This window comes from Monodelphis domestica, chromosome X (genome assembly GCF_027887165.1).
Source record: "Monodelphis domestica isolate mMonDom1 chromosome X, mMonDom1.pri, whole genome shotgun sequence".
In the NCBI taxonomy this organism is placed as follows: domain Eukaryota; kingdom Metazoa; phylum Chordata; class Mammalia; order Didelphimorphia; family Didelphidae; genus Monodelphis; species Monodelphis domestica.
The window spans coordinates 1088030-1225923 of NC_077235.1; the positions used below are offsets into that span (position 1 = coordinate 1088030).

At 47.6% G+C, this 137894-nt stretch overlaps 3 protein-coding genes across 4 annotated transcripts; 1 reads left to right on the forward strand and 2 right to left on the reverse strand.

Annotated features, from left to right (window-relative positions):
- Positions 1–14347: 14347 nt before the first annotated feature.
- LOC100017154 (Krueppel-like factor 5) lies at positions 14348–75500 on the reverse strand. 2 transcript variants are annotated; one of them, XM_007507623.2, is made up of 5 exons: positions 75009–75500; positions 36970–37215; positions 23765–24605; positions 23587–23646; positions 14348–16074 (listed from the first exon to the last, which is right to left on the reverse strand). In XM_007507623.2, exons 2-5 carry the CDS (start codon positions 37060–37062, stop codon positions 15896–15898), a joined length of 1173 nt encoding a protein of 390 aa, XP_007507685.1. In that variant the 5' UTR covers positions 37063–37215; positions 75009–75500; the 3' UTR covers positions 14348–15895. The 2 variants fall into 2 exon arrangements, with proteins under 2 accessions (XP_007507685.1, XP_007507686.1); XM_007507624.2 differs by lacking the exon at positions 36970–37215.
- A 10012-nt stretch (positions 75501–85512) lies between these two features.
- Positions 85513–87471, forward strand: LOC100016638 (mortality factor 4-like protein 2). Its single transcript, XM_007507622.3, has one exon. It carries the CDS (start codon positions 85741–85743, stop codon positions 86890–86892), a length of 1152 nt encoding a protein of 383 aa, XP_007507684.1. The 5' UTR covers positions 85513–85740; the 3' UTR covers positions 86893–87471.
- A 34749-nt stretch (positions 87472–122220) lies between these two features.
- On the reverse strand, positions 122221–132350 carry LOC100015861 (relaxin receptor 1-like). Its single transcript, XM_056809311.1, has 9 exons — positions 132250–132350; positions 131736–131894; positions 131370–131441; positions 130867–130938; positions 130492–130563; positions 129928–130157; positions 128625–129035; positions 127235–127444; positions 122221–126925 (listed from the first exon to the last, which is right to left on the reverse strand). The coding sequence occupies exons 1-9, from the start codon at positions 132348–132350 to the stop codon at positions 126669–126671; spliced, it is 1584 nt and encodes a 527-aa protein (XP_056665289.1). The 3' UTR covers positions 122221–126668.
- Between the last annotated feature and the right edge of the window lie 5544 nt (positions 132351–137894).

The window sequence follows — 137894 nt, forward strand, 5'->3', positions numbered from 1 at the left end:
TTGTTTAATACCCTGGATGGAAACCATTTGATAATTTTAAACCAAAACCCATTTTTGCTAAGTTTAAACACTGAAACCCATTTTCCCCTTCAGCCTCTTCTGATAGAAAGCTAGGTTAGGATGGCTGTGCTGCGAAAACCCCGTTTTACAAAGCTGCTCTGTGGCTGTCTGACAAAATTAAAAGCCGGATGTTATTTTCTAAACCCTCACACACATGATCACAATTTTGAGATGAAATACCAATAAATGACTCTCATAGAGACATTGAAGCATTACTTCCTCCTGGCTAGCAACCAGAAAGGAGATGGATCAAGACTTCTTACCTCTCCCTGTTTACCTCAAAAGAGAAGAGAATTAATTCATAGGATGTTCTACAAGTTGTAAAAGTGTCAGACATTGAAAATCCCCAAAGTGGGGGTGTCTCACCAGTTGTCTTTCTGTTCAGAATCAGCCCTCTTCCTCCCTGCAACAGAGGAGGAAGGCAGATCTGACCAATGAGTTGACAGCTTCCCAGTTTCCTGCTTTATCATCTCTGTCTGGATTTCTCGGCAGGCCCCTGCCTTAAAAGCCAAGGGAAGAATAAAGTTTGGAGAACTGGGAGGAGCTTCTGTCCATATCGTGCCCTCTTTCCTGCAAAATATGTCCAATTGCCCCCTGGTGTTAGACTTGAGGGGATCAAAAAGCCAATTGCCTCCTTTTTTCCTGATGTTGCTCTGCTAGGCAGCATGAGAGAAAACAGACACCCGACTGAAGTTTCGCTCAGGCTGCTTAGATTTGATCTCTTCCCAATGGGGGGGGGAGGGAAAGGGGGCCTGTGGGGTTGCTTCTCCCTTTGTCTGAATTGGGTTGGCCAGTCCCAATCTGGCTCCATTCTCAGGCTTGGGAGCCACTCCACACCGGAGGTTTCCCAGACTGAAAAGGGAGAAGTCCAACCCAGCCACTCCCCACATAGAGGATGGCATTACAATTCGAGGGTGCCATGGATAGGCCATGCCCCCTGATTATCGGAGGTGGAACATGGTCCTTCAACATCAAAAAGAAATTAGTTTGTTTTTTCAAGCTTTTTAGAGCCAATTCTCCCAATTATAAAGGTCACTGGAAGAAAATGGCCAATGAGATTGTGGGCCCTCGCCTTGAAGACAGAGAAATGGGTAGTCATAGGGAGAGCGGAGTGGACCTCTGGGGTGGACTCTCCCTGTCCCATAATGTCCTGTAGAATGAAAGGAGTCAGGAGGCTGTACACAAAGGTGGTGAACACAAACGCAGACAGGGCAATACTTAATGGACTGGACAGCTGAGACAGACACAACAAATCTGAATGTTGGGCTGGATGTGCTCCTCTACTCATCCCAAGGGGCTAGGGGCAAATGGTCCCAAAAACAGAGGGGCCATACCCCCTTCCTCCAGTGCATCCACTGGGTTTTCTACTTCCAGCTGGGGAGCCTCTAACCACCCCAAATTCCACCTGGAGGGCCTCTAACCACCCTGAACCAGGGACTCAAACCCTGGGCAAGGGCCTGTAACCCCTGCAGTGGGGACTCTAACCCCACATAATGGAGTCGAGTCTGACGGGTCCTTCCCACAGCTCATCCAAGGGAGAGGGAGTTGGGGATCCTTAGGTGAAGTTAGCCAAGAGGGGTGTCACAGTCCACCCGCTTCCCAGGATTTCCAACCTATCCCCTGACAGGAAATGGGAACAGTGCACTTTCCCAGTCCACACTCAGAAATAGGTAGGCGGTTCTCCCGAATGAGTCCGGCTTGGCAACAGGCTGTCCTGAACAACTCCTGGGCCAGTCAGCCTCTTAGCCATATGTTGATGACTCAGGAGACCTTACCCCCTCACACTCACACAATATTCTCCACACATTCATTCAACACCTCCAGAGGCTATTCACCGGACCCTACCATCCTCCACCAAGATGTGACGTGTTCCAAATCCCATCAACCCAAGTTGCCCCAGCGACAGGGGTCCCCTTCCTCTGTTGGTCAGACTCCGTTTCCTTCGTGGGATCCAGGAACAAGCCCCCATATGAAGTGCCTGGTTAATCAATCCCCAAGGATGAAACAATGACCAACAATGTAACACACAGGAGGGAGTTTATTAAACAAATTGCAGTTTGGGCTCAGCACTCTAAAAATGGCTGGAGCCCCATTTCTGGGGCTTGCAAGCTTTTTATTCTGGAGTGGTAGGGGGAGTGCACAGGAATTCCTGGGGCTGGGATCCTTATCAGTTCCTGGAAGGGGGTGTGTGTGACAGGAACTCCTGGGATTGGGGTCCTTATCAGTTCCTAGCACATTCCAGGGTATTGTAACTGGTTCTTCATTAACTTGACTGCACGGGCTCTAGGGGCAAAGGGGTCAGGGAGAAAATAGGTTCCAGGACTGGTCCTTCAGCACATGTAGGTAGGTCCTTTTCCTTTTTCACTGATCTCTTTAGCAGTACCCACCCAGTAGTGGTATTTCTGGATCAAAGGGTACCCATGGTTCAGTAGCCCTTTGGGGGTAGCTCCGAATTGCTCTTCAGAATGGTTGGCCTAGTTCACAACTCCAGCACCAGTACATTAGCTTCCAGATTTTCCCATATCCCCTCCAGCAGCTGTCATTTTCTTTTTTGGTCCTAGTTGCCAATCCGTGAGGTGAGAGGTGATACCTCAGAGTTGCTTGAATTTGCATTTCTCTAATCAAGAGCAATTTGGAACATTTTTTCATATGACTATGGAGAGCTTTGATTTCTTCATCTGAAAACTACCTGATGGATTATTACTGGGCTCTAAGAAATGACAAGCAGGATAGTTTCAGAAAACCCTCAGAAGACTTATATGAACTGATGCAAAGTGAAGGGAGAAGAACTGGGAGATCATCGTGCACAGTAACAGCAGTATCTCATGATGATCAACTATAAAGGACTTGGCAACTCTGATCAAGACCGTGCTCCAAACCAATTCTGAAGGAGGCACGATGGAAAAATACCCTCCACCTCCAGAGAGAGAACTAAGGAACCTCAAGTGTGGACTGAAGCAGACTTTTTTCTTGCCTTTTTTTTTGGGGGGGAGGTCAGTTTTCTTTTGCAACATAGCTAATATGGAAATATGTTTGTCATGAATTCACATGTATAATTGCTATCGAATTGCTTGCCTTCTCAAGAAGATGGGAGAAAGAAAAAAAGATTGTTAACATTTTTAGAAAATATTTAATGAAATAAATTATATATAATCTTTTTAAATAAGGGGAATGGAGAGGGAGGAAGAGAGTAAGCTTACCCAGAATCCATGTGAATCAGAATTAAGCAGAGCATAGTAAGCATCTTCTGAGGACTGAACCCTCACCCATTACGGAAACAAATTCCTTCCTTCAACCCACAGAAGGACCTTTGGGGCAAACCAAGAAGCTCCCAAATTTGAATTAGTGATACTATTCAAAACCATCTCTTTGGGTAGGGTGAGAGACAAGGTGGAAGACCAGGTGGGGGATAGGATGAGAGGGAGGGAAATTATGCTGCAGAGCTGGAAAGGAACAGGTGACCGAAGAGGCCTAGTAGCTCACATTTGTGTATTTCCTGGATCATCACTTCTTCCAGCTCAGCAGTCATTTACGGGACACTTTGTCATAACTCAGTGCAAGCCCCTGCACATGACTGGAAATAACCCTAACTCCCTTTCCCCCAGCTTCCAACAAGTGGAATGGGACCAGAAAGGTAAGGACCAGAGGTTTGACCTAGCCATCTCCAGTAGACTCCAAGTTGAATAGAATAGAATAGAATCACTATAATAGAATACTATATAATGTCATGCAATACAAGATATTGTAGTGTATTGTATTGTACAATAATATAATATGTGGGTCCCTTAAAGGATAATGGAGAAGGCCATGGCCATGGGAAAGACTGATGGATAGATGGCTGGCTGGCTGATGTGAAAAGAAATTCTTGGTTCTCTTTGTCTATTCTGAGTTTGCACTTGTGAGAAGGGAATCCTTTGTCCTCTTTGCCTACTTGGAGTTAACACTTTGGAATAACAATAACTCAAGTCCCCTTACTTAGTTCCTCACTAGACTGAGGACAGGATTAATTCTCTTTTGTCTACTTTTGAATTAATCAACAAAAGCTAATACACCCATCCTTAACCCTAAAGTAAGGGAAGTCCACCAACTCTTACTCCTGGGAGGAGAGTTAACACCTTTAGAGGTGAGAAGGAGCAAGATACTTGGAAAATCCCCACCCTTTTTTCTAACTAAAAGAGCCAAAAACTTTTGAATTCTTTTAAGAGTTCACACACTCAGAAATGTGCAAATCCAAAGGTGAGAACTCAGAGGTATGACAATTTTGGAAACTAATTGGCCCCTGTGAAGAGGAGCAAGGATAGGAAACCACCATAAAAGCCACAAAAATCCTTGGGTTGGCAGTCTGGTGAAGTGAGTCTTGTGGAGAGTGTCTCCTGGAGATAGTCTTCAAGGGAACCTCATTGTAGACTGCAGTGTGGATCCTGACTTTAACTTCAACTCTGCTCCTGGACTACTTGGTTGGGTGAGTGAAAAGGCCCTTCCTAGTTTCCTAAGAAACTAGCTTGCATTTTGGAGGAGGCCATATGATTACTCACTCCTGGCTCTCCTGGCCGGGGACTAATATAGATATTTTCTCTAACCTCTCTTACATTTCTCTACTTGATTGCTTACCTTCTATATATAGGTAGACAACCTGTGTCCAACCATTAAATTTAACCTTCACACTGACCAGTGACCAGCCCCCATGACCCACTGGTATCCATGCAATGTCCATAGACCTTGAGGGAGACTAGGCTAGCCCAGGACCAGTGGGAGGCAACTGAGATAGGTTGACCTGGAAGGGTTGTTAACTTCATGTATGGAAGGAGCACTCCTGCTGAGGAGACCCTAGATCAGAACACTGATCGCTGGGCCTAGTTCCCTGGCCTTGTTTTAAGCTCTCCCTAGCTTTCTGGCCCATTCACCATTGTGAGAGGAGAGAAGGCTTTGTATTCTCCTAGTGTACAGCTTCTGGAGGGGTCAAGACCTCAGCCAAGATCGAATCAGAGGCCACTGGCCATCAGGACACAAAGAGCAGGAACCAAGACCTGATCTGACCACTTAGAGAGAGACAACAATTTTACATTCACATAATACAAGGGCCTATTAAGACTGGAGGGAGTTTGGACCAGTTGTTTTGGGTCCGTTGAACCCTGGTAAGATTGTCAGTGATAAGTGAATGTCCAATCATTTCCAACTCCTCTGTAGGAAACCAGGTGTATTTGGAGCCAGGCAGGGCCAGCACTAACTGGGAACAGAGAGAGCTACCCACTGACTGGGGCAGTGGAAAAATTTTGCTCTCTGGTTTCCAAGCCCATTACTGTAACTGGGTTTGGAATTTGACATTGGCTAATGGTATTGCTTAGCTCATTGATCTGGAACCAAAGTGGATTTCTGGCCCCCAATACAGGGACCCGCCTTGTCTAGCACCCACTCCTCTGAGTTCATTTCTACTAGCCACCCTTTGTGGTCACAGAAGTACAGATTGGTGGGGCCAGAGTGGACCTTAGAAATGTTTTGGTCCAGTGTCTTCATTAAAGGTACAGGGGCCTGGGCCAGGTTAATAATGCAGCAATAATACTAAGTTAGCAACGGAGGAGCTTTGATTCATGCCCAGGTTTTCTGTCCTGGTTCTTGTGCTCTTTTCATTATCCTGTGTGGCCTTCCACATCAGGGTTGGGGGGATGATCCCCCAAAGCTCCCTCTTCTCCCTTCTTCTGCCACTCTGCTGTCTTCTGCCCCATTTTCTCCTTTCTTCTTATCTTCCCAAGGCCCACCTCTCCACCTGCTAAGGTGACCCTGCTCCACCCTGATGCCTCCCTCCGTCATCTTCAAGGTATCATTCTTTCACTTAACTTCAGTCTCTCCCTACTTCCTGGTTTCTTCCCTCCTGCCTACAAATGCACCCATTTCTCCTCCATCCTGAACCCCCCAGTCCTGCTACCACTCATTGATGACCTCTTCTGCCCACTGTAGTCCAACTCCTCACAAGGCCATCTGTAATCAGTGCCTCCACTTCCTGTCTTCGCACTCCCTAGCAAGCAATCCAGCTTCTGACCTTCTCCTTGCACCCAAGTGGCTGTCTCCAAAGTTACCAAGCACCATTTCCCCAAATCCAGTGGCCTTTTCCCAGTTAGCCTGTCTAGAGCTTGCTTTGTGTACATATACTTGCCTGTTGCCTCCCCCATTAGATTGGGGGCTGGGGGCAGAGCTCCACACAGCACGCTCCAAGATGGCAGCTTCTAGCTCGCTGACTAAGTGCTTTTGGACACGTGTGTTGTGAGCCCAGGTTGCTTGGCTGGATGCTCTTGGTTAGGTGGATGGTCTGGGAGTTCAAGAGAAGCTCCTTCAAAGCAAAGACTTGTCGGAGGGTTCGCTGCTCCCAGTTTGGTGTTGTCAAGGCTCTTTCAGAAAGTTACTGGCATAGAGGCACTCACTGAAACCGTGGGAACTAGCGAGATGACTGACCTACCAGCTGACCAAGTGAGAGAGTACTTCCCAAGCAGGGTCTGAGAAGGCCCCAGTGTGGGATTTGGGAAGGAGCCACTCTTTGGCAGAAACTGCTGTGAAACCAGATAGCTGTGTGTCCAGAAGGAGCTGGAGCAGCACTGTGGAGAGAATGTGTAGGAAGCAAAAGAAGCGTGCCGTGGCCACCACTGCCACCACGTGGCCCCATGGCCTAGGTGTCAAGTGTCACACTGTGACCAAATGTGAGCAGTGAGGATGGAATGACCTTGGGTATCTATGGACGAGGAAGAGTTTGTGACTGGATAAGTGGCCCAGGCAAAACACGATTCTGACATCTGGATGCTTTTGCACACACAGATCAGACATCCACGTCAAGGGGAAATGGTCACGGGGTGGGGGCGGGGATTTCATTTCTGGGATTCAACTTTGTAAGCCTGGGAGCCCTTCGTTGCCCAATACACATTTTCCAAGAAAGATATCACCAATCAAATGAAGAGCAGGGAAAGGCACATTCGATCCAGCATGGGGAAAAGGTGCCTTGTTTTCTCAGCCCCCCACTGATGCTGCGGTGAGGGAGGGGCATCCCCAAAGTGTGGAAGACCCAGGGAGCAGGGTGAGGTAGGGCTGGCTCCAGAACGGGGGGAGGATGAGCTCTGCATGGCTCCTTTGTCCAGCTGGTGGGTGGACCCCCAGGCTTGGGCTTTGGTGGCCACAAGCTGGCGGAAGGGGGGCAGTGCCATCTGCTGGAGACCAGTGAGCAGTGGATGGGGTGGAAGCAGAGAGAGAGGAGAGAATCAAGTGTGCTGACCCAGAGGCTACTTAGCGACTCTGCCCTGGGTGTCGGAACAGAAACAGAGAAGCCCAAAGGGGAGAGGTCTGTGTAAGACAGGGCACACGTGAGATACTTAGAAGATTCCCATGTGGGACATGTAGGCCTGGAGCTCAAAAGTCTGATTAGGGTTGGATACTGAAGTCTGGAAGTCATCGGTGTGAAGAGGAAAAGTAGATGGGCTCATCAAGATGGAGAGAGAGGAGGAGAGGGACAAAAACGCAACCTTGGATCCTGGATATCAGGCTGGAAGAGAGTCCTCAAATGCCCCAAGAGGTAACGTGATTTGTCCAAGGTGACACAGATGGTGAGCACGAGAAGTTGGATTGGAACCCAGGTCCTTTGAATGAAAGAACCGATTCTCTTTCCACTCTCACCTTGGGGGAGCACCCCTATTTGATGGCCAATGACCCAGCAGTGGAGACTGAGATGGAGTGGTCATATAGGTAGCAGTTGCAAAAGAGGGCAACGTCACAGAAGCCAAGAACAGAGCGAACATCCCAGAGATAGGGCCAAGACTGTGAAGGGCAAGGTGAGGCCGGAGCATGGGAGATGATCTGGGCCAAGAGAGAGCATTGAGGGAGGGAGGGAGGGAGGGAACATAAAGATCAGGTCTGGAAGAGAGACACAGAGACAGAGAGAGAGAGGCAGAGACATGTAGGGAGGGAGATGGAGAGACACAGAAATGTCAGAGTTTAGAGCATGGCTGTGGCGCAGCACTTATGAATGGGTCAGAGACACCTAGAAATGGACCCTGCTTCTGGATGGCTGCTGTGGCCTTGAAGGAGATGAGGAACTGGGAGACCCTGGCATTGGGCGGGTCATTGACACACGCCTGAGAAGTCTTGAGGTAGGGGAGTCCAGTGGAGTTTCAGGAGATGAGGAAGACTTCTCGGGAACCCCAGCACTTGAACTCTTTGGAACCATACACAGGAGCATGGCCTGGAGCATCTGGCCTGGGAGGCCTGTCTGCAAGTAGAAATGAGGTCCGGGGAGTTTTCTGGCTCTGTGCACCAATGGGAGGCAGGGAGCAGGCGCTGAGCGTTCGGGGCCCACAAAGGTGGGGGAAGCTCGCTCTCCGGGATGTGCCAGCATTTTCTGGGGACTGTGATGAGTCCTGTGTGCTTTCTCTGACCTGTAAATGTAGCATCTGTTCTTCTCAGAACCTCACGATTCACTGGGGATGGGTGCTCTGTATGGCCTTGGGCTGTGCCATGACCAGTCATCTGGGTGAGAGCGAAGGAACACAATGTGAAGTCTGTTCCCGAAGAGGGCCAAGAGAGCCTGGGGGATGATGACAGAAGGCTGTCGACAAGTCTGGAGAAAGTGCTTTCTTGTTGAGAAGAAGATGGGGAGTTCTGGCCAGCGGGCCCAGGCTCCTTCATTGCTCCAGGGTGAGAGGAAGGGTCCATAGAGCCTCAGGTGGGTGAGAACAGGGGCTTGGAATCAGGGTGGGGTGGGGGCCCAAAAGGGGGACAGGGACACATTAGCTTTCCTCCTCATCTCCCCTCACAGAGGTGGCTCTGAGGAGAAGCAGAGCACTACACTCTAAAGGGTGAAACGGGGCACATCTCGGAATAGCTTCAGGGTGGCGGAAGGCTACCATGTGGCCAGAGAATGAGGAGCCCAGTGACCATGGGGGGCAAGTTTGGGTGGGTGCCAGTATGCAGGGAGCCGAGCTTGCTCTGGGTGTGGCTTCCTTGTAAGATGAGAGAGTGGGAGGGTCGGTGTGGCCCAGATCTTGGGAACCCTGGCAGCAGGGCAATGTGGGGTGTGAGAGCACAGGGAGTAGATGAGAACAAAGCTGTGCCTGGTTTCCCAGCATTCCCTTTGAGGAGCATGAGCTACTGAGGATAGCTTCGAAAGTCCTATTCTTCCCAGTGAGGCAGATGGGATACAGGGGGTGCCAGAGAGGGAGAGGGTATGCCGATGACACAGACCAAAGTGATATGACAGGGGAAGGCAGAAATGAGGTTTTCTTGGGGCTGCAGTGAAAATTACTGGGTCAGAGGGAGGAAATATATGATCACAGGGGGAGGTGCCAGGATTCACTTGGGAGGACTTCTGCAGACTGGCCACAACATTCATGAATCATTTCCCTCTTCCAAAGGTGGGAGAAGTGAGGGGGGAAATGAGGCACAAACATGGCAGGGCCCTGCCCACGGCTCCCCAGTTAGGAAGTGGCAGAGGCAGGTGAGCCACACTGCTCACCCTTGGCCTTCCCTTCCCATATTCATTGCTTCCTTAAAGGCTGGCTTTGGCTCAGAGGCCCAATCTCTCTCTCCAGAGGACTTCCCGAGAACTTGGGCCGAACAGCCCAGAGGCCACAGTGCTGCTGTTCCCACAGCCTTCATCCTCTGTGGGGCCTTGCAACTCCACTCATCACTCGTATCCATCCACACAGGATCGGAGCTGGAAAGAACCTCAGGGCTCTGGAGCCTTGGGCTTCCGAGCCACCCACTGGGATGTCACGAAAGTGCTGTCTTTCTTTTCGTCTAACCTCCCTTCGGTGGCCTTCGTGCCTTTCCCACTAAATAATGTCAAGTGTGAAGATCGGTAAAGTGCTTCATGCCTGGGGTCCGAGCAGAGGAGGCAGGAGAGGGCCCTGATGCCACACTGAGTCTCAGTCTCACCCAGGAAGGGAGGAGGCAGCAAACCACCATCCAAAGACTCTGTGGCCCAGAGTAGGGAGCCGGAGAAGTGGGCTTAAGTTGGGCCTCGGCCACTAGGTGATCTTGGGAGGGAGGGAGGCAGACGGAGAGACTGAGAGCTCCAAGAGCTATGGCCTTTGATCACTGGCCAGAGGGCAGAAAAGGGCCACCCCTGGGGAGACCATCAGTTCACCGGCTCTCCCTGAACCTACATACCTCCTGATCAGAGCCAGCTTCTTGTTCTTGGCCACCCCTGCTTATTTCCATAGCTCAGATCTGAGCAGGCCCTGAATAGCCAGCCTAGGCTGAATGGAGCCCACCGTCGGCACAACCAAGGACTTTCACCTTGTCCAGGAGACAAGCCGCCCTCCTTTTCTCTCCTGAAGCAACTGCTCCCTGCATGCTGCTTCCAGGTAGCCTTCAGTCAGGCCAGCAGGAGATGCTGGGAGTGCTATGAGCTCATTTCTTAGCATTTTATTGCTGTAGGAATAGCCCTTCCTCACTACCTACTGCCGCCTGCTTTGAGAATTAAGATCACAGCCAATGTTCAGAGAACCCTCAGTTTCGATCTGGAAGGGGCCTCTGAGGCCATCTAGTTCAACCTCCTCATTCCACAGATGAGGAAACTGAGGCCCAGAAGCACAGGCAGAAATTACCCAAGATCACAGAGGTAGGGACTAGGCTAGGACTTTAACCTGGGCCGTTGGACTCCAAATCCAATGCTTCTTGCTCTCTAACCACCATGACATACAACCTCTGAGGAGCAGCTTCCGACTAGACCGCGAGGCCCCCAGGCCCTTTTGCCAGATGCAGAGATGAACTCCCAAGCATGACTTCAGTCCAGCTTAACCATTCACATTCAAAGCAAGCCAACAAGAATCGAAGAAGCGCCTACTATGTGTTGGGCGGTTGGTGGATGCTCTTCTAAATGCCGGGGAGCCCGTAATGCTAGGGGCTTAGGTTATACAGACAAACCCCAAAGCAAAGCAAATGAAACATGGAGCGGGGTTGGGGCAGGAGCAAAATGCTTGTGTTCCCCCCCTTTTTAGCCCTCACGTTCTATTGGCTCCAAGGCAGAAGAGTGGTCAGGGCTAGGCGGTGGGGGTGAAGGGACTTGCCCAGGGTCACCCAGCTGGGAAGTGTCTGAGGCCAGATTGGAACCCAGGACCTCCTGTCTCTAGGCCTGGCTCTCCATCCCCTGAGCCACCCAGCTGCCCCCAGTATTCTTCCTCAGAGAAGCAAATACAAGGGAAGAGGAGGAGGAGGAGGAGAGCCCTAACAATGAGGAGGATGGCATAGACTCCCTGTGGGGTATGATGAGGCACACTGGGGTTACCCCTCCCCGCCAGAGGAAACGGGGGCTCAGAGATGATAAGTAGTTTGCCCAGTGTGGCGGTTAGTGTGCATCAATAGCCGGATTCAAAGCCAGGTCTTGCTGCCTGGAAGGTCATCCATGCAGCGAGCCAGCCAGCGTGCCCCATTGCCTCCTGCATTTGCCCCGTGCCTCTCCCTGCTCTGCTTGTGGGCATCCACGGCAAGTTTGCTGCTGCTGCCCATCTTGTAGCCGGCACCAAGGCTTCTGGCAGTCCTTGCAAGATCTGTCTCCCTCTCCATCTCTCTGTCTGTCTCTGTCTCTCTCCCCCCTCGTATGTGGACCTATGTGGACAGGCCTCTGCTTTCTCTCTCCAAATGAAGAGTCACCTTGGCTGAGTCCTAGAACACGGGCTCCATTCTGCAGTGGGAGTCAGCCCTCTACCTGTCTAACAAATGGACACGCTGCTGGAAAGTGCCACTCGCTCACAGCCTCTTCAGAAGCAAAGCCAAAGGGAGAAGGGTTCAGGTTGCTCCGAGTTCCCTTGTCTTGTCTCGGTCAGCACAGAAGAGCAGCTGCTCCCCACAACAGTAGGAGCCACGCCCAATTCATCTGGGAATCAATGCCACCTACCCCCTGGAAGTGCCAGGACTGGGCCTGTCCTCTCCGTCTGTCCACCAGGGAAGGCATTGTCAAAAGGCCCCCATGACAGCTCGTCAGATGGCTCGAGGAGCTGCTCCCCTGATGAACTGCTGATGCTTCAGGCACTCTCTCTCCTCACAAGCCTCTCCTTTCCAGGCCTAGGTTCTGGGTTGTCTCCTCCAGGAAGGCACTCTTGGTCCCCTCAGCTTACCTGTTGGCCCTCGGACACCATGCAGCTCTCCGCAGAATGGAGGACACCACTGGAGGGCAGGAACAAGCCCTTAGGAGAAAGGCACTCCAGGGTTCTTTTTGCTGGGACAATCTCCTCATTGGTTTCCTTGCCAGAGCCTCTCTCCTTTGCAAAAGGCCAACCCCAAAGGAACTGAAAACCCAGCATGGCTTCAGTGGCTCCCTGTGGCCACAGTTGTCAGGTTGCCACTCAAGGGCTGCTGCCGCCTCTCCAGGCATACTTAGCTTCCTTCATCCTGACTGCTCTCCCGAGCTGCCCTGTGCTGCTCCTTCCTCCTCACTGGGATGCCACCCTTGGCTGTCTTTGGATTTTCTCGTGTTTCTTGGATCCCTTAGCTCGTCACCACCAGCCTCTATATCCTGCCGCAGCTGCTTGGGCAACCGGAGGCCAGTCGCATGAGCGCTGCTGGCTTCCCTTTCATCCGTGAAATGATGAGTGACTGAGTGTGGGCCAAGCTCAAGTGCTCTGTAAAATTCTTGGTCAACATGAGCTCGGATCATTGGTATGTGCTCACGGAGGGGGATGAGGCCCCCCTCATCCCATCTGCTTCCACCGAAATGCTCCTTCTCACTGGTGTCCAGCCTGTTGCTCTCTCTCTCTCTCTGCTCCTAGCACTCATCCAGAACCCTTTCTGAAGACAGAGAACCTCCCTTGGCTCCATTTAGCCTGGACTCTAGGAACAAAACACCCTTTGGGAGTAACGTACATGAGCAAGCCTTCAGTTGGAGCTCCGGAGAATTCCAACTGGGAAAAACCCTTTCAAGGGAAGGACTCGCCCAACCAGCAGTTGGTGCTCATCTCTCCTTGGGCAGCTTGGAACTCAGACTGGAGAGGAATGGTTCCAGTTCTCTGCAGCTGTTCTCAGTACTTTTTACAGAAGAATGTCACAAGCAATAAGTTTTAACAAGCACCCAGAAGTGCATTCCGCTTTCCAGAAAGGAAGGCTTGGGTTCCAAAGCAAGACATTTGTAGGGAGGGACTTGAATCCTGAGCACGAGAAGTCAGCCAGAGTGTCAGAAGCAGAAGACTCAGGGATGGGAACAAGGTGGTCATTGGGAGCTAGATGAGCAACTGAGAGATGACAGGAAACCCCTGAGGGCTGCCATTCGGGCCTTCCTAGCCTAGCTTTGACAGCTGTATGGAACGGACAGAAGGAAAACTTTGGGTGGGAGGGATGAGGAGACTGCCTACGCTACTGCTGCCAGTTCAGTAGGGCAGGGATGACGGCTTGGTTTAGAGGGGTTTTTCCTTGCCCACCTTCTGTGAATGGCCTTTGGCTTGAACTGAACTGATGTGATGGGCCCTGAGCCAGGCAAGGAACTGGGAAGGAGCAAGACCACACCACAGAATCCAGCCAGGTTTGCAGTGGCGAGGAAAGGGCCATGGGTAGTCCCCAGCTTGGGAACCTCTAGGTGTCTGGAAGGCCGAACATGGGAAACAATGAAGTTCAGGGGAGCAGGAGGCAGCCAGGGAGCGATGTTGGCTAAAGTGGGAAGATTTTATTGGCTGCCACATGGCATGGCATCGGAGAGGGCTTGAGGACTACCTCATGGGCCAGTGCCTTGGGGCTGGGGAAGTGGAGATCTGGGGGCCGTGGCCCCATTCAGAGAGACTCTTTGGCTCCTGTCGTTCATCCAGCTCCCAGGGCTTTATGGGATTCCCCAGTTTGAGCCAGGTCACCCCTCTGTGCCTTACACACAAGGCTCAGGCAGATGGCTTGCTGGGGCACGGCTCTGGGCACACGATGGGTTTTGGAATTTCCCTGATCCACTGGCCAGGTAAACTGCCAAGTGAGCCAAGTCAGAGCCTTTTTAGAATTCCAACAAGGAAAGGGCCCATGCAAGGGGTCTCAGAGCATAGGGCCAGATTCTGGCCTTGGCATGGTGGCAAAGCTATCCCAAGTGTTTGGTCTCTGCCCTCCTCAAGCAGCAGGCAGCTCCTGGGCCCAGGCTTTCTTCTCCATCTCTCTTTCTGGCTCTCAGCATGGGCACGGGCCAGGGCTGCACCCAGTGGGCCCCTGAACAGACGACAGCGTAATGTTCCTGGGAAGCCTGTGAACCAGGCCAAAGGCAATGGCGGAACCCCTCGGGCAGCTGTGGCCCACCAGCTTGGCCCCCTCCATTCCTCCTCCCCCACAAAGGAGACTCTCCCCAAAGCACTGGGCTCCAAGCTTTATTTCACTTTCTTTGGTAATACATAGACTCCATGGAGCATACACGGGCTTGCGAACTTGCCAAAACACACCAGGGCCCAGCCGGCCCGGGTCATTCCTGCCCACTTGCAATTCTGCTTCTCTGGCTTTGCTTTTGGTGGGCTTTTTTCCTTTTTTCGGTCTGAAATAACAACACTTCTCTCAACTTCAAGGGATGGGCCCTTTGGACCCCAGCAACCTGAATGACTCGAACAAGTGAGTGAATGCATGGGAAGGGGGATGGAGGAAGAGGGGGAAGTTCCAGCTTGGCTCGGGTAGGGGCAGCCTACAAGGAGAAGGCAAGGCATGTGAGTGATTGCTTAGTGAAAGATGGAAGCAGGCTTGGGGCAGGATGGAGTGAGGGTGGCCAGCCGGCCAGCCCTCAAGTGTGCCCCTGTTGTGCTCTACCCATTGGAAGCTCTCTCTTCTGGGAAGTGAAGGCTACCATGCTCTGTCTGTCTAATGCCTGGCCTTGGGTTCCTAGAAAATCTGTGGTGTTCTCCCCTATGTCACTGCCAGCGTCCCCGGTCCCAGGGAGAAGCTGAGGGACAGCCCACAATGCTCCTCAGAGCTTGCTCCACTGATCCTCCCAGGGGGTGCCATCGGATGGCCATCACTTCCAATACGGCAGAAGGCAAACGACAGCCATTGGCACTCCTTCCACCAGGCCCATTGGGTCTCGTCCAGGCCTGTGGCGTGCTCAGCTCACTGGGGCCTTTAGACTGGACAGAGCCCTTCTCCCCGGATGGGCCAGCCTAAGTGCTCTCAGTGGGACTGATGGGAAAAGGGCTCTTTGAATTCAAAGGTGTTCCAGGTGTGGCAATCCTGGGCTTGAGACAACCCATTGTCATGGCCCGGTGGGACGGGGGACGGAAGGAAGCCAGTGACTTTCGGGTCTGATTTGGCTTTTGTTGGAGGTGTCTGGCAGGAATGGAATCGGTATTTCCTGACACCAAGTGTCACACACTCACACACACGCACATGCATGTAGGGCACACAGATACACAACATACGTGTGCTTTATACGCCGGGACGATGTACCACCCCCCAAGAGGTTGCCAATTTGTGGATCACTTCTACTTCTGGGTGCTGCCACTCCTGAAACTCCTTTGTTTCTGCCCCGAACATGCCCAGTCGTACCGAGCTCACACTGCCCAGCTCGGCTCCCGTGTACAGGAGACGGGGGCTGGTTGAAGGCAGGCTAAGAAGCCTCCTAGCCTGCCTCCTTCCCTTCTGGAGCCCCAGAAAAGGGTAGTCGTCTAAAGAGGCAGGTCTCTGCCGTCTTTTGGGGGACAAACGTGGCTGTGTGGCAAGGCACAACCCGAAGAGGGGGATGCGAGCTTCTCCCTGTGTGCACCCACCCCACCAGCTAAGCCAAGCTAAGGAAGAGAACGAGCTACTACCCCCCAAACTACAGAAACGGGAAGGGAAAGATGAAGGGTGGGCAGAGGCCCCTTTGTCATACAAGATGAGGAGGATCTCTGGGCTCCTCCTGCACACTGAGGCGACACCCTTAGTTCTGGTGGCGCTTGATGTGGAGGGACAGGTGGTCTGAGCGGGAGAAGCAGCGGTCGCAGATGGTACATCTGAAGGGCTTGACTCCGGTATGCTTGCGGTAGTGACGGGTGAGTTCATCAGAGCGGGCAAAGCACCAGTTACAGCCTTCCCAGGAGCACTTGTATGGTTTTTCACCTGTAGAGCAGAAGGGAAGAAGGGAGGGAGAGAGACAGGCAGGCAGGCAGGAATCGGATTATAAAATGAACCCAGGTTGGCTTCAGCCAATCAGCTGAAGTGGCCCTTAGTCCCTCCCCAGGATGAATTTTAACCCAGGACCCTTGGCCCCAGGTCTCGCCCATCCAGCATTTATGGAAGGGGTGGCTGGGTGGCCAGGGCTTGCTATGTGCCCTGTGGGACTCCTCCAGGATCTTAAGGACAATGCTGGCTCACAGGAGACCTTTTTCTCCATATAGCTTCCCTGCCCTCCTCCTCCAGCCCAATTTGCAGCCTTTTCCAGGGTGCCCGAGCACTTGGGAATCGCCAAACAAATGTAAAAAGCTAAGCTTGAGCTCCTGCAGTACTTGGGTCCCCTGGCTCAGGCATGTGCCAGCCTGGTCAGCCACCTTGCCGTGGCCTCCTTGTGGGCAGATGGAACACATGGGCCTTCCCCAAACACTGAGCTGATGCAGGTGGGCCTCGGTGTCCTCATCGGTTCAAATAGGAGCAGTATGGGACATGGGAGGCCCCGGTGAAAGGCTATCTGCGAAGGGCCAGCTTCTAGCCTCCTGGCTAGGCCAGGTAGGCCTTCCAGAGCATGATGCTTTAACCTTAGAGAGACTTGGGGATGGGAGGTAGAGGCCACCCACGATGAATAAAGGAATAAACCTAATCAGAGGGCCCATAATCAAAGGGGCAAGTCTAAATAGCAGCAGCCTTTCTGGACAAAGGAGCTGCCACCCAGCCTGGCCTGTGAGGCCCATCAGAGCAGGAGGAGGGAAGGGGGATGGGGGAAGATGGCCCAGCCAGCTGATTGGGGTAATGGCATCTCAGGGAAGGGTGGAGGTGGGAGACCCTTTCAGAAATTGAGACTGTTTCAGGGAACTGCCAAGCAATCCAGTCCTTTCCCCTGTCAACTTTTATGCTAGTGGCCTTCCTGCACATCACGGTCCAGCCCAAACAGCTGTCCATCATCGCTGTCCCAGGTCCCCCATGTCTGAAGCAGCTCCCTCCTCCCGTTCTCCCCATGCAGGTATCAGTACTTTCTTTGGTGTCTGAAATGGAGGCAGAGCTCCCAGAACACTTGGCAAATCAGGCAGCTGAGCACACATGCTTCGGGGGGAGGGCCACCCCCACAGCTTGGGCTCAGAGCTTCATGGAGGTGGGCCCCGGCCTGTGCTGTGGGGCTCTTCTTCTACAGAAGCTTCCAGAGAACGTCTGAGGAAAGAAGCCCACAGCCGTGTGCACCAGTGCTCCAATCTGATCACCAGAGAGACATGTTCCAAGCCAGGCTCCCAGTCCCGGCTGCCACAAATGGGCATCACACTGCCCTCTCTGCTACTTGAAGCCTGAGGCCCAGGTCTTGGGCCGAGCTGGGTTTGAACAGGGCCTGAGCTGGGCTGGGCTCCAGAGGGGTCCCTGCAGCAGCCTGGCTGAGGAAGGGTGCGGTCTCCTCAAATATTAGGCCACGCCACTGAACAGCCTGGCCCAAAACAGACAAAATGACCCATGGGGAACATTCTGGTGCTTTCCAGGGTGCCCCCTTGAGCCGGGCCATTGTTTGTGCCAGGTCATTCATGCTCAGGCTCCTGGCCACACAAGAATGGCTCCAAACACAAACCCTTTCCATTGTCCCTCCTAGACTCAGCAGCCTCTGCTCAGAATGCCAGAGCACTGCAGCCTCCGACAGAAGCCACATTTGGTTCCTAGGAGATGGCAAGGGGGGGAGCAACTGGGGCTGCTATTTGGGCTTCCTCGATTCTTGGACGACAGAGAGTGAGGGTTCTGACCATGGAAGGGCAGCAGGCCCAGCAGTGCCCAGAGTCCTTTGTGACGCACTCTGGGGATGGAGGCAGAAGCCCGTGAGAGGTATCGCAGAAGAACCCAATACCACTTGGAAGGACTCCCAAACATTCCATTATTCCGAGCGTCAGTCAGCTGTGTGTGTGTGGGGGCAATCCCAAGACAGCAGTGCTGGAATCGAAAACAGGCCCTTGTTTCAGGAGGTCCCAGAGCTGTCGGTCAGTCCTCACCTGCTGGATCACTTACAGAGAATGCCCAACAGTTCTCTCAGTGCCGCCGCCGCCACCACACTGGTGGTAAGTCCCTCAGGGCTGTTTGTCTGGGAACCACTCTGAAGGTAGGTTTCCTCCAGCCTGGACCCCTTCCACACACCAGTCCCTTCCAGTCGTGGCCTGGCCTGGGCAGAGGGCAGTGGCATTTAGCACTTCCCTAGTCCTGGACTGGGCCTCTCTCCAGGCAGCCTAAACTTACAGCAACTCATTCGGAGCTTGTGGCCTACTATAATCCCCAGGTCCTTTCTCAGACCACTGAACCTTTTCCATCTGGAACTTTGATCTTTGAGCCCGAGTGAGCCATTTCAATGACTGCTGAAACTGATTTCTGGCCCCAAAGTGCCCATTGACATGTGGGTCCTCTTTGGGTTTAGCTATTCAGCCAGGCCCAAAGCACCCTGGATTCAACACGATTATCTCAGGCACAGTTTGGCCTAGTGCAGCCCAGGAATATGACAAATGCTCCGCCCCTTGGATTCCCCACTGTCTCTCCAATCAAACCTTCTAGAATACTGTCAGCAATCTGAGGGAAGCCTACTGACCCACAACTGTCTCTTCTCTAGCAAACACGTGCCCTTGGCTCCTCCTCTGTGAGTGCCCTTCCCATTCTCCCTGGTCTTTCCAGGGCTAGACTGGGACATGATAGCTCCATCAACCAGTGCCCCCAGCACCACCCCCCCAAACGGACTTGTGAGACCTTGGGGGGCAGTCTGCTCTTCTGGGCTCTGGTCATGTGGAGAAAGATGCCACCCGGGCCTCTATCCCTGTCACCGAAAGATACCAGGTCTAACAGCACAACACCAAGCACAGACCCCTGAGAGACTACACCAGAGAGCCCTTCCAAAATGATGTGGGCTCATTCTTCAGGGGTGCCCATTCAACAGCTCCCCAAGACACCCAACTCAAAGCAGCCCACACCTGGCTAGCTTGGCTTCGAAGACAACCATCACTACACATTTCCCGTCCTCCCTCCACCTCAGCTTGCTTTCCCATGGGAATCCGCTTCCAAGATCCTTTCAGAATCACAGGCTGCCTAATTTGGCAAGACTTAGTGCTGAGGTCTTCTCGGCTTACGAGCAGGCCACCCACTTCTTCCCTTTCAGGCAAAACCAGACAAATGCCCTGGCCATGCTGCGTTGCACCAGTGCCCCCGGGAACCTGGGACTTGGGCAGCACCGAGGCCTGGCCACTAGCGCTCCTCAGGGCAGCTCAAGGCTTTTGTTTTGCTTAGTTTGAGCCCTCTTGGGTTTTTCCTCTTTGCTATAACCATAATCCCACTCAATTGGGCATTTCGCCATGGGCCTCCAGCAGTTGCCTCACTCCTTCTGTAACCAAGACAGTGTGAATTTTAAAAGTCTCCATCTTGGTCTAGCACCAAAAAATTGTGCACACCCACACTACACGGGCATGTGCTAGTCAATGACAAATCAGAAATAACTAACTGCCCACCTGGGCTGTCCTAAGCTAAGCTAGAGCCAACCATTGGCACTTGTGAGGCACAGGAAGTGAGGTAAGGAACAGCCTCTGGATTTCGCTCACTTCCTGTGGAGAGAGCTAGACGGGAGTTGGTGTTAGGAGCTTGGACAGGGAGGCATTTGTCACTCAGTCGGGATACTATGGCTCCAGAGAGGATTTTTAACCTTAGCTGGAAAATCCATAGCTAATGCTGAAATTATTAATGAAGTCCTTTCTGCTCTTCAGCTGCCTGAAGCCCTAGCTGTAGTTCATTGCTCAGCCCATACAGGTGGCACTGACCCTGTCTCTAGGGGAAATGACCGAGCAGATGCTGCTGCAAAGCTAGCAGCCATAGAAGGACCTGGATTACTTCTAACATTAACAACTACTGATGACTCAAATTTATCACTTTCCTATGATGAGAAGGAAGTGGAAAAATGGAAACAGAAATTCAAAGCAAAACAGATCAATGGAGTCTGGGTGTCACCTGAAGGAAAACCCCTGCTCCCTAGAAGTTTCTATCACCAAATTTGCCAATCTGTTCATAATAATGGCCACTTTGGTACTCACGGCATCGTGGACTCTGTTAAGAGAGTATAGATAGCCCCCAGTATAACTACCATAGCCTCTAAAGTGTGTTCAGCCTGCTCTACCTGCCAGGCATATAACCAACATGCATATCGTGGCAAAGCCTTTGGTGGGCGTCCTCTGGCTTACACACCTTTTGAGCACCTGCAGATAGATTTCATAACGATGCCAAAGGCTGGACAATATAAATTTTGTTTGGTCATAGTAGACCAACTGACCAGATGGCCGGAAGCATTTCCTACAGCCCGAGCCACAGCAGCTTTTGTTGCTAAGGTGCTTTTAAAAGAAATTATTCCTCGCTTTGGCCTACCAGCACGTATTGATGCCGATAGGGGGAGTCATTTTACAGACTCTGTTCTAAACCAGATATATTCTTGCTTGGGGATAACTCCCAAATTCCACGTTCCATATCATCCCCAGAGTTCAGGCCAAGTTGAGAGGATGAACAAAGAACTTAAAACTATGATTGGAAAATTATGCACTGAGACCCATTTAAAATGGCCTGAAATTCTCCCTTTGGCCCTATTTTATCTTAGAAGCAGGCCTAGAGGAGACTTACACATTTCACCATTTGAGATGCTTTTTGGACATCCGCCTATACAGGCTAAGCCTTTCTCCCCGGCTTATACATCGCTATTAGGGGGAGATACTACTATTGCTTCCTATATACAGGAATTACAGCACAAACTGCGTGAGCTACATGAATCCGGAGCTGCAGTACAAGCTGGACCACTAGATTTCTCGCTTCACGACCTGAACCCAGGAGACAACGTGTATATAAAGAACTTCCAGTGTACAGGAGCAACCCAGCCTTCCTGGGAAGGACCATTCCAAATATTGTTAACTACTCCAACATCTATAAAGGCTGGAGAAAAGGACTCTTGGATTCACTGTTCTCATGTAAAGAGAGCATCTTCTGTTGAGACTGATTGACTGTATCCTATACATGCATTGGAGATAACTACCCATTGACAAGTGGAACTGTTTTATTCTGCTTTTGACACTTTGAATTCCTAATTTTAATTTTTTTCTTTTTTCCTTTTTTCTCTTTTCCTTATTTTATTATTATTATTTTTACATAATTTTATTTTTTCCCTTTTTCTCATTTCTATGTACTTAAGGTACATATGATCAATATTAATTTTATTCTACAATATTAGTTTAAATATATATACTTGCTGCTATTATTAATACGCACCCAAACAGCTTTAGACTATGGGAACCTGCCATTTATTGATAATTGTTGTGGGACTATGATTAATGTTTGTGTCTGATTCTAGGAATGGGATCAAACAAGGAGCACAGAGATAACCTGGATAATGCCAAAAGAGCTCATAGGTCTAAAAATCAAAGACCAATCCAGGTAGGATTAATGCATTTCTAAGCCAATACTAAGGACTTGAACCTAGTGTGAGACTCGGGGTTGCGACACTTGACAGACGTTAAGATGTAGGCCTTCCCTGTATCCACACTCTTTGTGAAAATACCTACAGACAAGTACCTAAGGTTGGCTACCATCCTGGCTCCATCCATCCCTGAGAACGAAGGTAAAATCAGACAAGGGAATGACACTTCCCTAGATATAAAATAAGAAATCTGGTCCTCTTTTTTCTCTCCTATAGTATGGCAACTTCCGGTAGCCTTGGCTGCAAATGGGGAAGTAAAATATGCTGCATTCTGTCCTACAGACTTGTGGGATTAGAAATTACTTAACTGGACCCTAATACAGGGGCCTGTGGGAAAAAAAAATTTTTCTTGCTTTCTCAAAAATTTTGTATACATAGATTTTTTGATTTTTGATACTGATTTCGAATTCTTCTTTAATATAAATATGCATATATAAAGGGTTTATATTTTTCCCTTAATTTTTTCCCTTTTTCTTCTTTTGATTTTGATTTTTTATTTTATTTTGATTTTGTTTTGTTTTTCTTTTGGATTAACTCACACACTCCCACAACTAAACCTTGAATCCTCAGCTGGACTCAGTGTTTTTTCAACACTTTCTTCAGGGGGGATTGTATTTCATCAAATCCAAGATTTAAATTTTGTTCGAGATAAATCTTCAGAGAAGAAGCTTGCTAATAACTAACTGAATCCAGAGAATGAACTGTTTGCAGAAGGATATCTAAACCTTTTCACTACAGGAAGATCCAGAATGAAACTTGGGGTGTGGTTGATTGAACATTTTTTTGAATGTACACTCTTATGCCAAAGGGGACTGCCCCCTAACTGGCTTTTGTCAATGCGCCCAGCAAAACATTGGTTTGCTGTCTCTCTCTCCTCTGTTTCCCCATATTTACAACTATTATAATTTTCCTCTTAGTGGGAAAAAAATTTTTGTATACACTTACAGTTAGAAATTTTTGGGGTGCAGTATGCTTATGTTTAGTGATCAATTGGGGAGACTAGTCCCCCAATCATCATCAGGGGGGATTGTGAATTTTAAAAGTCTCCATCTTGGTCTAGCACCCAAAAATTGTGCACACCCACACTACATGGGCATGTGCTAGTCAATGACAAATCAGAAATAACTAACTGCCCACCTGGGCTGTCCTAAGCTAAGCTAGAGCCAACCATTGGGACTTGTGAGACACAGGAAGTGAGGTAAGGAACAGCCTCTGGATTTCACTCACTTCCTGTGGAGAGAGCTAGACGGGAGTTGGTGTTAGGAGCTTGGACAGGGAGGATGCCCGCAGACAGCTTTCCTTCAGATTACTCACGTGAGTTAAGGACTGATTCTTTCCACCTTGGCCCTTTGGGCCTAAAACTCCCTCTGCCTTGGTCAGAGGTTGAGTAGCCCCTTTCCCTTTTCTCTTCTCTCCTTCTCTCCCTCTCCTTTCCCTACTCCCAGTGTGATTAAACCTCTATAAACTCCATTCTGACTTGAGTGTTTCATTTTAGGAATTTCATAAGTAAATTCCTTGGCGGCCATTGTTCAATATTACATCAATCCTAAAAGCTAAAATTTCCACCATAACAACAGACAGACCCCTCTTGGGCCTGATCCCACTCCTGTTGTCTAGACTTTGGAATTTCTCAAATAAGCCGGTAGAGATGACCTCTCCACCCCCGTTCTGAAGAGAGTGGTCTGTGTTTGTGCCTTTCAAAGGCCTCTCTTTAGAGCTCCCTGTTCCACTCGGACCAAGCCCAAGCTTCCTGGAGTGGCAGGGCAGGCAGACGTGGGGAGCCCCTGGCAAAATGCCCATTAAGACTGGCTGATGCTTAGGATAGTGACTCTGGCAGCAGCCTGGCCCTACGCTAGCACGAGCACAAGAGTCAGACGCTTGGGATGATGCGCCAGCAGCAAGCCAGAAAGTGGAGGCAGACAGAGATCAGAGCCCAACCCCAAGCCCCCCGGAGCCCTGTTACCTACCTGTATGGGTCCTCTGGTGGGCCTTCAGGTGAGAACTCTTGGTATAAACTTTGACACAACCTGTAGGTGAGACCAAAAGAGAACCACTGTTTCTCGGTAGTGAGCACATCATGGAAAACAGGAATGGGAGTCGTGGGAGGCCACCCAGAAGGGTGGCAAGGAGGGAAGGAGGAATCACCTGGATAGTCACAGCGATGGACACGCTTCTTGTCCGGTTCTGGGTTGTTCCCAGGATTTGGGCTCAGTTTGGTCGCTTGGACAATGAGATGCCCCTGGGAAAGGGTGGCTAGGCCAGCAGAGAATGTGGCGATCTGGGGGGCCCGTATGAACTTCAGTCCAAAGGCTGTCTCGCCACACAGGGGAGGCTGATTTGGAGAAAGGTGGGCACTAGAGAGTGATGGTGACCCGGTGATCCTTGGAGCAGGACAGAACTGCTCAGTAGAGCTGACGGCCTCTTGCATTTGGAGACTATTTGGAAGAGCTTTATCTTCCTTCTTCTGCTTCGAAGGCTGCTGAAGCATCCCGACCAGGGAACTATCTGCTGCTATGGTGATGCCATTCAGGCCACTGAAGGCGGTGGCACTGCTTGCTAATGGCATGGCCATGGAGACACTGACGCCCACGCCAGCCCCAGCCACGGGCATCTGGCACGACAGGGTTGGCTGCACGCCAGCAGCCCCAGGCATCTCTCCAGACAGCTTGGGCTTAATGGAGACGTTATTCACAGCCATGGTTTGTGGCGCACTGAAGACACTGGTGAAATCTGGCAAGGTTGCCGGGGAAGGAACAATTGCTGGGCAGGCCTGCACAAAGCTGGTGCTGGGCTCGCTTTTGATCTGGGGGAAGACTGCCAAGGTCTTGGGAGCTCCGTAGAAGCCCGAACACAGGTGAGTGCTCTCGGGAAGGAACACGTTGATGTTGACGCTATATGGAGTGGAGGATGATGTGTCAAGCTCGTCCCCCACTGAAGAGCCTTCTGGATGGGACTTCTTTCCAGCAAGCATGGGCTCCGGGGACACCTGTTTGGAGAAAAGTTTGTCCCTCTGAGAAGAGGCCAGGTAAGGGCCTACGGCCACGCTGGGGAGACAAAAGGGGGCAGCAAAGCAAACGCCAAAGCCCAGGACACTAGAACATAGCAGTAGACAAGGTCAGGCAGGCCTTGACAAAGGTCACTCATGATCCCGACCAGAACTTTAGGGAGAAACAAAGACCTCCTTGTTTGAAGCCCCCAAATTCCAGAGTCACAGGGCAATGGGGGTCCATGTACACTCCCCACAACAGAGCTGGGGTCTGAGCCCAAGGAGTCTTCTGATGTCCTACTGAATGCAAAAACTCCCCTTACTGTGTGACACAGTGCTACTTGTCCCCTGAAACATGTATGCCTTCCTCCCTGCCTCCACTGCCTCTTGTTCTGGGAATAGACCTCAAATCAAGTCTTCTGGGGCTTTTTAGGCAGACAAAGTGCTTACCGGGTGCAAGGCATTTATTGCTCTGAGCTCTGGGGATGCCCAGAAAGGCAAAAGACAGGTCCCTACTCTGGAGGAGCTCCCATGCTAATGGAGACAACAAGCCAGCAATCAGATACAAATAAACTGGGTGATGATCGATAAGGTAATACTCATACCCGAATGATTAGTCATTTATTTGTTACTAGGAAAGTAGAAAAGCCAGAAATGACAAGGGAAATGGGAAAGACTCTGATATCCGTATAAAACTGGAAAAATAGGAAGGAGCAGGATAAATGGGAAATCTGCAGGTTAGTAGGAAGGAAGAGGATAAACAGAATCTATTCCTAGGAAAGGGGGAAATGGGCAAAAGAATCAACTAAATGGGAAAGGATCCCATATTAATAGGAAATTAGAAAAATGGAAAGTAACAACAGGGTTATTAGAAAACGGGAGTAAATTTAAATGAGAAAAACAGAAATGACAATGACAGGGGAACAGTCCAGAGAGGGAAGGCAGGAGAATGAAGTGAGCTCTTCACTTCTGGCGGAGGACCGAGCTGTCCGTAGCCAGTTGTCCTGGGCACGCTTCTCCTTCTTATCCTAGGGAGTTCCCCCTCTCCTGGCCACCATTTCTCCTGGTTCCCATGCCCCTAGATATTTTGTCTCTTTCAAGAAGGGCAGGAATTGGCGAGCCTCTTGGATGAATAGCTTGGCACTGTGCTTGGTACCCAGGTTGGTTAGTTAAGGCCCTTCTTTATTCTTTCATGGGCACATGTAATAGGACCAGCACTGGCCTCAGGGTCAGAAGAACTTGGAAATGGAATTGCTAGTGCTTATCCTCATAAGCTCTGTGGTCCTGGGTTTTAGCCCTAGGAACCTTAGGCTTTTCCACTGCAATATGGAAATACTAGTTGGGGTTCCATCTACCTCCTAGAGTTGGTCACAGAGGTGGAGGGGGACTTCAAAGCCAAATATCTCAATCCTTTCTTTGTACGGATGAGGTGAAGTGACGTGGCCAGGGCTACACAGTCAGTCAGTGAGGTGGGTTCTGGTCCCGGGTGTTCTTAGTTCCAGGCTGGACCCATGATGCCATGGGTTTTCCAAATGACCACGTAAATCAGTAAGCCATTGTTACAGGGCAACATGGGAGATGTTAGGCATGTAGAATGAGGTGTGTTCTGGGTGAATCTCTTCACCTTTATCTGGGCCTCAGTTTACCTGATGGTCTCTATTAGATATCTGATCTGAAGACTAATTAAAAAGTTACATTAACATAGGACCTATCAGATTGGTCAATATGACAGTAAAGGAAAATAATAAATGTTGGAGGGGGTGTGGCAAAATTGGGACACTAACGCGTTGCTGGTGGAGTTGTGAATTAATCCAACTGTTCTGGAGGGCAATTTGGGACTATGCCCAAAGGGCTATAAAACTCGGTAGACCCTTTGATGCAATCATACCACTACTGGGCCTGTATCCCAGGGAGAGAATAAAAAGGGAAAAGGACCTTCTTGTACAAAAATCTTTATGGCCATGCATTTGGTGGTGCCAAAGAATTGGAAACTAAAGTGATGCCCACCCATTGGGGAGTGGCTGAACAAACCATGGTCTAGGATGGTGATGGAATACTACTGTGCTCTAAGGGATGATGAACAGGATGGTTTCAGAAAGAGCTGGGAAGACCTCCGTGAACTGATGCAGAGTTAAACAAGCAGAACCAAAACACCGTACATAGCCAATGATACATTGTGGGATGACCAACCATGACAGACTTTGCTACTAACAGCAATACAATGATCCAGGACAATCCTGAGGGACTTGGGACCAAGAATGCTCTCTGCCTCCAGAGCAAGACTGCAGAAGAAAACATAGCTTATCACTTGCCTATCGGGTAGAGGATTTGGGGTTTGGGTTCTATGAGATGATTCACTTACAAAATAAACAGTCTGGAGACACGTTTTGTGTGATAATCCATGCTATCAATCCCCAGAGGAAACGGCTTGTCAACTCTGGGAGGGGGAGGGAGACAACACGAATCATGTGTGTGGAAATTTGCTAGTAAAATCAAATAAAGATAAAACCCAAATGAACACGGGGTCACTTTCTCGGATGACCTTCAGGGCTATCGCCAATGCCAGAAGCCTGCTGAGGCCAGCCTTATACCAGGGGACAGTAAGCTTCCTGCCAGAGCAAACTGAAACCTGCACAATGTCATTTCCAGAAATCCCAGCACAGTAAGCCAACAGATCCAAACCGGGGTCAGGAACAGAACCTTTTCTGACCGGGTGGGCCAAGAGCAGACTTCTCTCCAGATCCCATCACTTTGGAAGCACAGGTAACAGTCCGACCAGCTGCCACCAGCAGAAAGACCAAAAAGGGGGAGAGCTCAGGCCAGCCCTTCTCCCAGAAGGGTGGCAGGGCCTCACAGCAAGGTGCAGGCTTAGAGAATGAGCAAAGGGCAGGCCTGATCACAAAGAGCTGGCACCCAAAGCACAGCCACAGAAGAAGCCCATGACTGACAGCTAACGCCAGCTGTGACACAAGGCCCAAAAGTCCCTAAGGATTTTATAAACCCAATGAAGGGGGCAGCTAGGTAGCTCAGTGGATAGAGGCCCAGGCCTAGAGATGGGAGGTCCTGGGTTCAAATCGGGCCTCAGACACTTCCTAGCTCTGACTAGAGGTGCCCAGCCCTTGCTGCTCTTCTGCCTTGGGACCGATGCTTGGTCAGGGTTCTAAGATGGAAGGGAAGGATTTCAAAAAATGAGACCAATGAGAAAGAGGCTCCAAGGCCTCCGCCCCTAAAACTAAGTGCTGGAGATTTGTAACTGGCCATATGGAAGCTGGGGGCCACTTGAGCCAGCAGGAAAAGGCCAGAGAAAGGGAAGGAAAACTGGGAAAAACAAAGGACTCCGAAATCAGGTGCAGGAGTGGGAATCTCCAAATCCCCGGAGAGCCACAATTACCTGCGCACCGAAGGCCACCTGAAAAGGGCTAAAAGCAAGACTGGCTTCCGCGCATGCGTGCTCCATGGCTCGCCTATTTGCGCGCTCTTTTTGGCCCCACCTTTGCTGCCCCACCCTGTCCTCTCTTGCCTCTCACTCCCCCGTTGGCTCCTCCGGCCATTTTGTTTTCTAGAAGGTTCTAAGCTGCACCTTCGAGGCAAAGCCACTGTGGCTCCCTCCAGGGCAGGTGTGGCCGCCCCGCCTTCTTTTTCAGGAGGCTCCGGCCTTTCTTCATCTACTTACAAGTGCTGGCCAGTCCTGGAAAGTGACCTCTACTCACCCTTGTGAAACGCTTGGCTGCGCCCTCGTGGCTAAGTCGGACCCTTGTCTTGTCCCTTTGTTTTGTACTCCATGACAAGAACTAAGATTCCCAAACCCGCCTGACAGAGAGCCCCGCCTTCCTGTGGCCCAAACGGAGCAGGGAAGAACCTCATGGACCCGAGTCCCCCCCCTCCCCCATTCCCTCCCCTTCAGACCCTCTGCACTGCCGCCCGCCCCCCCCAGTTGCCCCTTTCACCCCGCCCCCTCCTATTTCTCTTCTGCAAAAGAATCTCCCCCAAATCCAAATTGGCGTTTTCTCCACTCATCCGCTGGAGTGAACGCCCCCCTGGGGGCCCTGGGTGGCACCGGCTCCCCGGCTTACCTCACGGAGCTCGTCGGGCACCACCTCCGAGCTGCAGGACGGCGCTCCCAAAATGGAGTCCGCCACGGGACAGGGGTCACATGGCTCCTAAGGAGGTGCCAGATTGCGACTTCCTGTGCAGCCCGGTAGCTGTAGGCAGGAGATACGCTAACCTCCCCGGGGCACTACTGAGATGCCCAGAGGGCCGAAGGCCCAGAAATTGCCCAGGCCAGCTTCTTCCCACCTCAGAACCCCCAAATGTTCCTCCACTATTATGGTACCACCCATGATTGGCTAGGATTCCTCACAGCAGGGCGCTTTCTACCTGAGCCCAGTGTAGTCCCTGCTCCCCCTGCCGGGAAACAGCAGGCACACATAGATCAGGCCGACATCCTAGAGGGCAAAAGGGGGCTGCGCCAGCCCATGACCGTGGGCGAGCCCACAGCTCTCACCCAGCACTAAACTAAAGCAATTCACCCCCTCCTCCGTCAGCATCCCGCCCAGCACTTAGCTGCTACTAGCCCCTCTCCCCCAGGTGATACCTGTAAGTCTTGTGCCCATTTTAGGGAACAGACAAATGAGGCTCTGAAAGTCAAAGAAGCGTAGAAAATAGCAAAGGCAGGACTCACAGCCCAGTCCTGGATGCCACAAATATGAGGGCCATTCCCAGGAAAGAGGGGAAGTTCAGCCCACAGAAGGGAAGATGGAGCTTGATGGCACAGCATAGTCACCTTCCACCAAACACTTAAGGTGGAGTGGAGGAAAGAAAAGCAAAGCCTGACTGCCCTGATCAGCTGAGAATCCCACAAGCATTAGGCGTTCAGAGACGGGACAACTGGGCGTCCCAGTGGACTGTGGACTGAGCCAGGCCTAGAGACGGGATCCAGTGTGACCCCAGACACTTCCCAGTTGTGTGGCCCTGGGCAGGCCACCATTGCCTAGCCTTACCCCTCCTTCCTCTGCCTTGCTCCTGAGACCCCAAAGCAGTATTAAATCAGGCAGAGCCTGTGGCTAAGTTCCTGGGTCACAGTGAAGAAACATGCCCTCAGCATCTCCCAGGGGGCTGCTGGCTGCATGGCATGGGCTGAAGAAGGCAAGATGCCAAGCAGATTTGGGGGTACCACCTCCTTCCCAGGTGTGCAGATGGGACCCCCTGGGGGACACTGAACTCTCCTTATTCAGGGCCACAAGCCACTAGCCAGAGCCATGGTTACTTAAGACTTCAGCGATCTGAGGACTCCAGAGCTGGGGCAGTGGTTAGCCCTCCCCATTTACCCAAGCTCACCCAGAAAAAGGAGCCAGCAAGAGCGAGGCCTCCGCCTCAAGGGCCTTGGAGCAAGTCAAGCTCAGCAGAGGAGCAAGGAGCCCGCCACCACTGCTATGCCAAGCCTCCCCACTTCCCCTCCTGGCTCAGAACTTGGCCAAGAGCTGATCCCCAAGTGATGGGCCCCCAGAGGTTGGGAGAGGAAACCGATGAATCGGGATCCATAGAGCAAGACGAGCAGGTGCCACACAATACGCTTTGGGGCTCCTTTGTCCATTGCCAAGTTCCTGAGTCTCTTCCCCAGGGCAGGGAGGAAAAAAAGCCAAGGCGGAGCCCCAGCATTCTGCAGGGCACAATGACATCCCTGAAGTCAAACTTGGGCCTCTGGGCTCCGGAGTGGACTCCCTGGAGGCCATCATGTGCTTTGGGTCCCACTCCTCTGGGAACTGCTCAGGGTTCCCACCGAGGCGGGGGCAGGAGCAGCACAGCCTGGACCCAGTTGTTTCTGGCCCAGTGGCTAGGGGGCTGAGATGGAGGTGAGCTCCAGAGAGCCTAGAAGCAAGCGTTTGTCGGCCAAGCAGCTGGTTAGACAATATAGCTTGCAGCTGTGCCAGGGGTGGGCTGCAGGGAGCATCGTGGGAGAGTGGAGCCTTTAAGAAGCTTCAGGTACATGGGGTGGGGGCAGCAGAGGGACACAGTCCAGGTAGGGACCAGGTGGGAGATGGGGCTGGGCCAGGAAACACCATGCAAGTGAGGGGAGACCTGCCTATGCCTAACTTCCCCCAGGACTCCCAGTTCTGGCCCGGGGCCAGGAGGAACGAGAAGGCTTGAAGAAACCTGGTAGCCCTGCTTTGGAGCCACCCAGGTTCCGCCGGGTCTAACCCATTGTCTCCGGGATCTCACAGGGATTGGGCAGCATGGAGAAAGGCCTGGTGCCTGCCTGAGTCCAGACTATTTGGGATTTGCCCAGATCGGGCTGGGGTGGGGAGGCAAGCCTAGTCTCTCCTGTCTTTTCTAGAGGAGAAGTTTTGAGCTCTGGATAGTGTCAGCTTCTGAGCAGCCACAGCCCATGCCCACAGGCTTATCGCTGGCATCGGAGACTGCCAGCTGGCTGGGTGATTCTACGGCCACCCAAGTGGCCCGTTTGGAGCAAGCGTTCATTTGGGTGCTCTGAGAAGGGCTCCCCTTGTCAAGTCCTATGCTTAGGCCGGATTTCTGGCCCATAAGCTGGTCTCCTCCCTGCCCTTCCCTGCCCTGTCCCGCCCCCACCCCAAGTTCTCTTTCCCACAAGGCTGTTATCCAGAGCAGTAATACATCACTACAGCAGTTCATCACAGAGAACATCTAGGCCGGAGAGGTGAGGCGGGGGTCTCATCTGAAGCCTTGTACATAAGTCCAAGCAGCAAAGCTGGAATTTGGCCCAGAGCCTCGGGCCTCTTTCCCCTGAGAATGGGGGAGCCTGGAAGCTTGGGGCCACCTCTCCTCCAGCCTTTGTCACGGGGCCCCTCAGCCTTTCCAAAGTCACCCTTGATCCTAAAAGTGACCCCTCCTTACGCCTCGTCCTTTCTGACTTCTCCAAAGTCTTTACCATCGCCCGACACTCTCCCTGCTTTGATGCTCTCTCCTTTCTGGATTTTGGCTCTTGGCTCCCCTCCTACCTGTCTGACTGCTCCTTCCCAGACTCCTTTGGTGATGCCCCAAACGTACCATGTACAAGAGCTGCCTCAGCACAATACCTGGCGTGTAGCCCTCTTTAACCCTGTTGCTCTGTGCCCCTTAACAAAAAGCTATTAATTAGCTCCACCAAGGTGCCCCACAAACAACTTCTGAGGAGGGCAAGAAAGCAATTCCCCTGGGGAAATCCCAGAATGCCTTGTGAATAAGCCAGTGTTTGAGCTGCACTTGAGAGAAAAAGTGGAATTTTGCCAGATGGAGAGGGAAGGGCGGGCAATTCCAGGCCACGGGGAGTCCAAAGCAAAGGTATCTCCCTAGTACTTGAATGGCCCTTGAAGCTTTGCAAAAGGTTTTACAAATACAATCTCATTGGATCCTCTCAACAACTCTGGAAGGGTGGTGCTGTTATGATCCCCATTTTACAGATGAGGAAAACCAAGACAGGTGATGTGCCCAAGGTCCCACAGGTGTGACTTGAACTCGGGTCTTCCTAACTCTAAGCCACCATGGGGAGTTGGGCTTAGGAGGCCAAAAGAATGGCAATGTTCCCCCCACCCCCAATTTGGCCTCTGATGCATCCTTGCGGGCAAGAGGGGCCAGTGGACTTGTCTGCATCTTGCAAAGTTAGGGAATGGAGGCCTAGAGAGCAGGCAGTCGGAAGCAGGGCCAGTACAATGCCTGGCACACAGTAGGCACTTAATGAACATTTTTTGGCTGACTGGCCCCAAGGTTGGGGTTCATAGCACTCTGCCTCCTTGGAACGAGGGTACACTAAAAGTCAGGAAAACCTAGCACCGAATGGCAGACGCAATGGTCGGAGAGCCTCTGGCTACACTAAAGGGCCCCACTGTGGAAGTGATGTGGAACCAGCCCAAAGAAGCCTGCCAACTATATCCTTCCTCTTGCCAGATAGTCTGGATGAAAAGGAGAGCAGAGAGGCCAAGGGTACTTCTGTTTCCAAGTAAAGGGGGGCGTCAAGTGGGCGACTTAATTAAGAAATGGAAGAGCCATGTTCCTTCCCTACTCCTCACTCTCAGAGGCCACACAATTCCCATTTAGGTCAGGCCAAGGCAGGAGGCCCTTCAAAACATCCATTGGTTTAACTGTCCCAAAGCCACCAAATTGACACATCACTTGTGGAAATGAACAAGGTCAATGGTGACCACAAGACGGAAGGAAGGTGTGGTGTGGTGAGGCGCACAAAGGACTTGAGTGGTTGGTTGGATCAGGTGCTCTGAGTTGGAAGGTGCCTCCTCGGTGACATCTCCAATGAGGAACCAAGGCAGTCTCCATGGAAAGAACCTTAGGATTGTCCAGAGGAACTGGGGGCATTTAGCTTGGAGGAGAGAAGGCTCAGCAAGGGGCCCTGATGGCTGGCTCCAAGAACCTGAAGGGCTGTCCCATGGCCGAGGGGCCCCAGAGGCCAGGGCCAGGCAGGGGTGTTGGGGCAAGCTCCTCACCATGACCAGGGTGCCTGAGGGCAGAGAGAACCGGGCTCTCATCCTTAGGGGACGATGGGGATTCTTCCATCTAGCCCAATCCCTACCCCAAAGGAATCCCCAGCAGGACATTCCTGACAAGTCCAACCTCTCAGAGGAGGAGGAGGAACTACCACCTCCACTAGGCAGCCTAACATCCCGAGACATTGTCAGCGAATTTGTCCTGCTGTCAACCAGACGTACCCCTGTGGCTGTTCCCAGCTCTGCCCTGAGACCTAGCAGAACCCCCTCCTCCACATGCAACTCCATCAAAGATCTGTGTGACTTGATGGGGTCTCACAGCTAGTAAGTGGCAGAACAGGATCCTGATTCCATGGGCAGCTGCCGCTGATGCCCACTGCTGCCCTTGGCCACTGCCTTCTCCAGCTTCTTGGGCCCTAGGTCTTCAGCTGGTTTGGAACACGAGGCTGGCAAGCAGGAGATGAGAGGGGTGCTGCCTTGTCTGTCTGTCTGTCTGTCTGTCTCTGTGAGAGGCTCTCTGCCATGTCTGTTGGGTTGAGGTCACGATTTTTCTTTGCTACAAGGGAAAGATCACTGGGTGGGGGGAGATGGAGAGGGGAGAAGAAGGGTATCGAGAAATCATCGACGTCAAAAGAAAAGCTATGGATCGGTTCTCCAATAGCTAAATGGTCAGAAGAGAGGAACGGGCAGCCTTCTGAGGAAGAAGTCTGAGGTGTCTATCTGTAGCCACATGAGAAATGCTCCCACTCCCAAAAATGGAAGACCCGCCCATTTAAGCAGCTCTGAAGTTTCACGATTGGCCTCTGAGAAAATGGGCCCACGAATGCCCTGATGATGCTCTGAATTATTGAGTCTGGTTGTTCTGGAAAGTGGTTGGGAACGTGCCCCAGCCTCTCCCAAATCGCTGAAAACCTGGGTGTGGTTGGCATCCATAAGCACTCCTGGGCCCAAGTCCCCAGAGGAAAAGGGCCCAGATGGGCAGAAATATTCGTAACAGCTCTTGGTGGTGTTAAGAACGGGAGCCTGGGAGGGTGCTCATCTCGTGAGGAATGACTACAGAGAATGGAAGGCTGCCTAGTGGAGGTGGTAGTTCCTCCTCCTCCTCTGAGAGGTTGGACTTGTCAGGAATGTCCTGCTGGGGATTCCTTTGGGGTAGGGATTGGGCTAGATGGAAGAATCCCCATCGTCCCCTAAGGATGAGAGCCCGGTTCTCTCTGCCCTCAGGCACCCTGGTCATGGTGAGGAGCTTGCCCCAACACCCCTGCCTGGCCCTGGCCTCTGGGGCCCCTCGGCCATGGGACAGCCCTTCAGGTTCTTGGAGCCAGCCATCAGGGCCCCTTGCTGAGCCTTCTCTCCTCCAAGCTAAATGCCCCCAGTTCCTCTGGTCAATCTTAAGGTTCGACACCATCAAACAAACATTTGGATGGCTCTGGATGTGAGGCAGTGTGATGTGGCAGAGGTGCTGCTGGATGGAGAGGAGCACAGCCTGGGTTCAAATCTTGCCACTGACACTGGCTGTGGAGTCTGGTCAAGCCCCTTTCTGGCTCTAACCTGCCTCAGTTTCCTTTCCTGTAAAATGTGTGTGTGTGGTGGATTCTATGGCCTTTGTGGTCCCTTCTAGCTCCATGACTCCATACAATGTGGATTCTAAGCCCTTCGCTCTCCTCTGGAAGCCCTCCTGTTCCTGATGTCCTTCCTCAGGTCCAGAACTGAAGCTGATCCCCCAGTTGTGGCCTGAGCAGTCTTGAGGACACGAGGCAGTCCTATAGTCCTGTTACTATTTGAGCTGTCCCAATTCACTCTCAGGGACCTCTAGAGCCACCTGCCCAGCCAGGATCCGGTAGGTGACTGCTTTTGTTTTGTTTCTCTCCATGCTCCTCCATGTCCCACGCTAATGAGGTCAAGATGTTTGGTCCACGTGTAAGGCTTCCCGTTCATCTCAATGAAGTTCCAAACCGTAGCATTTAGTCCAGGATTTTTGGACTTGCTTGGCCTCCATACGACCTGGCTTTGTTCCATGGGTGAGGCTGAGAAGCAGCCATCTGTGCCTTCATTTGAGTCACTGATCAAAAGGTTCTCGAGCACGGGGGCAAGCACAGATTCCTGGGGTGCTCCTCAAAAGACCTCCTTCCTGGTTGCCATAGAACCATCAGGAGGCACACAGCTCTGTCCTTCTAGGGAGAAGCATGGTGGCCCTTGGCCTGAGTCCCAGAAAAGACACCAGGTGTCCTGGCAAGAGGTGTATGAAAGAATTTTCCCAAATGGCTTAGGGGCAGCTTGGAGTGACGGATAAACTAGCTAGAACTTCTCTGCCCAAGGGGGATGGCCCCTGGGGGACCTGGCTTTCAGACTCTGGGCTCTGGTGGGCATCCCTGCCCCAGGGCCACGAGCAAATGTGGAATTACAAACTGATAGCCTGGGAGCAGCTGGGCAGCTCAGTGAATAGTGTGGCAGGCCCAGAGAGGGAAGGTCCTGGGTTCCAATGTGGCTTCAGACACTGGGTGACCCTGGGCAAGTCCCTTCACCCCCTTTGCCTGGCCCTCACCACTCTTCTGCCTTGGAACTCTAATATACAGTATGGATTCTAAGAGGGAAGACTTTCAAAAAACCCACCTGAAATGGGATCATTGATAAGCACCCCACAGGCTGATTCCTTATGTATTGGTTGACCCCCTCCCCAATAATGGGTCCATAGCAGATTGACCATTAACACGTATAAAATCAAGTGGGCTGCCACTTTGAAGGCCCATGCAAGCCACGACAGGGCCTATTGGGAGGCTTCAGTGGATGGTGGCAGGGTTAGACCGAATCATGACAGGCTCCCACAGATTCCCAGCTTGTGAAGGTCAGTCCTTAGCCTTAGGATCTGAGCCAAACTCCAAGGGGGACTTGGGAAAATTGATGAGTGTTTGCTGCTCTTCTGGGATTCTCTTAACTGACCCTGCTGCTCCCCTGTCCCATTGCACTCACTGCCCCAGCACAGGTGGAAAACAAGCTCACGAGGTTAATTATTAGCCAGCTAACAGCTCTGCGGGGCTGATGGGAGCCACGGGGACATATACGGGGGTCTGGGGCACCACGGGACCTGGGAGACTACACATGTGCTCAGTAAGTGCCCCACCAGAAAGCTGCCATCATTAGACCTTGACCTTTAACCCCAAGTCTCGCTACTGCCTCCTGGCCCCCTCTTCCCCGATAGCTCCCATCTTCATCCCTTCTCCCTCAGAAGATTTGAGGCTGGCCACGGCTTGCCTCTTGCCCATGGTTCAGAATTCCAGGATCTGCAGAGAGACCTCAGGGAAGGATGTTCACTCCACAGTGCCATTCCCGGACACTGCTGTGGGGGTCTGGGAAGATGTCCTAATCACCCCCCTGTCTCACCCCACCCCAGGGCCTTCCATGAGCTCCCAAGTTCTCTGCAGGGGTGTGCTACCACTAAAATGGCAGGTGTGTCCCATTCTAGGGATCCTTCCTGGCTGCCAGGCTGGGGGCTGCTCCCAGAAGACTCATGGAAGAGGGCTGGAGCCTAGGGGGCGGGGGCAGAGGAGCCCCAAAGCCAACACCTGACTTTGCCCTCAGCAGAGGGAGCTTGGGTCTTGGTGTGTGCAGTGGGGTTCCTGGCAGGCCAGTCAGTCTGCTTTCCTGCCCACGGAGTCCCCTGACCCTTCCATAGCAGGGGCCAAGGCCAGGGCTCAGGGCTCAGGGGCTACCCACCCCTTCTGCCCCAGCAGGTTGACAAACAGGAGCCGCTTTCTTCCTCTCCATGTCCAAGGTGGATAGTGAAAGTGTTTCTCAGGCTGCTTTAGCTGGAGGGGGAGTTGCCTTGTTCCTGTCCCATGCCCCAGCCCCCATGGGCCCTTTCTGCCTGCTCCCTCACCCCTGGCTTGCCCTTGCTTAAGTTGGGAACGGCTTACCTGAGTGGGGGAGGGCCTCCGACCCCCCCTGGCCTTGTCGGTCCCCTGGCTGTCCTCCCAGCTGGCCAGGCTGGCCCCAGGTGCTTGGGCCATGGTGACTGCTTCGAGCTGGGCAAATACTGCCCCACCTCTGCCTCCCACCGCTGCCTCTGCTGCCACCGCCCAGGCCACTGGTAGGGCCAGTTAGGAGGGGGCCACCAATGCTCCCCCTGCTGCCTCCTGCCTGGGGAATGGTTCAGGTCGAATCTACAAAGGAAAAGGGAGGATGGGTGGTCTGGTGGAGGGGCCCGCAGGGGAAAGCCGCCTGGGAGCTGGAGCTACACCTGCACTCATGGGACTCCTGGAGTGCTAGGCAGGCTCCCTATGGCTAATCCCTGGAATTCAGGTGTGTGTGTGTGTGTGTGTGTGTGAAGGGGGTGTCACCGAAACAGAGAAAGCCAGAGGGGGGAGAGAGGGAAGGTGGAGGGGCGGAGACAGACAGACAGACAGACAGACAGACAGAGAAAAAGAGTGAGAGAGAAACCGAGGAGTGTGTGTGCGTGTGCTCGCAGGCAGGTGCTTATACTGCTGCCTTCGGCAGCCTGGGCTGCCAAGGATGGGGCTCAGTAGGTGAAGCAGCTGCCCTAACAGGTCCCCCAGGCCAAAGGCGCCCAAGCCTGCGATTAACCTGGGCACCAAATGCATGGTCAACTGCAGACAATGGATGCTACCCGTGGAAGGGGGTGGGGAGATGACTGTGCCAGCTGCCACGAGCTGGCATCTTTGAGGGGTGCCTGGCCTGGATGAGGAAGCGGGCTTTCTACTGTTTCCAATGTGCTGGCTTCTGGCCCTGGATCCAGGGGGCCAATGCTCAGTTTCCCCAAGAAGCACAGCCATAGCCACTGCTTTATCTGTTAGATTCTGCCCAGCATACAAAGGTGTACAAACACGCATGCAGACATGTGTGCTCCGGGTCCTCCATAGGAATAGACAGGACCTAGTTACACACACATAGCCAGGGATACATGTGTATGCATAAACACACTGGGTGTAGCCACGGAATATCTGTAGACACACATTACACATGTCTATACCCACACACGTGTGCCTGGACTCTCACAACACATCATAGAGACCCACAAAGCTATCCCTATGCATGGCCATCTGTCTGTGCCCATGTGTATGTGGGAATGGGCACACCCATGACATCTGATGCCAGGAGCATGTGGCGTGCTGGCTGGGGTTCCCAGGGAGGATGGGATGGGGGTGTGAGCTATGTCGCCAGCAGTCACATCTGCATCCATCGCCAACATCAAAGGCCCGGTAGAGTACTAGTATAGACGTGCCCAGTGTTTACACACATGGAGCCATGTCCCAAAGGGAGCTCAGCATGTCCTTCTAAATGGCCAGGGGACGCTGGACCCCCCGGACCGCCCAGCTTTGTTCCTTCTGCCCCCTAGGCTTCCTTTCGGTCTTGACAAACCTTCTGAATCTGGCTGCTGCCCACCTTCCCGGGCACGTGTCCTGTGCTCTCCCTGGCCATCCCATTCCCAGAAGTGGGCGCTGAACCTTCCCTGCCCCACGCAGGATGGGGGCTTCCTCAGCTCCTTCTCCTGGAAGCTCATCCCCACCCCATCTTTCTCTAAGCACTCGCACTGTGGTGACAGCTTGGGATCTAGGAGCACCCGTCAACACCCAGCCTGATCTCATGACTTTGGGATCTCTGCAATCACTTCCAAGGCCTCCCCTCTACATATGGCGGCGCCTTTCCCCCCTCATTACTTCTGCCTTCCTGCCCACTCCCTCCCTTCCTGCTCTGGTCTTGCCCCCTGGAGCCAAAGGTCACAAGGCGGCCCTTGGAGTACTTAAAGAAGGCCAAGTCCTGCTCCTCCTTGCACCCAAGCTGTCTCTCTCTGGGTCACACATGCTCAGGTCCTTCACGTAGAATTGCCAACCTCAGCTTGTGACAAAGTGCCACGTCTCTGTCACCTCGGCTCGTGGGCAGACCGAGGGGCTCCCTATCCCTTGGCATCTCGTCTCCTCACCGTGTTCACCCAGAGATTTCTGGAAGGCTGAGAGCTGGTGAACTGGGGCACTTGCTGCTCATTCAGAGCCTCTTCCCCGAGATATGCCCACCCTCACCATGCACTTCTCCCCCAAGTCTGACTCCTGTCTGGACATGGGAGCAGACCATGCTGGGACACTTGAAAAGACGTGTGGGTGTGCCTTAAGGGAATAAATAGGCTTTCCATGCTAGGAGAGCCCATGCTGGGACCCCGGGCTCTGGCTAAGGAAGGGAAGCCTGTCCCGTGTTTGCCATTGATCAGAGCACCTGGAGAACCCGGCCTGGGCCTGGGGGTGACACTTTCAAAGGACAGACACAGCCAGGGCAGGGCCGGAGGACAGTGACCCGCATGACAAGAGGACCGGCTAGGGAACTTGCCATATAAAGTCCAGTTCAAGGAACTGAGGCTCGCTTAACCTGGAGGAGAGAAGATCTGGGGCAAGGCAGAAGAGCAAGAGTGTTCCCAAGTACTGGCAGGCTCTGATGAGGAAGGGGGATTACAGCTGATCTGTTTGGGCCCTGGGGGCAGACCTAGGAGTGATGGGGGTAGTTGGGTGGCAGAAGATGGTGGCTGCTTTGGGAGGTGACTGGTCCCGCCTTCCTGGGCATGAGCTGGACATCTCCTGAGATGGGGGAGTTAAAAAAGCAGCTCTTGGGGTTCTTGTTCTCACCAGCTGGGCTATTCCCTTCTGTAGTTAAATCTGCAGCACATCCCCACCTTCCCACCTCAGGCCCTTCGCACTCATGGCTTCCCATGGGAGGAAGCCTCAGAGGAGATCCACCCAACACATTGGCAGGATTTGGCCCAAGCTGTCCAAAGGAAGTCTCAGTGAGCCACAGACCACATCTGTCAGGCCTCCGTGGCTGGCACAAGCCAATGAGGCAGAGGTCAGAGGCTCAACTCCCAGCCAGGCTGGCAAGCAGCCACGGTCAGTAGTGTGATCTTCATGGAGTACTTAGTGGGAACCCAACTGCTTCCCCCCGAATATGGGAAGGGATATAGCGCCAATCAGAAGCAAGGCCAGTGGAGAAGAAGCAGGTGCTTGAGCAATGATGTAGCTAGCCCCAGGCACTGAGATGGGACCTGATAGGTTAGAAGAGGCCTCCTTCCCAAGAGGTCCAGTCTCCAGCAGCTGGGACCCACACAGGCCCTGTCTGGAGGCCCTGGAACTTTCCTTGGACTCTCGCCATCTTCAAGTGGCTGAAAAGACTCTGAGCTCAGGTCCTGTCGTGGCTGGCCATCAGTCTGGTGACCAATGAGCAGCCTAAGTCTGGAGTGGCAATAGAGAGTTGGCCAAAGTCATGGATACTCTCGGGGAGCAGTTCCTAAGCCATGAGGAGGCTGAGCTCAGCATCCCGAGGAAGTGACACGTCTCTGACACATTCAGGTCAGTCACATTGACGAGACATTCAGTGCATTCTGGGTGGCCCGTGAGGGCAGAACCAATGTTGTGAGGACGCAAGTTCCAGCAGCTCAATTCAATACTCTTTCCAAAGCCAGCTGCATTGAGATCGTGTCATAAGGATTGGCTGAGGGAACTGCACTTTAGGGTTAGCCCAGAGAAGAGACATTTTCAGTGCGTAAATAAAGACCTGCCACGTGAAGAGGGACCAACCTTGTGCCATCTGCCTCTGGAGGGGAGGATTAAGAACAACTCTTGCCTCACTGTGTTTCTTTAAAGGGGCTCTGGCTCTGAGAGGGGTCCAGGTTTCCACAGAGGAGTCTCCCAGATGTTCCCCCTGTGTTCCTAGCTCCAAAAGCACACGGGCCCTAACTTGGCCCCCTTGGGTCTGGTGACTCTGAAATTGACGAGGTTCTCCCCACCCCAAAATGGCAGCCAAGTTTCATGTTGGTACGTGACAGGGCCAGCCTCCCGAAGCACAGCCCCAGATTGTAGCAGACGAGCCAACTCCAGCTTCTGGCACTTGCCAACCCACAGCACCCAAAACAAACATACAGATCGTCAAGAGTACAATCATACCATCAATCAGCCATTCCTAAGGGCCCAAAGGGGCACCTAGAGGAGGTCCTAGGCACACTGAGGCTACAGTGGACACAGAAAGGTTGCCAGCTCACTTCTATTTTCAGAGAGCTGCTCCATGGCATTTCCAATACCCTTTGGAAGGGACAATCAGCCAGGGACAGTCCTTGGCAAAATTGGGGCACTGACCAAAGCCCTGATGCTCTTTTCCTTGTCCTTCCTCACCACCATCAGTGGCCCCTCCCAGCCCCACTCCCCTCCCCCCAGCTCCCAAGAGGTGACCCACTGGAGACCCCAGGGCAAAACTTGTACTTGAAGGACGACTCCAATATGAGAGGGCAGGAAGCATCCAGCCAGGCCAGAGCCAAGGCTCTACGAGATGAAGAAGGCAGAGCCCTCGGGATTCGGAGGACTGCCAGAACAAAGGAAGACGAGATGCTGGGGACTTAGAGCGAACATCTCAATAGACTCCACCCAAGGCTCACTGTGCCTGGTGCCTGTCCGTGGGGCCACTTACACTGACCGTGCCCCTCGCCATTCCCCAAGACAGGCAGTGTTTGGGCTCTGGCATCCCCTTCAGACCTCCCTCTCCCTCTAGCAGATTCACGGCCTAAAGCAGAGGAGGCCCACAGAGAGATTTTCCAAGGTGGGCAATGGAGGTTCAGTGTGAGGGAAGGGGCACTTGGGCATTTTCCTGCCTGTTTTCCAGACTCGGGCAAAGCCCACAGTCATAGCTTTTCAGTGTTGATATAGTTCTGACCCACTTGTCCAGGGCTCAGTCCCACGTCCTATGCCGCCGGCCCCTAGATGGATTGGCTAGAGGCTGGGATTCGTCAGTCTTTCCAAGATGACTGAATCCACAGACAGGTTGCTGTTTCTGAAGGCCACCCGAAGCAAAGTGGGACCCGAGTCTGAGAGATGCTACCCGTGGCACACATTCATTTTTCTATGGCTGCAGGGAAGCTGCCATTTTAAACAATGTCTTTATCCAGGCCTGCTAAAGCAGTGCGGAACTTGTGAGCAGCCTTGCTGAAAGCAGAATGGGGGCTTTCCTGAGTTTGAGGAGACCCAAGGGATTCCAGGGCAGTGGGAAGGGGACGTAAGGGGAACGGGAGATTTCTTGCAGGGCTCCAGAGAGAGGCAGCTGGTCTGTCTGGTGGGTGACCTGACCGCACTGTGCCATAGATGGGACCAAGGGGGCACTTTCAGGGGATGCTCCATCCCCACCCTCGTCCCAAGTGCCTAGGCACTGGAAGTCAGTGGAGAACTAGAGTTGTTTTGAGCACCATTAGCCTCATGCTGAGAGAACCACCCTTTTTGTCAATAGGCAGTAAGTACCCACTGTGTGCCACCTCCTAGGCTAACGGGGGGGGGGGGAGACAGCATGGAAATAATTAGATCATTGCCAGAGGGACAAACGAAAAGCACCGAAATTCCAGGGGCTCATGGTGGAGGGGGGGGGATTTGAGCTGGGATTTGGAGGACTTTTGGCAATGTGAAGCCAAGGCCCCCAAATCCACGTGGCCAGTGGGCAAAGTCTAGGACCCTCTGTTGTTGCTGGCTGCTTTCCTTAACGGCCTGACCAACGACACGAGCCAATTCCCCAGGCCCTCCATTTTGGCCACATGCAAACACAGTCCAGTCGGTTATTTCCCCAGGTGAGTCTGATCCTGCTGGCAGCACTGACAAAACAGCTTTTCCCGGAGCCACTGCCAGCACTGACAAAATGGAAAACCCACCCACAGGGAATCCCAGTTGGGCTCTGATGCCCAGTGACAGATGAGGGCAGTCTAGGCTGGGCTGCCAAGGGGTCTGTCACTACTGCCTGCCTCTGCACACATACTCACATGCTCTCCATTTCCCCTTTGCCAGGTTGTCTCAGTGCCCAGCATTGCCTTTTGTTGGCCAATGTGCTAATGTGGACTTCCCTTCTGGACCTCGGTGCCCTGGGAGAATTGCTTCCTTCCATGCAGTCAAACATCTTCCTTATCATCTCCCACCACCACTAGCTCCAGAAAGTGCAAGGACTGGGGGCTCTTTGTAGCCAAGACCCTGGGGTCCTTCTGCCAAAATCCAGCTCACTCTCTCCCTCTTTTCTGAGGGGTCCCTCTTGTCTTCTCCCCGTCTTGCCACACCACCCTCTGGCAAGCCCACCATTTCCTCTTTTGCTCCTTTCTCCTTCAGTGACAAGGTCCTTCTCCCTGCCAAGTTATCCCCTCCTCTGGCAGAATGCCCCCTCTGTCTGTCTGTCTGTCTGTCTGTCTGTCTCCTCTCTGTTTCTGTCTCTCTCCCTCTCTCCAGTCTCCTCCATTTAGTGGCTCCTTCCCTGCTGCCTGGAAGAATACCTCTCCTCAGAACACCCTCATCAGACCCTCTCATCGGTACCAGTCACCCATCGAGATCTCTGTAGCCCAAGCCCAGTTCTCTCTCTTTAGTTTAGGCCCAGCATCGCCAGATGTCTCTTGGATATTTTGTGAAAGATAGCTGGTGGCACAGGAGCTAGAGTGCTGAGCCTGGAGTCAAGAAGACCTGAGTTCAAGTCCCACCTCAGGTACTTCCTAACTGTGACTCTGGGCAAGTTGCTTACCCTCCGTTGGCCTCAGTTTCCTCAACTGTCAAATGGAGGCAATAACAGTACCTCCTGTGCACGGTTTTGGTGAAGATAATATCGTAAGGTACTTAGCCCAGTGTCTGGTACATAGGAAGTTCTAGGTAACTGTGAGCTATGATAATAATAATCAATGGTCGAACGAGACCATATTTGTCAAGTGCTTAGCAGCCCCTTTTCCACAGGGAATAATAAATAATGGTACCATAATAACAGTAATAAGAGCTACCATTTGGGTCATGGTTACGAGGTGCCACACACTGTATTTATGCTCTCATCTGATGTCATCTCACAACAACCCCAGGAGGCAGGAACTTGGCTATGATTATCCCCCTCTTACCAAGAGGCTCAAGGTAGAAGCAAACTGGAGAAAACACCAAACACGATTAAGAAAAATCTGGAGCAAACAGAGATTAACCCAGAGGGATGGAACAACTCTAACACGAGTGCGAGAAAAGTCGAAGGGAAGTACAGCCTGGCCGCAAGGATTCCAAGAGTGGCTGCAAGAAATGAAACCAGGATAGCGGAAGAGGACAACTGGCAGCAAGAGCCAGTTCTTTGGCCATGCTTCTCAGATGGTACTGGGCACTGCTCAGAGATTTCCTCTGGGAAGCTCACCCTGTTGGGAAATGTCTGAGGTCACCCTGGAACTCGGGGCTTCCTGACTCCAGACCCAGTGTTCCTGTCTTTAGGTAGCAGAAGGCACAAGTTGAAGTCCTGCCAGTATAGATATGGCAACACTACCAAAATTGGTCACATCGTAGGGCACAAAACCCTCAGGAAGGTGAGCAGAAAAATCAAACACATCCTTTACTTGCGCCAATGCAAGAGAAATGATTGTTGACAATGAGAACAAAAACAGGATTGATAAAAACAATTCAAAAGAGAGTTCGAATGACATGGACTCTAAACAACCCTCATGTTCTCGCTTAGTATCAATTCTAAGACAGAAGAGTGCCAAGGCCTAGGTCATCGGGGTTAAGGGGCTCATCCAGGATCACAAGGCTAAGAAGCGTCTGAGGTTACACTGGAACCCAGATCCTCCTGCCTCCAGACCTGGTGGTAGCATAGCGGCTAGAGCACCAGGCCTTAAATCTTAAAGCATTCGTGAGCCAAAGAAGAAATCACAGAACGAACAAAGAGAATGACCACAATGAGACAATATACCGTAACTGCTTCATTAGCAAAGGTGGTACAGATCAACGAACTGGGCATGTGTCTAAACACTAGAAAGGCAAGCAGTCAAAAAACCAGAACCAGACTTCCGGTCAAGATGGCGGCTTAGAGAAAGCTAAAGTTCAGATCTCCGGAAAACCTTTCCCGACCGATCTCAAACTATAAGCTCCTAAGGCGCCGAAATTCAAAACGATCAACAGCACAGACCCTGGGAATCCTCCTCCTGGACCTGGACCTGGATCAAAAGGTATGGCCCCCCTCAAAAGCCAGAACCCGAGATCACTCGGACCTAAGGGGTAGGAGCGCAGAGTCCAAGGCTCTGGGAAGCCGCAGCCCTGCCCCCCTCAGAGAGCAGGGTCCTCTGAAACAACAGCAACCCTCAGGGTGGGCAAGACAGCCTCACCAGCTGGATCCTGCTATCCAAATCTCAGTGAAAGTCACTGCCCTCGGCGCTCTGGGAAGCTGCAGCCCCTTCCCCCGCAGAGAGCAGGGTCGTCTGAAACAACAGCAACCCTCAGGGCCGACAAAACAGCCTCACAGCCAGCTATTCTGAAGGTAACTTCCGGAAAGCAACCCGACCCAGTCCAGTCGAGGGGGCACCTTAGCAGCAGGGAAACAGAGAGAACCAGGGGAGAGTGTGGCCCCCTGGTCCGACCCTTCCATTCCAGTTCCAGTGAAAGTCACTGCCTTAAGGCATACTCAATTTAACCCAGGGAAAGCTCATAGAACCGACAATCTGCCCAGGACTAAAGCCTATGAACACCAGACAGAGATAAGAAAAGCTAATCCTCCCCATTCAGAGATGGCAAACTCCACAGTAGCACAGAAGCCCCAAAATCCCAAGAAAAATAAGAAGAAAGGGGCGACTTTGGACACATTCGATGGAGCCAAAATACAAAATACAGAGGAGATAGAAGACGATATACAAGAAAATGCTCCGAAACCTTCCAAAGGAAATGGAAACTCTCCACAAACCCAGGAAGAATTTGAATCAGAAATGACCAAAAAGATGGAAGCCTTCTGGGAGGAAAAGTGGGAAATAATGCAAAAGAAATTCACGCATCTACAAAACCAGTTTGACCAAAGTGAAAATGAAAACCAGGCTTTAAAGGCCAGAATCAGGCAGCTGGAAGACAACGATCGTGTAAAAGAGCAAGAATTAATAAAGCAAAGCCAAAATACCAAGAAATTAGAAGAGAACATAAAATATCTCACCCACAAGGTGACAGATCTGGAAAATAGAGGGAGAAGCGATAATTTAAGAATAATTGGACTTCCAGAAAAGCCAGAAATAAACACCAAACTCGACATCGTGATACAAGATATAATCAAAGAAAATTGCCCAGAGATTCTAGAACTAGGGGGCAATACAGCCACTGACAGAGCTCACAGAACACCTTCTACACTAAACCCCCAAAAGACAACTCGCAGGAATGTAATTGTCAAATTCCAAAGCTATCAAACAAAAGAAAAAATCCTACAGGAAGCCAGAAAAAGACAATTTAGATATAAAGGAATGCCAATCAGGGTCACACAAGACCTTGAAAGTTCTACTCTGAATGATCGTAAGGCATGGAACATGATCTTCAGAAAGGCAAGAGAGCTGGGACTTCAACCAAGAATCAGCTACCCAGCAAAACTGACTATATACTTCCAAGGGAAAGTATGGGCATTCAACAAAATAGAAGACTTCCAACTTTTTGCAAAGTAAAGACCAGAGCTCTGTGGAAAGTTTGATACCGAAAAACAAAGAGCAAGGAATACCTGAAAAGGTAAATATTAAGGAAAGGGGAAAAATGTTATCTTCTTTTACTCAAACTCTCTTCTATAAGGACTACATTTATATCAATCTATGTATACTAACATGTGGGGAAAATGTAATGTATAAATAGGGGGTAAAGAAAGACCAAATAGAATAATCTTTCTCACACAAAGATTCACATGGGAAGGGGAGGGGAAGGAAACTCCTATAAGAAGGAGAGGAAGAGAGGGTTTTTTACTTAAACCTCAATCTCAGGGAAATCAACTCTGAGAGGGAAAAACATCCAGATCCATTGGGATCTTGAATTCTATCTTACCCAACAAGGGTAGGGAGAAGGGAAAACCAAGGGGGGGAGGGGGGGGAGGGAAAACAAAAAGGGAGGGAAAGAGAGGGGGGAGGGGGAGGGAACAAAAAGGGAGGGACTAAAAAGGGAAACATCAAGGGAGGGGACAAGGGGGACTGATTCAGAGTAAATCACTGGACTAAAAGGTAGAGCCGAAGAAGAAAAGGTTAGAATTAGGGAAGGCTATCAAAATGCCAGGGAGTCCACAAATGACAATCATAACTTTGAACGTGAATGGGATGAACTCACCCATAAAACGTAGACGAATAGCAGAATGGATTAGAATCCAAAACCCTACCATATGTTGTCTTCAAGAAACACACGTGAGGCGGGTTGACACCCACAAGGTCAGAATTAAAGGATGGAGTAAGACCTTCTGGGCCTCAACTGACAGAAAGAAGGCAGGAGTGGTAATCGTGATATCTTATAAAGCCAAAACAAAAATAGACCTGATCAAAAGGGATAGGGAAGGTAATTATATTTTGTTAAAAGGGACTTTAGACAATGAGGAAATATCACTAATCAACATGTATGCACCAAATAATATAGCACCCAAATTTCTAATGGAGAAACTAGGAGAATTGAAGGAAGAAATAGACAGTAAAACCATATTAGTGGGAGACTTAAACCAACCATTATCAAATTTAGATAAATCAAATCAAAACATAAATAAGAAAGAGGTAAAAGAAGTGAATGAAATCTTAGAAAAATTAGAATTAATAGACATATGGAGAAAAATAAATAGGGATAAAAAGGAATACACCTTCTTCTCAGCACCACATGGCACATTCACAAAAATTGACCATACATTAGGTCACAGAAACATAGCACACAAATGCAGAAAAGCAGAAATAATGAATGCAGCCTTCTCAGATCACAAGGCAATAAAAATAATGATTAGTAATGGTACATGGAAAACCAAATCTAAAACCAATTGGAAATTAAATAATATGATACTCCAAAACCGTTTAGTTAAAGAAGAAATCATAGAAACAATTAATAATTTCATCGAGGAAAATGACAATGGCGAGACATCCTTTCAAGCCTTTTGGGATGCAGCCAAAGCGGTAATCAGAGGTAAATTCATATCCCTGAATGCTTATATTAACAAACAAGGGAGAGCAGAGATCAATCAATTGGAAATGCAAATGAAAAAACTCGAAAGTGATCAAATTAAAACCCCCCAGCAGAAAACCAAACTAGAAATCCTAAAAATTAAGGGAGAAATTAATAAAATCGAAAGTGATAGAACTATTGATTTAATAAATAAGACAAGAAGCTGGTACTTTGAAAAAACAAACAAAATAGACAAAGTACTGGTCAATCTAATTAAAAAAAGGAAGGAAGAAAAGCAAATTAACAGCATTAAAGATGAAAAGGGGGACAGCATCTCCGATGAAGAGGAAATTAAGGCAATCATTAGAAATTACTTTGCCCAATTATATGGCAATAAATACACCAATTTAGGAGAAATGGATGAATATATACAAAAATACAAACTGCCTAGACTAACAGAAGAGGAAATAGAATTCTTAAATTATCCCATATCAGAAAATGAAATCCAACAAGCCATCAAAGAACTTCCTAAGAAAAAATCCCCAGGGCCTGATGGATTCACCAGTGAATTCTATCAAACATTCAGAGAACAGTTAATCCCAATACTATACTATCTATTTGACATAATAAGCAAAGAGGGAGTTCTACCAAACTCCTTTTATGACACAAACATGGTACTGATTCCAAAACCAGGCAGGTCAAAAACAGAGAAAGAAAACTACAGACCAATCTCCCTAATGAATATAGATGCAAAAATCTTAAATAGGATACTAGCAAAAAGACTCCAGCAAGTGATCAGAAGGATCATTCACCATGATCAAGTAGGATTTATACCAGGGATGCAGGGCTGGTTCAACATTAGGAAAACCATCCACATAATTGACCACATCAACAAGCAAACCAACAAGAACCACATGATTATCTCAATAGACGCAGAAAAAGCCTTTGATAAAATACAACACCCATTCCTATTAAAAACACTAGAAAGCATAGGAATAGAAGGGTCATTCCTAAAAATAATAAACAGTATATATCTAAAACCATCTGCTAATATCATCTGCAATGGGGATAAACTAGACGCATTCCCAATAAGATCAGGAGTGAAACAAGGATGCCCATTATCACCTCTACTATTTGACATTGTACTAGAAACACTAGCAGTAGCAATTAGAGAAGAAAAAGAAATTGGAGGCATCAAAATAGGCAAGGAGGAGACCGAGTTATCACTCTTTGCAGATGACATGATGGTCTACTTAAAGAATCCTAGAGATTCAACCAAAAAGCTAATTGAAATAATCAACAACTTTAGCAAAGTTGCAGGATACAGAATAAACCCACATAAATCATCAGCTTTTCTATATATCTCCAGCACAGCTCAGCAGCAAGAACTAGAAAGAGAAATCCCATTCAAAATCACCTTAGACAAAATAAAATACCTAGGAATCTACCTCCCGAGACAAACACAGGAACTATATGAACACAACTACGAAACACTCTCCACACAACTAAAACTAGACTTGAGCAATTGGAAAAACATTAACTGCTCATGGATAGGATGAGCCAATATAATAAAAATGACCATCCTACCTAAACTTATTTATCTATTTAGTGCCATACCCATTGAACTACCAAAATACTTCTTCACTGATTTAGAAAAAACCATAACAAAGTTCATTTGGAAGAACAAAAGATCAAGGATATCCAGGGAAATAATGAAAAAAAAACACATATGATGGGGGTCTTGCAGTCCCTGACCTTAAACTATATTACAAAGCAGCAGTCATCAAAACAATTTGGTACTGGCTAAGAAACAGAAAGGAAGATCAGTGGAATAGACTGGGGGAAAGCGACCTCAGCAAGACAGTATACGATAAACCCAAAGATCCCAGCTTTTGGGACAAAAATCCACTATTCGATAAAAACTGCTGGGAAAATTGGAAGACAGTGTGGGAGAGACTAGGAATAGATCAACACCTGACACCCTACAGCAAGATAAATTCAAAATGGGTGAGTGACTTAAACATAAAGAAGGAAACCATAAGTAAATTGGGTAAACAGAATAGTATACATGTCAGACCTTTGGGAGGGGAAAGGCTTTAAAACCAAGCAAGACATAGAAAGAATCACAAAATGTAAAATAAATAATTTTGACTACATCAAACTAAAAAGCTTTTGTACAAACAAAACCAATGTAACTAAAATCAGAAGGGTAACAACAAACTGGGAAAAAATCTTCATAGAAACCTCTGACAAAGGTTTAATTACTCATATTTATAAAGAGCTAAATCAATTGTACAAAAAATCAAGCCATTCTCCAATTGATAAATGGGCAAGGGACATGGATAGGCAGTTCTCAGATAAAGAAATCAAAACTATTAACAAGCACATGAAGAAGTGTTCTAAATCTCTTATAATCAGAGAGATGCAAATCAAAGCAACTCTGAGGTATCACCTCACACCTAGCAGATTGGCTAACATAACAGCAAAGGAAAGTAATGAATGCTGGAGGGGATGTGGCAAAGTAGGGACATTAATTCATTGCTGGTGGAGTTGTGAACTGATCCAATCATTCTGGAGGGCAATTTGGAACTATGCCCAAAGGGCGACAAAAGAATATCTACCCTTTGATCCAGCCATAGCACTGCTGGGTCTGTACCCCAAAGAGATAATGGACAAAAAGACTTGTACAAAAATATTCATAGCTGCGCTCTTTGTGGTGGTCAAAAACTGGAAAACGAGGGGATGCCCATCAATTGGGGAATGGCTGAGCAAATTGTGGTATATGTTGGTGATGGAATACTATTGTGCTAAAAGGAATAATAAAGTGGAGGAGTTCCATGGAGACTGGAACAACCTCCAGGAAGTGATGCAGAGCGAGAGGAGCAGAACCAGGAGAACATTGTACACAGAGACTAATACACTGTGGTATAATCGAACGTAATGGACTTCTCCATTGGTGGCAGTGTAATGTCCCTGAACAATATGTAGGGATCTAGGAGAAAAAAACACTATTCATAAGCAAAGGATAAACTGTGGGAGTGGAAACACCGAGGAAAAGCAACTGCCTGACTACAGCGGTTGAGGGGACATGACAGAGGAGAGACTCTAAATGAACACTCTAATGCAAATATTATCAACAAAGCAATGGGTTCAAATCAAGAAAACATGTAATGCCCAGTGGATTTACGCGTCGGCTATGTGGGGTGGGGAGGAGGAAAAGAAAATGATCTATGTCTTTAATGAATAATGCTTGGAAATGATAAAATAAAATATAATAATAAAAAAAATAGAAAAAAAAACCAGAGCCAACCCCAAATGTGGCAATTCTGACAATCAAGGAAGAGACAAGCAAAATCGCAATCCAAAAGGCATCGAATTCTATGGGACATGGGGATGGCAGGTGAGCATGGTAGGCTTGATGGACGCCATCTTCAAGTGAAGGAGGCTGGGGAGCTGTTTCCAGAAAGGCATGATCATGTGGGCGAGAAGGGCCCTGCTCACAGATCTGGAACACATGCAGATATTCTCTAAGTGGGGTCGGCCTACTAGTCACATAGTGAAGAGGAGACATTCAAAAGGCCCCAACCAGGCAAGAACAAGAGTTTCTTCTAGTTCTTTTCCTTCCTGGCGTTTGAAGAGAGAGACAGTCTGTAAGCCTCCAGAAAGGGCAGAGGCCTCCTGGATGGAGGATTTTCTGTCATCTGGGAAAATGGGCCTTCGCTATTTGCCTCTTTGTCTAGTCTGTCCTGCTCTCAGGTGAAGAAGATTAGGGGTGCCGTCCATGCCCTTAGGAGATGTGACAAGTCAGCAAAGGTCAGGTCAGGTTGGGGGTGAGCCAGACTAACAGTGGGGCCCCCAAGAACAAGGCTTAGACCCAGGCCAGCAGCAAGGTCCTGAGGACTAACCTGCTGGGGATGAGATGAGAACTTCTATAGCTCAGGGACCAAATTGAGACCTTGCCTGCTGAATGTTTGTAACCTCTGCTTTCCTTAGGTCAATTGGTGTTAGTTAGATGGAACTGAGGCTATAATGGTGAGAAGAACAGCCAGTGGAGAAAGTCCCCCTGAGCACTATGGGCTATCCCAGAATCCCATGGGACACCGACAAAGAAATGAACGAAACTAAGGTTTTTTAAACGAATATAAGATCGACCATAGTTCATTTGATCTGAATGAAGAGAGGTCAAATGAAACACCCAAATCAAAAGGGACAAAGGAGAATTCACATTAGACAGAGAGGAAATCAGGGAATTATGGGAAACTAGTTGGTTCGATTATGTGCCATTTCTCAGTGAAATGAATATTTCCCAAAATATAAAGTACTCAAATGAATAGACTAGGAAGGGGATTTCACCAATGCTATCCCAGAAAAAGGAACTGAGCAAGACTAAAGTGACTAAAAGAGAACTAATTTCTAGTGGCAAAAGGATTTACAAGTGAACCCTAGCAAACAAACACCCAAAGAAAACCGCATTCCAATATCCCATAAATGATTTGTCCAAACTGGAAGATGTCCCATCAAAGTCCTTCTAAGAGACAGAGATGCTCCCCCTGCCTAAGGAAGAGCACTTTAAAGCAGAGTGCGAAAATGCAGAATAACAACTCGAAGGCAGAGCAATGAAAAATGTGGCTGAGAAGATGCTCAAAGAAGCTACCGTGCCCGATTCCAAGTGATACACTGACTGTGACTGGGCTGGCTCCATCAGGATCAGGAACCCAGGACTGGCTCAATATTGGAGAAAGTCCAGCCACAGCAGGCCACAGAGGCTAAAAATCAAATGATCCTGGTAAGAGACGTGGCTTTCGCTAGGCCTGTGGACATGACCTCCCTCCCAGACAGCTGCAGGCTTGAGCCCTTTGGATTCGTTGGACGTTGGCACTGCATACGTTGCCGCCTCATGGACTTCTGGTTGCCTCCACTGGACAAAAGCTCTTTGTGAGGAGAGATCATGGCCTTCTTTGCCTAGCCCAGGGATGGCCTGTGGCCATAGAGACATCTTCTTTGTGAAGAGCCTGGCTCTTAAGAAATCCATACCAATTAGAGGATAGGGGGGAAACTAAGAAGGAAGCATTCCTGTCAAGAAAACCCCAACCCAATCCACTTGGCCCCCAAACTCATAGCCAAATGACAGACTGTCCCTCATCCTGAGGAGGACAGATAAGGCCAAGGGGAAGGATGCGCAGGCCCGCTCCCCACAGCTGAACACAACCATTTTGATCCCTGCCGAAGTCTTCCCTTCTCCGGACAGATTGTCCAAGTTTGGGAGTCTGACAGTCCTGATGAGCAGCTTGTCCGACCTGTTTTTGATCAAGAATCCCTTCAAAAGTGATTCACTTGAATCCAGCTTCTTTCTCTTTTGAAAAACCTCTAAGTTTCTGCTTCCTGCATGAGAGAATGTTTAGTTCTCTATCAGGTAACCAGGGGATGTCCCAGGACCCAGAGCACTGGGCTTGGAATCAGGAAGCCCCAAGTTCAAATGCAGCCTCAGACACTCACTAGCCATGTGACCCGAGAGAGTCACTTCACCTTGTTTACCTCAGTTTCTTCATCTATCAAATGAGCCGGAGAAGAAAATGACAAATCACCCCAGCCAAGGAAACCCTAAATGGGGGTCACAAAGAGTCGGACATGACTGAAACAACCCAAAATGCCTACAAGGAAACTAAAGGTCCTTAGAGTAGAAGAAACATGCCCCTCGGGGGCTGTGGGAGAAGGCCCCAAGATCAAATCCTGGCTATGAGCTTAGAGCTTCGGAAATGGAGGCTTTGGGGAATGTGTACAAGAATCCCTATCACAACTTCCCCTCCTATTCCCCATCCCCCAAAGAAAGCAGATTTGAGATCCAACTCGATTTAAGCCTTGACCCTTGAGATAGAGCCCCACCAGACTAGTTCCTGGAAGAAAAACTGTCTGAGGCATTGAAGGCAGTTCATGCGGGCCTGACAAAACAGGTCAACCCCCTCACCCCCAGCAAAAGTGAGCCAGCTCTCTCCCTAACATCCGGGTTGCACAATAACAGACCCACAACTACACAAGGGCCAACTTAGGGATGATCCCATGCTCCTGGAATGTGCCAACGATTTCTTCCCTCTCATCCCATTGTGTGTATTAAGAATTTAAGCAGGGAAGCAAGAAAGTGGGCCAGTGACCCTAGATGTCCTCTCATTGGACCAGGTGGGCACTGTCACTACCATTGGAGCAATTGCTCAACAGATATTTACTCTGGTGTGTGTGCCTAGAATTGTGTGTGGTGGGGCAAGGGGCTGGGGAAAAAGCCTAGTCCTTAACTCCAACTAGTTCATAGTCTGGTTGGACAGAACCAACAACAGAGGTAATTTGGAATGTGAGCCAAAGGTCCATATGACAAGCTCAATGTTGACTGGGCAGGGGGAAGGGGGTTGGCAAAGGGAGGGAAAGAACTGAGTCTCTCACTTGACTCAATGGGAGCCAAGGGAATGTTTGGGTTGTACAAGAGTGACTATTATTACCATAATCTGCATTGACTGAAGAGAGGCAGCCTAGAGCAGTAGCTAAAGTTCAGAAGAGCCTAAGTTCAAATCCATCTTCTGACCCTTACTTGTTAGTTCTACAACTAGTAAGTTGCAAATCAAGCCAAGTCAAGTCAAATCATGGAACCACCGTAAGCCCCAGGCAACTCTCTAGGCCTGTGTCAGCAGAACCACATTACACATTGGGAAGAATCCCCCAAATCATAGGTCTTGTCCATACTAATGAAGGCTATCATCCAGCTGGGTGGCTTGGGGTAAGCTCTGGGCACCACAACTGACAAGGGCCACTGACAAGCATCCTCTACAAAAATCCTGTTCTGTGTGGGATGACCAAATGTAACTGACTTCTCTACTAGCAGCAATGCGGTGACCCAGGACAATCCTGAGGGACTTATGAGAAAGAAGTTCTCCACATCCAGAGAAAGAACTGTGGGAGCGGAAACCCAGAAGAAGACAGACATAAGATGAATCACTTGTTTATATGGGTATACAACTGGGGGCTTAGGCTTTAAAAGATCACTCTATTACAAAAATGAATACTATGGAAATGGGATTTCAGTGATAATACATATATAATTCAGTGGAATTGCTTGCTAGCCCTGGGAAGGGGAGGGAAGAGGGGAGAGAGGGAACATGAATCATGTAACCTTGGAAAAATATTTAAAAATTAAAAAAAGAAATGATAAACAAGATGGTCTCTGAAAAAAGCTAGAAAGACTGAATGCACTGATGCAGAGTGAAATGAGCAGAACCAGGAGAACATTATACATAGTAACTGAAACACTGTGGGATGATCAAATGTGATAGACTTTGCTACTCAGAGCAATGCAATGACCCAGGACAATCCAGAGGGACTTATGCAAAAAATGCTATCCACATTGAGAGAAAGTATGGTGGGAGTAGAAATCCAGATGAAAACATATGATTTATCACCTGTTTATACAGGTATATGATTTGGGGTTTGGGCTTTTAAAAGATGACTCTATTATAAAAATGAATAATACAGAAATAGGTTTTGAGTAATAAGACATGTATAAACCAGTGGGGTTACTTATCAACTCTAGGAGGAGATAGGGAGAGAACATGAATCATGTAACTATGAAAAATATTTTAAAAAATAAATCCAAAGTATTTGATCCACTATTAAAAAAATCCTGTTCTGTGATACCTCGACATAGGGGAAGATTTCCCTGGGCTCTGAAAAGCTTGGAGTCTAGGCCCAGTGAAGGACAGACCAGCAGAACGAAGATCAGCCAGACCCATCCTGAAGATGACACTGACAAGCAGGAAAATTTCCTGAGGGGGACGGTCAGGACTGTGAAAAGCCTTGAGAAGAGAAGACATGACAGCTGACTTCGTGTCACGTGGAAGAAGTTTAGATTTGTTCTGCTTGGTCCCAAGGGGCTGAGCCAGAAGTAAGATGGGGCTGGGGGAGTTACCAAGAGGCACATTTAGGCTGGAAGTCAAGAACACTTGCTAATCATGTGCCCAAAGTGATGGCTGTAAAGGGCTTAAGGCAGAAAATAAGTGACCACACGTTGGGGCTATCGTAGGGGTGATTCTTGCTCAGACTGAAACTGAACTGGGGTGTCAGATCTGCACTTCTCTAAGGGATCTGCAGCCACGGGAATGGATAAGGCACTGACAGAAGGATAAAAGAATAGAGATGAAGACAACAAGCAAGGACTGAGCACCAGGTAGGAGGAAGAAAAAGAACAAGCCAAGAAGAATGTTGTCGAGGATGTGATGTTCTTTCAGATAAGATTTTGCCATAGTAGTCACACCAGAAAGTCGAGCTTAAAACCACGGGGCACCGAGAGCCAATGTGGAGTCAGTGGAGACTGGGGTTCAAATCCTGCCATTGATGCTTAAAAGCTGTGTAATTAGGTACTTCTTTAAGACTCAGAATCATACATTGTTGTACATATGTACAACACAGATAATATCATGTGGAATACTTGCCTCAGGAGGCTATATCAGGGATCAGTGAGATAATGTAAGTAAAAAATTGGCAGATTCTGAAGTAACAACTAGACAGACACTCCAAAGAGATGAAAGAACATACACGTATCAGAAATATTTAGGGCCACACTTTATGTGCTAGCAAAGACCTGGAAACAAAGTGGGCCTCCATGGTTTGGAGAGCCATAATTTTCCAGCAGCTGCTCTGCTTGGTTTGACTCCATAAACATTCTGCCTCCCCCAGGATAGACTCATCACTTGAAATCTCATTTTCAAGACAATTGACTCAGCTTCCATACTCAACCACTTCTCATGCCCTCAGTTGCCTCCCCTCTCTGATTGGAGGGCTGGAGGCTAGAGCAATGACCTCCTCTCCAAGCCTCCCTTCATAGAAAGAGGGTTCAGGGTTTTCCAGCTAATGTGATTTCCCATTGGCTACTCTCCTTGGTGTCTACTCCACGGAATACTTCGTGCCCCCAGATAGGAGCCCTCTTTCAACCCTGCCCCCAGCTTCCTTTTGAGTATTAGCTTCTCTGATAGACCAGAAGCTTCTTGAGGGCAAGGACTATCTTTCTTTTTCTTATTTCTATTTCCAGCACTTAGCAGCACCTGGCACATAGCAGGCATAGTAAGTGCCAAATGTTTCTTTAAAAAGCCAGTTGAGACTTCCGGGTTAAAATGGCCCCAGAATAGAGGCAAGGCTCTTCCTCTCCTCTCAACCAATTGAGAGAGGATGTCTCACAAGGACAGAACCAAGATAGATGACCAAAGGGATTCCACAGTAAGGTGCAGAATGGAAGGTAGACAAAGTTTGGGCATTTCCACACTAAAAGGGGGCAAAATTCCTCCCACCAAGGGGCGAGTTCATCACCCTATCCCCCCAATCCACCTACAGTGCCAGAGTTGGAGCCAGCACAGAGCAACCTCTAGGTTCTTGGGGCAACTGGCTGAAGTCACTAAAAACTTACCCCTAAGAACAGTGAGAATAGGGACCCCAGGAGGCTGAGGAAACATGGATAGGGCACAGAGATTGGGCAGAGAGAGGTGGCTCACAGCAGATGCCACAGAGACTCAAAAATAGCCTCAGGGCAAAACCTCTCTGGAGCTCAATACAGAGACTTGTGTACCCTCCATACTCAGATTTCTGCAGAGCAATCTCTAGGGTCTCAGGGGCTGGCTGAGACCACTGTAGACTTGGCCCTAAGAGCAGCGAGTCTTGGGTCCCCAGGAGGCTGAGGAACATGGAGCTTGGGTGAAGACACAGCACAGGGATACCTACTGCAGAAGCTGCTGTGGAGTCTCAAAAATAGCCTTAGGGCAAAACCCAAGCTCTATGCACAGAGCTGCCTACCCTCCTCACATAGACTTCTGGCTGGGAAGGGAAGAGGAAACTAACATAGCAATGGCCAGCAACACCCCAGAACTGCAAAACTACCAAAAAAATAAGAAAAAGCCTTTGACTGGATAATTTCTACTTAGAGAAAGAACAAACTATGGAGGAGACAGCAGAGGACAACAAACAAGCAAACACATCCACATTTCCCCCCAAAAAAGAAGGAAATTGGTCACAAGTTCTATAAGAAATCAAGCTGGAATTTGAGAACCAAGTTAAAAAGATAGGAGAAACTTGGCAAGAAAAGTGGGAAATAGTTTAAAAAAGAAAATAACACTTTAAAAGACAGAATCTCCCACTTGGAAACAGAAATCCAGCAAATTGGAGACCAGAATTGACCTGCTGGAAGCCATGAAAATCAGGATAGACCAAACTGAAAAGGAAAATCAAAAGATTATAGTGGAAAACCAGTCTTTAAAGACTAGAATTGGGCAAGTAGAAGCTAATGATCTCACAAGACAGCAAGAATCAATAAAGCAAAGTCAAAAGATTGAGAAAATGGAAGATAACATGAAATATCTCATTGAGAAAACAAATGATTTGGAAAATACATTGAGAAGTAACAAATTCTGAATCTTAGGTCTACCTGAAAACACAGAAATAAACAGGAAGCTTGACATCATACTACAAGAAATTATCCAGGAAAACTGCCCTGATATTCTTGAATAAGAGGGCAAAATAGACATTGAAAGAGCCCATAGATCACCCTCTACACTAAATCCTCAAAAGACATCTCCCAGGAATGTAACTGCAAAATTTAAGAGCTTCCAAACCAAGGGAAATAATGGCAAGAAGCTAGAAAGAGATAATTCAGATATCAAGGAGCACCAATCAAGATTACACAGGATCTGGCAGCTTCCACACTAAAGGACCACAAGGCTTAGAATAAGATATTCAGAAAGGCAAGAGAAATGGGTCTAAAACCAATGATCAGCTACCCATAAAAATTGACTATATACTTTCAGAGAAAAGTATGGGCATTCAACAAAATAGAAGGTTTCCAAATATTCAAAAAGAAAAGACCAGAACTAAATGGAAAATATGAAATCCAAATGCAAAAACCAACAGAAACATGAAAAGGTAAATAAGAAAGAGAGAGGGAAAATTGTTTTCTTTCTTTTTTTCCTTTAAGGGCTTCAATAAGGTCAAACTATTTATATTCTGTAGCATCCCAAGCATATTCACATCTATGAAATATAAATGACTGTATGATTACTGTGTCTCCAAGCATAAGGTTATACCAATGAGGCTTGTGAATGTAACCTTGAACTGGCCATGCAGCCCTTGGCTAAGACAAACTCATTAACATGCTCGGACTCAATTCCCTGGGAAAGCACCACGGTTTGCAATCTACACACCCAAAGGTGTTCCCTCTACCTTGCCACCCAATCTTAATTGTCTATACTTTGTGATGTGGTTACTAGTGCTTGGGAGTACCGCCCAAGCAGGACAGGAATAAATTCAGAGGCAAACTGATGAACTTCCTCTTGGCTTTTCTCCCCTTTCATGGAGCTCCACTAGGCTCCTTAATGACTATGTCTCTCTCTCCTCTTAACCTTCTCCTTCCCCGAGGCTGTAACCATCTCGGCCTGCATTTCCTATCTTAATCTCCTCCTCCACCTCGTGTTCCTTTGTACTCATACTCTCCTATCAAAGGGAGTATCATAGGGATTGCCTGCCCTATTCAAACACTGACCTGTCCATGTCTTTCATTTCCACCCTGGTTCTCGGTTCCTACCTCTCCTCGGGTCCCATCACAAAGGTGAGCCCCTTCCCTTGTGGGACCCTGCTGGTCAGGGAAGTCCATTAAGGAAAACCCCACATATTCCTATATGGAAAAATGTTCATTGTAACTCTCAAAAATGGTATTCACTATTATAGTACTTAGAAGAAATATTCATAGGTAGTTATTGGGATACTAAGTGTTTTAAGATGATACACAAAAAAATAAAAGGTGAGGAATAGAAGATGGCACCAAAAGAAATCTAAAGGAATAAGAAAATTAGGATAATCTTATCCCACACAAACAGGCGCACGGGAGAAGGGAGGGGAAGAATAATATTATAAGAAGGAGAAGAAGAGAGTGATAATGGGTAATATTCAAACCTTACTCTCACTGGAATCAATTCTGAGAGGGAAAAGCATTTAGATTCACTGGGGTATCAAATTCTATATTACAATATACAGAAGTTGGAAGGGAAAAACTAAGGGGGGAGTGGGGTGGGGAATACAAAAGAGAGGGAAAGAGAGGAGGGAGGGAATTTAATAGACCCTAAAAAATAAGAGGGGAATAAAAAGGGAGGGGGTGGAAAGGGAAGTAAAATAAGGGTGGGAGATTGATTAAAAGCAAAACACTGGTGTAGAAGGAAATAGTAAAAGAAGAAAGTGCAGGACTAGGAGAGGAAATCAAAATGATGGAGAATACACAGGCGGTAATCATAACTCTGACTGTGAATGGGATGAACTCACCCATAAAACAAAAGCAAATATCAGAGTGGATTAGAAACCAAAATCCTACCATATGTTGTCTAAAAGAAACACACATGAGGCAGGTAGACACACGAAGGGTAAAGGTAAAGGTTGGAGTAAAATCTAATGGGCATCAACTGAGAAAAAGAAGACAGGAACCACAATCATGATATCTGACAAAGCTAAAGTAAAAATAGATGTGACTAAATGAGATAGGGACGGCAATCACATCCTAATAAAAGGAAGTATAAATAATGAGGAAATATCAGTCCTTGACATGTATGCACCAAATGGTATAGCATCCACATTTCTAAATGAGAAACTATCAGAGCTTAAGGAGGAAAGAGATAGTAAAACTATACTAGTGGGAGACCTGAACCTTTTTATATCAGATCTAGATAAATCAAACAAAAAAAATAAATAATAAAGAGGCAAGAGATGTAAATGCAGTCTTAGAACAATTAGAGCTAATAAATATGTGGAGAAAAAGAAATAGGGACAAAAAAGAATACACTTTTTCAGCAGCACATAGTACATTCACAAAAATTCACCATGTACTAGGGCATAAAAATATGGCAAACAAATGCAAAAGAAAAGAAAAAATAAATGCAAACTTTTCAGATCATAATGCAATTAAAATAATAATTAGTAAGGGCACATGGAAAGGCAAATTAAAAATTAATTGGAAATTAAATAATATGCTTCTCCAAAATCAGTTAGTTAAAGAACAAATCATAGTAACAATTAATTTCATCAAAGAGAATGACAATGATGAGACACCCTTTCAAGATCTATCAGATGCAGCCAAAGCAGTACTAAGGGGAAAATTTATATCCTTGAGTACATATATTAACAAATTAGGGAGGGCAGAGGTCAATAAATTGGGCATGAACATTAAAAAACTAGAAAGTGAACAAATTAAAAATCCCCAGATGAAAACTTGTTTAGAGATCCTAAAAATTAAAGGAGAAATTCATAAAATCAAAAGTAAAAGAACTATTGAGTTAATAAATAAGACTAGAAGCTGGTACTTTGAAAAAACAAATAAAATAGTCAAAGTACTGGTTAATCTAATAAAAAAAGGAAAGAAGAAAACCAAATTAAGAGTATCAAAGATGAAAAGGGAGACCTCACCTCCTAATAAAGAGGAAATTGAGGCAATTACAAACTCTTGTCCAATTATATGGCAATAAATATGGCAATCTAGGTGTTATGGATGAATATTTACAAAAACACAAATTGCCTAGATTAACAGAAGAAGAAATAGAATACTTAAATAATTCCATATCAGAAATAGAATTGAACAAGCCATCAAAGAACTTCCTAAGAAAAAATTCCCAGGACCAGATAGATTCACAAGGGAATTCTATCAAACATCAAAAGAACACCTAATCCCAAAACTCTACAAACTATTTGACAGAATAAGCAAAGAGGGAATTCTACCAAATTCCTTTTATGACACAAATATGGTACTGATTCCAAAGCCAGGCAGGTCAAAAACGGAGAAAGAAAACTATAGACCAATCTCCTTAATGAACATAGATGCAAAAATCTTAAATAGGATACTAGCAGAAAGACTCTAGTAAGTCATCACGAGGGTTATTCACTTTGATTGGATGGGATTGATACCAGGAATGCAAGGATGGTTCAATATTTGGAAAACCATTCACAGAATTGACAAGAAAACCAACAAAAGTCAGATGATTACCTCAATAGATGCAGAAAAAACTTTTGACAAAATACAAAACACATTCCTATTGAAAACACTAGAAAGTATAGGGATAGAAGGGCCTTTCCTAAAAATAATAAACAGTATTTATCTAAAACCATCAGCCAACATCATCTGCAATGGGAATAAACTAGATGCATTCCCAATAAGATGAGGAGTGAAACAAGGATGCCCATTATCACCTCTATTATTGAACATTGTCCTAGAAACACTAGCAGTAGCAATTAGAGAAGTAAAAGAAATTGAAGGTATTAAAATAGGAAATGAACAGACCAAGCTATCACTTTTTGCGGATGATATGATGGTCTACTTAAAGAATCCTAGAGAATCAACCAAAAAACTAGTCGAAATAATCAACAACTTTAGCAAAGTTGCAGGATACAAAATAAACCCACATCAGTCATCAGCATTTCTATATATCTCCAGCACATCTCAGCAGCAAGAATTAGAAAGAGAAATTCCATTCAAAATCACCCTAGACAGTATAAAATACTTAGGAATCTACCTCCCAAGACAAACATAGGAACTATATGAATACAACTGCAAAACACTTTCCACATAATTAAAACCGGATTGAAACAATTGGAAAAACATCGACTGCTCATGGGTAGGACGAGCTAACATAATAAAAATGACCATCCTATCCAAATTAATTTCCTTATTTAGTGCCATACCCATTGAACTACCAAAAACTTTTTTACTAAATAAGAAAAAAAAAACATAACAAAGTTCATTTGGAAGAACAAATGATCAAGGATATCCAGCGAAATAATAAAAAAATGCAAAGGAAGGAGGACTTGCAGTCCCAGATCTCAAACTATACAATAAAGCAGTGGTCATCAAAACAATTTGGTACTGGCTAAGAGACAGAAAGGAGGATCAGTGGAATAGACTTGGGGGAAGTGACCTCAACAAGACAGTATATGACAAACCCCAAAATTCCACCTTTTGAGACAAAAATCCACTATTTGATAAAAAACTGCTGGGAAAATTGGAAGTGTGGGAGAGATTAGGTTTGGATCAACACCTCACACCCTACCCCAAGATAAACTCAGAATGGGCGAATGACCTGAATACAATGAAGGAAACTATAAGTAAATTAGGTGAAAACAGAATAGTATACAAGTCAGATCTTTGGGAAAGGAAAGGCTTTAAAACCAAGCAAGAGCTAGAAAAAAATCACAAAATATAAAATAAAAAATTTGGATACATCAAATTAAATTAAACAAATTAAATTTGTTTGTACAAAACCAATACAACCAAAATTAGAAAGGAAGCAACCAATTGGGAAAAAATCTTCATAACAAAAACCTCTGACAAAGGTCTAATTACTCAAATTTATAAGGAACTAAATCAATTGTACAAAAATCAAGCTATTCTCCAATTGATAAATGGGCAAGGGACATGAATAGGCAATTTTCATTAACTGAAATCAAAATTGGAAATCAAAACTATTAATAAGAACATGCAAAAGTGTTCTAAATCTCTGATAATCAGAGAGATGCAAATCAAAATAACTTTGAAGTATCACCTTACACATAGCAGATGGATTAACATGACAGCAATGGAAAGTAATGAATGCTGGAGGGGATGTGGCAAAGTAGGGACATTAATCCATTGCTGGTGGAGCTGTGGATTGATCCAACCATTCTGTAGGGTAATTTGGAACTCGGCCCAAAGGGAGCTAAAAGACTGCCTGCCCTTTGATCCAGCCATAGCACTGCTGCGTTTGTACCCCAAAGAGATAATAAGGAAAAAGACTTGTACAAGAATATTCATAGCTGCACTCTTTGTGGTGGCCAAAAATTGGAAAACGAGGGGATGCCCTTCCATTGGGGAATGGCTGAACACATTATGGTATCTGTTGGGGATGGAATACTATTGTGCTAAAAGTTATAATAAACTGGAGGAATTCCATGGGAACTGAAAGGACCTCCAGGAATTGATGCAGAGTGAGAGGAGCAGAACCCGGAGAACATTGTACACAGAGACTGACACACTGTGGTACAATCGAATGTAATGGATGTTACATTAATTGCCTTTAGTAGCAATGCAGTGATCCTGAACAACTCGGAGGGATCTATGAGAAAGAACACTATTCACATTCAGAGGAAAAACTGTGGTAGTAGAAACACAGAAGAAAAACAACTGTTTGCCTACATGGGTCGAGGGGGATATGGTTGGGGCTGTAGACTTTAAATGAAAATCCTAGTGCAAACATCAACAACATGGAAATGGGTTCAACCAAGAATCACCTATCCATCAAAACTGACTATATACTTCTAGGAGAAAGTATGGGCATTCAACAAAATAGATTTCCAAGTATTTGTAAAGAAAATAGCAGAGCTAAGTGGAAAGTTTGATATATAAACACAAAGATCAAGAGAAACATGAAAAAGTAAATAAGAAAGAGAGGGGAAAGGGAGAAAAATGTCTTTCTTTTTTCTTTTTTTTAAATTCAAACTCTCTTCTTTAAGGGCTACAATTAGATCAAATTATATATATATATTAATTCATGGGGAAAATGTTATTTGTAACTCTCAAAAATTATATTCACTATTATAGTAATTAGAATCACTCATAGGAAAAGATTGGGGCATTAAGGGTTGTAAGATGATATACAAAAAAAGAAAAAGGAGGGGGGATTCGAAGATGGCACCAAGAGATACTTGAAGAAATAAAATAAATAGGATAATCATTATCACACAAAGATATACATGGGAAGGGGAGGGGAAGAATATTCTTATAAGAAGGTGAAGAAGAGAGTGCTAATAGGTAATACTTAAACTTTATTCTCAGTGAAATCAATTCTGAGAGGGAAGAGCATCCAGATCCATTGGGGTCTTCATGGGAAGGGGGGAGGAAGAATATTCTTATAAGAAGGTGAAGAAGAGAGTGCTAATAGGTAATACTTAAACTTTATTCTCAGTGAAATCAATTCTGAGAGGGAAGAGCATTCAGATCCATTGGGGTCTTGAGTTCTATCTTATCCTACAGGGTAAGTGAGAAGGGAAAACTAAGGGGGTAGGAGGGAGGGAGTACAAAAAGGGAAGGAAAGAGAGGGGGGGGGGAAACTTAACAGATCCTAAAAAAACAAGAAGGAAACAAAAAGGGAGGGACCAGGAAGGGAAGCATATTAAGGTAGCGGATTAGAGGGATTGATTAAAAGTAAACCACTGGTTTAAAAGGATATAGAAAAAGGTCAGAACTAGGAGAGGATATCAAAATTCTAGGGAATGCACAAGTGACAATCATAACTCTGAACGTGAATGGGATGAACTCACCCATAAAATGAAAACAAATAGGAGAGTGGATCCAAATCCAAAATTCTACCAAGTCTACAAGAAACACACCTGAGATGGGTAGATACTCACAAGGTTAGAATTAAAGGTTGGAGCAAGACCTATTGGGCCTCAACTGATAGAAAGAAGGCAGGAGTTGCAATCATGATATCTGACAAAGCCAAAGTAAAAATAGACCTGATTAAAAGGGATAAGGAAGGTAACTACATCCTGATAAATGGCAGTAAAGACAATGAGGAAATATCAATAATCAATATGTATGCATCAAATGGGATAGCATCCAAATATCTAAAGGAGAAATTAGTGGAGTTGAAGGAGGAAATTGATAGTAGTGGGAAACCTGAACTTACCACTATCAAATTTAGGTAAATCAAATAAAAAATAAGTAAGAAAGAGATAAGAGGTGTGAATGAAATCTTAGAAAAATTAGAGTTAATAGATATATGGAGAAAAATAAATGAGGACAAAAAAGGAATACACCTTCTTTTCAGCTGCACATGGTACATTCACAAAGATTGCCCATGTACTAGGGCATAAAAACATGGCAAACAAATGCAGAAAAGCAGAAATAATAAATGCAACCTTTCCAGATAATAGTGCAATAAAAATAATGATCAGTAAGGGTACATGGAAAGCCAAATAAAAATTTAATTGGAAATTAAATAATATGATTCTTCAAAATCAGTTAGAGAACAAATCATAGAAACAATAATTTCATTGAAGAAAATGACAATGATGAGACATCCTTTCAAAATCTATGGGATGGCAACAAAGCAGTACTCAGGGGAAAATTTATATACTTGAGTTCATATATTAACAAATTAGGGAGGGAAGAGGTCAATGAATTGGACATGCAAATCAAAAAAAACTTGAAAGCAAACAAATTAAAATTTTGAGATCCTAAAAATTAAGGGAGAAACTAGTAAAATAAAAAGTGAAAGAACAATTGAACTAATAAATAAGACTAGAAGCTGGTAGTTTGAAAAAACAAACAAAATAGAAAAAGTACTGGTCAATATAATAAAAAAAGAAAAGAAGAAAACCAAATTAACACTATCATAGATGAAAAGGGAGACATAACTTCCAAATGAAGAGGAAATTAAGGCAATCATTAAAAACTATTTTGCCCAATTATATGGCAACAGATATGCCAATCTAGGTGATATGGATGAATATTTACAAAAATATAAATTGTCTAGATTAACAGAAGAATAAATAGAATACTTAAATAATACTATATCAGAAAAAGAAATTGAACAAACCACCAAAGAATTCCCTAAGAAAAAATCATCAGGGCCTGATGGATTCATAAGGGAATTCTCTTAAACATCCAAAGAACACCTAATCCCAATACTCTACAAAATATTTGACATAATAAGCAAAGAGGGAGTTCTACCAAATTCCTTTGTGGTACTGATTCCAAAGCCAGGCAGGTCAACAACGAAGAAAGAAAACTACAGACCAATCTCCTTAATGAACATAGATGCAAAAACCTTAAATAGGATACTAGCAAAAAGACTCCAGCAAGTGATCAGAAGGCTCATTCACCATGATCAAGTAGGATTTATACCAGGATGCAGGGCTGGTTCAATATAAGGAAAACCATCCATATAATTGACCATATTAACAAGCAAACAGACAAAAACCACATGATTATATCAATAGATGCAGAAAAAGCCTTTGACAAAATACAACACTCATTCCTATTGAAAACACTAGAAAGTATAGGAATAGAAGGGTCATTCCTAAAAATAATGAGCAGTATATATCTAAAACCATCAGCCAACATCATCTGCAATGGGGATAAACTAGACGCATTCCCAATAAGATCCGGAGTAAAACAAGGATGCCCATTATCACCTCTATTATTTGACATTGTACTAGAAACACTAGCAGTAGCAATCAGAGAAGAAAATGAAATTGAAGGCATTAAAACAGGCAAGGAGGAGACCAAGTTATCACTCTTTGCAGATGACATGATGGTCTACTTAAAGAATCCTAGAGATTCAACAAAAAAGCTAATCGAAATAATCAACAACTTTAGCAAAGTTGCAGGATACAAAATAAACCCACATAAGTCATCAGCATTTTTATATATCTCCAACACAGCTCAGCAGCAGGAATTCAAAAGAGAAATTCCATTCAAAATCACCCTAGACAACATAAAATACTTAGGAATTTATCTGCCGAGACAAGCACAGGTACTATATGAACACAACTACAAAACACTCTCCACACAATTAAAACTAGATCTAAACAATTGGAAAAACATTGATTGCTCATGGGTGGGAAAAGCTAACATAATAAAAATGACAATCCTGCCCAAATTAACATACTTATTTAGTGCCATACCCATTGAACTTCCAACAAACTTTTTTACTGAATTAGAAAAAAACATAACAAAGTTCATTTGGAAGAACAAATGATCAAGGATATCCAGGGAAATCATGAAAAAAAAATGCAAAGGAAGGTGGCCTTGCAGTCCGAGATCTCAAACTATACAATAAAGCAGTGGTCATCAAAACAATTTGGTACTGGCTAAGAGATAGAAAGGAGGATCTGTGGAATAGACTTGGGGTAAGTGGCCTCAGCAAGACAGTCCATGGTAAGCCCAAAGATCCCAGTTCTGGGGACCAAAATCCAATATTTGATAAAAACTGCTGGGAAAATTGGAAGACAGTGTGGGAGAGATTAGGTTTGGATCCACCTCTCACACCCTACACCAAGATAAACTCAGAATAGGTGAATGACCTGAATATAAAGAAGGAAACTATAAGCAAATTAGGTGAACATAGAATAGTATACTTGTCAGATCTTTGGGAAAGGAAAGACTTTAAAACCAAGGAAGAGCTAGAAAAAATCACACAATGTAAAAATCCATAATTTTGATTACATCAAATTAAAAAGGTTTTGTACAAACAAAGCGAATGCATCCAAAATTCAAAGGGAAGCAATAAATTGGGAAACAATGTTCAAAACAAAAATCTCTCACAAAGGTATAATTACACAAATTTATAAAGAACTAAATCAATTATACAAAAAATCAATCTTCCCTATTTATAAATGGGCAAAGGACATGAATAGGCAATTTTCAGTTAACGAAATCAAAACTATTAATAAGCACATGAAGAAGTATTCTAAATCTCTTATAATCAGAGAGATGCAAATCAAAACAACTCTGAGGTATCACCTCACACCTAGCAGATTGGCTAACATGACAGCAAAGGAAGGTAATGAATGCTGGAGGGGATGTGGCAAAGTGGGGACATTCATGCATTGCTGGTGGGGTTGTGAATTGATCCAATCATTCTGGAGGGCAATTTGGAACTATGCCCAAAGGGCTCTTAAAGACTGTCTGCCCTTTGATCCAGCCACAGCACTGCTGGGTTTGCACACCAAAGAGATAATAAGGAAAAAGACATGTACAAGAATATTCATAGCTGCGTTCTTTGTGGTGGCCAAAAATTGGAAAATGAGGGGATGCCCTTCCATTGGGGAATGGCTGAACACATTGTGGTATCTGTTGGTGATGGGATACTATTGTGCTCAAAGGAGTAATGAACTGGAGGGATTTCATATGAACTGGAAGGACCTCCAGGAATTGTTGCAGAGTGAGAGGAGCAGAACCAGGAGAACACAGAGATGGATACACTGTGGTACAATTGAATGTCACAGACTTCTCTACTAGCAGCAATGCAATGATCCAGGACAATTCAGAGGAATTTATGAGAAAGATGCTCTCCACATCCAGAGGAAGAACCGTGGGAGCAGAAACACAGAAGGAAAACAACTGCTTGATTACATGGGTTGATGGGGATATGTTTGGGGATGGAGACTCTAAATGATCACCCCAGTGCAAATATCAATGATATGGAAATGGTTCTTGATCAATGACTCATGTAAAACCCAGTGGAATTGTGCATCAGCTACCAGAGGGGCTGGGGGGAGGGGAGGTAAAGAACGTGAATCTTGTAAGCATGGGAGAATATTTTAAATTAATTAATCAAATAAAATTTCTGAAAAACATAAAAATAATTTTTAAACAGAGAAAATAAAGAAATAAAATAAAATCACTCTAGACAATATAAAATAATTGGGAATCTTTCTGTCAAGACAAACTCGGGAATTATATGAACACAACTACAAAACACTTGACACATAAATAAAACTCAATCCAAGTAATTGGAAAAAAGCATTCATGGGTAGGATGAGCTAATATAATAAAAATTATAATCCTACTTAATACGGGGGGATATGAATCTTGTAACCATGGGAAAATGTTCTAAATTCATTCATTAAATAGAAGAAATGGTTGATGAAATGCCACATGTGAGGAACAGTAAAATATGATGCGGCTGGAGGGCAGAGCATGCAAAGGGAGGGCACGTAAATTATAGGGAAGCCAAGGTGGTCTGGAGCCAGGCTGCGAAGGGCCTTCAGTGCCTCCAGAGGGGTCTGTGCTTGAGCCTAAAAGGGAGAAGGGGGGAGGGATTGAGCAGGGGAAGGATTTAGGCAAATCCTGCCTGACTCGCCTGCACCCATCCTATAGTGTGGCCAAGGCCGGCTGTGTACCACCCTTCTTTGGTCTTCTCCACAGCAGCTGGCCTGCCCAGAGATCCCTGGCTTTGGCCTGAACCACCACCCAGTGGAAATCGTGAGCACTGCAGCACCTCCGATGCCCACTAGTAACCCCTGGCACTCTTCTATGGCTGGATTACTTCCTTACCAGCTACCTAGGAAGGACGTTCTCTTTTCCCAGTCTCTCATCTCCTTACTCCCCCCATCATGCTCTACTCTATTTCTGCCCACCCCTTTCACTTAGCCCGTTGGCACTGCCATCCCACTACACAACACCCCTTTCTCCAGATTTCCTCATGTCAGAGTCTCCCAGCTCCCTGGAAACTCTCTCATTGAGCCCTGGCACTCCACAGAGGTTGCTGCCTTCAGAGACAATGTCTTCAGCAGTCAGTGCCCCTTCTTTCGCCACCAGTGCCACCCTCCTAGCCCCTGCGTGCTGCTTTTGTAGGGATGATGGAAATGCCCTCGCTCCCCACAGCCACTTCCAGACTTGCCTCATGCTGCCTCAAGAACCTTCTCCAGATGCTGCTGGCCTCAGGGTCATTCTTCCTCAACCCTGGCAGGGAGAGCAGCACCTTTCTTAATGCCTCAAATCTGACCTGTGTATACCAGAGGGTTTCAGCAATACTTGAGTCTCACCGTTACCCACAGAGCTTCTGCTTCCCTGATCAAGAATGGCCCCTCTTCCGTCTGGCCATATGGAGCATCATCTAGCACACTTCTCAGCCTCCTTATGCTTGGCCTTTATTCGCTTCCCTTCCAAATCTTGGCTCCATTATTGACTTACCCACCCCTTCCACCCCCCCAGCCCCCCATGACCTCTTGCTGCTCATCTCTTGACAAGGCCAGTCTGAGGATGACTCCCTGACTCCCTCCCTCCTTCCTCCCTCCCTTCCCTTCCTTCCCTCCTTCCTTCCTTCCTTCCTTCCTCCCTCCCTTCCCTCCTTCCTTCCTCCCTCCCTTCCCTCCCTTCTTTCCTTCCTTCCTTCCTTCCTTCCTTCCTTCCTTCCTTCCTTCCTTCCTTCCTTCCTTCCTTCCTTCCCTCCTTCCTTCCTCCCTCCCTTCCCTCCCTTCCCTCCCTCCCTTCCTTCCTTCCTTCCTTCCTTCCTTCCTTCCTTCCTTCCTTCCTTCCTTCCTTCCTTCCTTCCTTCCTTCCTTCCTTCCTTCCTTCCTTCCTTCCTCACTTGCTGCTGAATGGAACTGAGGAAAACACCCGACTGACCTGAACCCCATCTGAAACACTTCCTAGGTGTATGACCCTGGGCATGCCACTTGGCTTCTCTGGGCTTCAGTTTCCTCCTTTGCAATAGGAGAGGTCTAGCCTTGATGCCCTCCCAAGTGTTCCCTTTCAGCTCTAAATCTAGAAATGCAAAAGCCAAGGGCCCTGAGAGAGGGCGGGAAGGGACACCGTGTCCAAAGATGAAGGAAGAGACATTGCCTAGGAGCTGGGGATAGGAAGCGAGAAACCAATTTTTGTTTAATGAGAAAATTTTTAATTAAGTTGACAATCTCTCCACCAGAGGGAGTCAAACTCAAGTAGAAAGAGGGCTCCCAAAGGAATCCCTGTGGGTTAGGAAAGCACACACGAACATTGTCGGTGTTCTGGTGTATTCTTTTTCACTAAATTGATTTCCCCATTACATTTTCATCTGCTTTGGGAAGAGCTTGGGAGTGTGGTGGCCCTTTTGGTGGAAGTCCCCGAGTTTGATACCTGTCACCCATACCGCCTCAGGACCCCTGCTAGTTGGTGGAGACCACACTGGGAGTTTCCCTTTGCTGACTTGGCCCCATGACTACCTGTAAGGAAATAATGAAACCACTCCTTGGGGTGCCTTATTTTAATTGGGTCCCAGAGAGCTACAGGGGCAGTTTTGTTAGTAAAATGAGGGGCTTCTACGGAGCCATTGCTAATTCTGAGAGCTCGAGGAGTGGGGGAAGTCGGTCCCATTCTTGTTTGGCTACCAGCCCTACCCCAGGAAAAACAAGGTCCCAAGGCAAGGCTCGGCTCCCTGGCATGCTTTCCACTTTCTCCATCACCTTCCTCAGTCCTAGAAAATTAGGGAAGGAAGAGCCGCAGCCCTGATTGGCAGTGGTGTGAACGCTCCCCCTGAACTCGTTTCCCCCAAATGGTGCCAGACTTTTCCAGGTGGAGGGGGCACCCGGGGTGGGCTGTCTGCACCCATACCACCTATGACAGTTCTTGGTGACCTCTGAAAGACAATGGAGGGAGAGCCGTGGGGAAGTGGCCAGCACTCACCATGGGGATGGGGCAGAGGACCCCAAGGCCAGTGGTTCGCTGGGCGGCAGCGGCTACCCGCTGAACAAAAGCTTTAGGGACTCCATGGGGGCACAAGCACTTCTTGGCCTTCCAGTACTGTATCATTCTGAGTGAGGGGGTCCCGACTGGAGAGGACCTTGGACAATGATGCCTTGGCACAGCTGCCAGCCCTGCCCCAAGTCTGCCACACCTCTGTTGGCAGGCTCCAGCCGGTGACGGAACGCTAGGCAGCTGCAGCGGCGGCAGCACAGTGGATGCCCAAGGCTAGATGGTGCCAATGTAGTAAAGAGGCAAAGGAAGAAGAGGGCACAGGGGTGCACTTCTCTACCGGGCTGCCACTCCCCCAGTGCAATGCTGGCTCCTTTTCTTACAGATGGCCGATAGCCATTTGGAAGCATAGCAGGCTGAGAGCCTCCAGTGAAATCGCGCGGGAAAGTTACGGCTGGCTGGGGTGGGGTTGGGGGAGGGGCGGGGCACCCTCCCTTATTACAAAGGAGGAATCTGCAAAGCCATTTCCCACCAAGAAGAGATCAGCCCCACTGCCCCTCCAGAGGCTGTGGGTCCCCGTTTGGCCCAAGCACCCAAGGGAGACCCCTTCCACTTGGGGCATGGCCACAGCAGGGAATGCCCGGGGCACAAAGAGCGCCCTGGCGGCTCCCGTGTGAGTCTCCTTAGGGTCCCACTGCAAAGGTCACTTAGGGAGACTCCCTGGGGCTTGGATACCTGCCTGGACAGACGGACGGAGGACGGCCAGAGGGATGGACGACCGGATGGCCCGCCTCGCTTGTCCCACGCACGCACGCAGGCACGCACACACGCACGCCACGACGTAGGGAATTCGTGTCCAGGGCCCGCCCTTGGCTGCACACACGTGTGTGATCACAGCCCAATATGGCCGCGGTGGCTGGGCGGAGCTGGGCTAGCAGTAGGGGGCACGTTGCCATAGTAACTGAGCGAGGACCGGTGGGGCCACAGGCATTTGGCCAAAGTGAGATGCCCCCATGGGCGCGGTATCCAGGGTGAGCCAGAGCCTCCGGGAGGCTGCTCCTCCCCCAGCTGCTCTCACCAAGGACTTCCAGCAGGGGGATCAAGTCTCGAGGAGCCAGGATCTCCCCTGGGGGCTGGGCTCCTTCAGCTTGGCCTCCCCGTCAGAGACCTGAGTAAATGCCAATTAGAAATCAGTGATTGTGGTTTCGAGCTGGGACTCCCATTCGGGGCGTCCTGCCTCTGGAGGCTAGCCCTGCGCCTGCGCGTATGTGTGTGGAGGCAGGGGCCCACAAATGGCCCCGTGGAAACCACTCTTCGAATCTTCCCTCTCCTGGGGAAGTCGTTGAAGCTTTCTCCATTTCGCTTTCCTCATCTAGAAAATTGGGGGGACCCACGTGGTTCTCTGAGCTCTCTGATCTTCAGAAGACTTGAGTTCTGATTCTGCCTCAGGCAATTGCTGGCTGTGTGATCCTGGACAGTTTGGTCCCCTGTAAAATGATGCCCATTCCACCCACCAAGTGAAGTCTCCAAGCTTGGGAGGCCACTATTCCACCTTTGGACAGCAGGGGGCACCCCTCACTGTACTTAGTCCCACAGATGTCTCCCATTCCTCAGGACTCGCCTTTCCCTCATCCCTCCCCACTCGTCTCCTCTTGCTAACTTCCACAGAGGATCTCAAAGCACACAGTGCTTCGGCAGCTCCCCATCACACTTCCATCCAGCTCGGCTCCCCGGTCTGACGTGGCGATCAAAGCCATGTTGGTAGGAAAGCCCCGGGAGGCCGCCATCGTGCCCATCGCCCTCAAGCCCAGCTCCTCTCTTTTGCCTTAAAAATGGTCACAGACTATCCCCCACTTTGGTGGCAAGCACAGGCCATGGGCCCTTCTCCAGTCATGCTGGGGCCTCTCTGCCCTCCACAGTCATCCATGCCTCCCTGTTGGTCCCAGCCTCCTTGCTCTTGGCAGGTAACAAGTCAAAGCCCAAGCAAATTTGGTGGACTGATTCTGCCTTCTCTGTGCCCTGCCCTGAGGCGGCCACTGGCCCAGTTGCCTCAAGTGGCATCTTTCTCCAGGGGCATCAAATGAGCAGCACCACGGAAGTGGCTGCAATTGGGATCCTTATGATTACTGCTGGTGCCAAGGGGGCAGCCCCAGAACGGTTTTCTGCTGTCTCGGCCTAAACACACCCATGAAGCCTGGGGGAAAGGGTCCTGGCCTGGAGTCAGGAAAGCTGGGCTCAAGTCCTGGCTGTGTGGCATTCTCCATTTATGACCCTGGGTGCCTCCCCTTCCCCCTCTGGTCTATGGAAGCTCATCGCCTGGAGCTCTAAGGGACCTCAGGCCGTCATGTCTGTAAAAGAAGGCAGTGGGCTGGCATGGTCTCCTAGGTGCTCACTGGTGTGCCTCAGGAGGTAGGGCATAGGTGGGCCAGGAGGCCAAGGAGCCACCAAGCTTCTCTGTTCAGTAGGTCTTGCCACCAAGGTGCCAAGCTCTGAAGCTGGGCAGAGCCAGCGGTCCACCAAGTCACGCTCTACCTCCATTCCCAACTTACTAGAGAGGCTGTCATCAGAAGGCACCTGGCAGGGGAACTTGACCAAGGGCCAGGCAGGCATTCTCTGGGGCATTGGCTTCTCAGGCACAAAGGGGGGCTGGTTGAGCCCATGACAAAGGGCCCCTCCGGTTTCTGGGAATTCAGACACAAGGCAGGAAAGACACAGAGAAACAAAACCGTTCCTCCACAAGGGGAGAGGCAGTGTGGCCAACAGCTGGCTCCTTTGGGTTTGAGCCCTATACCAGGCACAGAAGGCTGACAAGGGAAAGGAAAGTTAACAAAGAGAGGAGAGCAAAGAGTTCCATATTTACCTGTGAGGCACACATTGACATCTGCCACTTCCTAGCCGGGTGACCCTGGATAAGTCACTGCCTGCTCTGGACCTCAGTTTCCCTCTGTGAAAAGTGAGGGAGTTGGAGGAAGTGTCTCTAAGGCCCTTTCTGTCCTAATCATGAATTTGGCTCTGTAGCCCTTGCCTGGGAGCTCAGAGGAAGAGTTGTAGCGACTTTGCTGCTCTGTGAGGCCAGAACACTTGGAGCCTTGCACGGCCTTTTGGCTCCTTCTTGCTTCCCAGGCCTGAGCGCTCTACCAGCCTTCTAAGAGAGAGGCAGGGTAGCCAAATGTTGCCCTTTCTGGGGCGCCGGCTGGATTCCTCCCCTGACCTTGAGTCCGCTGGCCCAGCCTGGCCCGCCCAAGTTGCCAGTTTCCCACAGGGGGGCTGTGGCCACCCTGTGCCAGACAGCCCGTGGAGGGATCTTGGAAGCCGAGGAGGAGGTCACTCTCAGAGCCTGCAGCCTGCCACTGCTTCTTCTTAAGGCACTGGAGGCCCGGGGGGGGGGGGGGCTCACCTAGCATCTCTGAGAGGCCTTGAATTGACAAACAATGTATCCTTGGGCCTGTTAGCTTGAGGCTCCCTGGAATTCCCCTTCCTCCCCCACAAGCTCCCCAGCTCTGGCCAGCAAGGTCAAGCAGGGCCAGAGAAGCCCTCCTCCCCCCTGGCTTGAAGTCAGCTCTCTTTCATGCCCCAGAAACCCTCCCCCTGACAGATGTCGCCCAACTGGGGCTCCTTCCTCTCCTGGCCTCCTCTGGGTGCTAATCATTGTCCTCCATTGTCTGTGGCCCTCAGGGAGCTCTGAAGGGCAAGTGCTTCCCCTGTCCCAGCTGAAAACTTGGTCCACCTGGGGCCAATGAGGGCCTTACTCCCCTCATTCAGATATTCCTAATTCTCATTGGCTGGTCCAGTGAGCACACTCCTCAGGGTTGGTGCCACGCTCACTTTCATCCTGATGGAGTCCCTCTCCATCACGTCCCTGACCACCTTTGCCCCTAAGTGCTGTGGGGGAGTCTCTGGCATCCTCAGGCCCAGGGTTGGAGATTTCAAGGCCCCACTCCCTTGCTTGCTCACTGCTGAGAACCTGGGGCCTCCCTCCATCCTTTGAGATCCAACATGTGAAAATTTCAGGAAGCTGTTTGTTTGGACGCCAGAATTCTGGTGTTGTTGACCACAGTGACCGCCCACGTTGGGGTAACTGAATTGGGGTGGACCTGCCCCCTCGTCACTAAGGCCGCTACTGGTCTTGGGAGAGAGCCTTAGGGAGGAAGGAGGGAGCCTGGATCTCAAGGTCCCCAGTGGCTGCTAAAGCCCCTGAGGGGCTATCTGGACAGCTGAAGACTTCTGAGTCACTGGGGACCATTCAATGGAGCAGACTGAGGCCATAGCACTCTCCATGGAAGAGGACCTCCTCACAGAGAGCCCTCCCCCTTCTGATGACAACATGGAGGAGGAGTTTAAAGATTGGGGAAAAGTCAAATAAAATACATGGCCATGTTGCAAAAATCCTTGGTGCGGAATGGGAAGGGCCAACTCTTGTTCTGTGACTCAGACACGGCCACCCCAGGCACCAGTTGTGGGGCTGACCTGTGGCCGCCTGTGACCTTCAAGGTCCTAGAGTGGGTGAAGTTGTGTCCTTCCTTTACAAGGGTGACAGCCGGGCCAGGACCCGAGGCCGCCTCTCAGACCTAGTCCTCTTCATGGCCCATGCCACTTCCAGCCAGTGGCAGTTCAAGGGTGGACGCTCTGCCTCAAGGTCCTGGGCCACATCGGCCCCTGGCTGCTATTGTTTTGCTCAGAGGCAGCTTGGCACAACGTAAGCAGCTGGCCATCACGTCAAGCTGGTGGCTTTGGGCATTGAGTTGCAGCCGGGTGCTCAGCTCTTTTTCCACCTGCACCAGCCATGACCCTTTGGAGCTTGTCCATGGCCACAGGAAGAAGCTGAGGCACCATACCTTGCTCATGCTGTAAGAGCAAATCCCCTTAAATGATCTGTGCACATTGAGAAATAAAAAGTGATTTGCTATTTCCTTTACATGCTTGTGTGTCCCCTGGGCATTGCTTGGCTTTGTGTGTGTGTGTGTGTGTGTGTGCATGTATCTATGTGTGCACACGTGCTTGTTGTGTGTGTCTCTGTGTGTGCACATGCATGCGTGTGGGCTTACCAATGTACTGATGAAGATCTGGGCCATTCTGAGATATAGCCATGAGCAATTTGAAAGCAAAACTGACTCCCAGATGGTGTGGGGGTAGGGGAATTAAACACCCTGGGGTGGCCCTCTGGCCTTCATGACTTTAGTCTCTAGAGGGTTCAAGGGAGCTGGATTTGGGGCTGTGAGAGGTCTTAGGGGTCCTTGAGTCTACAACCTTGCTAGAAAGAGGAAACTGAGGAATCTCAGAGAGAAGGGCCTTGACTGAGGGCCCACAGGAAGGGGGAGGCAGAACTGGGCCTCCTGACTTCTGCTCCACTGCTCTCCACTAGACCAGCACTGGCTGTTGGGGGACACAATGAGAGCAGGCCAGTGAGGCCCTGTGAGCAGTGGGTGCTAAATAAATGCTCGTTCCCCCAGCTCCCACCCCACCCCGGACAATCCAGGACAGCCTACCAGAACCAGAGTACTGGCACTTAAGCCCTGAGAGTCGAGTCATCGTGGGCTTTAGCTCTGCGGAGCCACGCAATGACAGTGCCAGGGAAGGATTCTCGGTGGCCCCTCATCCACTCCGGAGACTGGCTCAGGGTTAGAGTTAAAGCCCTTGCTGCTCCAAGCCTTCATAAGGTGCAGCCTCTCATCCAGGGCCTGCCTAATCCCAGCTCTCTAACCATTAGGCAACACCTGCCCCAATTGGAGGAGTCCATGAACAGCTCCTTCAAATGTGGCCTGTGGCCCTTCCAGGCCCAGTTAACAGGGTGGTCCCAGGGTGTGGGGGGCAAAGCAGTGGCCAAGAGGACCCCTCTGTCAGATGGAAGGGTGGGCCACAAGATGCCCAGACCATCCCATAGCTGTGGGAAAGGCCCAAGAGCTACAGGTCTTGGTGAGTGAGTACTTGGGCAGGGCCCAAAGTACCCAACCTTACTTGTACCTGAGCAGAAGGGAGCTGCTTACAGCCACAGGCTCCTCATGGCCCCTTGGGTCCAAGGCAAAGTCCCCAGCCAGGTCTTTGAGGTTCTTTGTCAGCTGGCTTTCCGGCTCTGGCCTCCCCTTGGAGCCATTCCTCGTACCTTAGACTAGCTGACTGACCCCCAGTTCCACCTTTAAGTCTTAGCTGGGGTTTGGCCTTCTCGTCCTCTGCCTCTACCTCTCCTCCTGACAGTCACTAGTCTCAGTCCTTCCTGAAGCCCTGAAAGAGTCCCCAGGGGCCCCCATCCTTCTGCCATTCTGCTTTGTCCTGATGGGCCCCAGGAGCCACCCAGCCTAGCCAGGATCACCTCAGGATAGGGTGACTGCTTATTCGCTCAGGATCAGGAAAGGACAAAGTGAGTTGGGGGCCTGGCCAGGAGCCTGCCAGCTTGACTCCTTTCTTTCTGCTAGATGCCGTGTGGCCCAGGCCTCCCTCATCCCTCTCCCCAAGTCTCAGCAGACATTGCCTCCCTCACAGGTGTCAAAGGAAGAGGGCGCCAGCCCAAAGGTGTTTCTCCTTGTTAGCTAGGATGATGGTGATTGCCTCTGCCCTGCCCACGTACTCAACAAATGGCCTGGGCACAGGTGGGGTGCTGGCGGAAGCAGGCTGTTTCCGCAGGAGTGGACCCAAGAAGGGGCCACAAGGAGGCGAGTTGCACTGGTAACTAGCCAAACGCAGGGAGAGTAGGGGTTGCCCATCTCTAGAGTTGGTTATAAATAAGCAGTACATCCTCCATCCTCCACCAAAGCATTCTCTGGGGTAGCGGCTCTGGGACTTGGAACGGGACAGAGCTGGCTTCGAATCCTGACTTACCATCTGACCCCAGGCAAATTACCTGCCCTTAAAAGTCTTCCTTAGGAAAATGGGCAGCATCCAAACCGTCCTACCTCATGCAACCATTGGTCAATGGCAACATGCTTTGGAGCACTAAAGGCCACCAAGTGTGCCAGGGTCCCGTATTTGGCCCAGAAGGTTCCAAAGATATGGCACCATTTATGGGGGGGGGGCGGCGGAGGTAACTAAGCAGGGAAAGGGTCCAAGCTGAGCCTCTGGGAACGAGCCATTCCAGGCATGGGGGACAAAGTGTTGAGTCCTGGGAGCATCGAGGAGGCTGCTTTTGCTTGAGCTGTGTTTTGGCTGATGCTTCCCAAAGGAAGGAACAGGCAATGAAATTGGTCACATGGGCCTGAGGCAAATCCCAGAAGGCCTCCAGTGTAAGGGTGAGCTGTTTGTGGTTTATCCCAAAGACCACAGGGAGCCACAGAGGATTTGGGGAAATCCTTGTCAGTCAAGGCTCTTGGGGAAGGGTTCCAAAGAAGCCACTGCTGCCTGGGCCCAAGGATCACAGCGAGATTCATGAGAGCCAGTTGAGGAGGGTTTGACAGCAGACCCAAGCCTAGAGCTCCCTCCCTTCATCCTGGCCCATCCCGACACCTCTCGGGACAATGGCACCATCTCTGTCAGGAGACACAACACATACCATGTGGCACTCAGTTCGGCAGTTGTCCCCAGGCACCAAGTACATATACCAGGGACTCCCGCTGAGGCAGACTGCTACCCATCCCATCTCCATACTTTGGAGTCACAGCTTCAGACAGAAGGCAGGCAGTGACTTCTGGGGCCAAGCCATTCGTACCCAGAGGAATTCCCACTGTTCCCATCTGACAAGTGGCTTAGAGCTCTGCTGAGAGCCCACTAAGGTCAGCAGCAGCGCCTCATCTTGTCCACTCTGGGACAGCTCGCTGTCTGTTAACGAGCCTCAAGTTGCCAGCTCTGCCCGTCCACAGGATGCTCGATGGCTGTCCCTTGGGAGACTGAGCAAGGCTTTCCTGGCCCTCCTCGGGGTCTTCTCTCCTCCAGGCCTGCTGAGCCGTAAGTGCCAGCAACTCCAGCCTGTGGTGATGGGGACAGAGGAGTGGAGGATCAAGCTGGCATTCTTATGGGGAGGTGCCCAGGATGTGGGAGAGGAGCAGAACCCAAGTGGAAAGGGAAGCAACAGCAACATCCATGTATCGCCCACTGACTCCAATCCATAGTGCTTGGGAGGGAGGGTGTGTACCAGTGCCTCAGGGGCTCAGCAAAGGCAGAGGCTAGTACCTGAGCTGCCTTGGAGGGAGAGGAAGTGGAAGGACAGCCAGTGGAAAGGCAGACAGGAAATGGAGGGCTCCTGTGACGAACCCAGAGGGGCCAGCTTGGCTGACCAGTCTGGAAAGATGGCTCGAGGACTTTGAACTTGTCTGGAGAGGCAATGGGGAGCCACTGCAGCTGCTTGACCAAGAGAGGGAAAGGATCAGATGTGCTCTTAAAAAAAACTACATTGGCAGCAGGCATTGTGCACAGGCTAGAGTGGGGAGAGCCTCACGGAAGGGAAGTTGTGGCCAAAGTCTTGGTGGGAGGGAATGAACTCAGGTGGAAGCCACAGTGCAAGTGAGAGATGGGTTCAGGGGGAGAGACAGTGGGAAGGCAGAAGAGGCAAGATCTGGGAAGAGAGCAGGCACAGGTGGCAAAGGCACCCAAGCAATCTGGGATAATAGGAGGCTGGGAGGAGACAAAACCGTGGGCACTTGGGGATGGAGTCGGGTGGGGTTTGGCCCGTGCTGAATTTGAGGTGTATAGGAGACACAGTGTGTGTGGATCGGACCCTAATGGTCAGTCAGGAAGGCCATAGCAAGGCAGAGAAAGGGAAATGGCTGGGGTGGGGGTGGGAGGGACGTGTCTGGAGAGCTGACAACTAAGCGCCCAGTTTTCTTGTGAAGTAGGAGACGAGGTCCTCAGTGAGAGGGCATGGAGAGGAAGGGCCACAGAGCAGGGCTGCAGGGCCGGCGAGGGCTTTAGAGGCCATCCTCGTGTGCTAGAGGAGGAGCCGCCCACTCCCAGAGATTCAGAGACATGCCCAAGGACCTCTCAAAAGCAGCTCCCCAAGTGGACACAGTATGGGGGCCCTTGGGCCCTCCTGGCTTCCAGACTCTGCTAGCATGGAATTGCTGTCACCGGCTCACAGCCTCGGTGTCACCATGCTCCATTTGGCCGTTACAGTGCAGGTCTGATGGTGCCCCCACCATACACTCACCTCCAGGGTCAAATACAAAACATTCTGGGCCCCTCCTCCCTTCCCAGGCTTCTGCCCCCCCCTCTGCCCACCCCCAGTGTACTTGGTGATGCAGTGCTGCTGGCCCCCGACCCCCACTCTGACCACCAAGCACTTCACTAGCTTTCCCCCCATCCTCCCCCATCTGTCTCTCCCCACCTCACTGGGATCTCCAGCTTCCTCCAAGTCCCAGCTCAAATCCCTCTTCCACAGGAAACCCTTTGGGCAATCCCTTAATGCTGGAGCACCCCGTGGAGGATCCCCTTTGTCGGCACAATGGCTTGTTTGGGCCCAGCCATTGGGGTATGGCCTCCCCCATTCCCCAGGAGCCCCTCCAAGGCAGAGAGTGCCTTTTGGTTTTTGGTCTTTCTTTGCTTAGCACAGTGCTTGGCACACTAGGCACTGAGTGTTGACTGACCAACAAACGGGAAAGGGAGAAAAATCCTGAGACATGCTCTCTAGCTAATTTTAGAGCCCTTTGAAGGACACCAGCCTCCAGGCAGCGCCAGCTTAGTGTGAGTGCTACGAGCTATGGAGGAATATCCTCCAAGACAGGAGACTGACTAGACGGTGAAAGCAGTTGAGCTCAGAATAACTCTGCAAAGAGCTGAGTGCGAGACTGACTAGAATCCCAAACTCTGGAAAGAGCCAGCTAACAGGAAAGGAAAGGCCCCCTGCTGCCATCCTAGTGGCCAGCTCTTCTGTTCTAGGAAGAGCTGTAAATGTAGCAAGCAAGACTAGTTGAGAACTCTGGCTGGCCTCTCTCCACCTAGGATACAGCTACATGGGGGTTGCCCAGCCTTTCGTCTGCTGCCATTTCTTCCTGCTCTGCCCTTGGCTATGGGAGGAAGCCCCTTACCTGCCATTCCTGACCATTCTTTCAAGACCAGAGGAGGTCAAGGGGACTGAATTAGTCCAAGGTGCCTGGCACACGGGAAGGAGTGGCTTAAGCACATTGAGGCCTGCTGCCTGCCTGATTAAAGTCCACCCGCCAAAGGCCCAGGCATCTTAAGGAGGGAACCGAGCAGAGCAGGACAGTCAATGCCCACCTGTGAAGCTGGCAGCCATTCCATCTGAGCTAGCTCAGGAGCCTCTCACTCCTTTGGCGTATCTCCCAGTGCCTCTTACCTTTGGCTGCTGCCCCCCATTTCCCCTACCTCAGAAAGTTCAGGAGATTGTTTTGGAAAAGGTGGGGGTGGGGAGCCACCCAAGTCTTTTGTGGTCTCCTCGTGGATAAATGGAGAGGGGCAGCAGCCTGGGCACAAAGATTCAGGTCTTCCCGAAGGACTGGCAGGGCACCTTTAATGGCACTGGGTCAACTTGGAGGAAGCTCTTTCCTCTTGGCTCAGGGCTGCTTTCCAGCTTTCCCAAAGACCAGACAAAGGGCATAGATGGCAGTAAAGAGTAAAGAGGCACATGCCCCTAAGCTCCCAAGAAAATATGCCTAAGAAATGATAGTATAAGGGGCAGCTGGGTAGCAAAGTGGACGGAGTGTCAAGCCTGGAGTCTGGAGGTCCTGAGTTCAAATGTGATCTCAGACACTTCCTACTTGTGTGACCCTGGGCAAGTTACTTACCCCCCCCCCCATTGCCTAGCCCTTGCCACTCTTCTGTTTTAGAATTGATACTAAGACAGAAAAAAAGAGATGGAAGGAAGGGAGGGAGGAAGGAGAGCAGGAGAGCTGCAAGACTCTGCCTCCCCAGGATATTCTATCTGGGGGCTTTATTAGAAGAGAACCCATTCAGTGACTGAAAGCTTTGGGCATGGGATTCAGATGGGGCCCCCAATAAGCACTGGGCAGAGATTCCCTGCAGCAACAGGACAGGACAGGACAGGACAGGACAGAGAGAGGAAAGGCTGCAATTTCTCTTCTGGGGAGAGGCAGGGGCAGAGAGCAGTCTAGCAGGAATCGGGCTTAGAGTCACAAGCCTTATGCCAGAGAACATCTACAACACTCCCTAGTGCAGCCCAACCCAGATGAAAAGCTAATCGACCAAAGAAATCCAAAGATGTGCTTTTCTGAAGTTGGCCCACGGCCCCCAGCCAGGGCACCTTCCCCCCAGTTTGGTGGCCGCCTTCAACCATAGTCCTCAAGGTGCTATTTTCGGTGGGTGTGAGACCTTAACGTGAATGCTCAGCAAGGAAAGGAGGAGAGGCAGCTCGTATCCCTGGTGCAGTTATGGGCAGGAGACAAATCCGGGACCCAAAAGAGATGGAGGCCATCCCCAAAGCTAAAACAGATGAATCTGGATCTCCTGGAACCAAAAAGGCACCGAGGAGAAGAGGGCACAAGTCGGAATGGGAAAAAATAATTGTGTCAGGCTTTCCTGATACAGCTTTGGGGTCCAAGACGCATCAATAATTGATAGATCGATAGATAGATATAATAAACAGTCCCAAAGGATATGGCCAGTTTTCAAAGGAACTGCAAAGTATTCCCAATCCCAAGGAAGAGCAAAGGAAGGAAGGAAGGAAGGAAAGAGGGAAAGAGGGAGAAGAAGCAAAAGGAAGAAAGCCTACGGATCACAAGGGCTTTTCTTCTAAGTTGAAATGGGAGATGGGAAGGAGAAAACAAGAAAGGGTTATTCACTGAAAAAGAAAATACAATGAGGAAGAAACCTCTGGGATGATCCAATGGAGGCGAGACTTGGGAAAAGCCACGGGCTGGGGATGCCAACAGACATTTTTAATATCTAGCGTGATATGGAGCTTCATGAGAAAAAAGAATACATTTGCAGATTTTGTGACCTTGATGCCAAATTCCGTCAAACAAATAATTGCAACAAAAGAGCCCATTTGTGAGGAACTGGGAGGTGCTGGGAAGGTCATCTTCTTATCCATTCCATATGCAATTTCAAAAATCGTAGTTTGTTGGCTAGGTCCATCCAATGAGTCCTTTTGCTTCTCCCAGTTAGTCTGCAGCCTGCCCAGTTTATGGGTACTGGGTTCATGAGAAATGGGATCTCACTAACTGTTCTTGCAGCACCCGGATCTCACGTCTTGCCACACTCCTGGAGTGTTTGGGGCTTCTTGTGCTCTGGGAATGATTCTACATGTGCAACACTTCTCGCTGATGGAACATTGCAAGTCTTAGGTCAGTTTGAAGCACTCCCCCTCCCCCCTCTCCAGAGCATTTCCATAAAAAACAGGATCAGCTGGAAGTAGAGCAATGGTGAGAGTTCTGGGTCCAGCATTAGGAAGACTCCAGCTTCAGCTACTTGCTAGCTCTGTGATCCTGGCCAAGTCACTTTAATGTCTCTCAGTCTCGGTTTCCTCATCTGTAAAATGGAGATATTCCTCCAGGGTTGTTATGAAGATCAAATGAGATCATATTTGTAAACCTTAAAAAAGTACGATGGGAAAGTGAGCTAGTTCTTCTTGTTATTATTATTGCCATCAAATAGAGAAACGAATTGCTCAGACAAATCCTGGGCCTTGGTGACATCACAGGATCATGGCTGGCCCAGATCTTACAGACCATGTTATCTGAACTCCCCCCTCCCTCATTTTACAGAGAAGGAAACTGAGGCCCAGAGAGGCCAAGGGACAGTCATCCCCAAAGTCACAGTACTGAGACTGGGGTCCAGGTCCCTTGATTCCAGTCTGATGCTGTGTAGGGGAAATGGACATTTTTGGTATCCTAGACTCCTTAGGCAGCTTATGGACTCCTGGGAGTATGAAATCAAATGCTCAGGGATCTGGAAAACAACAACAGCTCTACTGAAATAAGTGATTGGAACAGATATTCTTAAAGTTCTGGGATGGGGGGCAGGTAAATCCCCTGCTATATATGCCTTCTTAGGGACCCACAAATGGAGGGGCTCAGAATTCTAGAATGTGGAAGCTTGCTGGGGCTTTGGAGACCCTCCAATACGGCCTGTGCCCCCTCCCCTTTCATAGAGGATAAAACTCAGGCCTGCTGTCTGAAATATTCTGACTAGGAAGCAGGAGGGTGTAGATTTGAATCCAGACCCTTTGACTCCAAAGACAACAACCTTCCTGCTATGCCAACGGGTCTTGGTCCAAATTGTCAGAAAAGTAGGTAGGAAAGAAGGACCGGAGAGGATCTGGTATTTATGGGATATTTTTGAGATGGGGAAATTGAGGCACCAGATGAAGGCGTGACTTGTTAGGATGCACCGCCACAACCCCCTCTGCAGCATAGAGAACTGTAGCTAATTTAGGGCCTTTGGAGTACCCGTCCCAGCATTTTCTAGAAACCAGCCTTCAAGCGATACATTGTTCCAAAAAAAAGGTGTGGGGGGCTGCGCAGGCATTTCTGCGCCTGCGCCAGTGGCCACGCGCACTTGGGCTTACTCAGAGCGTCTGTGGGGGAGCAGCAGGCTAACAGCTCTTTTCTCGCAAGTCCAGCCAGCCGAGAGGGTGCCCGCGACCAGCGAGCAAGCAAGCTCCTGAGCTGTCCCTGTGGGCCCTGTGTGGCCGCCCACGTGCTCTGGCCAACTCCGGCTCCGGTCCCCCGTCCGGTTCCAGGCCCAGCTGAGCCATGGCGTGTTCCAAGGAGGAGAGTAAGAAAATCCGGGCCTTGCCCATTGTCCAAGAGGGGGAGCGAGTGTTGACCTTCCACGGGCCCATGCTGCGGGAGGCCGAGTGTATCCGGGCAGTGGTGGAAGACCGGCAGGTCAAGTACCTGGTGCGGTACCAGGTGGAGAGCGGGCCCAGTGGGGAGGTGGCGGGAGGTGCCAGGGCCCACCCCTCTGACTGCAGCGGTGGTGCCGCCGTGCCTGGTACCAGTTTGGCCGGCACCGGTGCAGGCCTGAGCGAGGAGATCGGGCCGGTGGCGTGCTGGCACTACGAGTGGATCCCGGAGAGCCGTGTGCTCCGCTACTGCAACACCATGGGGAAGGAGCCGGAGGGCAGCAGTTGCAGCAGCACCAGCAGCAGCAGTGACCTGGGCCAGCACGAGGCCTCAGCTGCTGCAGCATCCGCTGCGGCCTGGGGCCCCTGGGGGGCTTCGGGCCAGGCCTCTGACTGGGGGGAGGGCTGCAGCTGGGGCGCCGGGGCCACAGGGGGAGGAGAGGGCAGTGGGGGGAGGGGCGACGACGTGGCGCCCCCGCCCCCACCCCCACCCCCACCCCCGCTTGTGGCGCCCAGGCGCCTGGGGGTTGGGGCCCCCAAAAGGAGGGAGATCAAGGTGCCCCTGCCCGATGCCCTGAAGCCCCTGCTCGTTCGAGACTGGGAGCTGGTGACCCACGACAAGAAGCTCTTCAGGCTGCCCGCCCACAAGCCTGTGGACGCCATCCTGGCCGAGTTTGGCGCCTTCCAGCAGCACTGTGGGGTGGCGGCCAAGGAGTACGCCACCCCCGAGCTGGTGGCGGGCATCAGGGAGTACTTCAACGTGCTGCTGGGCACCCAGCTGCTCTACAAGTTCGAGAGGCCCCAGTACTTGGAGATCCTGGGCCGCTACCCGGGCTGCCCCATGTCTCAGATCTACGGCGGCGCCCACCTGCTGCGCCTTTTCGTGCAGATCGGCTCGGCGCTGGTCTACTCGGGCCTGGATGACCACAGCCTCGACGTGCTCCTGGGCCACCTGCAGGATTTCCTGGCCTACCTGGCGGCCAAGCCCGCCCAGCTCTTCACCCCCGCCGACTACCAGGTGGCCTCGGCGGAGTACCAGCTCCGAGCCCCGCCCGAGTGAAGCGGCGGGCCGGGCCGGGCGGGGCCGAGGCGGGGCGGGGGCTGGCTGTGCGGTGTGGGAAAACTGGGGCGGGGAGGGGCGGGGCGGCCGTGTTACTAGCCCTGCTGCGAAGTTCTTCCCGGGGTGGGCGGCTCTGGAACTCGGTGCCCGCTACCCTGCGAAGCCGCTAGGCTCGGTGGGGCCCTCCAATCGCCTCACCCGCTTCGGACCCTGGCCGCCGGTCACCTGCAGGCAGAGCTCCCGGACACCTCGACCTCAACTTCGGCGCGCCCCTCCCCTTTGCTCCTGCTTAGGACCCGGCGGCAGTCCGCAGTGCCTCAAGACCTCCGATGTGGTGCTCGAGACTATCTGCCCGCCCGTCCCGCGCCGCCCAGCACCCCCCCTTTCCCCCCGGCTTAGGGTTTCCCCCGAAGTCAGTTTGGTTCAGTCCAAGCTCCGCCCCCTGAGCCCCCTCCCATCCTCCCTTGGTCCAGTCCTTCAGGTTATCTTGTAGTGAGTTCTAGTGTTTTCCCGGCGGTGCTCTGCCAGAGCCGGACCAGGGATCTGGAAATAAAGTACTTCGTTTTTTGCATCCGAAAACGAGTAAGTGTGTTGTGTTTGTGTTCGCGCGCGCGCTCGCGCACGTGCCCGGCCGCCCTTTGCTCCTCCCCAGGGCCCGGAGCAGTAGTGAGGGCCAGGAGTCTCTCGCCATGGCCTAGCCCTGGCACTCCTGAGATGGCAGAGGAGGGGTTAAAGAAGCAGGCCTCCTGGCCAGGCCCCGGAGGAGGGAGGGCCGGGCCGGCCCCACAAGCCCCTTCCCAGAGTTCTCAGCTCGCTGAGGGCTGCAACCAGAGGAATGTCCAGGACCTTAGCGAGTTGGACCTGGGCTTCAGCAGGAACAGCCTTGGCAAGGAGGACTCCTCACAAAGGTGCTGCGGGGGAGGGGGCAGCCGGGTGGCTCTCCGGATTGAGCACCGGGTCCAGAGGGCAGGTCCTGGGTTCCAATTCCGAGCCCGGTGACCCTGGGCAAGTCTCTTCCGCCTGGGAAGCCACACCCAGAATTGACCTTGACCTAGAAGTGAGGAGAATGCTATGGAGGCTGGGAAGCTGTGAGGACCCAGGCTGAGAGCAAAAGGGCAGGAGCGCAGGGGCCCCGCCTGCGAGGCCAGCCACTCACTTTAGCCTCTCCCGTTCCTCCTCCTGGTCCTCTGCTCTAGCATGTCTGCCTTTGACCAGCTGCTTGCTCACCCCGCCCCGCCCCCTCTGGAAAAGCAAGCAGGGTATCAGCATGTAGAACTTTTCACATGCATGCACAGTACATGCATGTAAAATGGGCCCAGAGAGCAGGGTGCCCAGAGCAGCCCATGGGTGCACGAGCAAGCCCCAGATTGTGAGCGGCCCTCCTCTGAAAGGCCCAGTGGCCACCAGAGAAGGATCTGAGTTCAAGGGCTGCCCCAAGTACTGGCACAAGTTTTGGGGAGCAGGCCTAGCCCAGGTCTAGCACTCTGTTTGCTTTGCACTCTTTCCCGAAGGCGGCTCAGTGCCCTTAGTCCCCTGCTGGCCCTGGCTGATTGGGCACTCTGGTGGCCCTGGGGTAGAGGCCTCCTGGCCAGTGGCTTCCATGTCAGCCCCAAGGACAAAGAAGGCCAACTCCCCCAAACCCAAGGAGCTCTGGGATGTCCCGGCTCCAGCCTTTGACCAGAGGTGAAGTCTTCCTCCTGGCCCCTGCCTGGCTTTGGGAGCCCTCACAGAAGAAATCAGAAACCCAAAGGTTCCATTCTCTGTTCCTAAGGCTCCCCCACTCAAGCCCTCCTCTCCTGACGTAGCTGTCCAGGTTCCAGGTCCCCTGCAGCTTTGACACAAGAGAGTCCCTTGTAATGAGGCGGGAACAGCTGAGATGCCCACATTTGGAGGGGGAATAAGGGAGAGTGTGTCCCCAAGGTTTGGGGGAAACTTGAACACAGGTCATCAACCCCGAAAGGTGCCACGGGGAGCCAGGACGTAACTGCTGGAGGCTCAGGCTGACAGCTGTGGACAAGATTGATACTCTGGTCTCTAGGGTTCTCCTCTGAAAGCCCGAAGAGAGAGCTCTGGGAGAGAGGTTCTAAAGGGCCTTGTCACTAACTCAAGAGTGGGTGGCCTAGAGAAGACAGAGAAGTTCCAAGTGAATTAGGTTGAGCAGCTGGCAAAGCCCTTCTCCTAAGAATACTAGAACTAAGGCACCTAGGTGGCTGAATGCATGGAGAGCCACAGCTAAAGATGGGAAGTCCTGGGTTCCAGTCTGACCTCAGACACTTCCTCAGCTGGGTGACCCTGGACAAGTCACCTAGCCCCCATTGCCCATCTCTTACCGTTCTTCTGCCTTGGAACCAGTTCTTAGTCCTGATTTTAAGACAGAAGGTGAGGATTTAAAAAAAAACAAACAATACTAGAACCCAGGGGGATACAGGAGATGGCAAAAGATGTAATGGAATTTCAAACAAATGGAATTGGAAAGATTTCATACTAGTAAAATCAACATATGTACTCATAGGCAGACCATCTAAATTTATAATGGATTGCTAAGAGGGAGATAGCAACATAGGAGCATCTGAATGACTCCTGTCTCAGAGTCACCCAAAGCTTCTAGGAAAATAAACCAAAAGGAAGAGAAGTCAGAACTCAACAAACTATTGTATAGCAGAGAGCTGAAAGACTCTACAGCAGTGATGGCAAGCCTTTTAGAGACCAAGTGCCCAAACAGCCCTCAGGCTGCATGTGAGCTGCCCCTTTACCCCAGTCAGGGGAGGAGGAAGTGCTAACATTGGGCTTGGGGGCAGAGGGGTGGGTCACTGTGTGTGCAGAGGGGGGAGGGGAGCAGTCCTCTCTGGCACCCATGCCATAGGTTCACCGACACAGCTCTTGGCTCACTACAGGATGGGAATTTAAATATTTCTGCACCACATCATCCCTTCACAAAAAAGACAGTGGGTTGGGCCGCAGAGCTGGTCCAACTAAATGGGAAAAGGTAGAAACACCAAATGCAATCTTTATAGCATATAAAGTAGTAAATGGAGAATTAACAATGACATCCCAAACAATGAGTGAGTCAAAAATGTTGCAGATGCAACATACACATTTCTGACTTTCAGCGAAAGGTGTCCTCAGTGGAAAAACCCTCTCTGAAAGCATTCACTGACAAAATAGAAAAAGGGGATTCATTAACAGAATATGCAGTGGAAACGCAAGGAATTCCACCGATAGATCCCAAAGAAGCCAAAAGCAGACATTTTGAACCCTGGAAGAGAAAGGGATGAATTGGAAAACAAACAGACCAGAGAATACAATTCTAAGGTGAATCTTGAAACCTGCTCCCCCCCCAAACTATGGATATCCAAAAGCCCTGACATACACGCAGGGAAGTCCAGCCTCCCAAACTGCAAAACAAAGGGAATAAGTTGAAATCAAGATCGACAGAAGAAAAAGAAAATGAATGCTCAGATGCTGCTATAAACAGTCATATGCCAGAAAGACTGCAGAGGACGAAAATGCCCAAAGGAACAGCGTGCAGCTGAGATCTTAAAAAATTCAGGTGCACAAAAGGAATCAAACATGGAAAGAACCTTTGAGGGAGAAGACAAATGCCTTCTGGATGACTTGCAAAGTAACCATAACAGCCTTGGAAGGAGTCACTGTGCCTTGGGCCATCCTAGTTATTTTTCTCACATCCTGAGAAGGAGAGCGCTTGACCAAGCTCTTCGGATAAAAAGAGACCAGTGCAGGCTGAATACCGAGCCAGGGAAGGGACAAGGAAAGAAAGGGGACTAGACACCAAATGCCGCTATTGAAATACTGAATTCACAAATACAAAATCAAATCCAGGCAGAAACTCTCTGGCAAGGTGACACCCCCCCCCCCCCCCCAATGATTCTCTCAGATCCAATTGGATTTGCACCAGAGGAGCAAAGATCCGTCAACAATGAATTAGTGATGATACCGAGAGGCAACTCAAAACACATGACCTCAGCAGATGGTGGAAAGGTCTTTTTGACAAACTGCTATTCCCATTTATGCTTTAAAAGCCTAGCCCAAAACAGAAGCATAGAGGAATCTTTGAAAAAGAGGATCGGGGCAGCTGGGTGCCTCAGAGCACTGCGAACCCGGCCTACAAAGGGGACATCTTGGCTTCCAGCCTGGCCGCAGCCTCTTCCTAGCTGTGGGACCTTGCCGAGCAGCCCTTGCCCCTCTTCTGCCTGGGAACCAATACACAGGATTGATTCTTAGATGGAAGGGAAGGGCTGAAAAAACAATCGGATTAAGGCATATGAAACATGTCATGTAGAAATAATGGAAGCTTTTACCAACAAACAGAAGAGGAAAACTAGGGTGCCCCCTTTCATCATTGTTATATGATGGAGATCTAGAGAAAGCTATTGATAACAATAAAACAACAGAAAGAAAGGCATAAAGTTAGGCAAGGGTGAAATAGAACTCTTCATTTTTCTGACAATGTGATGGTTTACACTGAACCCCGAGACAGGCATCAAAAATCTAATGGATTAATTAATACCTTCGGAAAGTGGGATTCTTTTTTTTATATTTAATTTAGTCCATTTAGAACATTATTCCTTAGTTACAAGAACCACCTCATTTCCTTCCCCCCACCTTTCCCGAAGCTGATGCACAATTTCACTGGGTATTATGTGTGTCCTCGATCAGAACCCATTTCCATGTTGTTGGCATTTGCATTAGGATGTTCATTTAGTCTCCATCCCCAGCCATAACCCCCTCGACTCATGTGATCAAGCAGCTGTTTTTCTTCAGTGTTTTTACTCCCACTGAATATGGATCGTGTTCTTTCTCATAAGTCCCTCTGAGTTCTTCAGGGTCACTGCACTGCCACTAGTAGAGAAGTCCATTACATTTGATTGTGCCACAGTGTATCCATCTCTGTACAATTTTCTCCTGGTTCTGCTCCTCTCACTCTGCATCAGTTCATTGAGATCCTCCCAGTTCACATGGAATTCCTCCACTTTATTATTCCTTTGAGCACAATAGTATTCCATCTCCAACATATACCACAATTTGTTCAGCCATTCCCCAGTGGAAGGGCATCCCCTCATTTTCCAATTTTTGACCACCACAAGGAGTGCAGCTATGACTATTCTTGTACAAGTCTTTTTCCTTATTATCTCTTTGGGGTGCAAACCCAGCAGTGCTATGGCTTGGTCAAAGGGCAGACAGTCTTTTATCGCCCTTTGGGCATAGTTCCAAATTGCCTTCCAGAATGGTTGGATCAATTCACAACTTCACTAGCAATGCATTAATGTCCCCACTTTGCCACACCCCCTCCAGCATTCATTAGTTTCCTTTGCTGTCATGTTAGCCAATCTGCTAGGTGTGAGGTGATACCTCAGAGTTGTTTTGATTTGCATGTCTCTGATTATAAGAGATTTAGAACACTTTTTCATGTGCTTGTTAATAGTTTTGATTTCTTTGACTGAAAATTGCCTATTCATGACCCTTGCCCATTTATCAATTGGAGAATGACTTGATTTTTTGTACAATTGATTTAGCTCTTTATAAATTTGAGTAATTAGACCTTTGTCAGAGGTTTTTGTTATGAAGATTGTTTCCCAATTTGTTGCTTCCCTTCTTATTTTGTGTGCATTGGTTTTGTTTGTACAAAAACTTTTTCATTGAATGTAATCAAAATTATTCATTTTAAATTTTGTAATATTCTCTATCTCTTGCTTGGTCTTCAATTCTTTACTTTCCCAGAGATCTGACAGGTATACTATTCTGTGTTCACCTAATTGACTTATATTTTCCTTCTTTATTCATTCACCCATTCTGAGTTTATCTTGCTGTAGGGTGTGAGATGATAATTTGAACCTCATCTTGCCCATACTGTCTTCCAATTTTCCCAGCAGTTTTTGTCAAATAGTGGATTTTTGTCTCAGAAGCTGGGCTCTTTGAGTTTGTCATAGACTATCTTGCTGAAGTCACTTAGCCCAAGTCTATTCCCCTGGTCCTCTCTCTGTCTCTTAGCCAGTACCACCAAATTGTTTTGATGACCACTGCTTTATAGTATAGTTTGAGATCTGGGACTGCAAGTCCTCCTTCCTTCGTATTTTTTGCATGATTTCCATGGATATCCTTGATCATTTGTTCTTCCAAATGAACTTTGTTATGGTTTTTTCTAATTCAGTAAAAAAAAGTTTTTTGGTAGTTCGATGGTTATGGAACTAAATAAGTAAATAAGTTTGGGTAGGATTGTCATTTTTATTATGTGAGCTCATCTCACCCATGAGCAATCAATATTTTTCCAATTGTTTAGATCTAGTTTTAATCGTGTGGAAAGTGTTTTGTAGTTGTGTTCATATAGCTCCTGTGTTTGTCTTGGCAGATAGATTCTTAAGTATTTTATATTGTCTAGGGCAGTGGTTCTCAACCTTTCTAATGCCATGACCCCGCAATACAGTTCCTCATGCTGCAGTGACCCCAGAACAAAAAATTATTTTGGTGGCTACTTCAAAACTGTAATTTTGCTACAGTTATGATTCGGAATGTAAATACCTGATATGCATTATGTATTCTCATTGCTACAAATCAAACATAATTTAAACATAGTGATTAATCACAAAAATAATATTTAATTATATATTGAGAAATATTAATCCAGCAGGAGGCAGCCTGAGTGCTGGGGTGGGAGGTAAGTCCTGCTTGGGGAGGGGGTCCGCAGACGCTGCCTTCTTCTTCCTGTTGTCTCCCTCCAGCTCGAGCTGAGGCTTCACTTTGCTGGGGTTACTTGGCTCTGTTATCCGCTCCAGGAGTTATCCACTCCAGGACTCATTCTTAACCCCTCCAGAGCTAGCGCCTGGGTGCTCTCACTGGGTCTCTGTTTGAGTCCGTTCTCCAGGCAACAGGGTAAATCTATCGCCACTCATAGGGGGAGGGCTGCTGATAGGTAACTAATATTAGTACAATGTGTGGGCAGCAGGGTCCCTGTTCTTTCTGAGATTTTGCTGTAAAGTAGCGTGATTTTTCAGCGGCTAAAGCCATTGGAAATATGCATTTTCCAATGGCTTTAGGTGACCCCTGTGTTTTGGTTGTTCAACCCCCGCCAGGGTCACGACCCATAGGTTGAGAACCGCTGGTTTGGGATGATTTTAAATGGAATTTCTCTTTCTAATTCTTGCTGCTGAGATGTGTTGGAGATATATAGAAATGCTGATGACTTATGTGGATTTATTTTGTATCCTGCAACTTTGCTAAAGTTGTTGATTATTTCCACTAGCTTTTTAGTTGATTCTCTAGGATTCTTTAAGTAAACCATCATATCATCTGCAAAGAGTGATAGCTTGGTCTACTCATTTCCTATTTTGATACCTTCAATTTCTTTTTCTTCTCTAATTGCTATAGCTAGTGTTTCTAGTACAATGTTCAGTAATAGAGGTGATAATGGACATCCTTGTTTCACTCCAGATCTTATTGGGAAGGCTTCTAGTTTATCCCCATTGCAGATGATGTTTGCTAATGGTTTTAGATATATAGTGCTCATTATTTTTAGGAAAGGCCCTTCTATTCCTATGCTTTCTAGTGTTTTCAATAGGAATGGGTGTTGTATTTTGTCAAAGGCCTTTTCTGCATCTATTGAGACAATCATGTGATTTTTGTTGGTTTCCTTGTTGATATGGTCAATTATGTGGATGGTTTTCCTAATATTGAAACATCTTTGTATTCCTGGTATGAATCCTACCTGGTAATAATGAATAACCCTCATGATCACTTGCTGCAGTCGTTTTGCTAGTATTCTATTTAAGACTTTTGCATCTATGTTCATTAACGATATTGGTCTATAGTTTTCTTTCTCTGTTTTTGATCTTCCTGGCTTTGGAATCAGTACCATATTTGTGTAAAAAAAGGAATTTGATAGAACTCCCTCTTTGCTTATTCTGTCAAAAAGTTTGTATAATATTGGGATTAGTTGTCCTTCGGATGTTTCACAATTCATTTGTGAATCCATCTGGTCCTGGGGATTTTTTCTTAGGGAGTTCTTTGATGGCTCATTCAATTTCTTTTTCAGATATGAGGTTATGTCAGTATTCTCTTTCTTCTTCTGTTAATATAGGTAATTTATATTTTTGTAAGTATTCATCTTTATCACCTAGATTTCCATAATTATTTTTAACAATTGCCTTAATTTCCTCCTGCTTAGTGGTGAGGTCTCTCTTTTCATCATTGATACTATTAATTTGGTTTTCTTCTTACCTTTTTTTTATTAGATTGACCAGTACTTTCACTATTTTATTTGTTTTTTCAAAGTAGCAACTTCATCATATTTATTAATCCAATAGATCTTTTGCTTTTGATTTCATTAATTTCTTTTTTTAATTTTGGAAAATTTTATTTAATTTATTAATGTAGAATATTTTTTCATGGTTAAAAGATTCTTGTTCTTTCCTTCCCCTCCCCCTCCTTCCTCCCATAGCCCATGGGCAATTCCATTGGGTTTTACATGTGTCATTGATCAAGAACTACTTCCATATTATTGGTATTTGTACTAGCGTGATCATTTGGAGTCTACATCCCCAATCATATGCCCAATAACCCATGTGATCCAGCGGTTGTTTTTCTTCTGTGTTTCTATTCCCACAATCCTTCCTTGGAACGTGGATGGTGTTCTTTCTCATAGGTCTCTCAGAATTGTCTTGGTCATTGCATTGCTGCTAGTAGAGGAGTCCATTACTTCTCTTTGATTGTACTACAGAGTATCCGTTGCTGTGTATAATGTTCTCCTGGTTGTGCTCCTTTTCCTCTGCATCAATTCCTGGAGGTTGTTCCAGTTCGCATGGAATACCTCCAGTCCATTATTCCTTTGAGCACAATAGTATTCCATCACCAACATATACCACAATTTGTTCAGCCATTCCCCAATTGAAGGGCATCCCCTCATTTCCATTTTTTGCCACCATAAAGAGGGCAACTATGAATATTCTTGAGCAAGTCTTTTTCCTCATCATCTCTTTGGGGTACAAACCCAGCAGTGCTATAGCTGGATCAAAGGGCAGACAATCTTTTATCGCCCTTTGGGCATAGTTCCAAATTGCCCTCCAGAATGGTTGGATCCATTCACAACTCCACCAGCAATGCATTAATGTTCCAATTTTGCCACACCGTCTCCAACATTTATTGCATTACTTTGCTGTCATATTAGCCAATCTGCTAGGTGTGAGCAGATATCTCAGATTTGTTTTGATTTGCATTTCTCTGATTATCAGAGATTTAGAACACTTTTCCATGTACTTATTAATTAATAGTTTTATTTCTTTATCTGAAAATTGCTTATTCATGTCCCTTGCCCATTAATCAATTGGGGAATGGATTGATTTTTTGTACAATTGATTTAGCTCCTCATGAATTTGAGTGATTAGACCTTTATTCCAGATTTGTGTTATGAAGATTTTTTCCCCAATTTGTTGTTTCCCTTCTAATTTTGGTTGCATTGGTTTTATTTGTACAAAACCTTTTTAATTTAATGTAAGCAAATTCTTTATTGTTTATTTTGTAATTTTTTCTAACTCTTGCTTGGTCTTAAAATATTTCCTTTCCCAAAGATATGACAAGTATACTATTCTGTGTTCACCTAATTTACTTATAGTTTCCTTCTTTATATTCAAGTCATTCACCCATTCTGAGTTTATCTTGGTGTAGGGTGTGAGGTGTTGATCCAAATCTAATCTCTCCCATACTGTCTTCTAATTTTCCCAGCAGTTTTTATCAAATAGTGGGTTTTTGTCCCCAAAGCTGAGATCTTTGAGCTTATCATAGACTGTCTTGCTGAGATCACTTACTCCAAGTCTATTCCACTGATCCTCCCTTCTGTCTCTTAGCCAGTACCATATTGTTTTGATGACCACTGCTTTATAGTATACATTGAGGCCTGTTACTGCAAGGCCATTTCCATCACATTTTTTTTCATGATTTCCCTGGATATCCTTGATCTTTTGTTCTTCCAAATGAACTTTGTTATAGTTTTTTTCTAATTCAGCAAAAAAGTTTTTTGGTAGTTCGATGGTTATGGAACTAAATAAGTAAATAGGTTTGGGTAGGATTGTCATTTTTATTATGTTAGCTTGTCCTACCCATGAGCAGTTAATGTTTTTCTAATTGTTTAGATCTAGTTTTAATTGTGTCAAGAGTGTTTTGTAGTTGTGTTCATATAGTTCTTGTGTTTGTCTCGGCAGATAGATTCCTAAGTATCTTATATTGTCTAGGGTGATTTTAAATAGAATTTCTCTTTCGAATTCCTGCTGCTGAGCTGTGTTGGAGATATATAGAAAAGCTGATGACTTATGTGGGTTTATTTTGTATCCTGAAACTTTGCTAAAGTTGTTGATTATTTCTATTAGCTTTTTGGTTGATTCTCTGGGATTCTTTAAGCAGACCATCATGTCATCTGCAAAGAGTGATAACTTGGTCTCCTCCTTGCCTATTTTGATGCCTCCAATTTCTTTTTCTTCTCTAATTGCTACTGCTAGTGTTTCTAGTACAATGTCAAATAGTAGAGGTGTAATGGGCATCCTTGTTTCACTCCTGATCTTATTGGGAATGCATCTAGTTTATCCCCATTGCAGATGATATTAGCAGATGGTTTTAGATATATACTGTTTATTATTTTTAGGAATGACCCTTCTATTCCTATGCTTTCTAGTGTTTTTAATAGGAATGGGTGTTGTGTTTTATCAAAGGCTTTTTCTGCGTCTATTGAGATAATCATGTGGTTCTTGTTGGTTTGTTTGTTGATGTGGTCAATTATGTGGATGGTTTTCCTAATATTGAACCAGCCCTGCATCCCTGGGATAAATCCTACTTGATCTGGGTGGATGACCCTTCTGATCACTTGCTGGAGTCTTTTTGCTAGTATCCTATTTAAGATTTTTGCATCTATATTCATTAGGGAGATTGGTCTATAGTTTTCTTTCTCTGTTTTGACCTGCCTGGTTTTGGAATCAGTACCATGCTTGTGTCATAAAAGGAGTTTGGTAGAATTCCCTCTTTGCTTATTATGCCAAATAGTTAGTATAGTATTGGGATTAACTGTTCTCTGAATGTTTGATAGAATTCACTTGTGAATCCATCAGGCCCTGGGGATTTTTTCTTAGGAAGTTCTTTGATGGCTTGTTGGATTTCATTTTCTGATATGGGATTATTTAAGAATTCTATTTCTTCTTCTGTTAGTCTAGGCAGTTTGTATTTTTGTATATATTCATCCATATCACCTAAATTGGTGTATTTATTGCCATATAATTGGGCAAAGTAATTTTTAATGATTGCCTTAATTTCCTCTTCATTGGAGGTGATGTCCCCCTTTTCATCTTTGATGCTGTTAATTTGCTTTTCTTCTTTCCTTTTTTTAATTAGGTTGACCAGTACTTTGTCTATTTTGTCTGTTTTTTCAAAGTACCAGCTGCTAGTCTTGTTTATTAGCTCAATAGTTCTGTCACTTTCGATTTTATTAATTTCTCCCTTAGTTTTTAGGATCTCTAGTTTGGTTTTCTTCTGGGGGTTTTTAATTTGTTCCCTTTCAAGTTTTTTGATTTGCATTTCCAATTCCTTGATCTCTGTTCTCCCTAATTTGTTAATATATGCACTCAGGGATATGAATTTTCCTCTAAGTACTGCCTTGGCTGCATCCTATAAGGTTTGAAAGGATGTCTCGCCGTTGTCATTTTCCTCAAAGAAATTATTAATTGTTTCTATGATTTCTTCTCTAACTATCTGATTTTGGAGTATCATATTATTTAATTTCCAATTAATTTTTGATTTGGCTCTCCATGTACCCTTACCGATCAATATTTTTATTGCCTTGTGATCTGAAAAGGCTGCATTTATTATTTCTGCTTTTCTGCATTTGAGTGCCATGTTTCTGTGACCTAGTGTATGATCTATTTTTGTGAATGTGCCATGTGGTGCTGAGAAGAAGGTGTATTCCTTTTTATCCCTATTTATTTTTCTCCATATGTCTATTAACTCTAATTTTTCTAAGATTTCATTCACTTCTTTTACCTCTTTCTTGTTTATTTTTTGATTTGATTTATTTAAATTTGATAGTGGCTGGTTCAAGTCTCCCACTAATATGGTTTTATTGTCTATTTCCTCCTTTAATTCTCCTAGTTTCTCTATTAAAAATTTGGATGCTATACCATTTGGTGCATACATGTTGATTAGTGATATTTCCTCATTGTCTATACTCCCTTTTAACAGAATATATTTACCTTCCCTATCCCTTTTGATCAGGTCTATTTTTGCTTTGGCTTTGTCAGATATCATGATTGCAACTCCTGCCTTCTTTCTATCAGTTGAGGCCCAAAAGGTCTTACTCCAACCTTTAATTCTAATCTTGTGAGTGTCAACCCGCCTCATATGTGTTTCTTGAAGACAACAAATGGTAGGGTTTTGGGTTCTAATCCAATCTGCTTTTTGTCTACATTTTATGGGTGAGTTCATTCCATTCATGTTCAAAGTTATGATCATCATTTGTGGATTCGCTGGCATTTTGATATCTTCCCCTAGTTCTGACCTTTCTTCTTTAGCTATATCCTTTTGAACCAGTGATTTACTTTAGGTCAGTCCCCCTAGTCCCCTCCCTTGAGATGCTTCCCTTTCTAGCCCCTCCATTTTTATGCTCCCTTCCCCTCCTCCCTCTCCTCTCCCTTTTTATACTCCCTCCCCCCTCTCCTTCCCTCCCTTATTATACTCCCTCCCCCCTCCCCCTCCTTAATTTTTCTTTCTTTCTTGCCCTAATGGATAAGATAGAATTCAGGATCCCACTGGATCTAGATGTTCTTCCCTCTCAGATTTGATTTCACTGAGAGTAAGGTTTAAGTAATTCTGCTTCACACTCTTTTCTTCTCCTTCTCATATGAGAGTTCTTCCCCTCCCCTTCCCATGTGTATCTTTATATGGGAAAGATTATTCAATTAAGTCCCCCCCTATTTCTTGAAGTAAATCTTAGTGCTATCGACGGTTCCCCCCTCCCTTTTCCTTTCTTTGCCCCCACTTTCCCCAAATCTTCTGAATGCCCCAATCTTTCCCTATGCATGTTTCTTCTAACTACTCTTATGATGCATACAATTTTTGAGAGTTACACAAAACATTTTCCCCGCATATTAATATATATAATTTGATGTAAATGTAGTCCTTATAGAAGAGAGTTTGACCTAAAGAAAAAGATAAGATTTATCTCCTTTTCCCTTTCTTTCATATTTACCTTTTCATGTTTCTCTTGCTTTCTGTGCTTGGATATCAAATTTTCCACTAAGTTCTGGTCTTTTCTTAGCAAATGCTTAGAAATCTTCTATTTTGTTGAATGCCAATACTTTCCCCTGGAAGTATATAGTCAGTTTTGCTGGGTAGTTGATTCTTGGTTGGAGACCCAGCTCTCTTGCCTTTCTAAATATCGTGTTCCATGCTTTATGGTCTCTTAGTATGTTAGCCACTAAGTCGTGTGTGATCCTTATGGGAACCCCCTTATATCTTAAGCTCCTCTTCTTGGCTTCTTGTAGGATTTTCTCCTTTTCTTGGAAGCTCTTGAATTTGGCAATTACATTACTAGGTGTTGTCTCTATGAACCCTTTCTATTTCTATTTTGCCCCCTTGCTCCAGAATGTGTGGGCAATTTTCTTTTATAATCTCCTGTAGAATAATATCGAGTTTATTGTTTATCTCTGGTTTTTCTGGGAGACCGATAATTTGGAGGTTGTCTCTTCTTCCTCTGTTTTCCAAGTCTGTGACCTTTTCAGTGAGATATTTTATGTTTTCTTCCAATTCATTAATTTTTTGGGTTTGCTTTATTGATTCTTGCTGTTTTATGATCTCACTTTCTTCGAGTTGCTTAATTCTGGTCGTTAGGGACTGGTTTTGCTTTTCAGCTTTGTCTGCCCTTCTATTGGATGCTTCGAGCTCTTTTTCCAATTGAGCAGTCTTATCTGTCAGACTGCTGATCTCTTTCTCCCATTTTTCTTTCCAGGTTTCCATCTTTTGGATAAGTTCCAGTTTGAGATCTTCCAGACCTTGTTGATAGTTTCCATTTTGGGAGGCATGTTCTGATTTTTTTTTGGATTTCCTCCTCATTCTCTTCTTTTCCTTGGGTATTTCCACCATAAAAGTTTTCAATAGTCACCTTTTTCCCTTTTTTTCTGGAGGCTTGATTTTGGGCCATGTGAGCCATCCCTTTGGTGATTTTATTCCCCTTTCCTTTTTAGTCTGGGGTTTAGGTGATATGGGTGGGTTTTCTGTGAATTTAGGTTGCCTCAGTCTAGTTCTTCCCAGCCTCCGAGGTTTCTTAGAGCGCTGGGCCCCTGATCACAGCCAAGCTGCCCAGGTGTTCAGCTCTGCCCAGATAATCAGCGCGTGGTCAGCCCCTGGTGTTTAGCTCCGCCCAGATGCTCAGCGCAACCTCCCCGAGTACACAGAATTCTCCCGTGAAACTGCCCTGAGACGTTTTTTCCTGGCAGTCTCCAGATCCCAAGGACCCTGGAGTGCCCCCCCCCCAGACAGAGACGTTCCCCACTCACTCACTGTCCCAGTGAGTTCTCCGGTAGCTCACTCTGGTTTGGTGGGGGAGGTGGGGGGTGGAAGGGCGGCTCAGTTCACGTTTTTGTGCAAGCTTTTCCTCCTTCTTATTATAGTGTGGAAATGTTCAAACCCCACATACCTTTGCCTCTATGGTGTACTGGGGTGTACTGGGGAGTCCTTTTGTTCCTCCAAAGGTGATTTTTATGCTCCTTTGATGTAGTCTATTTCTTTTGGTGCCGGGGAGAGGAATCGTGCGGCTTCTAGATTGCAGCCATGATTACCCGGAAGTCTCTCTAGTGCTTTTAATAGGAATGTGTTTTGTATTTCATCAAAGGCTTTTTCTGCATCTGTTGAAATAATCATGTGATTTTTGTTGGTTGGCTTGTTAATATGGTCAATTATTGGGATGCTTTTTCTAATATTGAACGATCCTTGCATTCCTGGTATAAATCCCACCCGATCATAATGAATAACCCTCATGATCACTTGCTGTAGTCGTTTTGTTAGTATTCTATTTAAGATTTTTGCATCTATGTTCATTAAGGAGATTGGTCTATAGTTTTCTTTCTCCCTTTTTGGCCTGCCTGGCTTTGGAATCAGTATCATGTTTGTGTCATAAAAAGAATTTGGTAGAACTCCCTCTTTGCTTATTATGTCAAGTAGTTTGTATAGCATTGGGATTAGCTGTTCTTTGAATGTTTGATAGAATTCACTTGTGAATCCATCTGTACCTGGGAATTTTTTCTTAGGGAGTTCTTTGATGGCCTGTTTTCTTTTTCTGATATGGGATTGTTTAAGCATTCTATTTCTTTTTCTGTTAATCTAAGTAATTGATATTTTTGTAAATATTCATCCATATCACATAGATTGGCATATTTATTGCCATGTAATTGGGCAAAATAGTTTTTAATGATTGCCTTAATTTCCTATTCATTGGAGTCGAGTTCTTCCTTTCCATCCCTAATACTGTTGATTTGATTTTCTCTTTTTAATTAGATTTACCAATATTTTGTCTATTTTGTATGTTTTTTCAAAGTACCAGCTTTTTGTCTTATTTATTAAATCAATAGTTCTATCACTTTTGATTTTATTAATTTCTCCCTTAATTTTTAGAATCTCTAATTTGTTTTTCTTCTGGGGGGTTTAATTTATTTGTTTTTAAGTTTTTTGATTTGCATGTCCAATTCATTGATCTCAGCCCTTCCTAATTTGTTAATATATGAACTCAAGGATGTAAATTTCCCCCTGAGTACTGCTTAAGCTGCATCCCATGGAGTTTGAAAGGATGTCTCATCATTGTCATTTTCTTCAAGGAAATTATTAATTGTTTCTATGATTTGTTCTCTGACTAGTCGATTTTGGAGAATCATATTATTTAATTTCCAATTAATTTTTTATTTAGCTCTCCATGTACCCTTAGTGATCATTATTTTTATTGCCTTATGATCTGAAAAGGTTGAGTTTATTATTTTTTCTTTTCTGCAGTTGTATGCCATGTTTTTATGCCCTAGTACATGGTCAATCTTTGTGAATGTGCATGTGCTGCTGAACAGAAGGTGTATTCCTTTTTGTCCTCATTTATTTTTCTCCATATATCTACTAACTCTAATTTTTCTAAGATTTCATTCACCTCTTTTATCTCTTTCTTATTTATTTTTTTATTTGATTTATCTAAATTTGATAGTGGTAAGTTCAGGTCTCCCACTAGTATAGATTTTTTTTTTTAAGTTTCTGTGTTCTAATTTTTTTTTAAAATTTTATAATATTTTATTTGATCATTTCCAAGTGTTATTCATTAAAGACAAAGATCATTTTCTTTTCCTCCCTCCCCCCATAGCCGACGTGTGATTCCACTGGGTATTACACGTGTTCTTGATTCGAACCCATTGCTATGTTGTTAATATTTGCATTAGAGTTTCCTTTAGAGTCTCTCCTCTGTCATGTCCCCTCAACCGCTGTAGTCAGGCAGTTGCTTTTCCTCGGTGTTTCTACTCCCACAGTTTATCCTCTGCTTATGAATGGTGTTTTTTCTGCTGGATCCCTGCAGATTGTTCAGGGACATTACACTGCCACTAATGGAGAAGTCCATTACTTTCGATTATACCACAGTGTATTAGTTTCTTTGTACAATGTTCTCCTGGTTCTGCTCCTCTCGCTCTGCATCACTTCCTCGAGGTCGTTCCAGTCTCCATGGAATTCCTCCACTTCATTATTCCTTTTAGCACAATAGTATTCCATCACCAACATATACCACAGTTTGTTCAGCCATTCCCCAATTGATGGGCATCCCCTCATTTTCCAATTTTTGGCTAAAACAAAGAGCGCAGCTATGAATATTTTTGTACAAGTCTTTTTGTCCATTATCTCTTTGGGGTACAGACCCAGCAGTGCTATGGCTGGATCAAAGGGTAGATATTCTTTTGTCTCCCTTTGGGCATAGTTCCAAATTGCCCTCCAGAATGGTTGGATCAGTTCACAACTCCACCAGCAATGAATTAATGTCCCAACTTTGCCACATCCCCTCCAGCATTCATTACTTTCCTTTGCTATCATGTTATCCAGTCTGCTTGGTGTGAGGTGATACCTCAGAGTTGTTTTGATTTGCATCTCTCTGATTATAAGAGATTTAGAACACTTCTTTATGTGCTTATTAATAGTTTTGATTTCTTTATCTGAGAATTGCCTATCCATATCCCTTGCCCATTTATCAATTGGAGAATGGCTTGATTTTTTGTACAATTGATTTAGCTCTTTATAAATTTGAGTAATTAAACCTTTGTCAGAGGTTTCTATGAAGATTTTTTCCCAATTTGTTGTTTTCCTTCTGATTTTAGTTACATTGATTTTGTTTGTACTAAAGCTTTTTAATTTGATGTAATCAAAATTATTTATTTTACATTTTGTGATTCTTTCTGTCTTGCTTGGTTTTAAAGTCTTTGCCCTCCCAAAGATCTGACATGTATACTATTTTTTGTTCACCTAATTTGCTTATTATTTTCTTCTTTATGTTCAAGTCATTCACCCATTTTGAATCTTGGAGTAGGGTGTGAGGTGTTGATCCAAACCTAATCTCTCCCACACTGTCTTCCAGTTTTCCCAGCAGTTTTTATTGAATAGTGGATTTTTGTCCCAAAAGCTGGGATCTTTGGGTTTATTGTATACTGTCTTGCTGAGGTTGCTTTCCCCCAGTCTATTCCACTGATCTTCCTTTTTGTCTCTTAGCCAGTACCAAATTGTTTTGATGACTGCTGCTTTGTAATATAGTTTAAGGTCTGGGACTGCAAGGTCCCCATCATATGTGTTTTTTTTTCATTATTTCCCTGGATATCCTTGATCTTTTGTTATTCCAGATGAATTTTGTTATGTTTTTTTCTAAATCAGTAAAGAAATATTTTGGGTGTTCAATGGGTATGGCACTAAATAGATAAATAAGTTTGGGTAGGATGGTCATTTTTATTATATTGGCTCGTCCTATCCATGAGCAGTTAATGTTTTTCCAATTGCTCAAGTCTTGTTTTAGTTGTGTGGAGAGTGTTTTGTAGTTGTGTTCATATAGTTCCTGTGTTTGTCTCGGGAGATAGATTCCTAGGTATTTTATTTTGTCTAAGGTGATTTTGAATGCAATTTCTCTTTCTAGTTTTTGCTGCTGAGATGTGTTGGAGATATATAGAAAAGCTGATGACTTATGTGGGTTTATTTTGTATCCTGCAACTATGCTAAAGTTGTTGATTATTTCAATTAGCTTTTTGGTTGAATCTCTAGGATTCTTTAAGTAGACCATCATGTCATCTGCAAAGAGTGATAACTTGGTCTCCTCCTTGCCTATTCTGATGCCTTCAATTTCTTTTTCTTCTCTAATTGCTACTGCTAGTGTTTCTAGTACAATGTCAAATAGTAGAGGTGATAATGGGCATCCTTGTTTCACTCCTGATCTTATTGGGAATGCATCTAGTTTATCCCCATTGCAGATGATATTAGCTGTTGGTTTTAGATATATACTGTTTATTATTTTTAGGAATGACCCTTCTATTCCTATGCTTTCTAGTGTTTTTAATAGGAATGGGTGTTGTATTTTATCAAATGCTTTTTCTGCGTCTATTGAGATAATCATGTGGTTCTTGTTGGTTTGCTTGTTGATGTGGTCAATTATGTGGATGGTTTTCCTAATATTGAACCAGCCCTGCATCCCTGGTATAAGCCCTACTTGATCATGGTGGATGACCCTTCTGATCACTTGCTGGAGTCTTTTTGATAGTGTCCTATTTAAGATTTTTGCATCTATATTCATTAGGGAGATTGGTCTGTAGTTTTCTTTTTCTGTTCTTGACCTGCCTGGTTTTGGAATCAGTACCATGTTTGTGTCATAAAAGGAGTTTGGTAGAACTCCCTCTTTGCTTATTATGTCAAATAGTTAGTATAGTATTGGGATTAACTGTTCTCTGAATGTTTGATAGAATTCACTGGTGAATCCATCAGGCCCTGGGGATTTTTTCTTAGGAAGTTCTTTGATGGCTTGTTGGATTTCATTTTCTGATATGGGATTATTTAAGAATTCTATTTTTTCTTCTGTTAGTCTAGGCAGTTTGTATTTTTGTATATATTCATCCATATCACCTAAATTGGTGTATTTATTGCCATATAATTGGGCAAAGTAATTTTTAATGATTGCCTTAATTTCCTCTTCATTGGAGGTGATGTCCCCCTTTTCATCTTTGATGCTGTTAATTTGCTTTTCTTCCTTCCTTTTTTTATTTAGATTGATCAGTACTTTGTCTATTTTGTTTCTTTTTTCAAAGTACCAGCTTCTTGTCTTATTTATTAAATCAATAGTTCTATCACTTTCGTTTTTATTAATTTCTCCCTTAATTTTTAGGATTTCTAGTTTGGTTTTCTGCTGGGGGTTTTTAATTTGATCGTTTTCGAGTTTTTTTATTTGCATTTCCAATTGATTGGTCTCTGCTCTCCCTAGTTTGTTGATATATGCACTCAGGGATATGAATTTACCTCTGATTACCGCTTTGACTGCATCCCCAAAGGTTTGAAAGGATGTCTCGCCATTTTCATTTTCCTCGATGAAATTGTTAATTGTTTCTATGATTTCTTCTTTAACTAAACGATTTTGGAGTATCATATTGTTTCATTTCCAATTAGTTTTTGATTTGGTTTTCCATGTACCATTACCGAACATTATTTTTATTGCCTTGTGATCTGAGAAGGCTGCATTCATTATTTCTGCTTTTCTGCATTTGTGTGCCATATTTCTGTGACCTAATGTATGGTCAATCTTTGTGAATGTGCCATGTGGTGCTGAGAAGGAGGTGTATTCCTTTTTATCCCTATTTATTTTTCTCCATATGTCTATTAACTCTAATTTTTCTAAGATTTCATTCACTTCTTTTATCTCTTTCTTATTTATTTTTTGATTTGATTTATCTAAATTTGATAATGGTTGGTTTAAGTCTCCCACTAATACTGTTTTACTGTCAATTTCTTCTTTCAATTCTCCTAGTTTCTCCATTAGAAATTAGAAATTCTCCATTAGAAATGGGTGCTATATTATTTGGTGCATACATGTTGATTAGTGATATTTCCTCATTATCTAAAGTCCCTTTTGACAAAATATAATTACCTTCCCTATCCCTTTTGATCAGGTCTATTTTTGCTTTGGCTTTATCAGATATCATGATTACCACTCCTGCCTTCTTTCTGTCAGTTGAGGCCCAGAAGGTCTTTCTCCATCCTTTAATTCTGACCTTGTGGGTGTCTACTCGCCTCATATGTGTTTCTTGAAGACAACAAATGGTAGGGTTTTGGGTTCTAATCCATTCTGCTCTTCGTCTATGTTTTATGGGTGAGTTCATCCCATTCACGTTCAAAGTTATGAGTGTCATTTGTGGATTCCCTGGCATTATGATATCTTTCCCTAATTCTAACCTTTTCTTCTTCAGCTCTACCTTTTAGTCCAGTGATTCACTTTAAATCAGTCCCCCTTGTCCCCTCCCTTGATGTGTTTCCTCTTTTATTCCCTCCCTTTTTGTTCCCCCGCCCTCTCCCCTCTCTTTCCCTCCCCTTTTGTTTCCCCCCCCCTCCCCCCCTTGGTTTTCCCTTCTCCCTACCCTTTTTGGGTAAGATAGAATTCAAGATCCCAATGGATCTGGGTGGTTTTCCCTCTCAGAGTTGATTTCCCTGAGATTAAGTTTTAAGTAAAAATTCTCTTCTTCTCCTCTTATAGGAGTTTCCTTCCCCTCCCCTTCCCATGTGAATCTTTGTGTGAGAAAGATTATTCTATTTGGTCTTTCTTTTCCCCCTATTTACACATTACATTTTCCCCACATGTTAGTATACATAGATTGATATAAATGTAGTCCTTATAGAAGAGAGTTTGAATAAAAGAAGAAGATAACATTTTTCTCCATTTCCCTTTCCTTCATATTTACCTTTTCAGGTATTCCATGGTCTTTGTTTTTCGGTGTCGAACTTTCCACAGAGCTCTGGTCTTTTCTTTGCAAAAACTTGGAAATCTTATATTTTATTGAATACCCATACTTTCCCTTGGAACTATATAGTCAGTTTTGCTGGATAGCTGATTCTTGGTTGAAGACCCAGCTCTCTTGCCTTTCTGTAGATCATGTTCCATGCCTTACAATCATTCAGAGTAGAAATTGCAAGGTCTTTTGTGCCCCTGATTGGCATTCCTTTATATCTAAATTGTCTTTTTCTGGCTTCTTGTAGGATTTTTTCTTTTGTTTGAGAGCTTTGGAATTTGGCAATTACATTCCTGGGAGTTATCTTTTGGGGGTTTACTGTAGAGGGTGTTCTGTGAGCTCTGTCAGTGACTGTATTGCCCCCTTGTTCTAGAATCTCTGGGCAATTTTCTTTGATTACATCTTGTATTACGATGTCGAGTTTGCTGTTTATTTCTGGCTTTTCTGGAAGTCCAATTATTCTTAAATTATCTCTTCTCCATCTATTTTCCAAATCTGTCACCTTGTCAGTGAGATATTTTATGTTCTCTTCTAATTTCTTGGTCTTTTGGCTTTGCTTTATTAGTTCTTGGTTTAAAGCCTAGTTTTCCTTTCCAGTTTGGTCAAACTGGTTTTGTAGATTTGTGAATTTCTTTTGCATTATTTCCAATTTTTCCTCCCAGAAGGCTTCCATCTTTTTGATCATTTCTGATTCATATTCTTAATGGGTTTGTGGAGTGTAGCAGTCCACCCCTAGCTATGGGCAAGGGGAACGGTTGGTATGTGCAGATTGCCTTAAAAGAGAGCATGCTCAGTCTTGAGCATGCTCAGTATTGCTCATGGCTGGGAAGGCCTCTGACCGTTGACCCCAGCTTCCCCCGGGTTAGGCGGGAAAACAAGTTTCTTTGTTCTCGCCTGGTTAAGAGAAACCACACCTATGCCTTGTCATTAACCAATGAGGATCATCCCTGTGTACTGTGTATCAAAGGGTATAAGTAGCCCAGCAAGCTCCGTCTCTCTCTTCTCTTTCTCTCTTTCAGGCTAGCTGATGGCTGTCCTGGCAGGAGCTTGGCCTCTGGCCAAGCTCCATCTTTAATCTTTCTCTTTCATCTCTCTGACCTGTGTGGTATTAAATGTGGATCTCTGGACTGGTAAAAGCCTTCGGAAGGGTCCTTTGATCAGAGCTTAGCTGTGGCTCATGGAAAATTAATAAAGACTCATTCTGGCCACCTCATATCTCTAATTTGACTCCATCATCCCCCTCGTGGTATCTAAAACTTCTATCATGTCTCTATCTTCCTACCTTAAAGCTTCTCTCCCCTCTGAGAGAGCTACATGGAGAGTTTCTATTTCCTTTGGAAGGTTTCGGAGCATTTGCTTGTGTTTCCTCTTCTATCTCCTCTGTGTTTTGTATTTTTGCTCCATAAAATGTGTCCAAAGTCACCCCCTTCTTCTTGTTTTTTTTTTTTTTTTGAATTTTGGGTTTTTTGTGCTTCTGTTGAGTTTGCCATCTCTATCTGAGTGGGGAGGATTAGCTTTTCTTATCTCTGTCTGGCGTTCAGAGGTTTTTAGCCCTAGGCAGATTGTCCATTCTATGGCTTGGCCCTTGTTTCTGTGCCTCAGCCAGCACTCTGGGGGTGGGGGAGAGGAGGGGCCTCAGCTTCCTCTGGAGCTCTGAGGGCTGGTTATAGGATTAACGTTAGACTGAGTATGCCCTCAGGCAAGGACCTTCATTGAGACTCAGATGGAAGGATCTGGTCAGGGGGGCTACAGGCTCCTCCTGTCTCTCTCTGTTTCCCTGCTGTCTGGGTGCCCCCTCAACTGGGTCAGGTTGTTTTCAGGATTTGGCCTTCAGCTTCAAGGCCCTTTTGCCAGCCCTGAAGGTTACTGTTGTTTCAGAAGACCCTGCACTCTGAGGGGGGAGGTGCTGTGGCTTCCTGGAGCTTTGAGGGCTGGTGATAGCATTAACCTCAGACTGAGTATGCCCTCAGGCAGCAACCTTCAGTGAGACCCAGATGGAAGGTTCTGGTCAGGGGGCTACAGGCCCCCCCCCCTCTCTGCCTCCCTGCTGTCTGGGTGCCCCCGCGACTGGCTCAGGTTGTTTTCAGGGGGAGGCCCTCAGAACAGCCGGCTCCCGAGGCCCCCCCTGCCTGCCCTGAGGTTCCTGCTGCTGCCTCGGACTCGGCACTCTGGGTTGGGGGGAATGGGTCCTGGGACCTCCTTCCCTTTGCCTTCCCCTTAGATCTGAGTGATCTCGGGTTCCGACTCTTGGGGGGACGTACCTTTTGATCCAGGTCCAGGAGGAGTGTTTCCGGGGTCTATTCTGCTGTTTGTTTTCAATTTCGATGCCCTAGGAGCATTCCGTTTGAGATCGGTAAGGAAGGGTTTCTGGAGCTCCGAACTTTAGCTTTCTCTAAGCTGCCATCTTCACCGGAAGTTCCTAGTATAGTTTTACTATCTATTTCATCCTTCAATTCTACTAGTTTCTCCATTAGAAATTTGGATGCTATCCCATTTGGTGCATACATGTTGATTACTGATATTTACTCATTGTCTTTACTGCCATTCATCAGGATGTAGTTATCTTCCTTATCCCTTTTAATCAGGTCTATTTTTACTTTGGCTTTGTCAGATATCATGATTACAACTCCTGCCTTCTTTCTTTCAGTTGAGGCCCAATAAGTTTTGCTCCAATCTTTGTGAGTGTCTATCTACCTCAAGTGTATTTCTTGCAGACAACATATGGTAGGATTTTGATTTCTAATATACTCTCCTATTTGTTTTTGTTTTATGGGTGAGTTCATCCCATTCACATTCAAAGTTATGATTTCCACTTGTATATTCCCCAGCATTTTGATGTCCTCTCCTAGTTCCGTCCTTTCTTCTTTTGCTATATCCTTTTAAACCAGTGGTATGCTTTTAATCAGTCCCCCTAATCCCCACCCTTAATAAGCTTCCCTTTCTGCCCCCTCTCTTTTGTTCCCTTCTTATTTTTTTAAGGTCTGTTAAGTTCCCTCCCCCCTCTCTTTCCCTCCCTTTTTGTACTCCCTGCTCCCCTAGACCCCTTAGTTTTCTCTTCTTACTTTCCCTGTAGGGTAAGATAGAATTTAATACTGCAATGGATCTAGATGCTTTTCCCTCTCAGAATTGATTTCAATGGGAGTAAGGTTTAAATATTACCTATTAGCACTCTCTTCCTCTCCTTCTTATAAGAGTATTCTTCCACTCCTCTTGCCATGTGTATCTTTGTGTGATAAAGATCATCTTATATATTTTATTTCTTCAAATATCTCTTGGTGCCATCTTCAATTCCCCCCTCCCTTTTTCTTTTTTGCATATCATCTTATAGCACTTATTATCCAAATCTCTTCCTATGAACAATTCCTCTAATAGTGAATATAATTTTTGAGAGTTACAAATAATATTTTCCCCATATACTAATATAAATAATTTGATCTTATTGAATCCCTTAAAGAAGAAAGTTTGAAAAAAAAACCATTTTCCCCCTTTTCCCTCTCTTTCTTATTTACCTTTTCATGTTTCTCTTGATCTTTGTGTTTGGATATCAAACTTTCCACTTAGTTCTGGTCATGTCTTTACAAATACTTGGAAATCTTCTATTTTGATGAATGTACATACTTTCCCCCAGAAGTAGATAGTCAGTTTTGATGGATAGGTGATCTTTGGTTGAAGACCCAATTCTCTTGCCTTTCTGAATATCATATTCCAACCCTTGTGGTCTTTTAGTGTGGAAGCTGCCAGATCTTGTGTAATCCTGATTGGTGCTCCTTGATATCTGAATTGTCTCTTTTTGACTTCTTGTACAATGCTCTCATTATCTTGGAAGCTCTTGAATTTGGCAATTACATTCCTGGAAGTTGTCTTTTGAGGATTTAGTGTAGAGGATGTTCTATGAACTCTTTCAATGTCTATTCCCCCCCCCCCCTTGTTCAAGAACATCAGGGCAGTTTTTTGGGGATATTTTCTTGTAGTATGATGTCAAGATTTCTGTTTATTTCTGGGTCTTCAGGTAGACCAATGATTCCCAAATTGTCTCTTTGTGCTGTTTTCCTGATCTATCATCTTGGTAGTGAGATATTTTATGTTTTCTTTGATTTTGTCAGCTTTTGACTTTGCTTTATTAATTTTTGCTGTTTTGCAAGATCATTGGTTTTCAATTGCCCAATTCTGGTCTTTAAGGCCTGTTTTCTGCTATAATCTTTTGATTTTCCTTTTTAGTTTGGTCTATCCTGCTTTTTGAGGCTTCCAGCTGTTTCTCTAATTGGGAGTTCTTGTCCTTTAAACTATTTCCCACTTTTCTTGCCAGAAGGCTTCCATCTTTTTGGTAAGCTCTTATTTAAAATCTTCGAGAGCTTGTGGCCAATTTCCATTTGGGGGGGGGAAGGTTTTGGTGCATTTATTTGTATTTCCTCTTCTGCTGTTTCCTCGGTAGTCTGGGTTTTTCCTCTGTAAAAATTATCCAGGGTCTATGACTTCTTCTTGTTTTTCTTGGTGTTTGGAAGTTGTTCCTGGGCACTGTTTGCCATCACTATGGTTGTTTTTCCTTCCCTTTCCAGTCATAAATATGAGGGAAGAGGGCAGGCTCTCTGTGTATGGAGCTAAAGAGCAAGGATTTTTCCTGAGGCCAGCTCTCGAGTCTCTGCAGCTTCTGTTGTTTGCTGCCCTTCTCTGTGCTATCTCCCCTTGGATACCCATGGTCTGCACTCTTCAGCCTGCTGCAGTTTCAGGTTTAGCTACTTTCAGGGGTCAGTCTTTGGTGGTCTTAGTCAGCTGTAATGGACCTAGAGGTGCCCCTCACTTGCTCTAGAGGTTCCCCTCTCTCAATCACTGATTCTAGCACTCGCTGGCTCTGACTCTGACTCTGTAGGTGGGGGTGGGGGAGTGTGGATCAGCTCACATTTTGGTGGAAGCTTTTTCAACCCCTTATGGAGTGGAAATGCTGAACTCCCATATACCTTCAATCCTGTACCCTACTGTAGAGTCCCTTTGTTCATATGAATTTGGTTTTTTTGGGGGGCTTTTTGAGGTAGTCTATATCAGTAGGTGGTAAGTAGAGGAAAAGTCTTGCATCTAGACTGCCACCAAGTTTACCCGGAAGCTCATATAAGTGTTTGTTTAGATCTAGTTTTAATTGTGTCAAGAGTGTTTTGTAGTTGTGTTCATATAGTCCGTGTGTTTGTCTCGGCAGATAAATTCCCAAGTATTTTATATTGTTTAGGGTGATTTTAAGTGGAATTTATCTTTCTAATTCTTGCTGCTGGAATGTGTTGGAAATATATAGAAATGCTGATGACTTATGTGGGTTTATTTTGTATCCTGCAAGTTTGCTAAAGTTGTTGATTGTTTCTACTAGTTTTCTAGTTGTCTCTAGGATTTTTTAGGTAGAGCATCATATCATCTGTAGAGATTGATGTCTTTGTCTCCTCATTGCCTGTTTTAATACCTTCAATTTCTTTTTCTTCTCTAATTGCTACTGCTAGTGTTTCTAGTACAATGTTAAATAATAGAGGTGATAATGAGCATCCTTATTTCACTCCTGATATTATTGGGAAGGCTTCTAGTTTATCCCCATTGAAGATGGTGTTTGCTGATGGTTTTAGATATATACTGTTTATTATTTTTAGGAAAGGCCCTTCTATTTCTATACTTTCTAGTGTTTTTAATAGAAATGAGTGTTATATTTTGTCAAAGTCTATTGAGATAATCATGTGATTTTTGTTGGTTTGCTTGTTAATATGGTCAGTTCTATGGACGGTTTTCCTAATATTGAATGATCCTTGCATTCCTGGTATAAATCCCACAGGATCATAATGAATAACCCTCGTGATAACTTGCTGGAGTCTTTTTGCTAGTATTCTATTTAAGATTTTTGCATCTATGTTCACTAAGGAGATTGGTCTATAGTTTTCTTTCTCTGTTTTTGACCTGCCTTGCCTTGAAATCAGTACCATATTTGTGTCATAAAAGGAATTTGGTTGAACTCCTTCCTTGCTTATTCTGTTAAAGAGTTTGTAGAATATTGGGATTAGTTTTTCTTTGAATGTTTGATAGAATTCATTTGTGAATCCATCTGTTCCTGGGAATTTTTTCTTAGGGAGTTCTTTGATGGCTTGTTCAATTTCTTTTTCTGATATGGGATTGTTTAGGTAATTTATTTCTTCCTCTGTTAATCTAGGCAATTTATATTTTTGTAAATATTCATCCATATCACCTAGATTGCCATATTTATTGCCATATAATTGGACATAATAATTTTAATGATTACCTTGATTTCCTCTTCATTAGAGGTGAGGTCTCCCTTTTCATCTTGGATACTGTTAATTTGGTTTTCTTCTTTAGTTTTTAAAATAAGATTGCCCAGTACTTTGTCTATTTTATTTGTTTTTTTTCAAACGACCAGCTTCTAGTCTTATTTATTAATTCAAAAATTCTTTGATTTTCAATTTTGTTAGTTTCTCATTTGATTTTTAGGATCTCTAATTTAGTCTTCATCTGAGGATTTTTAATTTGTTCACTTTATAGTTTTTTTCATTTGCATGCCTAATTCATTGACCTTTGCCCTCTCTAATTTGTTAATAGATGAATTCTAGGATATAAAATTTCCCCTGAGTACTGCTTTGGCTGCGTCCCATAGATTTTGAAAGGATGTCTCATTGTCATTTGCTTCAATGAAATTATTAATTGTTTCTATGGTTTGTTCTTTAACCAATTTTGGAGAATCATATTGTTTAATTTCCATTTAATTTCTGATTTGCCTATCCATGTACCCTTGCTAATTATTATTTTCATTGCATTGTGATCTGAAAAGGCTATGTTTATTATTTCTGCTCTTTTACACTTGCTTGCAATGCTTTTATGCCCTAGTACATGGTCAATCTTTGTGAATGTACCATGTGTTGCTGAAAAGAAGGTGAATTCCTTTTTGTCCCTATTCATTTTTCTCCAAATATCTACCAACTTTAATTTTTCTAAGATTTCATTCACTTCTCTTACCTCATTCTTATTTATTTTTTGCTTTGATTTATCTAGTTCTGATCGAGGAAGGTTCAAGTCTCCCACTAGTATAGTTTTTCTATTTCATCCTTGAGCTCCACTAGTTTCTCCTTTAGAAATTTGGATGCTATGCCATTTGGTGCATACATGTTGAGTACTGATATTTCCTCATTGTCTATACTGCCTTTTATCAGGATGTAATTTACCTTCCCTTTCTCTTTTGACTGGATATATTTTTACTTTGGCTTTTTCAGATATCATGATTGCGACTCCTGCCTTCTTTTTCTCAGTTGATGCCCAATAGATTCTGCTCCATTCACTTACCTTCATCCTTTGTGTGTCTACCTTCCTCATGTGTGTTTCTTGTAGACAACATATCTTAGCATTTTGGTTTCTAATCCACTCTGTTATTCATTTGTGTTTTATGGGTGAGTTAATTCCATTCACATCCAGAGTTATGATTACCAGCTGTGTTTTTCCCAACATTTTGATTTTTCTCCTAGCCCTGCCCTTTCTTCTTTCCCTATTTCTTTCTACACCAGTGTTTTCAATCAGCCCCCCTAATTCCCACCATTATTTTACTTCCCTTTCTATGCCCCCTCCTTTCTTATTCCCCTCTTATTTTCTTTACAGTTTTTTTAAACTACATCCCCACCCTCTTCCTCTCTTTTATTGCTTCCCTCTTCAAAAGTCTTCTACTTCTCTATAGGGCACAAATCAATTCTCTGCTGCAATGAATTTGATTATTCTTCCCTCTTTGAGTCAGTTTCAATGCATGTAAGAATTAAGTATTTCCTATCTCCAACCTCTTTATCCTTCCAGTGTATTTATGTTCTCTCCCACTCCCACCATGAGCTTCTTTATGACATATACATTTACCCCATTTTGTTTCTTTTCCCATTTCTCTTAGTATTAACCTCTTTTTATGTCTAGTTTTGTATATATATGCATATACATATATTTATGCATACATATATCTATATACATATTTATGTCTTGGCATTTCATCCTGTACAGTTTGTCACTGTTTCCTCTAAGTATTATTCTTCTAGCTTCCCAGGTGATAATAGCAGTTTTTAAGAGTTACCAATATCCTTTTTTCTTGTAGGGATATATATCATTTTAACTTATTGGGTCCCTTAAAAATGTCCCCCCCCCTTTCTTAATTACCTTTTTATGATTCTCTTGAGTTCTGTGTTTGGGCATCAAATTTTCTGTTCAGGTCCAGTGTTTTTTTTTTTTAACGAATGCTTGGAAGTCTTCTATTTTATTAAATGACCACATTTTCCCTTGCAAGAATATAGTGAGTTTTGCTGGGTAGTCGATATTTGGTTGTAGACCTAGTTCCCTTGCTTTCTGGAATATCATATTCCATGCCTTTCAGTCATTTTGTGTAGATGCTGCCAGATCCTTTGTTATCCTAACTGTAGTTCCATGGTATCTGAATGACTTCTTAGCAGCTTTTAATATTTTTTCCTTTGTCTGGTAGTTCTTGAATTTGGCTATAATATTCCTGGGTGTTGTCAGTTGGGGATTAAGTAGAGGAGGTGATCTGTAGATTCTTTTCAGTCTCCATTTTTTCCTCTTGCTCTAGAATGTAGGGGCAGTTTTCTTGAATAATTTCCTGTAGACCAAGGATTCTTAAGTTGTCTCTCCTGGGTCTATTTTCTACATCTTCTTTTTTGTGGATGAGGCGTTTCATATTTTCCTCAATTTTTTCATCCTTTTGATTTTATTTTATAGTTTCCTGCTGCCTTGTGAAGTTGCTTGCTTCTAGTTGTTGTATTCTAGTTTTTAAAGACTGAATTTCATCCCTGGCTTTTTGGTCATCCTTCTTCTTCTGGTCTGATTTTCTTTGAAGGTCATCTTTCATCTTCTCTGCCTCATCTTTCATTTTCTTTGCCTCATCTTTCATCTCCTTTGCCTCATTTTCAAGCTGATTAATTTTGGCTTCCAAGACACTATTTTCTGTTTCCAAATGATTTATTTTGCTTTTTAAGTTCTTTTCCTAGTTGTCTTCTGCCTCTCTTAATTTTTTTAAATTGTATTTTGAGTTCTTCCAAAGTCTGTGTCCAATTCACTGGAGTTTCTGTGTTTTTACTTGGTGCTCCTTGATCTTCCTCTGTTTCATTTGCTCTTTGTTCATTACTTGGATTGAAACTGTTGATTGTAATTTCTGTTGTTTACTCATATTTCCCCCCTTCCCCCCCCCCCTCTTTAGTTGCCTGTAGTCTTGCTCCTCTCATTTGATGCTGGATCTATGAGTTTTGGCTGTTCTGCTGTTTGGTCAGGTAGTCTGATCTTTCCCAGCTGACAGCAGAATCTGAGAAGGAGCTGGGTTCTTGCCCTGTGGTCAAGGTTGTTTCCTGTATTTTATTGCTGCTATTGCCCTTTGAAGCTTAGTCAGAGAGGCTTTCAGATGAGTTTGTGGGGGAGGGGTGTTGGAGCTTGAGATTCTCTGCCCTCTGAAGGTGTCTTATCTGCTCTTATTGATGAGATTTAGCCAGGGTGGAGGATTTGATCTGCAAAGCTGGCTGTGCCCTGAGGCCAAAACCTCCAGAAGGGGGGACAAGATGAAGCATTTTGGCTGAGTCTTGGCAGCCTGCTCTGTGTTTCTCCTCCAGCTGCCTCTATGCTGCTTCTGTTCTATGCGCAGAGTCTGGCACAGCTTTGCCGGTAAGGTTCTCCCTCCAGACTTGTGCCCTTTCTGGCCCAGAGATTCCAGCCACCACTGAAGGCTCAGTGCTATAGGTGGGGCAAGGGTCCTGGGACCTTTCTTCTTCCTTCCCCTTAAACCCATGTGTTCTAGAGTTCAGGCTTTTGGTGGGGTGTACCTTTTAAGTTGGGTCCAGGGGGAGGGTTCCCTAGCTCTGTCCTGTTGTTTGATTTGGTTTTCAGTCTCCTGGAAGCACTCTGTTTTTGATTGATGAGGAACGGTTTATGGAGGTCTGAATCTTTGCTACCTCTAAGCTGCTATCTTGACCGGAAGCCTGATAATAACAATTTTTAAGAGTTACCAAAATCATCTTTTCATATAGGAATACAAATCATTTGAATTTATTGGGTCCCTTATATTTTTCAACTTTCTTAATTACCTTTTTGTTGTTCTCTCGAGTTTTGTTTTTGGGTACCAAATTTTCTGTTTAAGTCTGGTCTTTTCTTCAGGAATGCCTGGAAATCTTCTATTTTATTAAATGACCATACTTCCCCCTGCAAGAATATAGTCAATTTTGCTGGGTAGTTGATTCTTGGTTATAGACCCAGTTCCCTTGCTTTCTGGAATATTATATTCTCTGCCTTCCAGTCCTTCAATGTAGATGCAGTCATGTCCTGTGCAATCCTGACTGTGTCTCCATGATATCTGAATTGTTTCTTTTTAGCAGTTTGTAATATCTTTTCCTTGGTTTGGAAGTTCTTGAACTTGACTATAACATTCCTGGATGTTGTCAGTTGGGAATTTAATGCAGAGGGTGATCTGTGGATTATTTCAATCTCGACTTTACCCTCTTGTTCAAGAATATTGGGGCAGTTTTCTTGTATAATTTCCTGTAGAATGATGTTCAGGCTTTTTCTTTGGTCATGATTTTCCAGTAGACCAATAATTCTTTTTAAAATTTAAAATTTATTTTTATTTAGAATATTTTTCCATGGTTACACTCTCCACCCCCCAAAGCCAACAAGCAGTTCTGCTAGGAAATGCATGTATCATTGTTCAAAACCCATTTCCATGTTATTCATATTTGCAGTAGAGTGATTCTTTAACTTCAAAATCTTAATAAGATTCCTATTGCACTACATGATCAATCATATATTTTTCTAATGCAGTTCTGGTTCCACTGTTCTTTTCCCACTTTTCTTCAACCTTTCTTAATTGTTTTTTGAATTGTGTTTTGAGCTTTTCCAGAGACTTGTCTAATTTTCTGGAGTTCCTGAGTTAATTTTGCTTGGTGTTCCTTCGTCCTTCTCTGTTCCATTTGTTCTTTGGATGGGGCAGAGGGGCTCAGTCTCACTGAGTTGGCAGAAAACCAGAGGAGCAAGGGTACAGAGTTGATAGAGTCAGGCTCAGCAGCAGGACAGAGCCATGGGTCTATCTTGCTTGATCCAAACTGAAAGGTATGCAGATAAAGTAGAATTCTTGGGTATAAGGGAAAGATCCAACACCCCTCCCCCACCTACTGTGCTATGACCCCAGGTAGGAATTTGGCTGACTGGGATCCTAGGGTGAAGGCTGCAACTGTGATGGAGTACCTTGGTACCACCATGGGAAGCTAAGGGCTCTGACCAGGCAGTTGGCATGTAGGCAGCTGGTAAAGAAGGAGTAGAGAGGAGGACTGAGGGTAACAAGATTCAGCCTCCACACCTTCCCATTCACCTTCAGTCTCTGCTGGCTGCTGGGTCAGATCTTGCTTTAGGGCATGTTAATACAACTGGTCAGCTCCAGTAGTCTAATCCAGTTAATCAGCTGATCAGAGAAGAAGCCCCTTCAGGACAGAAAAGCCCAAACTCACAGGTCTAGCAAATAAACAAAGGAGAAAGAATACAGCCAATAAGGAGGTGGAAAGAAGGAAAAATATGAATAAACAACAGAAGAAAAAGATAAAAGAAATTACAATTGACAGCTTCTATTCAGGTAATGGACTTCAGTTTTTTGTTTAGGTCTGACTTATTCCTTAGAAATGTTCAGAAATCTTCTATTGTATTGAATTTTTCCCTTGAAAGAATATACTCAATTTTGCTTGATATATGACTTTGGGTTGTAAACCTAGATCCTTTGCCTTCCTGAATATCATATTCCATGTCTTCTGATCCTTTAATGTAGAAGCCACTAAGTCTTGTGTGATCCTGATTGTTATTGTATTGCACCATCGTATTTGAATTATTTCTTTCTGGCTGTTTGCAGTATTTTCTCCTTGGCTTGGAGGCTCTTGAATTTAGCTATTATATTCCTGGAAGTTTTCATTTGAGGATTTCTTTCTGGAGGTGATCTATGAATTCTATCAATTTTCATGTTTTTTTTTTTCTTGTTCAAGGATATCTGGGCAATTTTCTTTGATCTTTTCTTGCATTATGATGTCCAAGCTTTTTTTGATCATGACTTTCAGGTAGTCCAATAATTTTTAAATTGTCTCTCCTGGATCTATGCTTTCTTCTGTTTTTTTTTTTTCATTCTTTTGATTTTGTTTTATTGTTTCTTGATGTCTCAGGAAATCATTAGTTTCTAGTTGCTCAATTGTGATTGTTAAAGTCATGATTTTCATCCATCAGCTTTTGGGTTTCTTTTTTCATTTGGCCCATTTCTTCTTGCATTGCTTTCATTTCTCTTCCCCACTTTTCCTCTGCTTCTCTTAATTGGTTTTTGAAGTCCTTTTTGAGCTCTTCCAGGATCTGTGTTCAATCCATATTTTTCTTTTGTGTGTGTTTGCTTTGCTTTCACTGTCCCCTTCTGTGTCTGTACCTTGCTCTTTGTTTCCATAAAAATTCTTTAGAGTTATGTGTTTTTTTTTTGTTGTTTGCTCATTTTTCTTACTTTTTTATATGTAGGCCCTGTTCTCTGGGAGGTTAGGGTACCTTCATAAACTTCAGTCCTTTCTTGATGCCACCCTTAGCTGTATTTCTGGGTTTCTGCCAGTTTTAGTTCTTCCAAGGTGGTATGATGGCTTAAGGACTGGGAGGTCTGAGGGCCACCTTCCACTGCTGATGCAGTTAACCCTTGAGATGCTGATAGCTTAAATACTTGCCTCAGGCTTGGGAATAAGCTTTTGGTTTCACTCTGAGCTTGATCAGGTCACACACTGCTCAAATTTTAGCCTCAGGCTTAGGTGTAAATTTTTGGCCTTACTGTGGCCTTGATTATATCAGGCACATAGTTGATTGTTCTGTCCTGGGTCTCTGCCCTGAGCGTTGGCAAAAATGTCAGGACCCCATTTGGGTCTACCAACTACCCCAAAATGGGATCTATGTCCTCACCACAGGCCCAGACTGGGATTCCTGGCTTCACTCTGGGCCCACACAGATCAACCCACTTTAGCAAGACTTCCCTGGGCTGGGATTCCGGACTTCACCACAGGTTCGGCATTTCAAGGGTTGGTTGGATCTCTATTTGCCCAGTCAGGGTCTCTGGATCTGGATGTTGTCTTGGGCTTAGGTTCCGAACCTGGGAGAGCAGATTTGGGGTGGGTGGGTGTGGCTTGCTCTTGGCTTGCTCTTCACTCCTTGCTGTAGTGTCTTGCTGACTGTGCTCCCCTCTCACCCTTGTGCCCCAGATGTCCTCTGCCTACCTTTTAGGCTTTTCTTTTCTTGAAAGTTGTTTTACTCTGTCTCCTTGATGGTTCTTTCACTCCAGGATTCTTTTTGTGGTGTTATTTTAATATTGGTTCGAGAGGATTCTCATGGTGACTCTGAGCTTCTCTGTTCTACTCTGCCATCTTGGCTCCACATCCCTAAAACATTATTTTAAAATTGTTATTTTTTCCATGAATATTTCATTCATTTATTTTGTTTCCATATTGTTCATTTTTGTAAGCAACTGATCTTCTAGAACGATCCCCCAAACAGAAACGCAAATAATCCATTGAAAAATCTTCTGCTTCCATCTCTATCCCGACTCCTCTGACAGTTCTTTCTTGGGGGTGGAGAGAGCATTCTTGGTCCTGAGGCCCTCAGACCTGACCTGGTTCACTGTGCTGCTGAGAGGAGCCAAGTCTAGCTCAGCTGATCATTTGGCAATATTGCTATTACCATGTACAAGGTTTTCCTGCTATAAAACATTATTAAAAGTTATATCAAGTGACTTAAACAACTAGAGGGCTATTCAGCACTCTTGGCTTGGCCATGCCAATATAATAAAAAGGTGTGATGCCACCTAATTAATTTATGGATTTAATGCTGTATCCTACTACCAAGGGGATATTTTATACAACTACACAAAATATTAATAAAATTCATTTGGAGGAGCAAAAGGGTTTCCATTGCAAGGGAACTAATGAAAAGAAAAAGTAGGAATGAAGTGGTGAAAGCACTTCCAGACCTGAGATGGTAAAAGAAACCAGAAACCTTTGGAAGCATTCCATACTGCCTAAAAACCTGGCAAGATTCAGAAGTAGAGCAGACTAGATGAAGAGAGAAAAGAAATGGGGGATAAACCCAAGAGGGAAGACCTGCTCTCGATTTGAACAGGACCTTCTGGGAAAACTCGAAAGAGGACGAAATCTTGTACTGTGCACTACCGTGGAATTTGTGTCCAAACAGGTGAGCCACCTGAGTATTGGAAAGTCACGTCATAACAAAATCACCAGAGACGCGGATGAGGTGCTTTTCACAGTTAGGACAATAATTTTTATTCAAACAAACAATAGAGCTGATCTTGACAGAGAAACCAGAGAACGTTGAGTACAGAAGTTACAGGTGGTGGTTACAGAGTTGCTTCTGCACTAACAAAATCCATGCAACTAGGCCAAGCAGGAAAGTGGGCAGTTGGAACAAAACTTTCTATCCCAAAGCTCTGAGAAGGATCTCATTTCAAACACAAATACATTGAAATGAAAAGCCATTCCCCAATGTGGGCAGCTCATATGAACGAACAGTTCTCAAACGATTAGTTACTGCATAAAAGATTGTTCCCAAATGGTAAGAAAGGAGAGAAAAACACATCAAAACAGCTCTGAAGTTCTACTTCACACAGAACAAATCAGCAAATGGGATAAAGAAGGGGAGGAGTCAATGCTGGACTCGGGGCATAGAGAGAGACATTGTGGTACACTTGGTGGAACTGAGTTTGTCTAGCCTTTCTGGAAAGCAATCTGGAATGACACTATGCAAGTGACTGAAGTGTCCATACTGGTGACTAGACATCTACTCCACGATGAAAAAGAAAGGTCCCACGCACATCACAATATTCAAGGCTACAAGCTTCTGTAGCAACAAAGGACTGGACACACAGAATCTGCCCATTGGTTGCGGAATGGCTACACGAATTGTCCCATATGGGGAACGTGACTGCATCAGAAGAAATAATGACCATAAAGAATATAGGTAGGAAACTTCTGTAACGTGAGGCAAAGCGGAAGGCACGAAACCAAGATGTCACCAAATGAAAACAGCCATGAAAACAGGAAAGAGAACACTGTGCAATTGTGACTATCAAGCTTGGCACCAAAGAAGATAGATGAGAAAGCACCTTCTCCCTATTTGGCAGAGGCGGGGGACTATGGGTACAGAGCGCTGCCTAGACTGTTGGACTTGGCGCGGTGCTTAGTGCTGTCCAAGTGTGCTCCCCCCACCCCCGTTATTCCTTTATTCTAAGGGATGGGGAAAGGGGGATGGATGTCTTGGGAAACTGAGGAGACATAAAAATCAAAAGGATCAAAGGAAAAAGAATGGGGGATTCAGCCAGCCTGGCCTACTTGCTGACCCTGACCCTGCATCCATGCCAGGAATGCCTTGCCTTCTTTCCTGGTCCAATCAGAGTCAGCCACTGACTTCTTTGGAGGTTCTCTGGCTCCTTCCCCTCTGAGATGCTCCTCCAAAGACTTTGCGTTGTCTCTCTGCTCTCTCATCCACTCATTAGACTAAGAGTTCCTGGGAGGGCAGGGACTCCACTTTGGCCATTCCCTTCTGATGCATCCCTCCATCCTCTTCTTCCTCAGCCGCTCCCAATTCCCACCTTGCTTTTTGCCCGATCAGTTTTGGCTGCCAAGACTCCAGTCTAGGAGTTTTCTCTTGGCTGAGGCCATGCCAGAGTCTCCTGTGTGTGCGTGTGCATGTGCACATGTGTGTTCAGGGGGCAGCAGAGCCAGGCTGGGGGTGGGAGGAGAAGAAATGCTTTGGGATGGCCAATCCTTTTACTGCCAGAGGGCTAGCAGGGGGAGGCTTGGGCTTCTTCCTGTGGAGTCCACAGTTCTTACCCAGCTGCTTGGGGAGATCATTGGGACTAGTTTAGGTAGTGGCCTGGAAGTGCTTGCTAGAGGGGGAGCTAGAGGACCCCAGGGACTGAGGAGGCTCCGCCTTTCCTGCCAATGGCACAGACAATGAGGACAGTGGCCCTATGCAGGGGAGCCATGGGAGAAGAGACTGACCAGGGGGAGGCCAGGGAAGCGAGGGCCTGCGATTGGCTGTAGCAGTTTTACACATCGACGTGGCAGATGGCTCTTGAGCTGGGGAGATGGTAGTGAATGCTGTAGCTAAGGGAAGTCCCACCTGGTCCTCCTGGCGGGAGGGCAGGGACTTGCATCTGCTCCCCCCTTTTCATTTGGCTTCCTTAGGGAGTGCCCACACTTGATGCTTTTGTGAGGACCCCAAGATCTGAGGTGCTAAGTGGACTTTGGATAAAGTCTCTTAGAGTGTCGACTAGCTTCAGATGGCCCAAGATTGCCACCATGCCAGCTGCTCCTGGTGCCTAGGTCTCAGGTCTAGCCCGTGGGCCTCTTCTTGCCCCCACGTGCCTAGATGAGACAGGTCCGTGGTGCCAGCCCTCCCTGTACTTGGGCACCTCCTTTTTGCGTTGCCAGGAAAGAGCCAGGGAGGCTCTTCCTTTCCCTTCTGCACTGCTGTCTGCTGGCTTTTCCTCAGGGGCCATTTGCAGGGGGTGGCCTAAGGAAGAGCGGCAAAGCTGAGCCACAGAGAGTAGGAAGGTCATCCGTGACCAGAACTCCCAGGTGAAGGGGGCCCCAGGGCAGACTTTGAGCTGCAGCTGGAAGGGATTCCTGGGGCCAGCAAGTCCAACACCATCATTTTACACAGGAGGAAACTGTGACCCAGGGAGGTGGAGTAACCTGGTCAAGGTCACAGCATGAGGGGATCTAGAATGGTGCTCAGAAGACAAGGCATGTGAATCCTAAGCACATTCTGAGTATATAGACTGTGGGTCCGGGGCTGAATGGCCAGACCAGCCATGTTGGAATTGCTCCCTCTGTGGCCCCAGACTGGTTCCCGCTTTCCTCTGGGGCCTCAGCACTTAGCGTAGTGCCTGGTCCACAGTGGGCACTTCATAAATGCCGCTTGACGTATCATTTCTGCCACCTGGTGCTAAAGGTATGTCAAAGGACCCTAGGTGAGGGCACTCGGGTGCCAGCCAAGCCCTGCCCCTGAGGGCACCAAAGCTCATCATTGGTGCAAGGCCAAGCCTTGGGGACGGCCACTCTGCAACTCGTGCCTTGCCCAAGACACTGACATCAGTGGCAGGATGCCCGTGCCTCGACTGGAGTGGGGGGAGGTTATCCCCCTCACTCTAGCTTCTCTTTCCTCATCCTGTTGTTCGTCCCCTCCACTGCTGTCTCTTCTGCTCAAGGCAGTGTGGGAAATGGCTGGAAGGAACCCTCTTCCTGCTCCGGAGCTTTTGCTCCTGGTGGCCAGGTGACAGGGCAGCTGAGGAAGAGCAGGGACTCTCTCGCCCCCCCCCCCAGTCCTGTCATGGGACTGTGGAGCTCTGAGTCCAGCCCTGGGACGTTGGACAAGGATTTGCTCGAAGTCACTCGGGTGGTGATCCACATCTGAATCCAGGCTTCCTGCCTCTAGGACTGGTGGGAAAGCTAGGGGCAGATGTAGCCAAATGGGCTCCAAAGGAGTGGGAGCCAGGTCCAGGAAGTGGGGTGGACTCCCAAAAGGCCCTCGAAAGGTGGCCTCCTCCCTCCACTGGGGATCTGAGCCCAAGGCTGTGTAGCCAGGGAGGATGTCGCTCTTCTTCAACCAAACATTCTTGAGTAGCACTCAGTAAAAAAGGGTTGCACTCTTGGGCTGGCCCACCCCACTCAGGTTTAGCTTGGGAAACTGAGGCCCACAGAGGAAAATGACTGGGTCACATGGCCAGTCAGGACTCTCACTGTTCCTCTGGATGGCATCTGGAAAGGGCAGCAGCCCAGAGAGCTGAGGATAAAGTCGGGCAGGCAGAGAAGGAGGTGCAGGGGGTATCTGTGACCTCAGATTGAGACGTCACTGTGTGGCTGTCCCATTTTGGGGAGGACAGTGGGCACAATTGGGACCATGAGGCTGGAGCAGCCTTTATGTTTGCGCCTGTGGTTGGGGAGAAGGCAAATGGGGGAGGGGCTGCCCATTGGCAGAGGGTGGCCTGTGAGCACAAGGGTTTGTAGAGGCACCATGAGGTGGCTAATGGGGAGGGTAGATTGGGTGAAGGCTAGAGCTTGGATGGCCCTGGGGTGGCAGTTTGCAGGGGGTGGGATGCCAGTGTGAGGTCAGAGGGTAAGGCCTGCTGTGCTCACTTATTCTCCTGGCCCCTAACAGACGCTCTTGAGTAGGGCCTCTCAGTGGGATGGTGGCACAGGGGGCTGGGAAGCTTTCGGGACCCTTCTCGGACCTCCTATTTGGGGTTCCCCAAACACCCCAAACAAATCTGACCTTAGAGGTCCCAGACAGCTGTGTGTGAATGTGCATGTGAGGGTGTATGTTTGGGGGCAGGCAGGGCTGTGTCCTCCTTCCCATCTCACAGGGGCAGAGATGCAGCTTGCCGCCTTTGACCCCAGAGGATGCGTGCCTCCATGCCCAGCCCCTCTGTCTTTCTCCACATGAGCCTGGCCTTGGGCTCTTCTGTGACCATCCCCACTATGGAAGACCCCTTTCCCAGTCTCTCTTCTGCTCCTCCATGGCAATCCTTGCTGTTCTTTCCTTCTGCCCAGAGCAACCAGCTGCCAGTGCCATCCATGCTGCAGGTCCCTGATTCACCCCCGACACTCCCACTTGCATTCACGCTCACACTCACACACACATGCAGCCTCTGTCCTTCCCCTCCCCCCCATGTCACCCCCTTTAGTCCTGGGGCCCAAAGACAGTTCTCTCAGTGCCCTGGTCCACTGTGTCCAGCAGCTCTCTGGCACTAGTGGCTTGGAGGGGCACCAGGGTGAAGCTTGGGCCAGCAGACTGGGAGGAGGGGACAGAACGCCCCTCTCGCTGCAGACACTGCTTTAGTCTCTCCTGGAAGGGGGATGTGGTGATGGTGTAGAGGACGGGGTTCAGGGCACTATTGATGGGCAGAATGAAGATAACCACCCAGGAGGTAACTGCACCTAGGGAGGAAAGCAGACGTCAGGAGCCAACAGACAGCTGGGGGGGCTTGGGACCAAGGGAGCTGGGGCGGGGCTGGCTGGCCGCATCAGAGGCTGGGGGCCTAGCTTTAAATTTCCAGTTTGGCCACTGAGAGTGGAGTGACTTTGAATAAGTCCCTTGACCTCCCTGGACCTCAGTTTCTTTCTCTGTAAAGTGGGAAGAAGATTGGGTGGCTTCTGTTGTCCCCTCCAACTCCCAAGACTTGATCAGAGAGAGGGAAACATGGAGGGTAGGGCAGCTCCATGAAGGATTTCTTCTCCACCCCATACCTGGGATTTCTAGCTGCAGCAGCGACAGCAGCTTCAGGAGGAAGATGGGCAGCCAGCACAGGGCATCCGTAAAGACGATGAAGAAAAAGCGTTTGGCAATGGAGACCTCCCGGGAAAGGTGCTGTGCCGAGCGGGCACGGGAGACCCGGACAGCGTGGAACATGCTGCTATAGGCCACCACCATGGTGATGAATGCGATCAGGTTGACCCCTGCAGCAGCAGACAAGAGCATCTATGGATGGACCTTACTCGTTCACTCCTTCTAGACCAAGCTCAAGCTCCATCTCCCTCCCGAGCCTCTCCCAGTAGCACCCTCCACCCCTGCCAAGTGCTAGGGAGACTCTCCCTGCATCCCCAACAACCTAGTGGTCATTGGCACTCATTCAGCTGTGTGCAAATCTCTGTGACCCCATGGACTGCCAGGTCCATGGAGTTCTCTGGGCAGACACTGGAGCGGCCTGCCATTTCCTTCTCTGGTGGGCTGATCCCCTTTGGTCAGAACTCTGCTAGGGCCTGGCCGTCCTGGGTAACCCTGCACGGACAGCATGGCTCAAAGTTTCAGTGAGCCACGCAAGCTCCTCCTCCACAACAAGGCAGTGGCCCGGGAGGGAACACTCCGAGTCACCTACTTTGTATTTCTTCTGTCTACCTGTGGGTATATGTGATGCCCGCAGATGGCTGCGCAGATGCATCCACACACCTGGTGTCTCCCACGTCCAGGGGGAGCTGCTCTTTCATTACCACCCTTGGCCTCCCTAGCTTGCTAGAGGACAGATGGGGAACAGCTAATGTTTCTATAGTGCTTGCCCTTGGAGCTCTGGAGCCTAGCTGGGTACTTAGGGCAGAGGGCAGGCTCTTAAGAAATGGGTGTCTGTTGCTTGACTGATGCTCTTTCTCGAGCAAGGGTTTGGAACCCCCAAGGAGCCCAGGCTTAAAATTGAGGCTCTGGGAATATGGATGGAGATGAAAACAATTTCTTTATCTCCCTGACCTCAAATGGAATGTTATGTTGCCATCAGTTCTGAACAGAGGCACCAACTCTGATTCCAAGAAGGGGTTCCTGGCCTTCCTCCTTTCCCACGTGACTGCCAAAGGCACCATGGCACCAAAACAATGAGGAGCCCCTTGTATAAAAGACCCAAGTGGGAGGGGTGCTTAGGCCCCCTGAGAGGGCTTTGGGGAGCCAGGATGGCACAATGGAATTCTGGGGAGGTCCCCTCCAACCTTAGCTCTGAGGTGGTTCGAAGGGGGTGCTGGGACTCTTAGCAGATCTCCACATGTCTGAGATCCTAGCCCTCTCCTTCATCCCTCTGGGTAATCAATAAGGTCCAGCCCATGGCCTCAGGGGAAGCTACCCCCCAGGCCCAGGAGCCCCCCAAAGCCCCCTCACCTAGAAAGATGGCAGTGGAGTAGTGCTGGGCCATAGCACTCTCAGAGGTATCGAAGTGAAGAGGGAAGCACACCCCATTGGTGCCATAGTAGTTGCCAAAGGGGCCTCGGCTCCAGAAGGGCACCACAGCAATGGTGAAGCCCACCAGCCAGATGCCCACCAAGGTGGCCAGGGTCTGCCGGCGGCCAGCCCGGTAGTGGCTGAAAGGGAAGACGATGCCCACATACTTCTCGAGTGTCATGTAGGTGAGCAGCAGCACAGAAACCTCTGAGGACAGCATGGCTAGGCACCCCCCAGCCTGGCACTGGGGACTGGCCATCCAGGCCTGGGCATGCTTGTTGTACTCGCCCGCATAGCGCAAGTCAGAGGCACCAATAAAGAACAGATAAACACCCATGAGGAAATCAGCACCTGTGATGGGACAGGGAGATGGAGGTGAGGCTCCACCTGGGCCCCCGAATGGAGATGGTGATCGCACGTAAGTCATTAGGCATGTGCACCCCTGGGTGAGTGCAAGCTGGCATGAGCTAGGCTGGTGAGGTGGAAGTGTGCCTACATGGCAGTAGGTGTGAATGAGATTGAGAATTGGAATCAGTGAATCAGGGTGGCAGGAGGTGGTGCCATTCCTACAATTAGGACCCATAGAATTTCAGAGCATCTGACTGAACACCCCTTCCTTCTCCCTCATTTCATGGGCAGAGAAGGAAACTGAGGCTGCCTTCCTGGAGTCACCATTTCCAAAGTGACCTCTCTAGTGCCCTTAAATACTATTGGGAATGGCAACTGTGAATTCCTCCCTCCCTCCCTCTCTTCCTTCCTTCCTTCCTTCCTTCCTTCCTTCCTTCCTTCCTTCCTTCCTTCCTTCCTTCCTTCCTTCCTTCCTTCCTTCCTTCCTTCCTTCCTTCCTTCCTTCCTTCCTTCCTCCCTTCCTTCCTCCCTCCCTTCCTTCCTCCCTCCCTTCCTTCCTCCCTCCCTTCCTTCCTCTCTCCCTTCCTTCTTCCCTCCCTCCCTCCCTTTTTCCCTCCCTCCCTTCCTCCCTCCCTCCCTTTTTCCTTCCCTCCCTCCCTTTTTCCCTCCCTCCCTTCCTTCCTCCCTCCCTCCTTTCTTCCCTCCCTCCCTCCTTCCCTCCTTCCTCTCTCCCTTCTTCCTTGGTTCAGTTCAGCTGCAGACAGAGGGCAGGAAGCAGGCAGATGACTGGCTTCCCTGCCAGAGCCTGGTGCCAGCAGACGGCTTGCCCCTCCAGCTCCCACCCATGTGTCAGGGGCTGTCAGAGGTCCAGAAGCGTCCCCCTGCTTGGACTCACAGCACAGGCATTTGATGGCCATGGCATGCTGGAAGTTCTCGGGCACAATGAGGGAGCGCATGCACACCACAAGCAGGTTGCCCAAGCAGGTGGTACAGGCGATGACCCAGACAAAGATTCGAAGGATCAGATTGGCCAGGAGGTTCTCCAGGGAAGAGATGCCGTCTGTGTTGGGCTGGCAGTTGCGCACATGGGGAACGTAGCTACAGTACTGGAAATGGCCGAAGTAACTGTGCAGAGGGGCAGAAGGTGAGGGCGTCACTGCCCAGCTGAGCCTCCTCCCCATCTCCCCAGGCTCTGTGCTGTATGTGGAGGGGCTCACTGGAAGCAGATTCGGGGCAGGGGTATACCCTAGTGAAGGCTCCAGGAGCACTGGTTGGCGACCACCCCCACATGGGGATGGGTGGGTGGGGGGCTTTGTCCTGTTCCCACCAAATCCCTACCCGCTCTCCACCACCCTGCCACCCACTCTTTCACTCATCAAGAATGGGGCTTGGGCAAAGGCTGGATTGGGCCCCCTCCTTCCCACCCTGCCCGAGCACCCCTTGGCTCTTGGGCCCTCACACGTAGGACAGGTTGGTCAGCTTCTGGAACATTCGGTTCTCGATGTTGGAGATCTCCATGCCCTCCATGCTCCTGAAGTGAGAGGAGGAGGAAATGGAGGAGAGAGCAGCTCCCACCCATCCTAGTCCAGGCCTTCAGAAGGCTTGGCTGCCCAGCATAGATCTTACCCGAGAGGCGCCATGGCTCAGTGCAAGGAATCTTGGAGCTGGGGATGTGGCAAGGGGGGCTGAAGTGTGTGACCTAGGGGGAGTCACTGGCATCCTTGGGCCTCAGTTTCCTCAGGGTTGGGCTTCCCGCTCTAAATGCCAGGCCTTTGTGGTGTTCTTTGTGTGGCCCTTCCCCCTGTAACTGAAGCCAGCAGGCCTCCACACTCACAGTGACTGCAGATAGGGAAGACTGTCAAAGTGGTCCACAGGGAGCTCCTTCAGAGGGTTGGCAGAGATGTTCCTGTGAGCAGAGAGGAGAGAGGGCTGGGGCTGTGCTGTGACTTGTTCCCGGCCCTCACCGTGCCCAACCTGGCTGTCATGGACTGAGAGTGGGAAGATGCTGGGAACTCTCTTGGCTTCCCAGCCTCAGTTTCCTCACTGTAATGTGGTTAGCAATCATTGCCCTGCTTGCTTCATTGCCAGTGAGGACGTCACCTCTATAACTGCACTGAGTTGGGGCCCAAGGGAAACTGTTTCCTTTCCTGTTTTGTTGCCAGCTTAGTTGCCAGTCTGGATGCCCCAAGACCAGGGCTGGCTCCCCCCCCAAGCCCCAGAGGCTGCAGCTTTGGGCCAATTCTGGTGCACTACAGCATTTAGCAGGGGCGAGGCCATGGATCCCTTTGGGAGGGAGGCGTCTCTCCCCTGAAGAGTGGAAGAAGCAGGCCCACTCACAGCATCTGGAGGTCCTGGAGGCCCTGGTACATGGATGGAGGCATTTCCTTCAGGAGGTTGCAGGAGAGGTCTCTGCAGAGAGAGAAATGGGCTCTAGTGGGAGCAAGTCCAACTTTGGGGGTGGGGAATGTCAGCTGACTCCCACTCTGACACGGCCTGTTGTGGCGCCCCTTGGACTGGCACATGTCTGTCAGAAAGGCCCTCCCCGCCCTGACGTTCTCTGTCCCAAGATGACTTCTTCATCGCTTCTCTGCCCTCTCCCGCACCTCGGCATCGGGCGCAAGGTAGGGAGGTTCCCCCACCCCCAGCCTGTGTCTCCATGGACCTGTGAGCAGGACCTGGCCCTGGGAATGGATTGACACTCACAGTTCTACCAGTTGAGGCAGATTGGCAAAGGTCCCTTCCTGAATCGCTTTGATCAAGTTACCCTGAAGGATTCTGGAAGGAGGGAAGCAGAGAGAGCTCAGAGCTCGGAGAATTGGCAGCCAAGAGATGGCCACAGGGAGAGGCAGGTGCTGGATGGTGCTGAGCCCTCAGGTTGGAAGCCCGAAGGCCTTTCCTGAGCCCTCGCATTCATGTGCCAACCGGGCTGGTCATCCACTGAAGCCCATTTCCACTCACTTGCCCTCTGGTTCCTGGCCCAGGCATGCCTCACCCTGGGTCCTCTGGCTGCAGTTAGTTGGCAAGTGTCTTCCCTTCCGTCCATCTTCCATTGTACCCACCCCATCTCTGGCCAGTCAGGCAGGCGGTCAGGTGGTCAGCCAGCCGGCTGTGGAGCACTCATGGAGCACTCCCTGTATGCCAAGAACTGTGCTAAGGATGAAAGGACCAGGGCCATGGAAAAGGGAGGAGTCTTGGCCCCTGTCCACTTTGAGCTCACATTCTAAGGCCAGCTGCGAACACAGAAGTGATGGGAGCAGCCACCGTGGGAGGACGAGCACAGAGAGGCCACCAGGGGAGCTCCTTTTCTCCGTATCCCATGCCAGGAGACTTGGAAGAGGACGAACCCTTGGGAAGAATTTCTGGGAGGTCTCTGGGGTGTGGAGGGATGGATGACGGGCAATCTGTGTTACTGGATCGAGCATCTACTTCAGCGAGGTTCTCGAGCCCAAGCGTGGGCACTTGAGGGGAGGGGAGAGCTGCGGTGGATTCCAGGTCAGGAGCTTTGGGGCCTGGTTTTGTTACAAATGGCATGTGGCCTTAAGCAAGTCCCCATGCCTCTCTAAGAGTGTTCACCCAAGAGGAGTGCGAGGCCATACTCTACTGAGCAGGGGGACACAGGAAAGAAAGGTGGGCCCTGAGTGAGGGCTGGAGCCTGCACTGGCAGTGGGAGAGGCCCTGGGACACAGACAAAGAAGGGCCATCTGACCCAGGGGCTGCAAGGGGCCGCCCTGCTCAGGTCATGGTAACAGGCCGGGGCAGTGGGCCTGTTCTCCTCACCTTGGGGGCCTGGCAGGGGTGGGGCAGGATCTCCCGCACCTCGGGGAAACTGCCCCAGCTCTTCAAACACTGGTTCTGGCAATGTGGATACCTGATGCCAGCTCCATTGGAGAGATGAGACCCAGGAAGAAGCAGAGGGTCTGAGGAGGGTGGGGTGGGGGGAAGCCTCTGGGCATCCCGACCTGGAAGGAAGCTTGGAGCTAGAGGCACAGGTGGAGGGTGGTAAGCAGCAGAGGCTCTCTCTTGTAAAACAAGCTCCCCAGGGTGCTCAGAGAGAACATCTTGGGTTCTGAATCAGGTCTTCGTTTTGCTTTTCTTAAGCTCTTCCTTCCCTTCTGGCTCAGAATCAATCGACTCCAGTGTGTTGCTTCTAAGGCAGAAGACCAGTAAGGACTAGGCAGTAGGGGGGGCAGTTATGTGACTTGCCCAGGGTCACCCAGTTAGGGAGTGTCTGAGGCCAGATTGGAACCCAGGTCCTCCCATCTCTAGGCCTGGCTCTCCATTCACTGAGCCACCCAGATGCTCCCCCCCATGCCTTCATTTTACAGAGGATGCTGAGGCCAGGGGAGGGCTTCCCCGAGGTCATGGATAAGGGTTCTCTCAAATCCAAGGCAGCCTGGGAGACAGTGAGCCCAGCCAGAGCTGAGGTGGGGAGAAAGGAGACAGCCACATCTTCAAGCGGGAATGCTAGCTCATAATCTCTGCCCTTGTGCCCTTGGATAAGTCTTGTCTCCTCTCTCTGGGCCTCAGCTTCCTTCTTTGTAAAATGAGGGAGCTGGATCCCAAGGTCCCCTCCAGCAAAGGCGGGTTCCGTCCAGTGGGGACTGTCCTTGAGAGTTGGGGGGGAGTCTGGGGAGGGAAGAACCTAAGACTCTTCCCTGCTTCTGCTTCCTCTCAGGCTGGCGCCTGAGCCTTACGCTCACTTTCTCCATGTTAGTCAGCCACAGTGGACCTCGCCTGTCCAGGAGTTGCCACCGCCATAGCAGACAGACGGATGGACAGATGGAGTCCCCAGCTGGACTGGGGCGAGGTGGGGCAGGCTGGGTGTGCTCATGGGTCATTCTGGGCCTGAAGCCCGAGCAGAAGAACAGATGGGAGGAGGGCGCATCTCTGTGCCTCCTGGGACTCTTTCCACTGGGGAGAGGCCTAGAGTGTGCTTGCAGCACAGTGAAGGTCCCACAGTTCTGGAACACAGAGTGCTCCAAGGTCCGGTGGGACATAAAGAGCTCCAGAAATCAGCGGCAACTGGAGCTTCCCGGAGCCTCTGGCTCTCCCCTCCACACCCCTTTACACACAGGAAATGGGCACTTAGCTCAGACGCAGGAGCTGAACCCAAGGCTTTGGACTCCAAATTGAATGTGGTTCTGCCTGCATCTAGTCGTAGGCATCCCTCAGGCTCCAGAGGAGGCGAGAAGACGGGCCTTACAAGAATATCCAATTTGAACTCTGACTCTGCCTCTTCCTTGGGCTTTGGGGCTCAAAATCTGATGATCCCTGGCCACGGGGGGGGGGGGGGGGGGCTAGAGGCCAGGCTAGAAGACCAGGAGTGGAGGTGAGTTGAGTTCGAGTCAGGCCTCTAGTTCATGACCCCCACGTCCCCACAGACCAGGCACGCTGAGTCCAAAAGGCACAGATACCCCATAGCCCTCGTGCCAGCCTTCTCAGCAAAGTCAAGAAGGGGTGAGAAGGCAAAGGGCCGGGGATGCCCTCTTGGGTCAGACTGCACCCCCCTCTCACTGGCCCAGCCCCTGCTCTCGCCCCCTTCAGCTGGCCAGCCCGAGGCCCATGGGGCAGACACTCACAGACCCATGAGGTGAGCATCTTGCTAATAAGCCAGTTGTTGAGGAAGGACCTGGCAGAAGGCTGCCACTGAGCCCCTACTATGTGCTAGGCAACCCCAGGGAGTTCAAGACAAGGAAGTACCTAGTCCCTGTCCCCAGGGAGCTTACGATCTGGCAAAGGAGCAAAAGCCCAAAGCTGGCTCTATCAGTCAGCCTTTGCATTGATGTTTAGCTGCAAACAGGGACATAGAAGGGCAACAAGAGCCAGCAGAGGGAGCTGGGCTAGGAAGAAGGCCATCCTGTGGCCTTCTCTCTCAGCAACTGCCCTTCTTGGGCACAAGAATGCTGGCCTTGGGAACTCCCTCCTCTGACATTGATGTTGATGGACTCTGTGGCCCTGGATCAGTTCTTTCTGCTTCTCTGAATCTGCTTCCTCTCTATAAAAAGGGGGCTAAGAAGACGTGCAGAAGCTGGGCCCGTGGGTGTGCTGTCAGTGGGGCGGGGGGGGGGGGAGAGAGAGTGTGTGTGGTGTTTTAGGAACCTTGGAGCACTGCCCAAATACGGACTCTTCTTACAGATTGGGGCTATCCAATGGGAAATCCCTCACGAGGCCTTCCCCTTCCCACAAAGAGGTGGTCATCCTCCCACCTTGGCCTTGGTCTACCAATGATTGCTCCTCTCATTTAGGGAGCGCCACAGTGGGTGGAATGCTGGGCCTGGAGGCAGGAAGACCTGAGTTCAAATCCAGTCCCAAGCATTTACCAGCTGTGTGACCCTGAGCAAGTCACCTTACTTGTCTGCCTCAGTTCCCTCAACTGTGAAATAGGGATGAGCATAATAGCACCAAGGGAAGTCAGGAGGATGAAATGAGATCTTTCTACAAGCGTTTAGTGGACTTGAAAATAGCCACGTAAATCCTAGGAGGAGGAGGATGGTCATATCTTGCCTTCCTCTTGCCTCTGTTTGCTGACAAGCCCCTTCTTTGGCCCCTGCCTCCCCTGTGGCAGCTGCTGCCTTACCGGTTCCTCTGCCCTTGTCACCTGGCTGTGGCCCAATCTAGAAGCAGCTGTGCTGCCGACTCCCCCTTTACGCCCTGGCACTCCCTTCCTGTCGGAGAAGAACCCTTGAAGGGACGAAGTGTGGCCACCTCCAGTTGTTTCCTTGGCCCCTTTGCCTTTTGACATGCATATCACCTCACTCCCCAGCCCAGGGGGGCAACCCTCCTCCCTCAGGCACTCCCAGATCTCCCCTCCTCTCTTGTTCCCTGGCCTGTCTGACCCCTCCCTCAGCCCTTCCTTCATCAATGGCTGCTCTCCCCTTCCTGGATCTCCCAGTCCCGCCCCGACTTCTCTCCTGCACCTTCACTGACTCCAAAAAGGTTAGCCCCTGAAGCTGCCCAGCCTGTGGCTTTGTAGCCAACCAGAAGGCCCATGTGTCCTCCATGGCTCTCTCCTGCTTTCCTAGGTGGAACCCTTAGGGCCTGTCGCCTGGCCTCCAGGGCCAGCCTCCTTCGCCCTCCAAGCCAGAGCCCACCTGGCCTGGGATCCTGAGTTTCCCGCAAGGCTCAGCCTCCTTGGGGCAGCCAGGGCTCTCCAGGGCTCTGGCCTCTGAATGTCTTAGACTCCTCCATGGCACAAATACTGCATCCTTTAGTGGAGGGCCAACTGCCGAAGGACAAGGCCTGCCTTTCCTCTGGCCGGAGTCTTGGGCCCTCCAGCCACTACTTGTTCAAGGGAATGGACTTCATCTCTGGTTCCCACGGAGTCACTCCCTCATCCCCTACTGGCTATGGGCTAAAGCGAGCTCGAACCCCTGGCCATGGCATCTCGAGACCCAGCTCACCCTGTCTAAGCTTCTCTTGGAGATCCTGTAAGCCTTCGAGCCCAGGGCCCGTTACTTGTCTTCCTGTGTCAGCAGCCTTAGCTCAGAACTGGTGTCTGTTCTCTGCCCTTCTGTGCTCATCTCATCTCCACCAATGGGAAAGCCACCATCATCACTCTGCCCACCCAGAAAGGCTTCTCTCTCTCTCTGTCTTTTTCTCTCTCCTCTCTGTCCCTCTTTTTGTCTTAGTCTCTCTGTCTCCCGTTGTCTCTGTCTCTTTGTTTCTGTCTGTATCTGTCACTCTCTTTGTCTTGATCTCTCTCTCTGTGGGCTTTTCTCTCCTTGTCTCTGTCTCTGTCGTTCTCTGCCTCTCTGTCTGTCTCTTTCTGTTGGTCTCTCTCTCTCACCATCTGTTAGTCTCTTTCTCTCTGTCAGTCTGTCTTTCATTTCTCTGCGTCTCTCCCTTTCTGAGTCTCTCCTGTTCCTTTTCATTGTCCCTCAGCGTCTCTCTCTCCCTTTGTCTCTGTCTCTCTGACACTCTCTTTGTCTTAGTCTCTCTCTCTGCCTGTCTCTCTGTCTCTGTCTCTCTCCCGGGGATGGAAAAGCCAAAGGAACTAGCCCTTGCCATCTAGGAGCTCCAGCTGCAGGCCTTCCTCCCACCAACCTCACGCTCATGCCCAAGCGCTAGCCTGGTCTTTCCCATTAGAAGGGAAGTTCCCTGAGGGCAGGGATGAAGTTGGCACCTTTCTTTGCATGCCCACCCCTCAGCCTCCCTCAGCTGTCAGGTGCCTGGCCCTGAGGAGATCCTCACAGAACAAAAACCTGGTGGCTGCACTACCCCGGGAGTCCCTGAGGGAACCGTGAAAAGTGCCTGGAGGCGAGGACGTGGGCCACACTGCCTGTGCAAAATCACAGAGGTGGGAAGTAGGGCACTGATTATGATGTAGAGCAGGGCCAGACTGCACCCACCCAACACTGTATGATAGACCTAGAAACCTTATGTTCCATCTTAGGGGCAATAGGAAGCCACCGGAGTTTATTGAGCAGGGAAGTGGCAGAGTCAGGCTGTGATCACTACAGAGGCAGCTATTCATGGCACACAGAACTCCCAGGATGCTGAGCTCAGTGACCTGGGGGCAGCCAGGAAAGACCCAAAGGGAGGAAGGAGACCCTCAAAGACAGGCAGACAAATGGGCCTTGGGGACTACAAATCTGGGCCTGGAGTTGGGAAGAACTGAGTTCAAATGCAGCCTCAGCCACCTAAGCAACGGTGGGACCCTGTCCGTGGGGCTTACCTCAACGCTAAAAGGAGATGATAAAGGCACCTACCTCTCCGTGTTGCTGAGCTCCAACGAGATCGTGCGCACGTGTGGCCCACTTTGGAAGACTTAAAGCACTATTGATTGCTCATCGTTCTTAATAGCAACAACAATAACAGTGACGACCAGAACAGGAAATCCTGCTGGTCACTCCTGAGCCATGG

What these genes read in the sequence shown, in the direction of transcription:
- LOC100016638 (XM_007507622.3), top strand. Translation starts at nt 85,741, where the DNA reads ATGGCGTGTTCCAAGGAGGAGAGTAAGAAAATCCGGGCCTTGCCCATT.
- LOC100017154 (XM_007507623.2), bottom strand. Translation starts at nt 37,062, where the DNA reads ATGGCCCAAGCACCTGGGGCCAGCCTGGCCAGCTGGGAGGACAGCCAG. An exon ending in GGAGGCCCTCCCCCACTCAG is followed by an intron (nt 24,606 to 36,969) that starts GTAAGCCGTTCC and finishes TTCTCCAAACAG; the next exon opens with GTGTCCCCGGAGCCCATGCT. An exon ending in CCACCAGAGGACCCATACAG is followed by an intron (nt 16,075 to 23,586) that starts GTAGGTAACAGG and finishes TCTGCTCTACAG; the next exon opens with GTGAAAAACCATACAAGTGC.
- LOC100015861 (XM_056809311.1), bottom strand. Translation starts at nt 132,350, where the DNA reads ATGGGATACGGAGAAAAGGAGCTCCCCTGGTGGCCTCTCTGTGCTCGT. An exon ending in CTGACCAACCTGTCCTACGT is followed by an intron (nt 130,158 to 130,491) that starts GTGAGGGCCCAA and finishes CCCTCTGCACAG; the next exon opens with TTACTTCGGCCATTTCCAGT. An exon ending in CTCCACTGCCATCTTTCTAG is followed by an intron (nt 127,445 to 128,624) that starts GTGAGGGGGCTT and finishes CTGCTGCTGCAG; the next exon opens with GGGTCAACCTGATCGCATTC.